The sequence below is a fragment of the Nelumbo lutea genome, chromosome 7, assembly GCF_056320005.1.
Source record: "Nelumbo lutea isolate HS-2025 chromosome 7, American lotus-T2T, whole genome shotgun sequence".
In the NCBI taxonomy this organism is placed as follows: Eukaryota; Viridiplantae; Streptophyta; class Magnoliopsida; order Proteales; family Nelumbonaceae; genus Nelumbo; species Nelumbo lutea.
This window is the reverse complement of record NC_142690.1, coordinates 47,639,626-47,783,804: the sequence shown is the minus strand read 5'-3', so window position 1 is coordinate 47,783,804 and position 144,179 is coordinate 47,639,626. Positions and strand designations below refer to the sequence as shown.

Genomic DNA, 144,179 nt, shown 5'->3' with positions numbered 1-144,179 from the left:
GCAAGAGCCTTGCCCCTCAAGTGTTCACAACATAGTCCTCCATGGATTATATAGAGCACATACTTAGCTTTGCTGGGTCGAGGGAGTTGTAGGTACGAACGAGTGAACAACTTCCTATACAATTGTTTGCTAATTATTACATAGTGATCCAACTTGCATTTGATCTTCTAAGTTGTACTCCAATCTAAGGGTAACACCCCATGGCACAAATACTTGAAGATTGAGTCCATTCAGCTTGGTTCTGCAACTTGTATGGAAGAAATCTCCTCTTGTATCGTTCTCTTTATACTGGGGCATGACAAGTCTTCTATATATACTATCCTGCTTGTGTTTTCCATAGAGCCAGTCATCTTTGAAAGCACGTCGGCCTAGGCATTCTCAGACCTTGGGATCTAGTGAATAGAGAATGAGTTAAGCTACATGATGAGCTTGGAACCTTTGCTAGGTACTTGATCATTGTGGGTTCCCGAGCTTCATAGTGCCCATTCACTTCGTTAACAACAAGGTAGGAGTCGCTACAATCATCTAAGTCTTTTATGCTAATCTCCTTTGCAAGGGACAAACCAAAAACCAGGGCTTCATACTCAGCTTCATTATTGGACACTTGAAATCTGAACATGAGTGCATACTTAAGCTTTAGTTCATCGGACCCTACCAAAATGAGCTCAGCTCTACTCCCTTTTTGGTTTGATGAGCCATCTATGTATATGTTCTAGGGTTCCGATTTCAAACTAGGGGAGGTGCTGCACTGGTGGGCACTTCAGATCTCAATGGCGATTCGTCTGATGTAGAGATTGGCATGCTGAACATACATTCTAAGATGAAGTTTGCTAGAAACTAAGACTTGATTGTTGGGCATGGTTCGAAATGCATTTCGTACTCGTTTAATTTGATGGACCACTTGGTCAGTCTTCCCGATACCTCACGCTTCTACAAGATTTGGCAAAGGGGCCAATTGATGAACAAGATAATTATGTGAGTTTGGAAGTACGATTTCAAGTCCACTAGATGTCTTTGGCCTTTTTTACTGCTTAAGAAAAAGGGAGGCACCATCTTGCCGATCTAGACAAATGGCTGAGGGCAACGATCCTACTAGTACTCTCTGGACTTCCTTAATGTACCTCATAGGTGGCATATCCAATATCACCTAGACCATTTTGAGATTACCTTCAATGCCACATTGTGTCACTAAGTAACCCAAAAATTTGCCCAACGTGACACCGAATACACATTTATTAGGGTTAAGTTTTAATTTATATTTCCTTAAAATGTTAAAGACCTCAGTGAGATCGACAATGTGAGAGTTAGAAAAATAGCTTTTGCAACCATATCATCAACATAAACCTCAATTTTATTTTCAATTAACTTATAATATATCTTAATTACATGTTTTAGGTAGGTCACCTCGGCATTCTTAAGGCCCAAGGATATGACCTTGTAACAATACAGGTCAGTCTTGATTACAAGGGTAGTCTTTTCTTGGTTTATGGAGTCCATTTAGATATGATTGTAGCCTGAGTAGGCATCCGTGAAGCTTAGTATCTCAAACCCCAAGGTGTCATCCATGAAAAGAAGATCACCAAGAGGCAGGCACAGCATCTCGCCTCGAAGAAAGAGTAAGTCTCCACCTCGGGGTTCAAACCAGCGATCTGGGACCCCACCCTTGTACATTAAGACCTTCATTCCCCTAAATACAAAAAGGAAAGAAATTTTAATGCAAATAAAATCCAATAACTATGTAAAGTGGCTATCCAGGATGAAGGGTGATCCAGCCACTAGAAATCCCAACAAGTACTACTACTTCCATTGTGATGTTGGCCATGGCACAGAAAAATACTAGAACCTCAAAAAAGAAATTGAATATCTGGTCAAGCGAGGATATCTAAGGCAGTTCATCAAAGATGAGGGTCAACCTGCAGAGCAAGTCAAGGAAGCCCCCCAAACAAGTCGGGAGCAAGAAATAGCTCCCAATAACCAACAGCAGGAGCGACATGTCCGGGGAGTCATTAACATGATCATCGAAGGGTCAATTGTCACCGGATGCACCACCTCAATAGGCAAAAATTTGGTTAGGGAACTTGAACACAAAGATAGTAACCCACAAATGTGCGGAATCCAATATCCACATGATGATTTCTTAGTGATAAGGTTACTCATTAATGACTTCAAGGCGAAAAGGATTCTCGTCGACTCAGGTAGCTCAGCCAACATTATATTCTTAGAGGCCTTTGAGTAAATGGAGCTCGGGAAAAAGGATCTATAGCCCGCTGACATTCCCCTGGTAGGCTTTAGCAAAGAGGTAGTTCAGTCCATTGGCAAGGTAAGGGTACCAGTTGAGGCGGGTTCACCTCCTAACACAGTTCGGTTTGATCACGATTTCCTAGTGGCCGCCACCCACTCCCCATACAATGCCATACTGGGCTAACCTATTCTGCACATCCTCCGGGCGGTTGTCACGACATACCATTTGGCCGTGGAGTTCCCTACAGATATAGGCATCGGGGTCATGCGAGGTGGCCAATTGGAATCTCACAAGTGCTACATAGTCGCCTTAAAGGCAAAGTGCAAGATTGCTATCGCCATCGCCCTAGGGCCACCTCCTGAGAATATAGATGAACGAGCTCAACCCACTGAAGAAACCATCTTGATTCCGATTTCAAAAATCGAACCAGCTCGCTTGACAAAACCAATGCGCTCCAACCTGATAATTTTCTTACTTGATAATCTAGATGTATTCGCCTGGTCGGAAGCAGAAATGTCTTACATAGACCCAAAACTTATAACTCATAAATTGAATGTTGACCCTACACTTAGACCAGCTCGGTAGAGGAAAAGGAACCTTGCCCCGAAAAGATGGCAAATAGTAGACAAGAAGTAGGGAAATTGCTGACTACGAACTTCGTAAAGGAAGTCCATTACCCAAGCTAGATAGCTAATCTAGTGCTGGTGAAAAAGGCCAATGAAAAGTGGCGCATGTGCGTCAACTATACCGATCTAAATCGAGCCTAACCCAATGACATCATTCTTCTCCCCCGAATAGACCGCCTGGTAGACGCAGCCTCAAGGTTCTAGTTGTTGAGTTTCATGGATGCATATTCCGGCTACAAACAGATCTTAATGGACCAAGCAAACCAAGAGAAAACAACATTTGTAACCAAGATGGGCTTGTACTGTTATAAAGCCAAGCACTTCGAACTAAATAATGCTGGAGCAACTTTCCAGGGACTTGTAAATAATGTATTTTCAGAATTAATCATTAATAAAATTGAGTGTTATGTTGACGACATGATTATCAAAAACTCAGTTTTTGCATGATTTATTCGCTGACCTAGACCTTGTTTTTAGCATTTTAAGAAAATATAACCTAAAGCTCAACCTAAACAAGTGTGCTTTTGGTGTGACCTCGGGTAAATTTCTCGAACACATCGTCAGCCAACGTGGTATTGAGGCCAACCCGGAAAAAATCCAGGCAATCTTAGACATGCGACCTCCTAGCTCGCTTAAGGAAACCCAAAAGTTAACTGGCTGAATAGCTGCCCTAAGCCGATTTCTGTCTAAATCGATTGGGAAGTGCTTACCCTTTTTCAAGGCGATAAAGAAAAACCAAAGTTTTGAATGGACCGAAGAGTGTCAGCTTGCCTTTGATGAGCTGAAAAGTTACCTTAGTTCGCCTCCCTCATTGACTAGGCCTGAGACCAAGGATGAGCCTAAGCTCTACCTCTCCGCGAGTGATGAGGTGGTCAGCTCGGTCCTAATAAGAAAAGTAGATAAAATCCAACGACTAGTCTACTACGTGAGCAAAGTCCTACACGTTGCCAAGACGAGGTACCCAGACATAGAAAAGCTCGACTTTGCATTAGTGTTGCCAGTTCAGGGATTTGCAGAAGCAAGGAATTTTCGAAAGGCCCTTGTCTAACTCTTTTTCCTTCCGAGAGTTGCGTCCTGACCGAAAGGCTATCTACACCAGCATAAAGAATACGTCATGATCGGAGTTATGTCCTAATCGATAAAAGAGGAAGATAGGGTTCTGCTCCATTCTCCTACGAAACAGAGGCTTCGACCCATTCTTCATCTTTCTTCTTCTCTACAGATAAATATAAAACTTTACTTTCAAGAAAAAAAAATGGATTCCATGTAGTTGATCCATCTAGGTGGAGAAGATGATAAGTACCGTTCTTTTTTACTGGACGTTTCTGTTCCAAAATGATAGAAATTTGATTTCAAAATTTGGTTTGCTATTTTGAGACTTCGAATGAATACTGTAGCGTAGTATCGGGTGAAGAAGATGAGACATGTGGATCGGATCATTTGCATATCTAACAGCCCGACCAGCGTATATGTTAATTAATGCTACATACTATTAATTAATAGAAATTTTATTTAGACTTATTACTGTTAACAATGAAGAATTATTAAATTTAATTAATAGTTGTTAATGAATCTTGAGTTAAGTATTATTAATAGGTAATTAATGGTATATTATAACAAAAGTTATATGGTAATTTACTAACAATTAGAAGAAAAAAATGCTAAAAATAACAGTTAATTAATAGAATATTTATTATAACATCGTCTTTTAAGTACAATTTTTGAAATTTAATTTTTAGGAAATTAATTATTAAAGTTAATTAAATATGAAGGAAACTAATTTTCTGCAAATTAAATATTCCAACAACATAATCAGAACAAAAATTTTTCCGAACTAATTTTGTGAAAATTATGCAATGCAATAAAATATCACAATTAAACAATTTTTGAAAAATATCTAAAAAAATATTTTTGAAAAACAAATTAAAAACTAAACTGAAAAATTACTAATGATTACTGTAATTACATAATCTAAAGAATAATTTAATAATTTTTATCATTGTAAATGACTAACTAATTTAAATAATTTAATCATAATGTAGATAATTTAATTATAAGTAAATAAATTAATAATTTAATGATAGTTTTCTGAAATGAGTTTAATTTTGGTAAATTAATTTTCAAAAATTCGTTTAATAAATTCTTATAATGAATTAGTTTTGTAAAGCTGATAATAATTATTATCATTTAATTATTAGAGTAAATTATTTATAGTAAATATTCCAATGCAACACACGTGACCAAATATCCAAACTCCACCCTAACGGCACTTTAAATTCGGCGGAGGGTTGATATGAATGCCAAACCTACAAGTAGAGCCGACAAATCCCCAAACCGTCCACCCCAAAAATCTCTCAGCGGTCCTACCTGAAAGAGAAGAGAAACAGAGGGTATTTCTTTCTGTCAGACCTATATATAAGTCAAAACTGCCCCCGCTTCGCACTGTGGTGTCAGAGAACAACACCCGACGATGTTCTAGTGATCCAAAAGCCTGTCCACACCTAGAGCCCAATACAACACACGTGGCTAAATCTCCAAATTCAAATCGGGCCACCGTTACCCAATACCCTACTCGCGCCCCAAACGTTGCCAAATCCACCAAGTTGCCGCGAAACTGGGATGGAGTACTCTGGAATATTCCAATTCTCACATCCGACCTAAACGAAATGCATAATAATTGCCAATGTACTCTAGAATATTCCAAAAGCTCTGTTTTGCTCCGTAGAGCCTAACCGTAACTCCAATTAGGACGTCGTTCGACCCTTGCTATTGGACAACAATACTCTGCCACGCTATGTCGGTCTCACGGTTCATCCATTACCGTACCAATTAGAGCCCTAGACATGGCCAGATACTCCAGGCTTCCTCTAAGCGACATGTGAATCGAGGGAGGGGTGCGTTGGCCGCCAAACTGGGATGGGGCACTCCGGAAGACTCCAATATTTACATCTGGTCTGAACGGAATGCATAATTGTCAACGGCCTTCGCCGATAGAGAGAAACAGAGCCTGCCAGCAATCAGGGTTGCCGTCGAGACTAACCATAACTTCGACCGGGCTGTCATTCGGTCCCTGCCATTTGGGAGAACTTCGTTTCACTCCGTCGACCAAGCCTGTCAACAATCAAGAGTCCCGTTTGGGCCCGATGTGAACAATTGAACATTCCGGCAATTCCCCGTCCTGGTCTGGCAAGCATCGCACCCCTCCTGAGGGCTATCTGCCACACAACAAGCAAGTTGAAGAATTTGGCCATGTGAGGAGCCCTAGGGTTAGGGTTAGGGTTAGGGGTGTGGCATAAGATCGGCATGACGTGGTAGGGGATCGTCCCACAATAATCGGTATCAAATGGCGGCCCAATCGGAGTTACAATTCGAACCGATGGAGCAAAACAGAGGTATTGGGGACAACTCCATCTCGCTCCGTCGGCCAAGCATGTCAGCAATTAGGTGTCCTATTTGGGCCTAACGTGAACAATTGAACAATCCGGATTGCCCCATCTCGGTCTGGCGGCCATCGCATCCCTCTTGGGGGCTACCTGCCATTGAGGGAAACTTAATGAATTTGGCTATACGAGGTGCCCTAGGGCTAGGGTTAGGGTTAGGGATGAATTTGGCCATGTGGGGAGCCCTAGGGTTAGGGTTAGGGATGTGGCATAAGACCGGCATGACGTGGTAGTGGATTGTCCCACAATGACCAGTGTCAAATGGCAGTCGAATCGGAGTTACGGTTCAGACCGGCGGAGCGAAACGGTGGTATAGGGGACAACTCTGTTTCACTTCATCAGCCAAGCCTATTGGTAATTAGGCGTCCTATTTGGGCCTGATGTGAACAATTGAACATTCAGGATTGCCCCGTCCCAGTCTGGCGGCCATTGCATCCCTCTTGGGGGCTACCTGCCACTGAGGGGGAAACTTAATGAATTTGGCCATATGAGGCATCCTAGGGTTAAGGTTAGGGATGTGGCATAGGAATGGCCTAAAGTGGTAGGGGATCGTCCCTGAAGGGATAGGAAATCCATCATATGGACGCCTAAAAATTGTAGAATAAGGGGCGAATTTCAAAAATTTTTCTCTCACTTCAATTGGGAATCGAATTCCTTATTTAGAAAATCATATTTTCAAAGATCATTCTTAAACTATAAAGTGAACCAGATCTGAACCAAATGGAGTAGGAAGAGATAATACCTGATACAGAGAAATAATATCTCTCAATGGAGGTGTTCACGCCCAAGGTAGGAACCAAAATCTGCTCCCACTGAAGATGGCGCAGTGCAAGGTGGAGCAGAATCAGCAGTGTTCTTCCAAAAGAACTTGATTCTTCTCAAGAATCACCTGAACGGCTTGTGAATACAACTCCCACCAATCTTTTCTCCAAAAGATTGGAATCAAGATCCAATCTTGATTTCTCCCAAGAACTGGAGATCGAAGTGCTGTAGTATGCGGCTGTAGGAAGGAGGCGGCAAAAGAGTATTTGTAGGGTGCAGAATTCTCTCTTCTGTGATTTCAGCTCTTAAGACAAGATTATTGCTTGTGGTTGTCTATTGTCTAAAGGCTGCCACCCCCTCTTCCTTTTATAGACTTAAAGGGATCAGCTTCTAATCCCATTAGGAGTTGCTAACCCAAATCATATCTGGATTAGAAGTTTCAGAATAAGGGATAATCCTTATCTTATCTACAGATTAGATCAACCATCTCCTAATCTAATTAGGAAGTTTCCAAATCTAAATCTCATTTAGATCTTGGACTCTCTGAGTGGATAGGGTGTGGGCCCAATCCTATCAGCTGATCTATCTCAGAATTCGCCTCTTAAGTGACTAATCAAATCAGCCTTGTCAGGATAGGTCTCCCCAGACCGACCCACTGGCTGTGAACATTCTAAACTAACACGAGTCTCATTAAGTGTCCAGTTTAAGGGTAATACACAGAAACATACCAAGGGAACATGAATCAAATATGCACTTTTATTCATTTACAATAAACTCATAAAGTACATCAATTTTGATTGAAGCTAAGGGCATACAAAACTGTCTAACAAAAGGAGGTATTTGGGACAACTCTGTTTCACTCTGTCGGCCAAGCCTGTCGGCAATCATGCATACCGTTTGGGCTCGATGTGAACAATTGAACATTCCGGATTGCCCCGACCTAGTCTGGTGGCCATCGCACCCCTCCTTCAGGCTACCTGCCACTTAGGGGGCAACTTGAGGAATTTGGCCATGTGAGGCACCCTAGGGTTAGGTTTAGGGATATGGCATAGGACCGGTATGATGTGGTAAGGGATCATCACACAATGACCGGTGTTAAATGGTGGCCTGATTGGAGTTACAGTTTGGGCCGACAGAGTGAAACGAAGGTATTGGGGACAGCTCCATTTCCCTCCTTCGGCCAAGCCTGTCGGCAATCAGACTACCCATATGACCGGTGTCAAATGGCAGCCTGATCGGAGTTACGGTTTGGCTCGATAGAGCGAAACAGAGGTATTGCGGACAACTCCGTTTTGCCCCGTCGGCCAAGCCTGTCGGCAATCATGCATACCATTTGGGCTCGATGTGAACAATTGAACATTCTGGATTGCCTCGTCCTTGTTTGGCGGCCATTGCACCCCTCTTGGGGATACCTGCCACTTAGGGGGCAACTTGATGAATTTGGCCATGTGAGGCACCCTAGGGTTAGGGTTAGGGATGTTGCATAGGACCGGCATGACGAGGTAGGGGGTCACCACAGAATGACCTGTGTCAAATGGCAGCCCAATCAGAGTTACAATTTGAATTGACAGAGTGAAACAGAGATATTCGGGACAACTCCATTTCGCTCCTTCGGCCAAGCCTGTCAGCAATCAAGCTACCCATATGAGCCCGATGTGAGCAATTGAATATTCCGGATTGCCCCATCCCAGTCTAGCGGCCATTGCACCCCTTCTAGAGGCTACCTGCTATTCAGGGGCACGTGATAAATTTGGCCATGTGAGGCACCCTAGGGTTAGGGTTATGGATGTGGCATAGGACCGACATGACGTTGTAGGGGATCATCCCACAATGACTAGTGTCAAATGGCGGCCCGATTGGAGTTACATTTTGGACCGGCTGAGCAAAATGGAGGTATTGGGGACAACTCCATTTTGCTCCATCGGTAAAGCCTTCTAGAGGCTACCTGCCACTTAGGGGAAACTTGATAAATTTGGCCATGTGATGCACCTTAGGGTTAGGGTTATGGATGTCGCATAGGACCAGCATGACGTTGTAGGGGTTCATCCCACAATGACTAGTGTCAAATGACGGCCTGGTCGGAGTTATAGTTCGGACCAGCTGAGCTGGTATTGGGGACAACTCCATTTTGCTCCATTGATAAAGCTCGTCGACAATCAGGCTACCTATATGGGCCTGATGTGAAGAATTGAATATTCTGGATTGCTCTGTCCCAGTCTAGCGGCCATCGCACCCCTCCTGGGGACTACCCACCACTTAGGGGGCAAGTTGATGAATTTGGCCATGTGAGGTGTGCTAGGGTTAGTGTTAGAGTTTTGTCATAGGACTGGCATGGCGTGGTAGGGGATCATTCCACAATGACCGGTGTCAAATTGCAGCCCGATCGGAGTTACGGTTTAGACCAACGGAGCGAAATGGAGGTTTTGGGGACTACTCCCGTTTTGCTTCGTCGGCCAAGCCTGTCGGCAATCAAGCATTTTGTATGGCCCCAATGTGAAGAATTGAACATTCCGAATTGCCCTGTCCTAGTCTGGCGGCCATTGCATCCCTCCTAGAGGCTACCTTCCACTCAAGGGGAAAGTTGATGAATCTGGCCATGTGAGGCACCCTAGGGTTAGGGTTAGGGATGTGGCATAGGACCGATATGATGAGGTAGGGATCATCCTACAATGACTGGTGTCAAATGGTGGTCCGATCGGAGTTACGGTTCGGACCGATTAAGCAAAGCGGAGGTATTGGGGACAACTCTGTTTTGCTCCGTCAGCCAAGCCTGTCAGCAACTAGGCAACCTATTTGCGTCCGATGTGAACAATTGAACATTCCAGATCAACTCGTCCTGGGCTGGCGATCATCGCACCCCTCTGGGGTTTTACTGCCACTCAGGGGGCAACTTGATGAATTTGTCCTTATGAGGCACCCTATGTTCAAGATTAGGGATGTGGCATAGGAACGACATGATGTGGTAGGGGATCCTCCCACAATGACTGGGGTCAAATGACAACCCAGTCGGAGTTACGGTTCAGTTGACGGAGCAAAATAAAGGTATTGAGGACAATTCTGTTTTGCTCCATCGGCCATTCCTATCGACAATCAGGTGTCCCATATGGCTCGATATGAACAATTGAATTTCTGGATTTCCCCATCCTAGCCTAGCGGCCATCGCACCCCTCCTAGAGGCTACCTTCCCCTTAGGGGCAGGTTGATTAATCTGGCCACGTGAGGCACCCTAGGGTTAGGGTTAGGGATGTTGTCCTATGACCGACATGATGAGGTAAGGGATTGTCCCACAATGACCGATGTCAAATGGCGGCTCAATTGGAGTTACGATTTGGCCTGGCGGAGTGAAATGGAGGTATTGGCGACAACTCCATTTCGCTCCGCCAACCAAGCCTGTCGGCAATCATGAGTATCGTTTAGGCTCGATGTGAACAATTGAACATTCTGGGTTGCCCCATCCTGTTCTAGTAGCCATCGCACCCCTCCTCGCTGCTACTTGCCACTTAGGCGGCAACTTGATTAATTTGGCCATGTGAGGCACCCTAGGTTAGGTTTAGGGATGTGGCATAGGACCGGTGTGACGTGGTATGGGGTCGTCCCACAATGACCAGTGTCAAATGGTGACCCGATCAGAGTTACAATTCTTGTTGGTAGAGTGAAATGGAGGTATTATGGACAACTCCATTTCGCTCATTCAGCCAAGACTGTCGATAATCAGGCTACCCATATGGGCCCGTTGTGAACTATTGAATATTTCGGATTGCCCTGTACCTTTCTGGCGGCCATCGCACCCCTCCTAGAGGCTTACTGCCACTCAGGGGGCAACTTAATAAATTTGGCCATGTGAGGCACCCTAGGGTTAGGGTTAGGGATGTGGCATTGGACCAGTATGACATGGTAGGGTATCATCCCACAACGACGAGTGTCAAATGGTAGCTTGATCAAAGTTACGGTTCAGACCGGTTGAGTGAAACAAAGGTATTGGGGACAACTCCGTTTCACTCTATCAGCAATCAGGCATCCCGTATAGGCCCGATGTGAACAATTAAATACTTTGGACTACTCTATCCCGGTCTGGTGGCATTCGCACCCCTCCTGAGGGCTACTTGCCACATAGGGGGCAAGTTGGCAAATTTGGCCATGTGAGGCGCCCTAGGGTTTGGGTTAGTGATGTGGCATAGGACCGGCATGACGTGGTAGGGGATCGTTCCACAATGACCAGTGTCAAATGGCGTTCCGATCGGAGTTACAGTTCGGACTGACGGAGCGAAATGGAGGTATTGTGAACAACTCCATTTTGCTCCACCAAGCAAGCATGTTCGCATCAGGCATTCTGTATGGGCCCAATATGAAGAATTGAACATTTCGGATTCTCCCCATCCCAGTCTGGCGAACATCGCACCCTTCTTGGAGGCTACCTTCCACTAAGGGGGAAAGTTGTTGAATTTGGCCATGTGAGGCACCCTAGGGTTAGGGTTAGGGATGTGGCATAGGACTGACCTGATGAGGTAGGTATCGTCCCACAATGACCATGTCAAATGGCGGCCCGATCAAAGTTACGGTTTGGACTGATGGAGCAAAACAAAGGTATTGGGGTTGCAAAATGCTATCATGCTCAATTGTTATGTAGCAATATAAGCCTACTCATGCTGCTTCGGTGGTGCTTTTTTGCCTTCTCTTCACACATTTCTGTAGTCCCAATCCATTAGATAGCTCAACCAGATTGGTATACAAGATGGTATGCCTATCCAATGACTTCCGAATCTCTAGCGTCAGCATTTGGACATAGCGGCCAACTTCTTTCTATCTCATCATCCTATCAACCTCTGTGAGCTCCCAAGCCTTCTTCTTCAAGAAAAGCTCTCTCACCTTAACTTTAAGAAGCAGAAGGATGAGAGTTACAAGGGTGATTGCAATTGAAAAAAAAAAGCATAATAAGAAATGAAGAGAACAATAGGAGAATATGATATTTCTTGGTTTAGCTGCTCTACTATGAACTATAGAAATAACCCAGAACCCAAACCGCTTTTCTCCTCCTCTTCTACTGGGTTTCAGTGGCCTACATGGCGCAACATGGCCGGTTTTATGTTCGGAGAACCAGGCTGGCGGAGGGTGGTGTTCACGACACTGGTTTTGTAGGTTATGCTCCGACACTAGGTTTGGTTTTCTTGGAGGAAGGAGGTGGAGGAGGATTGCGAGGGGTCATGAGTCTTCTTATCATTGTTGTCTCCATTTCCCACGGGAGTGTGTGTTTTTTAGGTACTTCTTTTAGTTTCCTTGCATTTTTTGGTGCTAGTATCTGGGCTTTTAAAGGTCGGTATCAGTGGTCCTTCGCATTCTTTTATTAGTGATTCTTGTTTATGTTGTTGTGAGTTATAGAGATCTCATGCTCTTCAACTCTGCTATCATACGCAAACACTGAAGATGGAAAAAATATATATCTTGCAAGAAAAAGGTAGATAAACAGAATTTAACAAAAGAGGAAATACAGAGGAAGCAAAAGTTTTCAATTTTGGTCTTTGGAAGCTTTGGGATTCTAGGTGTTTTAGATCTTAAGACCTGGAAAATGTGTTTCTTTTAATTTTGGTTTTTTTCTTTCTTTTATCGTTTTCAGGGTTTCATTTTTTTCTGTTGCTTCACAGATTAGTCGGGGGCAACGAGGTAAATTCACTCTCCCAGTTTCGAGGATAGGCTAAAGACTTTGAGGCCTCGGAATAAGCTGAGGCCAAAGACCTTGAGCCAAGACGAGGTATTCCTTCCATGGATATTAGAAGTCGAGGACTATATGTCGTCATTCCAGTGGTGAGGTTCCTGGAGATCCGAGGTACTGCAAAACAAAGAGTGTCAGGGGCCTCGGGTGGAGACCCGAGGTGGAGACTCCGAGGTTCAAGTCAATATGAGGTGTAAAGTAGGAGGGGGTGCAAATGAGGTCTTGGTGATAGTGCTCGGATGCATCGGGTCTCCAATTGTAAATGCTAAGCAAACAACATAGGTGCTGGAAATAAATAAGGGAGTTGTGTCAGAATTCCAAGCTCCGGCTCCCCATTAAGGGGGAATTACCTCTTATTTATACTTGAGCAGACTGGAGGTAGGTGAAGATGAACACACTAGATGAGGGTCGTACAAGGTCAGGCGGTAGGCCATGGCGTGTACATCTGACCGTCCTGCGGTTGGCTTCATATGAAGGCAGTAGACCTTCCCCCCTACTATGGTTGATGCTATCAGACGTTAGTGGGTTGGGCCTCCCAGCCCGTAATGGGCTGGTCCTAACCCACATCATTTCCCCCTCACTCCCGAGCCGAGCCGAGGCCTTGGTTTTGATTGGTAATGAGGGTAACGGTAGAGGTAATGCTTCGACTTCGGTCATTGGGAGTAGTGGCCACTATGCCTTCGGATTCGTCAGCCAAGGGGTGTTCTATAGTGGCATCATTTTCACTATGTGCATCGTCCCTCTTCGATTTGGAAGCGTGTGTGGTGCGAATGCCTTGGTTTGGCAAAGTTGTCCCGTATTACGCATGGTCCAGTCGCATTAGGGGGCTACCGTGTGGGGAACGATCACTCAAGTAGGCATGTGTTTGCTAGGTTGAGTGGTTCGCTCGGTGGGCTGCCGCGGGTGAGCCTCGCAGTGCACCCAGTGTCATTTTGTCTTCTAAAGGCATGCAATAAAAGGTGCGGTAGAGCTAGTTCGCAGAAGCGAAGGGCTCCCGTGATCGTCGGATCCGTGTTGATCTAAATCGTTGCTAGGGCGTCATTTCGCCTTCCGAGGATGAGCATTAGGTGGCGCATTGTAGTTGGATGGTGGAAAAGGAGATGTCTTAGCCGTTGGATTTAGAGAGATCCAACCGTCCATTTTCCTTTAAATAGGGGCCCTGGTGGTGACTTTCCCCTTCATTTGAACTTAGACGCCCTTGCTATCGAGTGAACTCTACTCCCCAACTCTCAATCTTCCAAAACTTTAAATAGGGGCCCTGAATGCCATGAACTCCTGAACTTCTCGGGAGGGAGCTTTCTACAACCCCTTTCTCCCTGTCTTCCTTAGGATCCTTAGCCATAGCCCCCCTTCGGTGGGAGGTGGCCGTACTGAGGGAAAGGTTAGCCTCAGTGGGTGCCGAGGGCAGCCACCGGGGGAATAACTCTCCCTATGAAAGCATCGCGTCAGTGTCGCCAAGGGAGCTCGAAGGGTCTCCTCTCTCTAAGGAGGATGTCGTGGAAGTCATTGTCGGACCGGTTGGAGGGAGTGCTGCTCGAAGGGTGGCTGACACTAGTGTTCCACGTTTGGTGTTTGACTGCTCCTTGGACGTGGGCCAGGTCAAATCTCTGGCAAGGAGGTTCCACATACCCCGGTCTTATGACCTGAGGGTCCCCAATGTGGGCAATCGGCTGTGGATAGTGTGGAGTTGCTGGAGTTGTACGGTATCACTATCAGCCAGCTCATACCCAACGCCCTTAGGACCATCACATCGATGATAGTGTGGGCTCAGCTAAGGAGTGTGAAGTTGACATAAAAGATGTTCCGTAACATGTTCGTGCCGATGAAGCACGCTTTTCGAGGTCAACATGTATTACTTCCACCCGAGGAGGGCGAAGCCTGTGCATAACCCCTCGTCCGTCCATGGGTGGAAGGACAAATTCTTTTACGTCTCATGTCCCGAGGACAAGCGGTTCAAGTCTGACTGAGGGAGGCCTGCGTCATCATCGAGAGATGTCCCCCACCACTCCAAAACAAAGAGGTTGCAGTTGTAGCTCACCTGCTTGTGATGGGGACATTCCAGGCGAAGCCGTTGGTGGAGGAGGAGGTCCCCCTAGTCTTTGCTGGGATTAGCCCAGCCCCCTTTAGTAGGAGAGGTTCTACGGTTACTTAGTACGTCTTCCACATTTTTCACTTTAATGTACTAACTGTTTTCTTTTGCTATTTCACAAAAGTGCCCATGGACGCCAAGCAACATTTGCTAGAGAAGGCACAGGTGAAGCAGGCCAGGAAGAAAGCCGAAGGACAAATGCCGAAGAGGCCCAGTATTGAAGTTGCCCCAGCCCCAACAAAGGGGGGAAATCCACAAGTCCCTGCTAAGGGGAAGCAGCCAGTGGTGGCACCCCAGGAAGTCACTAGTGGGTTGAAGAAGCCCTTGGAGGGGGCCAAAAAGATGATACAGCCATTGGGACCAAGATCTCAAAGAAGCCCACAGATGGGCCCGAGGCGGGTAAGAAGAGGCCCTCTATAGAACCACTAAGGGAGGAGCCACCATGGAAGGTGGCCAATACAGACAGACAGGCCGAGGAGGTGGTGCAGAGGTCCACACCTGGGGAGCGCCCATCCGGGCCTTCATCAACCCCTCCATCAGTACAGGAGCTCCCCAAGAGAGCTGAAGGGTTCTAAAAGATCTTTCGCCCGCAATAGTAGCTCCGGGAAGGGGACTCCATTTAGGATGAGGGGGTCAGCCAGGAGCTAGTGAGCAAGGCCATACTGTCGAGAGACTGCTACCGCCTACTGCAGAGCGATCCCAAGGCCATCTATGACAAGGGCCTATACCACTTGGCTGAGGTACGATACTTTTCGGCTTTGCGTCTCCTTCTCTCCCTACCCTTTCGTTTGCTAACTGGTTTTGTAGCATGCCTGTTTGCATTTTGTCAGTTTGGGGGATCGAACGAGGCTGGTCATGTCTCACATTGGCAAGGCGGAGAATGAGAAGAATTCCGCCTAGGAGAAGCTCTAGAAGGAACGGAAGAAGTTCTAGAAGGCAGCTGCCGCCACCAAGGACAAGTACCAAACGTTCTGAAAGACATTCCTGGATGAGTAATCAGTTTGTGAGCGCCTCGAGATTCAGCTAAAGGAGGCACGACAAGGACTCTCCAAGGAGCATATGGAGTGGGTCCGACTGGAGAGCATCATTACTAAAGAGAAAAGATGGGCAGTCGAGGCCAAAAAGAAGGTTGTTGAAGCCATGGCCTCGGCGGAGCAATCAAAGAAAGCAGCAGACGAGGCGGTGGAGGTGTACAAGAAGTCCTTCGATTACCTGGATGCACTAGCAAAGTACACTTCATCTTCCTGCCTCAACGGCATCGAAGATACGAAGAAGGCGCTCCTACTAGCGAAGCCCAGCCTACAGGTGACTCCATTCCCCCTCCTACCAACGGTGAGGCACAGGTGTAGATTCCCCCCTCTTTTTTGTTCATCTACTATAGTATTTTGTTGTTTGTTTTACTTTCTCCCTTTTTTTTGTGAATGTATATACGCTTGGCCTACGAGGCCTTAACAAACTTTTTGTAAAGGCAATACAAAACAAGAATTAAACAATGAATGAAGCCATTTTTTGTATTCACTGCGCTTTGTGTATGTTGTCTTTCTTCTCTCTCTTCTTTCTTCTTTTTCTTCTTCCTTCTTCGAGAGGTCCCTGCCCCTCCGAACGATCAGGGCCATGGCACACAAAGCACACACAATTCACTCAAAGTGTATGTTTATTTGCACGCTCGCTTCAAGTAATTGGTGTTTCGGGAGCCGGGGTGAGGCCACATGTCCGAAGTGAGGCTCACCTAGCTCCCGAATTCATTAAGTGTCAACTTAGGCAAGGCCGATGGGACCTGGCATCATGGCTGAGGTCATGGTCCAAGGCATGTCCCTGAGGTACTTGGGGAAACAATGAATCGAGGTGCAATTCATTTGACTTGTTTTCTCACCAAGTGTTTCATCGGGGGAGAGTGAAGCGTCCCACCGGCGAAGTAGGACTTCTTTTTTTGTTGCGCTAAGAATAGGTAGCCGAGGATGCCACCACACTCTGAGGTGACAAGGCATGTAAAGGCCTCTTTCGCCCTAGCGTGCTGAGGGGGACACAGTTTGCCGAGGAGGTGACGAGGCATAAAAGGCCTCTCTCGCCCTGGCATGTATGCTCTTGGTGAGATGCTTGTCCTAGGGTTGTCATTGTTTTCTGCAATGGCCTGTGCTAAGGGCTAATCCCTCGAAGGAGAGCTTTGCACGTCGGTAGGTCTCAAAGCTATGGGTTTTTAGGAATTAGAACACATTCATTCAATCATCTAAGGTGAAGAGGAACTTTCTACTTCATTAATTTCATCATTTAACCATAGGTAATTACATTCATTGGAAATACATTTAGAGGTTCTCTGAGTTCCATGTCTGGGGGATGTGTCTTCCATCCAAATGTTCCAAGTGGAAAGTAGTAGGGCTGAGGACTCGCTTGATCCTATAGGGGCCTTCCCAATTGGGGCCCAACTTTCCTACTACGGGTTCGGGGCCTATGACTTCTCTAAGGACGAGGTCCCCTTATCAAAAGCATCTTTCTTTTACTTTTGAGTTGTAGTAGCGGGCCACACATTGTTGGTAGGCAGCTAACTTGACATGCGCCTACTCCTTGGCTTCCTCCAGCAGATCCAGGTTGGCTCTAAACGATTCGCTGTTTTCTGTTTTGCTATAGGCCTCGACTCGGAGCGTCGGCTGGCCTATCTTTGCAGGTATTACCGCTTTTTGCCATAGGTCAGGCTAAAGGGAGTTTCTCTCATTGTCGTCCGAGGTGTGGTTCGGTATGCCAAGAGTACACTATTTAGTTCATCGGCCCATAACCTTTAGATCGGTCTAGCCTTGTCTTTAGTCTGTCTAGGATGGTTCTGTTGGTGAACTCAGCTAGGCCATTTGTTTGGGGGAAGCCCACTGAGGTGTACTGTTGTTTGATGCCGAGGGAGGCACACCATTCTCGAAATTTGGCGTCATCAAACTGCTTCCCATTGTCGATGACCAAAACGTGGGGGAGGTTGAAGCGACAGATGATATTTTTCTAGAAGAAGTTCTGGATTGCCCGAGCCATGGTGGTAGCTAAGGGCTCGGCTTTGACCCACTTCGTGAAGTAGTCCACGGCGACGACGAGGTACTTCCTACCCCCCATCGCTTGTGGGAATGGGTCGAGGAGGTCCACTCCCCACTTAGTGAAGGGCCAAGGGCTACTGAGGGCTGAGAGAGTTGTCACGGGCTGATGGCATATGTTGGCATGCATTTGGCATTGATCACATCTTTGCACAAATTTGGTTGCGTCTTTGTGAAGTGTTGTCCAAAAATATCCCTGCTTCAATGTCTTCTGGGCGAGGGCCCTGCTGTCAAGGTGGTTTCTGCAGATGCCTTCATGAATTTCCTTGAGCACGTACTCCCCCTCCTTGGGGTGAAGGCATCAAAGGTAGGGCAGGGTGAAGGATATTTTATACAGCTTTCCTTCGAGCAACATATAGTGGGTTGCCTGACGTCCAAAGTCGTCTAGCCTCGTTCCTGTTGTCGAGCAACTATTCTATAAGAAGGAAGTTGATGATAGGGTCCATACATGATGTCTTGGCCCCTATTGGTAGTACCTAAGTTTCTTCAATGGTCGGCTAAGATGGCTTCTCTACACAAACGGTACAGCCGAGGACCAAGCCTGAGGTACTCGCTAACTTGGACAGGGCATCGGCCCTCGCATTTTCCGCTTGTGGGACTTGCTAAGGGTAAAGTGTTGGAAGTTACGGGCTAGCTCTTGGACTTTGGCTATGTACTTAGACATGTTTTGTTCTCTGGCTTAGTACTCATCGTTCACCTGATTGACCACCAGCTGGGAGTTGCTGAAGGCTTGGACACATGACGAGCCGAGGTCCTTGGCTAGTTGCAATCGAGCGAGGAGGGCCTCATACTCGACTTCGTTGTTGGATGCTAGAAAGTCAAACCTTAGTGCATATTCGATGGTTGAGTCATCTGGGGTGAGAAGGATAAGGCCAGTGCCACTTCCTTTGGTATTGGACAACCCGTCCACAAAAAGCTTCCAGGCAGAAGGAGTGTCTCCGGCGAGGTGCCCATTTCCTTATTCGTCTTCCGGGTCTCGAGGGAGAGCTCGGTTGAAGGTGCACTCCATCATGAAATCTACAAGGGCTTGCGCTTTAATGGCGGGCCTCGACTGGTATCATATGTCAAATTCGGAAAGCTCTATGGCCCATTTGATTAGGCGTCCCGAGGTCTCAGGCTTGGCGAGGACAACTATGAGGGGTTGGTTTGTTAACACCATAATGGAGTGAGCTTGAAAGTAAGGCCTAAGCTTTTGGGCTGAAACCATGAGAGCGAAGGCCAGCTTCTCTACTTCGGGATATTTGGTTTCGGCGTCGCACAGTACTTTGCTGACATAGTATGTCGGTTTCTAGGCTCCGTCTTCTTTGATCAGGACCGAGCTGACCACTTTGTCCCCAATTGACAAGTAAAGGTATAGAGTTTCTCTTGGTACCGGGCGGGTCAGGAAGGGAGGCAAGGCTCCTTGAGTTCGTTGAAAGCTCACTGACATTCTCCGGTCCACTAGAAGTCCTTCAATTTCTTAATGGCTTGGAAGAAGGGAAGACAATGGTCAGCTGACTTTGACATAAAGCGGTTGAGCGTTGCCACACGGCCAATGAGCTTCTGGGTTTCCTTCATCGACCGAGGAGGTGTCATGTCCAGTATGGCCTGTATTTTCTCGGGATTGGCCTCAATACCTCGTTGGGTGACGATGAATTCTAAAAACTTGCCCAAAGTGATGCCGAAGGCACACTTGTTGGGGTTCAGCTTCATATTAAACCTCCATAGAGTGTCAAAGTTCTCGACCAGGTCTGAGGTGTGGGCCTTGGCTTTCAAGCTCTTCACCACCATATCATCTACATAGGCCTCAATATTCCTCCCCATCTGATCCCTGAACACTTTGTTCACAAGGCACTAGTAAGTAGCTCCTACGTTTTTAAGCCCGAAGGGTATCACCTTGTAGTAGTATGTGCTATGTTCAGTGATGAATGAGGCCCTCTCTTCATCTTTGGGGTGCGTCTTTATCTGGTTGTATCCAGAGAAGGCATCCATAAAACTAAGCAGTTCATGTCCTGTAGTTTGTCCTTGGGACATGCTCGGTTAAGATCTGTGAAGTTAATTTAGATTCGCCATTTCCCATTAGATTTCTTAACCAAAACCACATTTGACAACCAGTTAGGATAGTATACCTCTCGGATGAATCCGATGTCGAGTAGCTTGTCAACCTCTTCTCCTATGGCCTTCCATCGCACCGGGAAAAGTTCCTCTTCTTCTGTTGAACCAGCCTAGTGCTCGAGCCCACGCTCAGCTTGTGAGTAATGACCGAAGGGTCAATTCTGGGCATGTCAACGACAAACCATGAGATGACGTCAGCATTAGTTTTGAAGAAACTTACTAGTTCGGATAGGATTTTTTGGGGAAGGTTGGACCTGACACGAATAGTCTTCTTGGGCTCGTAATCATCCAGGGGAACTGAGACGAGGTCCCCTGCTGGCTGGCCTTGGCTTACTGGTTCTTCCCTGAGGTCAGGGCCCTCTAGTGGCAAGGCTTCTTTGTTCTTACCTTTCAGCGCCGCCACGTAGCACTGGCGAGCGACATACCGACCCCCCTAAACGACTTCAACGTTGTACTTGGTTGGGAATTTGAGGACTAGGTGGTAGGAGGACATGGTAGCTCGTTGTGCATTAAGTGTCGGCCTCCCCATGATTGCATTGTAGTGGGACGTCGACAGGCTGAAGGCACTCTGGCTCTATCTTCATCTTTGAAGGGATGAGAGATCCATCATATGGATGGCTGAACCCTGTAGGAAGGTTGGGCGATATTTGAAAAATTTCTCTCTCTTATATGATAATCGCATTCCCTATTTTAGAATACTGCATTGTCTAAGATCAATCTTGAAACCAAACCGAACCAGATCTAAAACCAAAGGGAAGAGAGGGATAAACCTGATACAGAGTAATGGTAAACCCCCAATGAAGGTGTTCACGCCCAAGGAGAAATCCAAAGACTGCTTCCACCGAAGATGACACGGTGTAGGACGAAGCAAAATCAACAGGACGGCTCTTCAACAAGAATGTGATGGAGGGCTGGTGAGCACGACTTTAGATTGCCTTTTCTAGCAAAAGGCAATGTCAAGAACCTTTGTTGATCACTCCCAAGGTGGAGATCGAACTGACAGGGGCGGTAAGAGCAGAAGACGGGAGCAGTCAAACTGTAGATTCTTCTCTCTATAATTTGTGAACTGAGAACTCTTGTTCTGCAGTTCTCCTCATCAAGAACAATTTCCTGACGATGGGTGTCCAGGACATAGTCGGTTTCCAAGAATTGCGCATTACGACTACAGAACACTTTCTGCTCACTTGGGTCATAGAATAGGTAACCTACAGAGCCTTTTGGGTAGCCTACAAATAGGCAACGGCTGGTCTTGGATTCCAACTTGTCTGCACTCGTTCTCTTAACGTGTGCTGGACAACCCCAAATATTCAAGTGTCTGACACTTGGTTTCTTTCCGGTCCAAAGTTCATATAGAGTATTCAGAACCGATTTGGTGGAACCCGATTCAACACATAAATCGCAGTCTCTAATGCGTAACCCCAAAAGGATGTGGGTAACTCTGAGTGTATGAGAAGCGACCGGACCATATCCAATAAGGTCCTATTCCTCCTCTCCGAAACACCGTTAAGTTGTGGTGTAGCAGGAGGAGCTAATTGTGATACTATCCCATTGTCCTTTAAGTAGTCCCTGAATTCGTCAGAGAGATACTCGCCACCTCGATCTGATCGAAGGGCCTTAATTTCTCTCCCTAACTGTTTCTCGACCTCTTGTCTAAACTCTTTGAACTTTTCAAAGGATTCAGACTTGTGTCTCATTAGGTACACGTAACCGTATCGTGAAAAATCATCTGTGAAGGTGATGAAATACACGTGTTGATTTCGTGTCCCAACACTCAGGGGACCACATACATCAGTATGTATTAGGTCAAGTGTGCCCGTACATCTTTCAGGCTTACCATTAAATGGCCGTTTCGTCATCTTGCCTTGTAGGCAAAGCTCACAAGTGGGAAGATCCTCTACAGTTAGAAAATCCAAAGGACCATCCTTTACCAACCTTGTGATTCGGTCAACACCGATGTGGCCAAGTCGATAATGCCACAGACACGTGGGATTAACTGTATCACGAGCGCTCTTCTTAGGGATTTCAACCGACGTAGTTTTGGTTATGTTAGTTTCTAGAGAAGGATGTAGAACATAGAGACCGTTCTCCAGTTCCCCGTATGCGATGAATCTGTTGTTTCTTTTAACAGTAATCGTATTACTAAAGAAGACAGAATAACCATCTGCACACAGTTTAGAGACAGAAATCAAATTTCTCCTTAAACTTTGTACATAAAGACAGTCTTTCAGTACAATTATTCCTTCTCTAAAAATTAATTCCACTGTTCCTATTGCCGCGGCTGCAACAGTTGCAGTAGTCCCCAAGAAGAGTGTGACTTCTCCTTCACTCAGCCTTCTGCTTACCTTGAACCCCTGCAGTGAGTTACAAGCATGAGTCGAAGCCCCGGAGTCAATACACCAGGAAGCAGAAGATACCAACGAATTGGTTTCTATAACACAAGTTTCGAAGTTACCTTTCTTGGATTCCAGGTAGGCAGGACAATTCCTTTTCCAGTGGCTGGTCTTCTTGCAGAAGTGACAGGCATCCGATGTTTTGTCTTTCTTCTGCTTCTTGCTCTTGGTGGCTTTCTTCTAAGGCTTCTTTGCCTTCCTCTTTCTCTTGCCTGTCTTGCCAGCTTCAACAAGCATGGCTACAGGCTCATCCTTTCTAATCAGTTCCTCAGCTCTTTGCAACATATTGCTGAGCTCTTGTAAACTGACATTCAGTTTGTTCATGTTATAGTTCATGATGAACGGATTAAAGGAAGGAGGCAAAGAGTTAAGGATAGCATCTATCTGGGTAGCAAGGTCCAGCCCGGATCCAAGAGCCTCCAGTTCGTTGATGTATCCCATCATCCGAAGACAATGGTCGTGAACTTGTTGACCCTTGGACATTTGTGCGGTCATGAACTGTTTCAAGACCTTTTGTCGAGTAGAACGATTCTGCTCTTCATACATTGTCCTGAGTGCATCCCCAATGAAATCCCGGGAATTAAAACCCTTTTGCAAACATTTTAGAGACCATAATATATATACTTTTATATCTCATATAAAATATACTTTGCAAAACAAATCTCAACGGTTGAAATCGGCTGCCGGCAGTCTTGGTTTCCAACAGTGAGAGTGCATCCCCGATCATTACCTTTGTCTGACAAAGGGGCTGATCCTGTCACTATGATCACCCACTCAGATGAATTCTCGGATTGTCCCAACATACCCAGGTTTTGACCCCCGCTAAGGATCTCACTGATTGGTACATCAAAGACAGCCCGATCCGACACCTAGTGCAGTATCATAATCGAGTCTAGGGGTCAGGTGTAACTTTCCAGTTTTGCCCATCAATCTCCAAGGTCCAGGGCAATACTGAAAATCTGGTCCAGTTCAAAGATTCAATTAATCCCACACTGTATGTGCCTAGGGTTTCACCCCGGTAGCTGAGACAAGCCACCCCAACCGACTTGGTGGCACCACAGTGTCAGCCTTGTCAGGATAGGTCTCCCAGACCGACCCACTGGCTGTGAACATTCTAAACTAACATGAGTCTCAATAAGTGTCCAGTTTAAGGGTATTACACAGAAACATACCAAGGGAACATGAATCAAATATGTACTTTTATTCATTTACAATAAACTCATAAAGTACATCAATTTTGATTGAAGCTAAGGGCATACAAAATTGTCTAACACCATTAGCACTACGATCCTCGTTCTTCCTTTTCTTTCCAAAGGTCCCACCGTTGCGTTCGGTTTCCTTGTCCTGGTGGTCCCCGACAGAAGCTTCCTCGGCTGCAATGTACTCTTGGGCCTTTTCCAGGAATTCTAGCTTCGTCTTCAATGGGGTCTTGGCGATCGAACACTTGAGGGCAAAGCCAGCTCAGAGTTCGTTGATGGCGTTGTGCATTGACACCATGGAGTCAAGGTCCTTGACCTCGAGCTCTTCTTTATTAAAGTGGTCAATGTAAGACCGCAAGCTTTCGCCTAGCTTCTGTTTGATGGACATGAGCGAGACAACGCTCTTTTGGCATCGCCTGCTGCTAATGAAGCAGGTGAGAAACATATTGGCAAACCGCTCCCAAGAACTAATCGACCTTGGGGGGAGGTTGGAGAACCAGCAACGCGCTGCCCCTTGATGGTGGCCTGGAAAGTACGGCACGCCAAGGCATTGGAATACCCGTAGAGTATCATGAGCGCTCGGGAAATCTCCAGGTGGTCGTCCGGGTTTGAGTAGCCATCGTACATTTCCAAAGTAGGAGCTTTGAATTGTGGGGGGAGAGGCTCCGAAATGATTTCCAAGGTGAATGCGTCCATGCAGCCAGTGGAGTTGCCGTGACTGGTTGAGGCATCGACTCGGCTCTCCTTAACCTAGTGGAGCTCGCCCTTGACAGCCCCGATCTCGGCTCGCAACTCGACAAGCCCTGGGTCAGCATGGGCATGGGGCCCACTTCTATCTTCACGAACTTGGTGGGTGTTAGCTTGGACTCCTGAGTACTCCAAGACCGGGTCGCGTGCTCCTCTACGGGCATGACAATCATTCAGAACATCCCGGAGATTCAAGACGGGAGGTGGAGTGGCATGGTATCGGCTCTCGCCTAGGGAGTGAATTCCAGGGCGGTCGAGATGCTCGTCATCGTCCTGGGGGACCTCCCTCCGGCGGCAGTGGTGTTGCTCCGAAGGCTGGTGACCTCGGGTGGAGACCTGAGGTGGAGACTTTGACGCTCAAGTCAGTACAAGGTGTAAATTTGGAGGGGGTGCAGACGAGGTCTTAGTGATAGTCATCGGGTGCACCGGGTCTCCAAGAGTAAATGCTAAAGAAACAAGGTAGGTGCGAGAAGTAAATAAGGGAGCTGCGTCAGAATTCTAGGTTCCGGCCCCCATTAAGGGGGAACGACCTCTTATTTATACTTGAGCGGTCTAGAGGTAGGTGAAGATGAACGCACCAGATGAGGACCGTACGAGGTCAGACGACAGGCCATGGCGGGTATGTCTGACCGTCCTGCAATTGGCTCCGTACGACATCAGTAGGGCTTCCCCTGCTGTGTCTGACGCTATCAGCCGTTAGTGGGCAAGGCCTCCTGGGCCTGGCTAACCCACATTATTTTCCTTGTCGCTGTAGCCTATTTTTCAATTCCTATTGAACTCCTTTACTTTGTTAGCTGCTCCAACGTCCCATTCAAATGGGTCTTGGTTCAGTTCATCTTCTTTATAGTCCTTTGTGGGATTCGTACCAAAAAAAGAGATATTATTTTTTATTTTTTCTTTTTTATTTGTTGTAAATAAGCGTTTTTCTTATTTCTGTCATGGCTCAGTGAAATAACTGATAATTATGAAAAGTGCATTCAAATTGCTCATTTTGAAAGCACAATTTTTGGGATTCATTTGATAAATAAAATTAAAATAAAATCCCCCCTTAAGGGGAATTTGTATAGTTTCCCATGATACTTAACAGTAACTTAACGTCAGCTATTTAGATTGTCACAAAACAAAATGAAAGTTCGGATGCATTTTAAAGTTCGAGTAAGGGTAATATCGAGAATTTTCCCTATATTTAATAATTAATTCTTGTTAAAAATGAGTTCGGGTTGACCCGACCTAAGTTCCACTCCAGTAAAACAACTCGGCTTCCGCGGTTAAGCGTGTCTGATTCTGAGACCGGAGAAGGGCAGTTCAGTTGCAGAGGCAAAGTCGATTAGGTCAGTCTTCTTTAAGTCTGTAGAAGGATTAAACAAACAAGGAGGCTTCTATTAAATTTTCCTTCTTATTCCAATGTTTTAAATGAACCAACAGCCGGCAATCGATTCGGTAGAGAGAGGAATTGCGGGTTGAGGCTTTTCCACTATTTCACGTGTTTGAGTGATTAATGGATCGTGATATTTGCAGTGTTGCAGACTTGCAGCAATACTGAGACTAGCATAATCAACCTTAAAGGGAAAGGAGGGGTTCACGAGCTGTAAGCTTCAAGGTGTCCCTCCCATTTCCATATCGATTCTCGAATTTCGACCACTGCGTTAGAAAAACTGGTTGGAAAATGTCAGTTCTCATTGTGACGAGCTTGGGGGATATCGTTGTGGATCTGCACACGGACCGGTGCCCCTTAACCACCAAAAGCTTTTTGAAGCTCTGCAAGTAAATAGTCCTGTCCTCTTGCTCCTTTTCTTTTGTTTTTTTCTCTTTTGCGATTTCTCCATTTTGTCTTAACGTTGATATCTAGCTACTGCTATTTGAAACTTTTTTGAGAAAATAGTTGGGTCTGGTTCAATGTTGTTGCTGAGGAAAAAGCTAGATGCTGAGGATTTTTGTTATTTACTGTTGTTTTAAGTATGTCTTAAATTTGTCTTTTAATTTAGTATCCTGATATGTAGGTCGAAGCTCATTAAAGTTAGCTTCCAGTCTTCTAAATCATGAGATTTGTATGCATTGTGATATTTTTCTATGATGAGCTGTTCTTGGACCAGGGGTCTTTTTTCTCTTCACTTTAAATAATCATAACATGGCTTATTAACAAGCTAATGGCTTATGTTTGTTTTGGGGAGGGTTGGGGCATTTGTTAAATCTATTGAAGCGTTTTTTTGGTTAAGCAATCTGTGCAAAGTATGCATTTAATAATTTGACACTTCGGTTGGATGAGAAGTATTTGGGTGTCGAGGAATAAGGATTGGGGTTTCACCCTTTCTGTTGGCACTTCGGTTGGCACTTTGATAGTTTGGGAGCGAGTCAGGTAGAGTTTGTTGAGGAAAAGAGGGTATTTTTATGTTGACATTGAAATTTAGAGTAAAAAATGATGGTTTTGAATGGTGGCTGACTAATGTTTATGGCTCTACATCTTATAGAGAGAGAGGGAAGGATAGTAGGAGGAACTTTATGGTGTAAGCATACTATGTGAGGGTGCATGATGCCTAGCTGGGGATTTCAATATGATATGCTTTTGTTCTGAAAAGGATCTGGAAATTCCGAAGTTACTAGAAGTATGAAAAATTTCAATGATTTCATTTTGGATAGCTTGCTAAGGGATCTTCCCTTGCAAAATTCACAATGTACTTGGTCCAATATGCAAGCAGACATTATATGTTGTAAGCTGGATAGGTTCCTAGTCACATCAAATTGGGTGGGCATTTCAGGTAGAGCTGTCAAGTCGGGTTTGGTTAAGGAGCCAGGATAGGATGGAACCATTCTGAACCATAAGTGTAAGAGGGTGGTATTATATAAGTATGCAGATCCAGCTCGACCCAAGCCAGGCCAAACCATTTTTAAAACCAAATTAGTCAGCCACTACAAGCTGTAATTTTCCTTCTTCTCCATATTAATAGGCTGTAATTTACTGTTTTTTGAGGCTGCACCTTGTGCTTCTCTATGTTGGGTTACTTGTACTGCTATATCTTTTGATTAATGAATTAACTTTTCATCTATAAAAAAAAAGTATTCTAGAAGGTTTCAGCAAACTAAAGCATTCTAGAAAGCTGGTATAATCACATGATTTAATGGGATAAAGGAACATTCCAGAATGAAAGGTAAAATTGGATAAGATGGGAATAGCTCTCTATCTCCATCTGATCTCATCTTTAACTGCTAACATGTCAAAATTAGTTTTTGGTTGGCTTCTTTTAGCCTTAGGTCCTCCGAAATGGGCCCAAGCTCTTCTGCTCTATCAATCTCATCAATCACACTTAGGCATGATTTTTTCTCAGTTTCTGCAGACAAACTATTCTCTAGTTTCCAAATTTTAACCTTTTCTTTGATTGCACTCTTTTTTTGCAAGGATGTATTAGTTGGAACCAATCACTTGAATATCCAACCAAACCGAATTCAACATTAGGGATATAGCCATCTTCTTCAAACCATGCATCTTGAAAGGAACCTTGTTTCTTTCTTTCATTCCACAAACCAACTGAATAGGACTATGATCAGAAGCAGGTCTAGGAAGGGCCAGTTGTTTAAAAGCAGGGAAAAGCCCATCCTAATTAGAAGACAATAGGAACCTGTCCAGCCTTACCAGCGAAGGGGACTCCTGATTGTTTGTCCAAGTGAAATGAGCACCCACGAAAGGAAGGTCCAAAGATCAAAATTGTTAATAAAGTCAGCATATATGCTCATCGCCCTAGTCCTTCGCCCTCTTGTGTTCTTTCCATATGTAGATATTGTCACATTAAAGTCTCCCCCTAAAGCCTAGGGACAGTCAAACGAACCACTAACCATTGCTAGTTCCTCCCAGAAAGCACTTCTCAGGCTAGCATCCATTGGACCATACACATTTGTAATTTGACACACTTCCCCACCAGCCAATTCCAAAATCACAAAAATTGAGAACAATCTGATCCTGTGTGAAATAATTTTACACCATGTCAGGTCCCACATGGTCACCAAGCCACCTGCACTGCAGACTATTGGTTTAGAAAGCCATTTGACTTGCCCTCCCCCTAGATACTTTGGATTGCAGCATCCTACATTATTTCCAACTTGGTTTCTTGCAATAAAATGATTTGGGATTTAGATCACTTTAGGACGTCACACACCAAGATCATTCTCCTTCCTGACCCTAATCCCCTGACATTCCAAGAGAGAATTTTTAGCTCCATTTGACAAACCAAAGCAAAAAAAAAGCAGAACCAAAAACTTACCTCCTTATGATCCCTCACTACTCCTAGCCTTATCATTTAATCCCTAAGTTAGTCTCATTTTTTCCCAACTTTTTTTGAAGATGCCCCTCTTTCTCGTTGCTAGCTTCGCTCTCTCTAGGAGGATTCTTTGTATGACCCCCTCCAGATAGTTGATTGTCTCCTCTTCCAGGCCTTCCATGACAACCCCAAAAATTTACCCAACCCCAGAAGCTTAGAGGCCACCCAAGAAGAGGAAGAAGTGGGTTTTTTTCTTGACTTACCTTCATTGGCCACCACTGTTTTTTTTTTTTTTTTTTTGATCAATAACTTTGAAACTTTTATTGATTAAAATACTTTAGGATACACCAATAAGTTACAAAAGAAATCAGCATAGTAAGCTGACCCAGTACAGAATTACAAATGTGCCCCAAACATATATGTTCTTTGAACCCCTTGCTTTGCTGAGCTATCTGCCAAACTATTGGCAGATTTCCTTACCCATCCCACCTGGATTGACATGTTCCTTGACATCCATTTAAATCTTCTGAAATCATTCTTCAACTTCCATGTCACCCTTCCCCTTTCTGCAACCATTTTATCACTGTTTTTGAATCTCCCTCGATGATCAATCTATTGATCCCTAGCTGTTTAGCCTTCTCAACCCCATATACTGCATCTAGAAACTCTGCCCTTGTAACATCACCTACCTCCACAGGACCAGAGTACAGGGCAATGATGGAACCATTTTCGTCTCTAATGCCCCCCCCCCCCCCCCCCCCCCCCCCAGGGCCTGGGTTACCCACACAACTCCCATCAAAGTTTAACTTCTTCCAACCATCTGTTGAAGGGGACCAAGTCTCAACAAACTGTCGTCTCATAGATGATGAAGCAGCAATAAGTCCCCAAACCCTGAAGAAATCTTCGACCTTAAAGGCTGAAAACAGCTTCAAACTTTTTACCTAATGGGCCACCACTGTTGCCAACTTCCCTTTACTGTTCAAGGTGGAAGTAGATTAACTAGCAATTGTCACACTCCTAGTATTTTGCAACAAGTCACAACACATGAGAAGATAGAGAAAGGGGACGTAGGTAATGGTTATTGGAGCTTGGTCGTCGCCTGTCTGAATAACGAGTAGTTAAGAATGAAGGTATTCATGAGCAGATTGAGTTGACGATTTAAAGATGGCATGCCATTGGAGAAGTGAGTTGACGATTGAGAAGAAGAATTTTGTCTTAGAAGAAGGTAAAAGTCGAAATCAATCGATTTTAAAGCTCAGGGAAGAAGGGAGAGCTACTATCTTTCTATTAGGGAAAGCCATTCAGTGGCTGAAAGGTTTCACCGGTGGAGCTATTCTCACTATTAAGATTGAGGGGTGGAAAAGCTATTTGGATCTACCAAATAGAAGGTACCAGGTGACTCTAAAATGCAACTGAAAAGGGTGGTTTCTGGAGGTCATAGGATTCTTTGGAAGAAATAGACATCAGCGCATCTGTATCCCAGAAGGAAGAAGAGGTTGGGGTTGGAGATTGGTGTCACAGAAGCTTCAAAATTTTTTGGTCCGGAAGGCAGGTGCTTCGGCCATTTATAGATTCCCGGTCTTCAATGTAGGCGAACCTTCTGAGCTCTTATTCGAGAGTCCTTGGTGTGAAGGAGAGTCTGAGTGCAATGAGCTTGAGAAATTCCTGCAACACTTCTAGGTGGCTAATAAGCGAGAGGAAATGCAACAACAATTATCGGTAGTCAGCCTAGGAAAGTTTCATAGGTTAGTACTGGAAAACGATAGCAGAGGATGGGAAAGAAGATTGATTCTAAAGGCTGAGAAGAAGGTTCCTGATTGGAAGCTAGTTGTGGAGGCTATTATGGAGAAGCTACGTGCACCCTCTGGAGTATCGGTTTTTCCTTTTGATGACAGAAGAGCTATTTTGGATGCAGGGTTGATAACAATTAATTTCAGGTTGGTGGAGACTGTTTTTGGGGTGGTGGAATTAGAAAACTCGATAACAATCCATTTTCTTCTTCTTCTTCTTCTTCTTCTTCTTGTTAGGAGGCTGTTCTCCCTTGAATAACACCTGTGTTAGGCAGAATCCTAGCAAAATCAATTTGCAATGGGTGAAAAGGATTGCTAATTCCTTTGCTGATATGTTAGCAAAGTACGGGGTGGGAAGATATAATTTATTTTAGGCTGTATTGTAATTGTATTGTCTGTACTTAGGAGAGCTAAGAGAGTTTATCTCTCCCTTTTCCCCTTTGTACACTTTATTAATTTAATAAATCAGCTTCTGTTATTCATGAAAAAACAAAAGACTTTTGAAATCTGAACAGTTTGACGGTTTTTCTGATATTTGAAGCGTTTTGCTGCATTGATGAACCTTTTATAATCATTTGGATCCTTGGAGCTCTCTTGATCCTTTCTAACTCCTAGACTGCATTAATCTCAGTAGTCTGATCTGCAACCACTTCTCTGCCTTTTTTGTCAATATCCTTACAACTCCAACTGACCACCTTCCATCTTGTGCATCTTCAGCCCATAACTTAAGACCATCCTCTTCTAAATCCACTTTTTCTTTTTCCTGATCCTTCTCCAATTCTTTAAATGGCTTCCTAGCAAACTCTTCATCCCCAAGAAAAGCAATCCCAACATTTTAGTCACCTTCACTTCTTTGAGCTCTATGGGTTCTTTGGGCTTGGTGGGTCTTCCAGGCTTCTTTTTATTCTTCCTCTAGACTTGCATTATGTTGCTTCTGTATACATGCTCATGTTAACCATCATTGTCTTATTGGTTGTTTTACTTGCAGGATTAAGTACTTCAACGGTTGTCTGTTTCATACAGTTCAGAAGGATTTTACTGCACAAACTGGTGATCCGACAGGAAAGGGCACAGGTGGTGATTCCATATACAAGTAAGGAATTTCACATATGATGTTTCAATGGTAGAATTACATTTTTGATTGGATTGTTGTTATTATTCTTAAGTGGAAAACATGCAAACATATACATATAAAATTGGAGGCACCATTGGCCCGTTGCTTGGTGCAATAGTAAAATGTAAAATCTTGGACTTACAAGCATTAAAATGTGGATTAGGGCCTGAGAGTGGTCATTATGTGCAAAGAATGCTGGAGGTTGATATTGGTAATGACCCTTTTTTATGGAGAAATAGATTATAATATTTCATTATTACATAGCTGAAATTCTTGCATTCATAAGAGCCTGAGGTTGCCTACTAAAGGCCATAACCCAATGTTGGTCCTAGCTATCTGGGGTCTTGGAAAGGGTACACTGGGTATGGTCCTAACCTTTGACATTTTTTTGCACAAAGTGGGTGCCCTCAGACTTTAACCTTTGTTCTCATGCTTGCCAACCTGAAATTTTACCAATACACCAAGTAATGACCCCTTCGACATTGCCTATTAATGTTGGTATACAAAACCTGTCAAAAACTTGAAATGCAACAGATTTCTGATCAGGCTCACTTATGATATTACATAAACATATTTATCCTGCATCATTTTTCTTTCAGGTTTCTTTATGGGGATCAAGCTCGCTTCTTTGGTGATGAGATCCATCAAGATTTAAAGCACTCTAAAACTGGGACTGTTGCTATGGCTAGTGCTGGAGAGAATCTTAATGCTTCCCAGGTATAACATTATCTTTCCTATCAAAAATAAAATATCTTTCCTCTCAAGATAAAATTGTGATAATTCCATACATGGAACATAGAGTTTCATCTTACCAATTAAATAATTTATATATATTATTTAATATAGCACTAAATTGTTTAATGTGATGGTTTTGGAAAAGGATGAGGTGGGAAATGAAGTTATTGCAGGTACCCAAGAGAAGGAAAAGGAAGACTGTTGTTTGGATGAGGGAGAAGAAGGCTGTAGAGAGATACCCAAAGTAAAAGGAGAGGAACAAAAAGAAGCCAAAAGGAAGTTCGCCAAAGGAAAGGTCTATCTTTAGAAAGGGGGTAGAAGATGATAATAAAAGGAAAGAGAAGAATGAATGAGGTGGAAAGGCTAGCTTGTGGTGTGTCCTATGAGAAGACTGTAAATAGGAAAAAGGAGAAGAAAAGAGGAGAATAGGATTTGGGATTGAATTAGGTCGGGGAAAAAAGAGTGAAATGAAAGTGCTTTGCTGGAGTTTAAGAGGTTTAGGAAGTGCAAAGAAAAGGAGAATCATCGGGAATGTGATAAGAAAGGAGAGACCGGTTATAGTCATGTTATAGGAGACAAAGCTTTCGGACTTGGACAGAAGGTGGATAAGAAGTATTTGGAGTTGCAGGGGTCTAAGTTGGTCTTTTGCCCTGTCGTGGTGTGCCTCGTGTGGAATCCTTACAATGTGGAAGAATGAGGAGGTTGACTGTTAGGAGGAACTAACAGGTTAGTACTCAATATCAATAAAAGCCAAGAGGATGAGTGATGGAAGGGAGTGGGTATTGACTAATGTGTATGGGCCGAATTCATATAGAGAGAGGAACTCATTCTGTGAAGAGCTAGCTGTAGTCAGAGGCATATGGGAGGGTTCGTGGTGTTTGGGTGGGAATTTCAATATAATAAGATATACAAATGAGACAATCAACCCCAACCAACCCTTAACATCTTGCATGAAACACTTCAATTCCCTGATTGAGTCCCTAGAAATAAAAGAGCCTACCTTGTTACAAGCCTCTTTCACTTGGTCAAATTTCCAAGAAAATCAAGTGTGCTCAAAACTGGATTGATTCTTGTTCTCCATTGATTGGGAAGAGTTGTGGGGCACTTTGACACTAAAAGCCCTACCTAGAGTGACTTCTGATCATTGCCTTTTAAGCCTTTACCAAGAAAATCTTATTGGTGGCCCCACACCTTTTAGATTTGAATATATGTGGCTAGAAGTTCCAAACTTTTTGCAAAGGGTAAAAGAATGGTGGTCAGAAGATGGGATTAGGGCTAGAAATAAAGTGGTGAGATTCTCTAAGAAACTGAAAAGATTGAAGGAAAAGGTCAAGGAGTGGAACAAAGAGGAATTTGGAAAACTTGAGGTCATAAATGAGGAATTAGCCAGGAAAATAGAGGAAGTGGACCAAAAGGAGGCCAAGAAAGAGTGTGGGGTGGAGGATAGAATAGAAAGATGGAACTTAAAAGTGCAATTGGAAGAGATTCTAAGAAAAGAAGAGATTTCATGGAGGCAAAAATCTAGATGCAAATGGCTTTTGGAAGGGGATGGAAATACCAGTTTTTTCCACTCTCTAGCAAACGGGAGAGGATGGAAAAACCAAATTTCCAGTGTAGAGGTTGATGGAAGAGTGATCACTGCAAAAGAGGAAATTGAAAGATGCTTTGTGGATCACTTTAAGTCAATCCTAGCATCCTCTGATGAAAACGTGGCAGAATTGGGAGATTTACAATGGGACAAAGTGCCAAAATCCGAAGTTGACCTCCTAGAAAGAGCCTTCACTATTGAGGAGATACATGAAGCAATATTCTCAATGGATAGATCTAAAGCACTGGGGCCGGATGGATTTTCAATGGCTTTCTATCAGGATTGTTAGGAAATTTTGAATGATGAATTAATGGATGTATTTGTAGAGTTCTATCAAGAAGGAAAATTATTGCTTGGAGCAAATGCAACTTTTGTTGCTTTAGTGCCAAAAAAGGAGGCCAAAACCCCTAAGGATTACAAACCGATAAGTCTTGTCGGTAGCTTGTATAAAATCATTGCTAAAGTCTTGGTTGGTAGGTTGAAGACTGTATTGCCCTATATTATCTCTCAGAACCAAGGAGCTTTTGTAGAGGGGAGACAAATTGTGGATCAAATTTTAGTGGCAAATGAGTGTGTGGCAGCTAAGAGAAAACAAGGTGACAAAAGGTTTGATTTGTAAATTGGACCTTGAAAAGCTTATGATATGGTGGATTGATCATTTCTGTTGAATTTAATGGAAAAGATGGGGCTAGGTGAAAGATGGAGGATGTGGATTAAAGAATGTATTAGCTTAGCACATTTTTGTATTCTGATGAATGGGGTAGCAAAGGATTTCTTCTATGCTAAAAGAGGACTAAGACAGGGTGACCCCTTATCTCCATTCTTATTCACCTTTGTGACTGATGTTTTTAGTAGACAAATCACCAAAGCTAATCAAGAAAACCAGTTTAAAGGTTGGAGGATGGGTAGATCAGAAGTGGTGGTGTCTCATTTGCAATTTGTTGATGACATAATTATTTTCTGTGAAAGCTGTGATGAAGCCAGTTTAAGGAATCTGAAAAGATTGGTGGATGAATTTCAGCAGGCCTCCAAATTGAAAGTCAATTGGGGAAAAAGCTGTGTAGCCGGAATCAACATTGAAAGGGGGGATATCCAAGCCATGGCAAATCTGCTAGGTTGTGAAGTGAAAAATTGGCCTCTGGAATACTTAGGAATGCCTTTGGGTGGGAATCCGAAAGCTGAAAGTTTCTAGAAACCGGTGGTAGAGAGGTTCATGAAGAAGTTGGCAATGTGGAAGAGAAATTATATTTCCTTGGGGGGAAGAATCACTTTGATAAAATCAACCCTTGCAAACCTTCCCATTTATTTCCTTTCCACCTTTAAGATCCCGACGAAAGTAGCTAGGAAATTGGAGAAGATTATGAGGGACTTTTTGTGGGAGCCAGGTGAAGAAAAGAAAGATCATTTAGTGAAATGGGAGCAAGTTTGTTACCCTAAGGGCCAGGGTGGATTAGGAATAGAGAACCTAATAATGAGAAACAAGGCCCTCCTAGGAAAATGGCTATGGAGATTCCCTTGTGAGGAAGAAAGGTTGTGGCATAGGGTCATTAAAAGCTTACATGGTGATGCAGATAATGGCTGGGATGCAAAATTAGCCCCCAATGCAGCTCCATCCTCTCCTTGGACGGCAATCTTTGAGGTATATCCAACTTTTCTTCAATTTATCAGGTTTGATGTTGGTTGTGTCAACAAAGTTTTATTCTGGGAATACCTTTGGTTTGGGGATGTGCCTCTTATGTTCAATTTCTCAGACCTCTACTCTTTATCAAACTATAAAAACAAACCTGTTGCTAGGTTTGGTGTGCTTTCAAAATCAGGGATCTCTTGGGATTTTGTCTTTAGAAGAGGGTTGAGGGAAAATGAGTGTGAGTCTCTAGTGCTGTTGATTTCAACACTTGAGAGGGTCTACTTGGACCTATAGCTGATTGTAGATTGTGCTCCCCAACTTCTGATGGTTTATTTTCCTGTGCATCTTTCTTTGGTTTGCTCACTCATATTAACCCAATGGGGGTGAACTTCCTAGTGAGAGAAATTTGGACTAAACCGATCCCTCCAAAAGTACAAGCTTTTTGTTGGGAAGTGTTCCTGGGAAAGGTAAACACTTGTGATGTGCTACAGAAAAGGAGGTCAAACAATTGCCTCTCTCCTCGTGTGTGTGTGTCCTTTGTTTGGAATGTGGTGAAACTCTAACCCACTTACTATTATCCTGTTCTTTTGCTTCTAGTATTTGGAATGTTGTTGTTTGTTCTCTCTTTGGATGCAGATGGGCTCCCCCATAGGATGTGGTAAGTCTATTCAGCCCCTCTTTCCTGTGTCAACGGAAGAAAAGGGGAAAATGTATATGGAAGGCAGTGAGAGCAGCTACAGTATGGACTATTTGGGAGGAAAGAAACCTAAGAATCTTTTCAGGAAAAAGCAAAACAGTGGAGGAAGTTACTGAAGCCATAAAAATCAGAACTGCACTTTGGGTGAAGACCATGGAGATATTCAGAAACTACTCCACGAATGAGATACTAAGGAATTGGGCTGAAATAGCACAAACAGATGTACCCAAAGTTCTTGTAAGCATGGAAGCCACCATCACGGAACAAACTAAAACTGAATTTTGATGGGAGTTCTCTTAGCAACCCTGGAAGGGCAGGCATAGGGGATGTGTTTAGAAATTATCTGGATGTGTTGGTGGCACTCTACTCTGGACCAATAGGTTATGGTGACTCAATACGGGCTGAATCTCTAGCCCTACTTCAAGGTCTAAAGATGGCTGAGCAGATAGGAACAACAGACTTAGAAATTGAAGGAGACTCTCTATTGGTCATCTCTTAGGCCAAAAACATCACATCAGCAACTTGGAAGCTCAAGTTTATTTTCAGAGAAATTGACACACTTGCAAGGAAGTTCAACTCTCAGTTTGGTTGGGTTAAAAGGGATGCAAATGGGATGGCGGATACCCTAGCAAAACTAGGGGCAAATAGATCTTCATTGTATTGGGCAGAATTGTAACTGATTGCTGGAGATTGCAATTTCCTATGCAATCTTTAGCTATTGTATCTTAATCTCTCCGTATCAATGAAAGATTTTTACTGATAAAAAAATATATTAAATGATGGCTTTGATTTATGAACAAGTCCATAATAGTTAATTAACGATTAACCAATAGCTATCCAATAAACAAAGAACTGAGAGAAAAAGTGAGGATAATTGGTGACAGAAAAACAAAGCAATCAAAGTATCAAATGCACTCATTCTATTTTCTGTTAAAAAATTGTTAATGGAAATAATTGCAAACAATGAAAAGGAAAAAGTAAAAAGTAAAAAGGGTAATTGGTGACTATTATTTTCTGTTCATGTAAAAAGAGTAGCAAACTTTATTTCTAAAAAAAAAATAAATAAATAAAGAGTAGCAAACTTTTGGCTACTTCTCTATATAAAAGAAGAAGAAGATAGGGGAGAACAAACTGCAGGAAAGAGAAAGAGAGGGAGAACAAGTTTTAATGTCACCAAAATGCTGGCTGTGGGCCTATAGTATTGCTCCATTTTAGAAAATGGAGAACAAGTTTTAATGTCACCAAAATGCTGGCTGTGGGCCTACTTCTCTGAAACACACCTCCTATTTGATCCATATCAGATATCAAGAACTGAAATCTCTTACCTTATCGCTGAAGTAACACCCATGCGAGCAGGAGAGCAGTCCACACACAACAGCCGCTTCACACACAACAGCCACACACAGTTCGGCCCTCTATTCTTCCTCTACTAGGAGAGGGTGATCTCAGAAATCACAGCAGCCGACCACATACGACCTGATTGGAGGCATAGAGACCCCCAAGGGAAGAGGGCGATCACTCATTTTCAGCCCTTTCCCTTATCTCCAATTGAACACAGAAAAAAAGAGAGGAAAAACCCTAGATAGGGTGCGCAGAGAATGAACCCTAGGCAAGCAGAAATCTAGGCAGATTTAACCTGCTTTGATACCTTGTTAGAATTCAGGTCTGCCTTAGAGTTCGGCCTGACTGAGTTCAGTTATGTAGAAGAAGAAAGAGTGAGAGAGAAAGAGAGAAAGAGAGAAAGAGAGAAGAGAGAATTCTGGTTCGAACTGAAAGAGTCAACATGACTCCTCCCAGTCGACCAGTAAGTATTTATATTATTATTAAAACATAACTGAAAAGACCTATGTGCCCTTACTTAAGTTAAGAGCACATGTTTCAACACAACATTACAGATCAGCAACATCAATCAAGGTATAAAGACAGAAATACCCCTACGCTAACACTCCCCCTGAAGCTGGTGAGTATATATCATATACTCCCAGCTTGTTACATATGTAGTCCACTCTTCCCCGACTCAAGCCTTTTGTAAATAAGTCCGTCCACTGATTTCCTGTATTAACATGTGTAGTGTCTAGCTCTCCATTCAGCACCTTCTCCCTCACAAAGTGACAATCAACCTCAATGTGCTTGGTTCTTTCATGAAACACTAGATTAGAGGAGATATGAACTGCAACCTGATTATCACAATAGAGCTTCATTGGAGTGTTAATGTTGTACCCTACTTCTTGTAGAAGGTTCCTTAGCCACACTAATTCACAAGCGGTATGCGCCATAGCCCTATATTCTGCCTCTGCGCTGCTTCTTGCCACAACCGTCTGCTTCTTACTTTTCCATGTCACCAGGTTACCTCCCAGAAACGTGCAATAGCCTGTAGTAGACCGCCTATCAGACATAGAACCGGCCCAATCAGCATCAGAATACCCTTCTATTTCAAGTTTTCCCCCACTCTTGTATATCCCTTTTAGATACTTCACAATTCTCAGAACCGCATTCCAATGAGGAGTCAGAGGTTTTTGCATGAACTGGCTTACCACACTAACTGCAAATGAGATGTCTGGTCTGGTAATGGTTAGATAGTTCAGTTTGCCCACAAGTCGTCGGTATCTGCCAGGGTCTTCAAACACTTCACCCATATCACTGCTTAGCTTGGTATTTGTGTCCATGGGTGTTTCAGCTGGTTTGGCACCCAACAAGCCTGTTTCTTCCAGCAAATCAAGCACATCCTCTGGCACAGGTTAATCCCATACTTGGATCTCGCTACCTCTATCCCCAAGAAGTATTTCAGTTTACCCAGATCCTTTGTCTGAAAGTGATCCTGCAGATAAGTCTTCAGCCTATCAATACCAATGTTATCATTCCCAATAATAACAATATCATCTACATACACCACTAACAGTATTTTTCCTCCCGGAGAGTCATGACTAAATACAGAATGGTCAATTTTGCACTGTTTCATGCCAAACTTCTTTACCACCTCATTGAACCTACCAAACCATGCTCGAGGAGACTGTTTAAGTCCATATATAGCCTTCCTTAGTCTGCACACCTTACCATCCTCCCCCTGAGCAACAAATCCTGGAGGTTGCTCCATGTAGACCTCCTCGAGTAAGTCACCATTGCAAAAAGGCATTCTTGATATCAAGCTGATATAGTGGCCACTCATACATGGCTGCAAGAGAGATCACAACACGAACTGACCCTATCTTAGCAACCAGTGAGAAGGTCTCTGTGTAGTCAATGCCATAGGTTTGGGAGTACCCTTTTGCAACTAATCGCGCTTTCAGGCGTTCAACACTACCATCAGGCAGATACTTAACCGTATAAACCCACTTACAACCAACAGCTTGCTTCCTAGGAGGAAGAGCAGCGTGGTCCGAAGTATGATTATGATGAAGGGCCGAAAGTTCTTCTTCCATGGCACGGCACCACCGTGGAGAGGCAAGGGCTTCCTGGAGAGTTCAGGCAGTGAGGTCCCAGGTTGGTTAAGCTGTAGTTTAGAGAATGAAGTTGAGGAGGAGAGTTCAGGAGAGACCTCAAGCCTAGGGAGTTTGGAAGATGAAGAACTCCAAGAAGATCAAAACAGGGAGACACTAAATTTGGAGTGTCTCTTTCTTGGAGATTGGGAGGGCACACAAAAGGAGATCACGGAGGTACAGAAGAACAAGACAGAATTCACCAACAGAGCAGCTCAAACCCAAAAAGATGGGGTGCAAATGCCGCAAATCCAAGGCCCACAAGTGGATAAGCCTTCACCAAGCCTTAGTGCTAGGCAAGAAACCGAGAAGGCGTTAGCTCATGTTAACCCAAAACTGAATAAGGAAACACCATAGAGAGGTAAATATTCGGGTAAGAGAAGTGGTTTTTGTGTTAACCAAATGGCGGGGAATATTTCCCTCCAAAACGAGGAGACAGGAAACTCCAGCTATTCCTTACTGGGTTTGACAACCATCTGTCCTCCTATGCACCTCGCTACTAAATTCTTAGTCGAGCTTAGGTAACTCCGTCAACTCTGTACATTCAGTTTTTGCTACTGATGAGGTTTCTGTGTCCATTGTTCCAGATTCCCTTCCCAGTTCAGAGTCAGAAGCCTATGATCAGAAGGCCACAAGGAGACATCAGGGGGAGATGAAGGGAAGGAGAGGGTAGAGGAAACTTGCAGGGATAAAAGAATTTGGGGAATCATTGAAAGTATAATGGGTGAAGTTGAAATAAATGAACTAAAGAGGAAGGTTATAAATGAGATAGAAATGGTTTGCAGCGGGGAGTTTGAGGAGATGGCTAGGAGTGGAGAGCACAAAGATATTAAAAGAGGGGAGACTAGTAAGGAGGATTCAATAGCAGAATTTGTTGGAAACCTAAGGTGTAAATTGAAGAACCCAAATGGTCTAAAAGCTTTTCTACAAAAAAGGAGGAGAGTAAGATTAAAAAAAAGAAAACTGAGTGAAGTTGTGAGGTTTAAAAGAGATATTGAGGGGGGTAAGAAGTTTGGGGTGAGAAGGGAGAGAAGGAAAGGGATTAAATAAATCTCTGGTGGTGTTAGGGTTGTCTCCTAAAGTTGAAATGAGAATTCTAAGCTGGAATGTGTGGGGGTTGGGTAGTGTGAGGAAGAGAGCAACTATCAAAGAGGTGATTAAGAAGTTTGACCTGGATGTGGTGTTAATTCAGGAATCCAAGAGATCTGATTTCGACAGCAGATGGGCAAGAGGTGTCTAGAGGTCAAGGGGGATAAGATGGGCGACTGCTCCATCATGGGGAGCCTCAGGTGGGATTGTAAGTTTGTGGAAAGAAGATGTGATGATAGGGTTGGAGGAATTAATAGGAGATCATTCAGTCTCTATGTAGTTCAGGCAGGTGGAAGATGGTTTTAACAAATGTATATGGCCCCAACGGCTACAGGCAAAGGAAGAAGTTGTGGGAAGAGTTGAGTGATATTAGGGGCCTCTGAGAAGGACCTTGGTGTGTGGGAGGGGACTTTAATGTAGTGAGGTTCAAAGAGGAAACCAACAACCCGAGATAGAGAGTGACTACAAGTATGAGGAATTTCAACCAGTTTGTGGACACTTTTGAGCTTAAAGAAATCCCACTCCTAAGTCATAATTTCACTTGGTTCAACCTACAGTCAAGGCTGATATGCTCTAAGCTAGATAGGTTCTTGTTCTCAATAGATTGGGAAGAGTATTGGGGGAATTTGACTTCTAGGGCACTCCCTAGACTCACTTCAGACCACTGGCCCATAATGATGTGTAAGGAGGAAATAAGAGGAGAAGGACCAACCCCCTTTAGGTTGGAAAATATGTGGCTGGCCCATCTGGGCTTCATTGAGAAAATCAGAGAATGGTGGGAGCAATGTAAATCGTCAGTAAAGTGGGAGGGTACGAAATTCCACAAGAAGCTTCAATTCCTAAAATCCCAAGTAAAGGAGTGGAACCGTTTAGAGTTTGGAAGATTGGAGGAGAGAAAGCAGAATTTGATGGAGCAGATAGAGGAATTGGATTTGAAGGAAGAAAGGGGATCTTTAGGAGAGGAAGACAAGGAGTTGAGATGGAGTGTGAGGAGGTAGATAGAAGATCTCTTGTTTCAGGAGGAAATAAGCTAGAGACAGAAATCTATATGTAAACGGCTAAAGGAGGGAGATAGAAACACGAGGTTTTTCCATTCTATGGCAAATGGTAGGAGAAGGAAGAATTTCATTTCAAAATTGGAAGTTGAAGGTACAGTAATTTCCCACCAGTCAGAAATAGCAGAGGCCTTTGTAAATCATTTTAAAGCTATTTTTAGAAGGTTGGTAAATGAGAGGGTTTGGTTGGAGGGGCTGGATTGGCCTACTCTAAGTGGAGCGGACAGGGAGGGGTTAAAGAAGAATTTTGATCTTCACAAATTTTATTATTTAATAAAGCATCTTCTACTGATAAAAAAAAGTGGTTATTTATCAAAAAAAAAAAAAAAACACATCCAATGCTTGAAAACCCTGATTTTCCCTAATTGTATCTGTCAAATTTCATCTTAGGCTATTACCAAAAAAAGAATTTCATCTTAGGCCACATTTGTTACCATATCTCTTAATGCTGAAGAGCGACCATACACTTAAAGAGGCTTTCAGAGCATCTGGTTGCTCAAAAATTTCAAACCACTTCAGTTGTAATGTTTGTGTTGATTAAACCCTAACAAATAAGAAAATAATAAAAAGAAATTGGTTTATAAACACAAAAAATTTCTTTAATAATGTATTTTTTATAATTATAATCTAAAAAAATAACAATATAAAAGTATTTATTACACAATATGCAAAATTGCTTGGTGACTAGGTGAGGCGAGCCTCTAAGGGCACCTTGTTGCCTAGGCGTCACCTTGACAACTAAAGAGGCCAATGAAACCCAAGGGTTTGCTTGAAAAGAAGAAAAAGAAACCTACCCTAGAGAAGCCTTTAGGAGTTAAGGTGTACTCAAGGAGGAAAGGAAAAGGTAAGGATAAAGGCAGGAAAAGGAAAATGAGTGAAGTGGAGAAGTTATATAGATTATGATAGGAAAGGGAACAAAAGGAGGGGTAGAAGAGCGGAAGGCTGTTAGCTAAGGTATTAAAGATAGGGCTCAAAGTTTGACAATGGTATGAAGATCTTAAGCTGGAATGCGAGAGGCCTAGGTGGTATGAAGAAGACAAGGATGGTAAGAGAAGTTCTTAGAAAGGAGAAGTCGGATGTGTTGTTGTTGCAAGAGACAAAACTTCAGGCTGGGTCTTTGCACCATCTAGGGGAGCATCTAAAGGTACTGTCGTGGTTTGGAAGAGCGAGGAGGTGGAGGGTATGGAGGAACTAATAGGGTAGTTCTCGATATCAATCAAATTCAGAGGTTTGACTGATGGTAAGATGTGGGCTTTGACAAATGTCCATGGCCCAAATTCCTATAGAGATAGGTTTCACTTATGGGAAGAGCTAAGTGCAGTTAAGGGTTTGTGGGAGGGACCTTGGTGCTCGGGTGGTGATTTCAATGTAATATGATTTTTGACAGAGTCTAATAATCCAAGTTAGAGAATCACTACAAGCATGAGCAGGTTTAATGAGTTTGTAGACTCATTTGAATTGAAGGAGCTCCTACTACTACAAGCTGAATTTACTTGGTCGACTTAACATCTCAAGCCTTGACAAGAATTACCTCGGATCGTTCTCCTATTTGCTAGCTCAAGGAACTTTAATTGGTGGCCCCTCTCCATCATAGTTGTCAAGGGGACTAGGCAACCATGGGGTGCCCAGGCGCCTAGTTAATCTGTAGATTTCTATACTTCGACCTAAACTATTTTATAAGTTTAGGAACTAGGAAGGGAGTAGGTATGGCTGTTAAAAATAATAAGTGGCTGAGTTGCTGTAACTGCTCAAAAAAATGGGGCAGAGCCCCTGTTTTCTCAACCGCACTGCTGCAGAAATATATATACCTGATGTCTGTAGCCCCTATTTTTTCGAAGAATCGCCCCTGTTTTTTTTCGAAGAAAAAAAGAATTGAAGCTGGGAAGAAGAAGAAGGGAGGAGAATAGGGGCAAAGCCCCTGTTTTTTCGAAAAAAAAAAGCATTGAATCTGGACTGGAGGAGTATAAGGGCGGAGCCCCTGTTTTTTCGAAAAAGAAAAGCACTGAAACTGGATTTAGGTGCCTGCCTAAGTCTTTGGGCGGTCGCCTAGAATACAAAACTCTAGGCATTTGGGCGAGGCGAAACTGGAAAACAGCCTAGTCGCCTAGGCGTTGCCTTGACAACTATGCTCTCCATTTAGATCCGAAAACATGTGGTTGGAAGGTCCCACCTTTGTGGATAAGGTAAATTGTTGGTGGCAAGAAGTAGGTTGTAGAGGTTTGAAGAAAGGGGTTAGCTTCTTGAGGTGACTAAAGGGTTTAAAGGAGAAAATAAAAGCTTGGAACAAGGATCTTTTTGGCAAAGCGGAGGAGGTTAAGGAGAAAGTTACTTTAAGGATTGAGGAGTTGAATAAGAGTGGAGAGGAAAGAGAGGAAAAGTGGAGGTTGAAGCGTGATTTGGAAGTAGTGCTTAGGATGGAAGAGATATCTTGGAGGCAGAAACCCAGATGTGAGCGGCTCTTAGAAGGGAAGGCCATGAGGTAACCGGGGAGGAGGAAATCGTTAAGATTTTTGTAGAAACATTTTTAAGAATATCTTTTTATGTCAAGGAGAGAGGAGTCTTGTTTTTCCAGACATTCAGTGGGAGAGAGTTCCAGAAGCTATAGTGACAACTTTGGAGAATGTCTTTACCCTTGAAGAAATTAGAGAGGTTGTCTTTTCAATGGAAAGATCTAAAGCCCCAGGACCGGATGGATTTTCCTTAGCCTTTTATCAGGAGTGTTGGATCAAAGGGGATTTGTTGGAAGTCTTCAATGTGTTCTATTTGGAAGGGGAAATCTCTCAAGGAATCATTGTCCTCTTTCCCAAGGAGGAGGCAAAAGCCAAAGGATTTTAGACCAATAAGCCTAGTGGGAATTCTTTATAAAATTATATCCAAAGTTTAAGCAAAGAGGCTGAAGAAAGTCTTACCACTAGTAATCTCACAACATGAAGGAGCCTTTGTCAAAGGGAGACAGATTATAGACCATATTTTGGTGGCAAATGAATGTGTAGTAGAGAAGAGGAGGAGAGGGGAGGGTTGATGTGCAAATTGGATTTGGAGAAGGCCTATGATTTTGTGGATTGGTCTTTTCTCTTAGATATAATGGAGAAAGTTGGCTTGGGGGAGCAATGGAGGATGTGGATGAAGGACTGGTTAAGTCATTTCAATATTCAATATTAATTAATGGTGTGGCTAGAGATTATTTCCCGGCAAAAGAGGTCTGAGACAAGGGGACCCTCTATCTCCCTTCCTATTCACCCTAATTGTTGATGTTTTAAGTAGGATGATTTTGAAGGCTGATCAAAGTAATCTGTTTAGAGGTTGGAGGGTAGGAAGACCGGAGGTGGCAGTCACACATTTGCAATTTGCAGATGGCATCATTTTATTTTGCAAGGGACACAATCAAGAGAATATGGGAAGCTACGAGAACTGATTAGTTCCTTTGAATTTGTCTCCAATTTGAAGATAACTAGGGAAAGAGTTGTATAATAGGGATAAATTTTGATGAAGTATGAGATAGATAGCTGAGATTTTGGGGTGTGAGGTTAAACACTGGTCGTTGGAGTATTTAAGGCTACCATTGGGAGGTAACCCAAAACTTGATGCCTTTTGAAAGCCAGTAGTAGAAAGGTTCACAAAGAAGCTGGTGCTTGTGGAAGAGGAACTACCTTTCTCTAGGTGGGAGAATAACACTGATTAGAGTTACCTTAGCCAACCTACTAGTCTACTTTCCACCTTTAGAATTCCAGCTAGGCTAGTAAGACAACTAGAGAAATTTATGAGGGATTTTCTTTGAGAGCCAGGGGATGAAAAAAGGGATCATCTAGTAAAGTGGGAACAAGTTAGCAAAACAAAGGAGAAAGGAGGTCTAGGGATAGGGAATCTAACGTACAAGAACACTTCTCTGTAGGAAAGTGGCTTTGGAGTTTGGAGGTTTCCTTTGGAAGAAGACAAGTTGTGGCACAAAGTTATTGAAAGCATTCATAGGCTAATGAACAATGGCTGGGAGGCAAAGGTCGTTTCTCCCTTAAATTTGAGCTCTCCATGGAAAGCAATTCATGAAGTATACCCAACCTTTATTAATTTCATTAGGTTTGATGTAGATCCGGGTCTAGGGTACTCTTTTGGTAGACCTTTGGTTGGCTGAAACTCCTTTTTGTTCTCTCTTCCCTGATCTTTACTTAGTGTTTGATTACAAGTCACAACCTATCTCAAACTTTGACACTTTTTCACATTCTGGTTTGAGTTGGGACTTTGGCTTTAGAAGGGGGTTGAGGGATATTGAGTGCGGGACACTTGTACGTTTGTACAGGTGACGTGCATGTTATCATTCTTAGGTCCTAGAGGACGAAGTGCCAACAATGAGTTGCTAACTTTCTTATGTTGAGAAGTGATAAAAAAGCTGCAATGACTTTGCCCAATATTCCACTCTCACCATATAGTCTCAATTAGCGCAGCCCTAGTGCATCTTCTTAAAAATTTCCCCTTTTCTTAGATGGTTAAAAGGGTAGAAGAAGCCTTTGCCTAGTTGGTGGTGCATGATAGTATTCTCACTTATGATCACCTGAAGTCTAGGGGATTGCATCTGGTTAGGAGGAAAAAACAGTCCTTCACTTGTTCTTCTCATGTAGTGTAGCAAGCTTCATTTGGAAGTTCTTCTCCTTTCTATTTGGAGTGAGTGTCTTCCAACCAATATTTCCAGCAGAGATCTCCTCCAAATGGCTAAAACTCCAGATGCAGCAAGAAAGCTAGGATTCTCTGGAGCTGTGTGCCTTTTGCAGTTCATTGGTATCTGGAAGAAGAGAAACAGAAGGGTATTTGAGAACAGGTAAAAAAGCATTGAATGTCTGGTAGCAGCAGTGAGAAATCTGATTTCAGACTGGGTCCTTAGACTTCCAGAATTTGATCAAGTATTCAAAGTTGATTTGTTGGAAAGATTCTGGAATAATACCCTTGATTTACAGCCTTGTAATGAAGACTCTTTTTCAGTTTGATTTCTAGTGTGTATTTGGTGTGTCAACATGACAACCAATGGTGTTGAGATGTAATTCCCTTTTTCAATTTAATGAAATTTCTTTTTGATCCTTCAGAAAAAAAAAAGCAACCCAAGTCTAATGGAAGATTTCAGCTGCACCCAAACGTTGAGAATAAAAAATACCTAATACCACACAATTTAATAGAATTGGTAAATGAACTGTAGTTTCACAACTAGCTTTGCAAATATTGCACATTTATGGAGAAAGATACCAGTTAGCCCCCCCCTCCCCTCACCCCCCACCAGATGCTTTGAAGTATTAATTTTCACATGAAAACCTCCCACAATTTGTCCTGATCTTTGGTGTGATTGGCTCTATAGCCAGGGCTTATCAATTTTCTTATCAATAAGAGCTCTTATGATTCTTGTTGAAAAAAAATTTGTCATATTGGGTACATATCATTGGTTGGTGCTGATACACTAGACATGTAAGGTGTTTGTGTTTCATGGTTGGGGTGAGGTTATCTTCATGCTGTAATTTTCTTGTAAAACCACAGTTAAGTCAATCTTTTTTCATGAATTTCATCATTTGTGGTGGTTTTTTGGACACGTCTATCTGTTAATTTTTCTCAGTTCTACCTGAACAAGTCTATGTGAGATTTTACAAATCAGATCTACTCTACATTAACCATATATTTCTTGTTGAATTTCAGTTTTATTTCACATTGCGTGATGATCTTGACTATCTCGATGGTAAACACACTGTGAGTTTTATTCCTACGATGTTTGCTTTATAGGCTTTGGATTCATATTTCTTCCTGATCAACAAAATATGGAAGGAAAACATTTATTTCCATTGGTATAGGTATTTGGAGAGGTTGCTGAAGGATTGGAAACCTTGACAAGGATAAATGAAGCATATGTGGATGAGAAGGGACGACCATATAAAAATATCCGGTCATTCTTTACAGATAGCTTATTTTGTTTCACTTGTATACTTCCATTCTTCTGATGCATCTATCCATGATTAGAGAAGATCATCATCGTTGTTGTTGTTGTTACTGCTATTATTACAATCAACTTAATGACCCATGGTTCCTTTAATGTAACAGAATAAAACATACCTATATACTGGATGATCCTTTTGATGATCCTCCCCAACTAGCAGAGTTGATTCCTGAGGCTTCTCCAGAAGGAAAACCACGGGATGAGGTAATTTCTATTCTTAGCTTCTTTTTTTCATTGTGATCAATGGCCAAATTTTGAATGTGTTGCTTATTTTTTTTGATGAACGATAATAAATTTATTAATTCAGAAGCAGATTTATAGTGAGATCATACAACATCCCAGGGAGAGGCGCAAGCTGCAGCCCCTCCTTGAATCTTACAAGTAAACTGGGAAAGAAAAGCAAGAATGACAACTGAGCCCAAAACAATTCTTCCCTATTTACCCCTTGCTTAGCTAACACATCTGACAAAGTATTTGTTGATCTCTCCACCCACTGTACAGTGACCAACATATTCCTTGTTAACCAACTAAATTTATTCATTTCATTCTTGTAACGCCACATAGCCTCTTCAAGATTTTTCAACCAACCCACCACCACTTTGGAATCCCCCTCGATTGTTAGGTGTTGTAACCCCGGCTGGTTTGCAAATTGCACCCCTTGTACAACAGCTAAAAGTTCTGCCCTGACGGAGTCCCCAATTCCCAAGGGACCTGAGTAGAGCAACAAAATCTCTCCCTTCTCATTTCTCAAAGCACCCCCATTCTGGATAATCCTGGATTACCCATGGTACTTCCATCAAAGTTCAACTTTAGTGAGCCTTCGGATGTAGGAGACCAGCTTGTAATTGATTTGTCCTTTAGGGATGAACACACTCGCTACTGCTGACCAATTTCTCCAAAGGCCATTAAAGGAGAATTGTTGAAAGATTTCCAAGGTCTTTAGCCAAGGTATTGTCCTATTTAACACATATCCTGACTGCTCCTTTCATTTTCTTGAAAAATTCTAATATTCCTTTCTTCCCAAAGAGTCCAAATCAAGGCAGCACGAGCACATCTCCACATAATTCTCCCTATTTTTGTAGGCCAATAAAAGGTAGAATGGTTAAAAAGCATGTGAACTTCTGCTGATAGACTCCAGCTACTCCTAAACAACAAAAGTAGCCAAGCCCAAAGGTCTGCAGAAAAGGGACAAGATATTAATAGGTGGTAACAATCCTCACCATGAGCTCTACAGAGGATACATCAATTAGGAGAAATACAGAGGAAATGTCTTCTCTTTTGTAGGTTATCTAGAGTGTTTACTTTCCCATGGAATACTTCCCAACAAAACACCATAATTTTTTGGGGAACTGGCTTGCACCAAATTTCTTTTGACGGAAAGGGTTGTTGAGTAGAAAGTTGAGAGATGGACTTGAAGAAAGAAGCACAAGTGAAGGCTCCATTGGGTCTAGGAGTCCATACCCTCTTATCTGGCTTGGAGGGATCCAAACAAACCTGATTAAGACAACCAAGCAAGACAGAAAGAGATTCAATTTCATCATCCCTAAGTCCTCTATGAAACCCAAAATCTCAAGTAGGATATAAGGGTGTTCCCAAAGGTGAGACAAATTTTGAGACCACATCTTTTTTGTACAAAGAAACAGAAAATAGCGAAGGGAACGAATCCTTTAAAGGTGTGTCTCCTACCCAAATATCCTCCCAAAAATGAACAGTGTTGCCAGAACAAACTTCATACCTGAAAAAATTGGGGAATTGAGGAAGGGTGTTGTGAATGACCTTCCAAGGTGCTGCTAGGTTAGCTTGCCTTGATACACCAGCATCCCATCCGTTCTCCGACCTCCCATGAATGCTTCCCACCACCTCATGCCACAATCTCTCTCTTTCCAATGGTCATTGCCACAACCATTTCCCTAACAGAGCTTGATTTTTTCTAGTTACCCTCCCAAGTCCCAAACCCCCCTCTTCTTTACTTCTGCACACAATTTCCCAATTAACCAAATGATCCTTTTTTTCTTGTCCCGGCTCCCATAAGAAACCTCTTGTCAACTTCTCCAGTTTCCTAGCTTCCCTAACTGGTATCCTAAATACAGACAAAAAATAGGTAGGTAAGTTAGTCAAGGTAGCTCTTATTAGGTTAATTCTCCCTCCTAAAGAGACATAATTCCTCTTCCATGAGGCTAATCTCTTCTCAAACTTTTCTATCACTAGGGTCCAAAGTCTACTCTCCCTAGGATTTGCCCCTAAAGGAAGCCCTAAATATGACATAGGCCAAGCAGAGGTGGAACACTCAAGACACTCCGCAATAGCCTCGACCTCCCCTACCTCCAAATTTATACCCGATATGCAACTCTTTTCCAAATTTATTCTCAAATTAGAAATACTTTCAAATCCTTTGATTAGCTCTTTTAGGTTTGCTACCTTTTTGCTAAAACCTCATTCACAAAAGATCATTAGGTCATTTGCAAACTGAAGGTGGGTGATGGGGAATTGATGTCTCCCTATTCTCCAACCCTCAATGGCATCTTCACTGTCAGCCTTAGTAATGATCCTACTAATCACATCAGCTACTAAGGTAAAAAGGAAGGGTGAGTGTGGATCCCCTTACTTGACACCCCTTCAAGCTGGAAAAAAGTCCCTTACCATACCATTTACCAGAATAGAGTAGTGACAAGTACTGATACACCAAAAAATCCAACTACACTACTTGTCCCCAAATCCACAGTTTCGCATAACCTCTAATAGCAACTCCCAGTCCACCAAATCATAGGCCTTTTCAAGATCCAATTTACAAATGAAACCTCTCTTCCTAGACCTTTTCATTTACTCCACACACTCATTCGCAATTAAGATCTGATTTGTTATTTGTCGCCCTTGAATGAAAGCCCCATGGGTTTCACTAATGATAGAAGGGAGGACTGTTTTGATCCTCAACGAGAGCACTTTAGCCAGAATTTTATAGATGCTTGTAACTAGACTAATAGGCCTATAATCTTTTGGGTGGATGGCATCATTCTTCTTAGGTATCAAGGCCAACAAAGGTGGCATTAATTCTAGGGCTTATAATTTGATTGTTTGCAAATTCCTTAAGGACTTCAACTAAGTCCTCTTTCAACACCTTCCAACAGTCTTGATAAAAACCCATTGTAAAGCCATCTGGACCTGGAGCCTTGGATCTATCCATTAGAAAGACAACTTTCTTAATTTCTTCTTCCTCGAAATCCCTTTCTAGCCACCTTGCTACTCCGTCATCAATTCTTGGCCATTCCACCTCTTCCACGACTGCTCTCTCATTCAAAGGTGTTCTATAAATCGATTTGAAGTGGTCCACAAATTTTTTGGCTATGTCATCCTGGTTGGTATTCACCTCCTCTCCTATCTCTAGCTTGGTCACAAGATTCTTTCTTCGTCTCCCATTTTCCAAATCATGGAAAAATCTAGTGTTCCCATTGCCTTCCTTAATCCACTTGTGTCGAGATTTTTGTCTCAAACTGATTTCTTCCCTCAGTAACACCTCTTCCAAATCCTTTTTCAATTGTTTCCTTAACATTCTGTCCTCCTCGGTCAACCCATTTTGAGATCCCTTTACATCCAAGTTTTCTATTCGAGAGATTAGGCACAATTTTTGCTCCTCAATTCTACCAAAATGATCTCTATTCCACTCTTTTATTTTGGATCTCAACCTTTTTAATTTCTTATGAAACTTGATCCCCTTCCATCTTACCCCCCTCTCCTCCTCACCCCACCATTCCTTCACTTTTTTCACAAAATTTGGATGGGTAAGCCACATATTTTCGAATCTAAAAGGTTTGGGTCCTGTAGGAAAAAACTCAGTACCTATCTGGATAGGACAGTGATCGGAGGTGACCTTGGGTAACGCTCTAGCAAGCAAGTTTTCCAAACTATTCTCCTAGGCAAGGTTAAATAAGAACCTGTCCAACTTCGGACACAAAGGGGTTTCCTGAAGGTTGGACCAAATGTAACTGGCTTGCAGTAGAGGTATTTCCTTCAATTCACATTCTTTAATAAAATCATTAAATTTCCTCATGCTTGTTGTAATTACCTGTTGGGGATTACTAGTTTCATAAGGGAATCTAATGACATTAAAATCTCTGCCCAGGCACTAAGGGTCATCCCATAGCCCCTTGATTGCATATAGTTCCTCCCACATCTCATTCCTCTCTCTATAGGAATTAGGGCCATAAACATTGGTTAAGACCCATACACACCCATCCTCTACATTCTTACACTTAATGGAAACTGAGAATCTGCCTATCAATTCTTCCACTACTTCCACCACATCCTCCCTCCACAGTGTTACGATCCCCCCCGAGGCTCCCCAAGAAGGAGACGAGCTCCAACCTAAACCTCTAGACCTCCAAACCCATCTCCCATCTAATTCCATAGTTTTGGATTCTTGTAACAACACAATATCGGGTTTTTCCCTTCGGAGTAGGTCTTTGATCACCCTTGTCTTGCTTGCACTCCCTAACCCTCTTACATTCCAACTAATAATTTTCATCGAGATAAAATAGCAAAAAACCCATGAAAAGGCCATAATCTCCTCATTTTGGGCCCTTCCTCCTATCCCCTCTACCACTAAATTCTAAACCTCCCTCAATGTCTAAGATTAGCCTTTCCACTTCAGATATTTTTTTCTTCTTTGTTCCTTTTTTCCCCCCTTCCTAATACAACAATCATCCTCTTTCTTTTCTTCATCCTTTCCAGCCAATGTTTGAGGAAGATTTTACCCTGCTCACACTTATTTTGGCTGCAACATCTCTCTAAGAATCCTTCCTTTTTTTTAGTTCCTCCATCATTGTACAGATCAACTCCCAAATTCTGTCTGCCTCCCCCTTACTACTTCCTTCCATCACCCTCTCTCCTCCTTCCACTATCACCTTCTCTCTTGCAACAGAACCTCCTGGATGGGAAGCTAGAATATCTGTTACAGGCATAGTAGACAAATCAACACCTAAAAATGAATTGACACCCATACCTGGTAGGACGGGGGTAGGGCTAGAATCATTGGAATTGAGTTGCTGACAGGTGACAAATGGTTTTAAGGCCTTTCCCCTTTTTGGACAAAGTTGTGAAGTAGACATAGTGAAAGAATCACTTTCTGACGATCTACCCACTTGGAAATCCTTTTTGTGTGTTTCCGACATTGGAATACCCACATCCATCCTCACGGCCGATTCTTGTCCCTCTCCACCAACATTCTGTAATTCATTAGACTCAGGGTCAGCTCCCTCGATGAAGGGAAGAGGAGTTTTCACAGCTTTAGGACCATTTTCTTTTCCATTTCTAGTCTTCCCGCCACCTGCCTCTTCAATCTCTTCCTCTAAAAACAACAACTCTATATGTAAACTTTCTATTTCAAGTAAATCATTGTTGCTTTTCGAGACAGACTTCCCAAACTTAAAGTTTCGTCTCTATCAGAATCGTCACTGCTGTTCTATTCACTCGACCAATCTTCAAACCCTGTTTTGTTAAAATCACTAGGCTTCAGGTATCTCAGGTTGCGCCTATCTGGTGAGAGACGGTTTGCCAGGTTGGATGGGACCCACTGTAGAGAGCCTCAAGACTAAGAGTCTTGAGATTTTGCGCCTGAACTATTCGACCGAAAGGAGGGATTCGGGGTAGAAGAAGATAGACGCTTAATCTCGTCTATCAGCTTATCCCTCCTCCTAGTCACGTGCTTACTTAAAGGGTCCCTTGGCCCATCTGTCTTGTAATGGGCCTTGGGCTCAAAATTTCTAATATAAGAACCCACCTTTAAAGCCTTTACCTGAGTTGCCTTCTCCGGCCCACCAGAAAAGGGATCCACTCGACTGGGCCCATTTTCTAAGTCTTTTCCTCCCACATGACCTCTTAACAAATCACACCCCCCTGTTTTAATGGTCGAACCAGCAACCCTCCCTGTCTGAGGTTGCTGGCTCAGCCCTCTCCCTTCAGACACTGGTATATTTTTGTCTATTTCCCCTGACACCCCTTTTTAGTGAAACATTCCTTCCCATTTGAATTAACCAATCTCACAAGTCCACGTAATGCTTCTTCTTCCTCCTTCTCCCCTCCTACCATACAAGCCTCCTTCCACAGCCCTGTTTCAATGGAGGATGCTAGCCACACAGAGACAAAACTCCCCTCTGTTCGTACCTCTACTTTTCGTGGAATGTCTTCTGACTTCACACCACTTAGCAGGATTGCTACTGAATAAAGATCACCCCAGAAAGCTCCTTTCAAGATTCCTCCACACAATACTGCTATAGACTCTGCTACTTCTTCTTACCACAGATGGAATGGCAAGCCTATTACACGCACCACCACACCATCTTTGACAAATAAATCCTTGGAGTTGGATGTTGGATTCCATTTAAAGACTGTGAATGATCCGAAATTTGGCTCACCATTACTGTGCTTTTGTATAATTTTCACCATGCCTATCTTCCTTTCCTCATCCAAATGGATGAGAACTGTTTTAATTAAGAAAACGGAGCAATGACAAGTCAAAAATAAATCCAAAAATTGCCTAGAAGATATAGGATGAGAGAGTGCGAAGAAGAGAAGTAGGAGAACTAGGGCTGAACAGTCGAGGCTGCGAGGTTAATTTGACCTCTAACTTTTGCCCAATTTTATTCATTCGATAATGAATAAGGAAATTGCAACTTTACCCCTTATTAGAAATAGAAAGAAGTAGAAGACAAAAGAAGGTCAAAGACAAATATACCCTTATCTACTATAACTAATAAAGAATAAAGGAAACTCCAACAGACCCCCTCAAGTTCGAGCATAAATATCATAAAAATCCAACTTGCTACAAATGGAATTCATCTGTGCATGGTTTAAGCCTTTGGTGAAGAGGTTGGTTAGTTAATCTTCTGACTTCACATAAGGTGTAACCACTTCCTCACTTGTCAACTTTTCTCTCACAAAATGGTAGTCCACTTCTATGTGTTTGGTCCTCCCATAGAACACTGGATTAGATGGCAATTTGATTATCACAAAATAGCTTCATAAGAATAGATACATTAATTCCAATTGCTAGTAACAAACGTCTCAGCCACACCAACTCACATGTAGTATGAGCGATAGCTAATTCCAATTTCTTGTAACAAACGTCTCAGCCACACCAACTCACATGTAGTATGAGCGTATAGCTCTATACTCTGCTTTTGCGCTACTTCTAGCAACTACACTTTGCTTCTTTCTTTTCCAAGAAATCAGATTTCCCTCAAGAAAAATGTAGTTGCTAGAAGCAAAGTGGACCCTGCCTAGTCTGCATCTGAATGCCCTTCTGGAGAAAACTCACAATCCTTCTTGTATAACAGACTCTGACCAGGAGCAGCTTTCACATACTGCAATACTCTTATAGTTTCTTCCCAATGACTAGTTATGGGGTTTTGCATGAATTGACTAAGTACTCCCACACTAAATCAATGTCCAGTCTAGTAATACCGAGGTAAACAAGTTTTCCAACCAATCTCCTAGTCTCCCTGGTTCTTCCAAAGGCTCCCCCTCACAATTAGAAATCTCAACATTTGGATCAATAGGAGTATCAAACTATCAACTAGTTTTTCTCTTAGTAATCTTGTCTCCTCTAGTAAGTATAGAGCATACTTGCATTGGGAAAGGGAGATTCCCAATGCTAGTAATTTTGATCTAGCAACTTCAACACCTAAGAAGTATTTCAATTGTGCCAAGTCCTTGGTCTAAAACTGTTGTTGCAAGAACTGTTTCAAGTCCTTAATTCCCTCCTCATCATTGCCTGTAATGATTATATCATCAATGTAAATTGCCAAGATGATCTTCCTTGACGGCGTGTCTCTGCCAAACATTGAATAATCCACACTACGCTGTTTTAAAGCAAACTGTTTCACCACACTAGTGAACCTACCAAACCACACTCGTGACAACTGTTTCAATCCATAGATTACCTTCATAAGCGGCTAAGCTGACACACTTTATCTACCTCACCTGAGCAACATACCTTGGAGGTTGCTCCATGTACACCTCCTCCTCAAGCTCACCATGAAGAAAATCATTTTTAACATCAAGTTGAGACAAGGCCCAATCAAAGTGGGCAGCTAAAGATATGATGACACAAACAGAGCCCATCTTGGCCATTGGGGAGGTCTTAGTATAATCAATTCCATATAGCTTATTATAACCCTTGGCAACCAGCCTAGCTTTATACCATTCCACACTACCATTAGAATGGTGTTTAATAGTGTATACCCATCTGTGCCCAACAACCTGCTTTTCGAGATGTAATGAAACAAGGTCCCATGTGGGATTAGATTTTAAAGCATGAAAGATCCTCCATCACCTTCTTCTAGTCAGGGGAGACAATAGCTTCTTAGAGAGAATGGGGAATAGGGATAGAAGACAGAAGGGAAACAAATTTCTTGTAGGCAGGAGATAAATGTACAAAAGGAACATAAAGAAATATAGGATGATTAGTGCATGTACGCTTACGTTTATGAAGCACAATGAGGAGATCAAGGTGAAATAGACCTGTTGACAGTGAAGGTGATGGTGGAAAAACAAGAATTAAAGTAGGATAAACAATACCTCGAGGTCCTCTACAATACATACTCTCAGGAGGGGACCTGATTTTAGTGTCAGCACTGTGGTTAGTCATTGGAACAACAATTTCAGTTGGAGTAATTGGGAGAGGTACTGAAGGAGATGTAGCAGAAGACTTGGTAGACGAAAAGAAGGGCAGGGTTTCAAAGAATGTCACATCAGGAAGTGCAAAGGACTTATGGAGTTGGGGGTGAAAACATTTGTAACATTTTTGGGTATGAGAGTATCCCAGAAAAATACACTTTAAGGCTTTTAGATCTAGTTTATCCATTCCAAGACCCAAGTGTTGAACAAAGCACACAGCAAAACACATGAGGAAGGGTTGGGTGGACGGGAAAAGCAAAGAGAAGGGTGAAGCTCCACCAAGAAAAGATGACAATATATGATTAATGAAGAAATGGTTGGTTAGTCACGAGTGTGGGGTTCCATACCCACACTCAGGCTCTAGTGTGTGTGTGGTTTCATACCCACTCCTAGTTGTTTCTAATTTCTTTTATTAGTAGTTTCTAGTTTCTTTTTAGTAGTTCTAATTTCTGTTAAGTTGGGCTGGCTGGCCTTTTTGTTTCTAATTTTTGTTTATTTCCTATTCTTGCAATGATCCTAAAAGCTATAAATAAAGGAGTGTATGGGGCAGTAGATCATTCACCACTGAACCCCTTCTTTCTTTTCTCCTCTCTTCACTCTTTTTCTCTTTTTCTCTTTTTCTCTTTCTCTCTTTCTCTCTTTTCTTCTCTTTAAACCTGTAATACAGTAAACGGTTCTTCTTCTTCTTTCAAGTTGGTATCAGAGCCTTAGATCTAGGGTTTCTCATGTGGATTTAATTCATCCAACCACATGAGAATTGTTTAGGGATGAAAGTTCAAAAAGATCCTTGTTTTGGCTGATTCTTGGAGGTTGCAAGAAGGCTTTAGCAGCTGTCCTAAGATTGGAGAGAGCTTCTTGTAATAAGGAAGAATCGTGTAGGAATTGAGTGATCAAGATCGATTCTTGATCAAGATTGGAGGTGCCGATCAGTTTTTTTTCTTGGTTCTTAGATCAAGATTCAAGGTGCTGACAGTAATCGATTGATCAAGTTTGAAGACTGAAGGTAGCAATTAGTTTTCTGGGCTTTTTTCTTTATAAAGTAAGTACCTTTTCTTGAGATTGATACTCAAAAGGACTTTGTTATTCATTTAGAGAGGTACGGATAGAAAACTTGAAGACTGATATCAATCCTAGGATAGTAGTTTACTGTTATCTAACTGCAAAATCATTGTCCTTGGTCGGCTGTTATCAGCCTTGAAATACAGTTTTTTCTTATCACAGTAGTTTAAAGCCTCTTCTTAACTTAGAATGGAGTACAAGAACCAAGGGGAAGGTGCTTTTGGGACTGGTGATTCAGGTAACATGACTGAAAACACCTTTCGGATTACAACTGTTAAGTTTGATGGATCAAACTACTTGGAATGGGCCCAATCAGCCATGATGACTATTGGGGGTAGAGGAAAATTGAATTTCTTGCTAGGGGATGTGAAGGAATCCTCCAAGGAGGACCCTACTTATGCTAGGTGGGTCTAAGAAAATTTTTTGGTGATGACATGGCTGTGCAACTCTATGCAGCCACACATAAGCCGAAACTACTTGTGGGCCAAAACAACTAAGGAAATGTGGGATGTTATGAAGGAAACTTATTCTCAGCCTCTTAATGTTGCTAGGGCTTATGAGCTAAAATGTGAGGTTAAAACTAATAGAGTTTTTTAGTTCCTAGCTGGTTTGAACTCTAAATATGACATTGTGAGACAATAGTTGTTGACAAGAGATAGTGTGACTTTATCACAACTAGTGCATGGTGAAGAAACTAGGAGAAAGGTTATGTTGCAGCAACAACCCTCTGAATCAGCTTTGGTAGCAGTTAGACTTAAATCTGGGGGGGATAAGGAGAAGAAGGAAGCTAAGAAGGACTTAGTATGTGAACACTGCAAGAAACCTAAACATACTAAGGACACCTGCTGGAAGTTGCACCATCATCTAGTTCCAACAAAGCTCAGAAATAAGAAAGGGAATGCTAATATGGCTGTCAATACTAATAGTACAATTTCATCAGGCACAAGAGGCACTCTTGTAGATACCCTAGCTGCAGTCCGAGCTGCTCTGACTCAGCTAGAAGCTGAATTTAGTAATTCAGCTCAGCTTACATCAGCTCAATAGCCTACTTAAGCCCTTGCTCATACAGGTAGAAGAGCTACTGCTTGTCATGCTTCTGCCCCAAGTAATACTAGACCTTCTTGGGTAATAGATTCAGGTACTTCAGATCATATGACCAATATATCTACTCTATTTAGCACCTATTGTTTATCCTCTGGGAGAGTCAAAGTTTTTATTGCTGATGGCTCTCTTGTACCAATTTCTGGCAAGGGAGAAATCAGATTATCAGATACCATCACTCTATCCTCAGTTTTGCATGTTCCCAAGCTTAGTGCTAACTTATTTTTAGCTAGTAGTATTACTAAAAATCAAAACTATTCAATAACTTTTTACCCTAATCAGTGTATTTTTCAGGATATGGAAACGAAGAAGGTGATTGGGATTGGCTGTGAGATGAATGGAGTCTACCTGTTGGAACTTTCATAGGGGGAGTAGAGTGAAGTAGGGAAATTGTTTGTTTCTCGGTCTTGTAGTAAGATTATGCTTTGGCACAACCGCTTAGGTCATTTATCTTTGGGTGTTTAAAGAGTCTTTTTCCAAACTTGTTTGAGCCAATAGAAGTGTCTGGGTTGAAATGTGAAAGTTGTGAACTTGCAAAACATAGTAAGTAGATCATCTTATCCTTCAAGTAATAAAAGAAGCAACCTTCCTTTTGAGATTGTGCATTCTGATGTTTGGGGGCCCTACCATACTCCCACCATGGGGGGTGGGTACAAAAAATTCTTATTATTTGTTGATGACTATACCCGTTTTTCATGGGTCTATCTTATGCACTCTCGAGATGAGGCCCCTCTTTGACTCAGGCTTTCCATCAGATGATCCTAACTCAATTTGAAACCAAGATCAAGATTCTTAGATCTAATAATGCCAAGGAATACTTTGCAAAACCCTCACACCCCTTAGCGAAACGGGGTTGCTGAGAGAAAAAACAGACATATTTTAGAGGTAGCCAGAAGCATCATGCTCAACTCCAATGTTCCCATATGCTTATGGGGAGATGCAATCTGTATAGCCATATACCTCATTAACAGGGTTCCTTCAAGGGTCCTAAACATGCAAACCCCGTTCAGTCTTCTATATTTAGATAAGGACCTATTCACTAAGTAGAAAACCTTATGTGCTGATTTCAGCCAAGCTTCTTGTGAAAGGAAGAGTAGAAAGTTGGGGATTTCAGCAAGAGAGGAAAGGGGAGAAAAGAGAAGGTCGACTAGGATAGATTAACATAACCCTAGCCGCCAGCCCCTCATTCTATTTATAATTAACTTATTTATAATTAACTTAATTATAGCTCTTTAAAAAATAAAAACTAATGGGCCCAAGGCCCAACAACATCTTAATTTAAAAGAAAATAAACTAAACACAAGTCGGCCCACTCAGCACTCCCCCTCAAGTTGGGAGTAGATGTCATACATCTCCAACTTGTGTAGATCATGCTCCAGCTTATTCTTTGCAACGCCTTTTGTGAGGACATCAGCAAGTTGCAGATCATAAGAAATGTATGGAAGACAAACTTCTCCAGAAGTTACCCTTTCTCTGATAAAATGTCTATCTACTTCAATGTGCTTAGTTCGGTCATGCTGGACTAGATTATGAGCAATATTAATTGCTGCCTGGTTATTGCAGTATAGCATCATAGGTTCTTCTGCCTGAACACCGGTTTCTTCCAACAGAGAATGGATCCAGAGAAGTTTTGAAACTCCATGTGCCATGGCCCTATATTCGGCTTCTGCACTTGATCTTGCCACAACTGTTTGTTTTTTACTCTTCCATGAGACTAGGTTACCCCCAACTAGGGTGCACACTTCTGAAGTTGATCTTCTGTCATCGAGGCATCCTGCCTAGTCCGCATCTGTATAGGTCTCTAGCTTGAGCTGTCCATGATCAGTAAACAATATGCCACTGCCTGGATGTCCCTTCAGATAAGTAAGGATCCTGTCAACTGCCTTCTAGTGCTAGTCTCGTGGAGCATGCATGTATTGGCTCACTACACTTACTGCATAGGAGATGTCCGGTCTTGTCATGCACAAATATAGTAGCCGACCAACAAGTCTTTGGTACCTCCCAAGGTCCTTTACTTGTTCACCTTCTGATGCACTGATTCTATGGTTCTGATCAATGGGGGTGCTAGCTGCCTTTGTTCCAAGTTTCCCTGTTTCTTGGAGAAGGTCCAAGACATACTTCCTTTGAGAGATAAAAATTCCATGTTTCGATCTTGCAACTTCAATGCCTAAGAAGTATCTCAGTTCTCCAAGGTCCTTAATCTCAAATTCCTTATGCAGGTTCCTCTTCAGACTATCAATCTCACTCAGATCATTCCCAGTGACAACAATATCATCCACATAAACAATTAGGATTGACACCAAGGATCCCCTGCGCTTCACAAACAAGGTGTGATCAGATTGAGTTTGAGTGTAGCCAAAAACAATCAGGGCCTTTCTGAATCTGTTGAACCATGCTCTGGGGGATTGTTTCAAGCCTTATAGTGACTTCTTCAGCTTACATACCTTTCCCTCTTTAGCATTATCATAAAACCAGCTGGAAGATCCATATACACCTCTTCTTGTAGATCCCCATTTAGGAAAGCATTCTTCACATCCAGTTGAAACAAGGGCCAAGAGTATGAGGCAACAAGAGAAAGGAGTATCCGAACAGAGGTCATCTTTGCGACTGGTGCAAAGGTCTCTAGATAATCAATGCCATAGGTCTGTGTTTATCCTTTTGCAACAAGTCTTGCCTTGTACCTCTCCATGCTTCCATCTGCCTTATACTTTACTGTGTAAACCCATCTGCATCCAACTGCCTTATACTTTACTGTGTAAACCCATCTGCATCCAACTGCCTTATACTTTACTGTGTAAACCCATCTGCATCCAACTGCCTCCTTGCCTTCTGGTAGGTCCACAATCTCCCATGTCTGATTCTTAATCAAAGCTTCCATCTCTTCTTGCATAGCTGCCTTCCACTCAGGTTTGGAGAGAGCCTTACTAACACCCTTGGGTATAGACACGGAATCAAGAGAAGGGAGAAAAGCACGGTAGGAAGGAGAAAGTCCACTGTAGGACAAGTATTGTGATATGCAATGAGCAGTGCACTTCCTCTTCCCTTTTCTACGAGCAATAGGGAGATCAAGGTTATCTGTAACAGTGTTAGTGGGACCAATGGGAACTGAAATAGTAGAGGGATCAAGAGGAATACCTGGATCTGTATCAATCGAATCTGGAGTCTCCAAGGGATCGACAAGAAGTGGTGTGAGTTCTGCCGTAGTGGAATCAACCTCCTTATGAAGTCTCTGCCGTGAGTAATATTGTGAGACGGAACGCAAAGGGGGGGGGCAAGGTAGGTGACATCGGATGGTTGTCAAGCACAATAGTAGACACAGGAACTGGAACTGGGAGAGGGATAGACTGCTGACTTACTTCCCCAAAACATTCCCCCTGAGAAGGATTCCTTGAGAAGAAGTATGTAGATTCAAAAAAGGTGATGTCTGATGTGTAGCTCATTGTGACACTAGCAAGTGCACTAGCCGTTCAAGTAATAAAGTAGTGAGTGAAGTTTCGTTCCCACTAGGATTTAGGAAACAATTACCAATACTAAATCGAGCACTTCTTATCTGATCAACAAATAAATCAAAACTTTAATGAAAGCTAAAAAATCCTAAATTAAAATCTATCTAAATCATTGGCCCAATTGCCTTCAAATCAGGTTAGAAGAGTAAGCAGTAAATGTCAATCTCAGAATTCAGCAATCTATCAATTTGGATCATTCGAATAAATCATGATTGAGCTTTGGGTTGGTGAAACCCCAAGGTCATGAACAGCCTCTCTCAAGCGCATGTTCATCCTATGCATGAGTGACGGTTCTTCTATCTCTAGCAAGAATCTAATCTCCATGCATGCATTTCTTCAAACACTTCTAAGGCATCAATTCAAATCTGAATTGATCACCAACTGAATTGTGCAAGTTATTTCTAACCTTGCACTCAATTCAGTTCTTGAATAGTAGATCTGAATTCCTAGAGTCTCTCTCAAGCACTCTAGGAATTTCAAGCTTTAGATCCATTCGGCCAATCTGAAAATTGCAGATCTGAATTCTCTTTCAAGCAATTCAGATCTTGCAATCTCAGATCTGAGAATTCAGATCTGAGTTTTGAAGGTTAGTTGGCCGAATTAATCTACAATAACACCCTTATTCAAGAAACTTCAAGTACAATTCATGACCATTTGAATGAATAAAAAAGAATTAGATTGCTGAACTGAAATTTTACAAGCTGAAATACATCAAGGAAGAATGGAAACAAGGAGAAAGAAGAAAGAAAATATAACAAAGAAACTGAATTCAAATCAAAAGAGAATGAAACTACAAATGATTTATTACAAAAGATCTTTGAATCACAAACCCTCAATTCGAACTCACCTTCTCTTCTAACTTGCTTGTCTTGAACTTCCTTCAGCCCTTCTTCTTCTTCTTCCTTGCGCCTAGCCTTCTTCTCTTCTCTTCTCTCAAGGTGGCCGAACCTCTAAGAGTGGGAGAGCCTTCCTCTCAAGCAATTGAACACCTCTCCCCCCTCCTAGAGGCCTCCTTATATAGTTTTTCAAGGGGGCTCTTGCCCCTTCTTGAAGTCTCTAGAATTGGGTGTATTACACTCCTCCCGAACCTTCTAGAGTGCTCCCTCCTTCTCTTCAAGAAACATCTAGGAGTTGCCGCCCCTAGCTCCCTTTGGGTTGCTATTTGGGCTACAACTTAGCTTGCTTTTGAGCTCATGTGGGCTACACTCTAGGCTGTTATTTGGGCTAAAAATGGGCTGGGCCGAAATTTCCTTCTTGCTAGGCTTCTTCCCTTGGGTTTTCCAAAGAGTTAGCTTGCACTTCTTGGGCCGAATGAAAACTCCCTTGTTCTCATGGCTGGGCCGGGCTGAACTTGATAAATTTTGGGCTTTCTTTTCTTACTTTTGCCTTCTTTTTGTTGTTTTGGCTCCCCCTGAAATCTTTCTTGCAATCAAGCTAAAATAGGGCAAAATCTAATTAAATCAGCATAAAATTTCATGCAAAAACCTCATAAAATATAGATAAGTCTCTTTGGTTTCTTACAGTAGTCACTGACTAAGTCTCTTTTGTCTTCCTTCTTCTTCTCATTGCCATTCTGTTTAGGTTTCCCAGCACTTACCATAGCAGACTGATCAGACATGAGATTCTTCATCATTACATCCCTCCTGCACTCCTCTCCTGAGACGAATGCATATGCTTGGGAGAGAGTGACACTGTCCCTGGAAAGAAGATGCTGTTGTGCAATGTCATACTCAGGGTTAAGGCCAGCAAGGAATTCGAACACCCTATACTTCTCTAAGTGTTTTTGATAGGTAGCTGCATCCTTGGTGGTTTCCCAAGCAAAGGTCTCTAGATGGTCAATCTCCTGCCGCAGGGTCTTAAGGACTGAAAAATAAGCTGCAACAGATCTATCTCCCTGCCTAGTAGCAATAATTTGGTTTCTCAGTTGATAAGCCCTAGGAACATTCTCCTTCTGTGAATAGGTCTCTGCAACCCCATCCCATATCTCGTTAGCAGTGTTTGCCCATAAAAAGTTTTTACTTATATGTGGCAACATAGAATTACACAACCATGTCATTACCATATAATTTTCTTGCACCCACCGGGAGTTGCCAGTTTTGGGTTTTACCTCTTCACCAGTAATATACCCCAATTTTCCACGAGCCCCAATGGCCATCTTTGCAGATTAGGACCATTCTAAGTAATTTGTACCATCCAACCTAACTGTAGTAATGGTTCCGGCTCCGAAGGGGTCTCCAACACCTCCTCCCACTGGTTCCATTTCATTCCCGGGCTTATATTCAACTCTGTGTCCCTCCATGTGTCTCAATGAGGTCCAGAAAACAGCTAAAAAATGCAACAAGAATAAACATAATACCTTTTGGAACCAACGACACTCCTTTGGTGTCCCGGACTTTCTCCCCACGAAAGATTCCTTTTCGGTGGGATGGGGAGAAGAGAGAGAAGAAGCAACCGCCCTCTCTAGAGGCCTCCAAACCACATGGAACTTGAATCGCCCCTTACAAAAAACCCAGAGGAACCCTAGAAAAATAGGGCGCCACTACCTAGGTCAAAATTGAAGAGTCCAACAAAATCAGGACTCTCCCCCTTTCTCCAGTTTTTCCTGATTCTGATGAGAAACCCTAGACCAGCTACAGGGCATATAGATCCATCAAGAAAATCCAAAAACTGGGCTTACCTGAAAGCTTCGATCAGCCTCTTAAAACTCCATGCAGTCGGCCGATCTAGGGCTGCAGGAATAAATCTCTTCAAGAACCTTCAACCTGCTCTGATACCAAGTAGAAAACCTTATGTGTTGATTTCAGCCAAGCTTCTTGTGAAAGGAAGAGTAGAAAGTTGGGGATTTCAGCAAGAGAGGAAAGGGGAGAAAAGAGAAGAAGGTCGACTAGGATAGATTAACATAACCCTAGCCGCCAGCCCCTCATTCTATTTATAATTAACCTAAGTATGAGATATTACAAGGATGCCCTTAGTAGGGCGGCAACTCAAACTAAGTAATTATAGCTCTTTAAAAAATAAAAACTAATGGGCCCAAGGCCCAACAACATCTTAATTTAAAAGAAAATAAACTAAACACAAGTCGGCCCACTCAACACACTATTCCCCTCAAAACTTTTGGGTGTACTTGTTTTGTTCAAATTCTTGGACCTCATCGCTCCAAGTTTGATCCCAAAGCCACTAAGTGTATTTTCCTTGGGTATGCACAAAATCAAAAGGGATATTACTGTTATGAGCCAGTTTTAGCGAAGCGCTTTGTGTCCATGGATGTCACCTTCTTTGAGGATATGCCATACCATCATAAGGCTTCTCCTCAGGGGAGAATAGTGAGGAAGGGATTTCGGTTTCAGCTCCAAGAGTTCCTTTACTTGTCCCGGCTACTGAGGGGGGGAGTTGCGAAGAAGGTTGTCAAAAATGTAGGGAGTTGAGAGTGTATCACAGAAAGTGGTGGAGGCAGGTTGATTCTTGTACTCAACAACAATCCAGGCTAGTCCCAACATCTTCTACAGCTCCAGATCCAGACACTACTACTGCTCCCACTGTTGATCCCACTGTTACAGAGGTTCAGCCTTCATCGACAGATGACCTTGATCTTCCAATTGCTATTCGTAAAGGGAAGTGCCGTTGCACCTCATCCACTACCCATTACATCTCCAAGTTCCTTTCCTATAATTGTCTCTCGGAATCCTACAGATCTTACTTGACATCTATTTCTTCTATTCCTATACCCAGAAAAGTGCAAGAAGCTCTTTTGATACCTGAATGGAAGGAAACAATGCAAGTAGAGATTGATGCTCTTGTCAAGAACAACACATGGGAACTAGTTAACTAGCCTGAAGGGAAGAAACCTGTTGGATGCAGATGGGTGTTTACTGTGAAATATAATGCTTATGGTACTGTAGAGAGGTATAAGGCCAGATTGGTTGCAAAGGGATTCATACAAAATTATGGCATAGACTATACAGAAGCCTTTGCACCTGTTGCAAAAATGAACACTATTAGAGTTCTTCTATCCATTGCTGCAAACTTCTCATGGCCACTATTTCAGCTGGATGTTAAGAATGCCTTCCTCAATGGAGACTTGCAAGAGGAAGTATACATGGAGTTACCCCCTGGTTTTTATAGTACAAAAGTAGGAAAGAAAGTTTGCCTTTTGAAGAAGGCCTTGTACAGGCTGAAACAATCCCCGAGAGCTTGGTTTGATAGGTTTAGACTGGCTTTGGACAAATTTGGATACATACAGGCTCAGTCAGATCACACCCTCTTCTTTAAGAAGACAGATCATTCCCTGACTCTACTTGCAGTCTATGTAGATGACATTGTGATAATAGGAAGTGACACTAGTGAAATTGAAACCCTTAAACAACACCTTCACAAGGAATTTGAAGTGAAGGACCTAGGAAAGTTACACTATTTCCTAGGAATTTAGGTAGCTCGATCTAAGCATGGCATTTAAATCTCCCAAAGGAAGTATGTTTTGGACTTATTGGAAGAAACTGGCAAGTTAGGAGTGAAACCTGCTGATACTCCCATTGAGCCTAACCATAAGATAAGTGCAGAAAGTGGAGAACTCCTTAAGGATAGGGCTATGTACCAATGGCTGGTTGGTAAACTTCTTTCTCTTTCTAATCTGACCAGATATTTCTTATGCTGTCAGTGTTGTCAGTCAATACATGCATTCTCCTAGGATCACCCATCTCCTTGTAGTAGAAAGGATCCTTGCCTACTTAAAGAGATGTCTGGGGAGGGGTATACTCTTCAAGAATAATGGTCATATGAAAATAGAAGTGTATACAGATGCTGATTGGGCTGGATGTGTTGATGATAGGAGGTCCACCTCTAGATATTGTGCATTTGTGGGGGGAAATCTTGTTTCATGGAGAAGCAAGAAACAAAATGTTGTTGCTCGCTCTAGTGCAGAAGCGGAATACAGATCCATGGCCAATGGTGTTGCAGAAGTGTTATGGCTGAGATCCTTGCTTAATGAGTTGGAGGTTCATTATGAGAAGCCTCTGATGTTGTATTGTGATAATCAAGCTGCAATTAATATTGCCCACAACCCAATACAGCACGATAGGTCTAAGCATATCGAGGTTGACAGACATTTTATCCGAGAGCGAGTCGCATCGCAAGAAGTATGCCTTCCTTACATTGCCTCAGACATGCGGTTAGCTGATCTCTTCACCAAAGTAGTCACAAAAGGCAAATTGGAGACAGATCTACGCCAGTTGGGCATGACAAATATCTACTCCCAACTTGAGGGGGAGTGAAGAAATAGTTGGTTAGCCACAAGTGTGGGGTTCCATACCCACACTCAGGCTCTAGTGTGTGTGGTTTCATACCTACACCTATTGTTTCTAATTTCTTTTATTAGTAGTTTCTAATTTCTTTTTAGTAGTTCTAATTTCTTTAGTTTCTAATTTCTGTTAAGTTGAACTCGTTGGCCTTATTGTTTCTAATTTTTGTTTATTTCCTATTCTTGTAAGGATCCTAAAAGCTATAAATAAACGAGTGTATGGGGCAGCAGATCATTCACCACTGAACCCCTTCTTTCTTTTCTCATCTCTTCAATCTTTTTTTCTCTCTCTCTCTCTCTCTTTCTCTCTTTTCTTCTCTTCAAACCTGTAATACAGTAAACAGTTCTTCTTCTTCTTCTTCTTCTTCTTTCAAGTATTAATTAAGAAACAAGATGTAAAGACTGCATCACTCCAATAAATTTTAGGAATAGACATCTGAAAGAAGAGAGCACAAGCTGTATCTAGTAAATGTCTATTCTTCCATTCAGCAACACCGCTGTGTGTGCGGGAACAAGAGGGCTGGCTTTCAAAATATTCTTTTGCATTAAATAGCAAATTTCTGGGGTGCTTACTGTTTTTTTTTCTTTTTGGTTGTTACAAGGGTAGCCAAGGCAGCTCACTACTGTAAATTCTTCTTTCTATCTCAATAAAAGCTTTTTTCTGTTTTACTGATCAAAAAAATAAAAAAATCTTTTGCATTGTCTGAATGAAAAACTTTAATGGAATCACCAAATTGATTTCGAATTTCAGCATGAAAAGAATAGAAAATATGAGGCAATTCAGAAGGAGTTTTCATTAAATAAATCTAGGTCATCCTTGAAAAATCAACAATGAACACTACAAAATATTTGAACCCATTATACGACTCGACTATACTAGGACCCCAAACATTAGAATGTGTTAACTCAAAAGGACTGGACACTCTAGCATCATCTCTTGGGACAAAGGACACACAATGGTGCATACTAAATTAACACGACTCTCACTATAACTTAGAAATTTACTTAACAATTGGACCACCTTCTTGAGCAATGGAAGAATGTAATTCCACCACAATGGAGATGGGAAGAATGTAATGCAATCTGTGAGCCACTACTATCCGATAGTAAAGTCGTCCAGCTTCATGCCCACCACCAATTTTCCTCCCTATCTTGAGGTTCTGAAACATACAATGAGAAGCGAAAATGGAAATGTAACAATTCAATGCCTTGGTTAGTTTACTTACATACATAAAGCTAAAAGGAAACTTAGGGACATAAGGAATACCTAATTTGGCAAGGGGTCAAGAGATGACAGATGAAGCTTTTCGTACTCTCATGTGATAGATACTAACTCTTGTTTTTTTTTTTCTTTGATGAATAAAGAAAGTTTTATTGCTTCAAAAGATAATGGAGATCTCAAACAACAGCCCGTGGAGAGGCACGAGCTGCAGCCTCTCTTAACTGATTACAAAGAAACTTAAAAGGAAAAGGGAAAGATGAACATTACAGCTGAGACAAAACAAAACCTCCCTATTTGTCCCTTGTTTAGCTAAGCCATCTGCTAAAGCAGTTGCTGATCTCCCCTCAAGAACCTTCCCATTCCAGAGTGCCCTGGATTGCCCTGACTACTTCCATCAAAATTCAGTTTCATTGAACCTTCAGGCGGTAGAGTCCATTTTGTAGATGCCGTAGTCTTCCTAGAAGTGCACCTTGCCACTGCTAACCAATTTCTCCATAAGTCTAGAAAGGAAAAGTGATGGAAAAGTTCCATAGTCTTTAGCCAGTGGATTGCTCTATTTATCACACACTCCTTCAAATCTTGGCTGCTCCTCTCCTTGTCTTGAAAGATTCTATCATTCCTTTCTTCCCATGTTGTCCATAGCAAGGATGCTCTAGCACATCTCCACATAATTCTCCCTCTTTTTTTGGTTCAGCTGAAGGTAGAAGGGTTGAAGATCATGCACACTTCTGTTGGCATGTTCCCCCTGCACCCAAACAACGAAAAAAGCCAATCCCACAATTCTGTAAAGAAAGGACAAGAAGTAGATGATAACAATCCTCTTTGTGAGCTACACAGAGAGTACACCGGTTGGGTGAAATACAAAGGAAAGGTCTTCTCTTTTGTAGATTATCTAAAGTGTTCACTTTCCCATGGTACACTTCCCAACAAAAAAGCCATTATCTTTGGGGGAACTGGCCTACACCAAATTTCCTTTGAAGGGAAAACCTATTGAGAAGGAAACTGACAAAGGGACTTAAAAAAGAAGCACAAGAAAAGTTCTTTTGGGCTGGGGAACCCAAATCCTATTGTCTGGTTTAGACAGTTCCAAACAGATTTGATTCAAAAGATAGATCAGATTACATAAGGAATTAATTTCCTCATCCCTTAGCCCCTTACGAAAGCCAAAGTCCCAATTTGGAGCCAAAGGGGTACTCTCAATTGTGATAAAGTTTGAAATGACCTCATTTTTATACAAAGACAGAGAGATAAGTGAAGGGAAAAGGTCCTTTAAAGGAGTATTACCGACCCAAATATCCTGCCAAAACTGGACACTGTTCCTAGAGCAAACATCATACTTGACAAACCTGAGAAATTGAGGAAGAGCACTGTGAATGGCTTTCCAAGGTGTTGTCAAAGTAGCCTGCCTTGATACACCAACATCCCATATTCTTTTTTCTTTGATCAATAACCAGAATTTTATTAAATAAGATACAAAAGTGAATACAGCATCCAAGGGAAAGGGTAAACTCTCTTAACCCTCCCCAAGGTCAGAAAAGTACAAACTGGAAGGAAGTCCTTAACTACTCCATTCACCAATTTTGAGTAATGACAGGTACTAATACACCCAAGTATCCAGCTACACCACCCCTACCCAAACCCGCACTTCCTCAACACCTCTAAAAGAAACTGCCAATCCACCAAATTGTAGGCTTTCCCAAGATCCAATTTACAAAGAAAGCCTCTTTTTCCAGACCTTTTCATCTCCTCCACACATTTATTGGCAATCAAGATTTGATCAGTTATTTGTGGCCTCTGAATAAAAGCCCCTTGGGCTTGACCAGTACTAGAGGGGAGAATTTCTTTAATGCTTGGGGAGAGCACTTTAGCCAATATTTTGTAAATTCTCGTCACCAAACTAATCAGCCTAAAATCTTTTAGGTGGCTAGCATAAGGCTTCTTTGGGATTAGAGCCAAAAAAGCCGCATTAACCCCACAGCTTACTGTGTGCATTTCTTCAAATTCCTTAAAAAAATCACACAAATCATCTTTAATTATCTCCCAACAATCTTGATAGAAAGCCATTGTGAAGTCATCAGGGGTCGGAGCCTTATCTCTATTCATTAAAAACACTGCTTGTTTAATTTCTTCTTCCTCAAAATTCCTTTCTAACCACAGCCCTTTCCTCGATCACCCTTGGCCAAAATCCACCCCTTCCATCACTAATCTCTCAATCAAGGGTTTTCTAAATATGGATTTGAATTGGTCCATGAACTTCCTGGCTATCTCATCCTGATTGGTAATCACCTCCTCTCCTATCTCTAGATTGGTCACAAAATTCTTCCTCCTCCTCCCATTTGCTAAATCATGAAAGAATCTAGTATTGCCGTTGCCTTCTTTAATCCACATATGCCTTGATTTCTGCCTCCAACTAATTTCCTCTCTCAAAAGCACCTCTTCTAGGTGCTTCTTCAGCTGTCTTCTCAATTTTCTTTCACCTTCATTCAAAATATTTTGAGATTCTTTTTCATTCAACTCTTCAATCCGAGAGAGTAATCTCATTTTTTGTTCCTCAATTTTCCCAAAATGATCCTTATTCCACTCTTTATTATGCATTTGAGTATGCAATTTCGTTTGGATTTTTATGCCCTTCCACTTTACCCCACTTAACTCCTCATCCCATCATTGCTTCATTTTATTCACAAAATCCCGGTGTGTTAGCCACTTGTTTTCAAATCCCATCATTGACAAATAACTCCACCCCTATTTTGATGGGACTGTGATTGGAAGTTACCCTAGGCAGGGCTCTAGAAACCAAATCTCCCCAATGATTCTCCTAGTCTAAGTAAAGGAATCTATCCAATTTCGAGCAGAGGGGATTTTCATGTAGGTTGGACCAAGTGAATCTAGAGTTCAAAAGTGACAGATGTATCATCACCAGTAGAAACCTCTCTGACAGATGCATGATTGGCCCATTATAAAGGGAAGGCCATTATAAATCATAACAATAAGCAACTGTACATCCCTCTCGTCCACATGAGATTAATACTAATATGTAGCTCCATACTGTTCCACAGCCAAGTCATGATCAGGGCATTATCCTGTACTCACTCACCATATCCGGAAGTAGAAGTACTAGATCGCAGGTCTATCTTCTTCAATATACTTCGCTTTTCTTTCACTAGTAAGAAAAACTTCAAAAACATAGCCCAGGGAATGTAATTCTCACCATTCAACTCAACTGAAATCATTTCCATTGTCATAAAATCGTTTTGCAACACAACCATTGGCTTTCCACTTTCTGAGGATGTCGCCGTCCCGAATACAGCAGGGATTAGTCTCACAAATCGATCTCAAAAAGCCACCAACAGAGTTCAGCCTCTACACTAAACCTAGGGGCACAAATCAAAAGACCCAGTGACACTTGTACATGTTCCATTCCACACCAAACAAGTTCTCATTCAACTGTGAACCACAATACTCATTGTCATCCTCCTCTTTGAACTGTCAAGTAGAGGAGATTTAAAACACCACCAAACTGACTTGCTTCAACTGGGTTTGAGGCATTTAAGCCTCTCTATCTAAGGCCGGTCAGTCCACTTGAGTCCCTTTTTGAAGATCGATTAAGGGCAGGGAAGAAAAGAAGAGAATTCTCTGTTCATAGCATCCAAGAACAAGTTCCTTCAGTTTTTTCTATTATTCTCTGATGCCATGTTTTGATTAAGAAAACAGAGCAATAACAAGTCGAAAATAAATCCAATAACTGTCCAGAAGATGTTAGGATGAGAGAGTGAGATGAAGGCTGAACAGCTGAGACTGAGAGGTTAGTCCGACCTCTAACTGCTGCCCAATTTTATTCGTTCAATAATAAATAAGCAAATTACAACTTCACCCCTTATTAGAAATAGAAGTAGACAAGGCAAGGTAAATGAGAAATATAACCGTCTACCATAACTAATAAAGTATAAAGGAAACTCTATCAAGAACAGAGGATGAGCTGGATGATGAATTACTGCTCTAGGGGTCTTTTCCAGTCAAGCTTTCAGCTGATCCTGCGGCATCTTTTCAAAAGTGGAGAGTTGTTGAATGGTGGGGATGGGCAGCTGGATGCATTTTTTTTTTCTTTATATAGCATCGGGATTGGGGGAACTTGATCAATTCAAAACTGATCAGGCTTTTAGGGAAGCAGAGGCTGAGGAGTGTCATATGTATTGGAGAATGCTGGGAGGGGTGATCTATTTATAACCCTGGAAGAACAGCTTTAGGATTCAATGCATTTTCTTTTTAGATTGGTAATGTTGTCCACATTCATGATTGTCATCATCATTTTCATATAAGCCTTGTCCGAACTATATCGGGTCATCTACATGGGTCCTGTTTTGCCATTATATACTGTCAACTTTATTGATTATGAAGTTAAATAAATGCTATTTACGAAGGTGATTACCCCTCAATTTAGGCTGGCCGCTGTCACCAACCCTTCCTTTTAGAGTCTACATTACAAGGTTATCCCCCTTAACTTTGCCAAGGAGTCCGTCATTGTTATGCTGATCTGCACAGCCAGATGAAAGTAACAGGGATTTTGCTTGTAAGTGTTTGGTTTCACTCATGGTGTGCTGGTGATGCCATGTTCCTTTCTGTCAGTTTTTAGCCACCACACTACCAATTTTGAGTCTCTTTCTACTATTAAATTCCTCATTTTCAGCATCTTACCCAGTCTTTAAGCCTTGCAACACAGCCATCAATTCATTTTTTGTAGAGTAACCAGTGCATACAGTGCCTGAGAAGAGAGCTATTAATTTACTTGCAATGGTTTCTAAAAACTCGTATGCCTGAGTTGCCTGGGCTCCCTATACTACAGCCATTGAAGTTAAGCATGACTTGGTTCAAGGCTGATGGGATCCATTTGATGAAAATATTGGGTCTTGAGCTTTAATGAATGAGCTACAAACTGTGATCCGCAAATAATATCATCCTTGGAAAAAGGTGCAAATATATCCATAGTCTTGATTCAATGCACCACTTTAATCGATATGTTCTTAATGAGTACCTCTTTAGCTAATTCAATACATTCTTTACGAGTCCAAAGGTAGAACCAGTATTGTTGGAGTATTGACTAGCTGACTACTGGATACCTATTTAAGGGTGACATATTATGTTGAATACTTCAATTTGTTTTTTTGAATACTGTAATGTAAAATACTTCAATTTTTACATTAAATTCCATATCTGATACTGTGTCCATCAGTGTCCTTGCCATATATGGGTAACATTGCTAATGATTCTATCGCTAATTGATGTGGTGATTTTGGCAACTTAGCATCAACTTGGTGAATTGAGAAAGTTATGGTCAGCTTAGCATAAACTAGAAAAGCTACCTACGCCAAAGATGTACATTCGATTCCCTAGGAATCTCCCCCAGAACATTTGATGTCTATTTTCCCTTGCCTAGTTAAGGCATCAGTCAAGCTATTTGCTCTCCTAGGCACCTATTTCCAAGCTGTTTATTGCTTATATGATTATGGTAAGATATTTTTTGGTAATAAAATGCCCGGAGGCAATTTATGCAAACATCAATATTGGAATATGTACACTTATTCTTACAGATGATTTTGGCAATATACTCCAGAATGGAAGTAAGCCAAATTCTGGATTCTTTACCCTCAACAGACTATTTAGCAAGAAAGTGGGTATTGTAGTTGTTCTCCTTTTGGGTAATATTTGGATTTTTCATTTAGGAGTTGTTGTTGATCAGTTTTTGAGTTAAAATAGGAGTATCTAAAGGTTGATCCAAGTCCTTATGTTGAGTTTATAAGTAGATTCATAGCAATTGGAAATTTTGATAGTTGATTGATGAATAAAAGCATAGTGTACTATGATTGTGGTAGCTTGTTTCAGGTATTTCTTCTCTTCTTTAATATTCTTTACCTTTTTTTCTTTCTTTATTAGTTTCCATGGATGCAGTTACTATTTCTTCTTGTTTTTTTATCCTGATTCCTTATTTGCTGAAATCTTCTCAACAACACTCTCATATGGTCTAGGGAACTATATCACTATCACACTGTAAGATAGTAATACACTTTGACAGATGCCAACTATGTATTATCTAATTATAGCAGAAGCTCTTCGGACTGCAGTAGCCTTTAGGCACAAGTGGTGAACTACTAATTAGTGAAAAAAATAGAAGTAGAAGTAGGAAAATATACCTCAACTATAACTGTCATCTCTGTTTGAATAATAGAAATAAGGTTGTGTTTTTCAAGTTTTAAAATGAAATAATAGAATGAAAAGCTAGAGCTGTCGCTACCATTATATAACCCCCCAAAATGAAATTGCTATCTGTATCTAGGCTCCAACTACTCTAACTCTTCTATTCAAACTTGAACTCTTTGAACTCTTTTCACTTAGACTCTTCTATAACTCCCTAAATACTTAACTAGATTGGGTCACACTTGACTATAGACATTCCTCAGTTTGGTCATCATCATCATCATCATCATCAAAGCCTTATCCCAACCTTATGGGGTTGGCTACATGAATCCTGTTTTGCCATTTCATTCTGTTTAAAGCCATATCCATTGTTAAATTATTGGCACTTAAAATCATTTTTACCATTTCTAGCCATGTCCTTTTTGGTCTACCCCTAACCCTTCTAGCCCCTTCAACTTGCAACAAATCACTTCTTTTAGCCTCTTCATCATCACTCCTCAGGTTGGTATCACACATAATGTGGGGTTTACTGGTCAATTCTTTGACTTTGACAAATGACAGTGACTTGCAGAAACTGAAAATCAGCCAACTTCATGTCTTGGGTTGGGGGACTTTTGCATATCCAATTAAGCTGAAATTTTACAGGTTAGTAACACTGTAAGTGTACTTCCCCAATTTTCAGCCAAATTGGATAAGGATTACACTGTAAGTGTACTTCCACCTACTTTTGGTTGGTCTGTGGAACCAACCAATTGGCACCTTTTCGCCAACTTTCTTTTTTGATGGATACCTTTTCTCCATTTTATTTGATAAATGAATAAGCATTTTATTAATCCAGTAAATAAGAGTTACAGGCAACCCAAGGAGAGGCACGATATGTGACCTCTCGTTTAATATTGATCACAGCATTACAAAATCAGATGAGCATAATTAGAAAGTAGCCCAAAATAAAGAATCCTGAGAAACCCTTTGCTTAACAAGTGAATCATCCATCAAATTTGCTGATCCGCCTATCCACTGGATTCTAACTGTCATGTTTCTTGTTAGCCATTTGACTTTTCTGAGGAGATTTCTACAGCCCCAAATCATAGAGTCCAGATTCAGCAACCATCCCACCATCACCTACGTGTCCTCTTCAATAAGCAAATGCTCTATCCCTAGCTGGTTTGCGAGCTGGATTCCTTGTACAGCAGCAAGCAATTCAGCCCTTATGGAATCTACCATACCAACAGGACCTGAATATAAGGATATGATAATGCTATCTTTATTTCTCAAAACTCCTCCTATACCCGAGGGTACAGGGTTACCTCTGCTACTCCCATCAAAATTCAGCTTAAAAAACTCCACCCCAGGTGGCATCCATTGTACCAAACGTCTATTATTCCTAGTATAAGTATTAGCCACTGCTAACGAATTCATCCAAAGGTCATCAAAGGAATATCTATCAAACAGGTTTAAAGTTTTCAGCCACTGAATTGCCTTTGTTAAAATACGGTCCTTAACATCTGATAAGCTTCTTTCCTTTTCAGAAAAGACTCTAGTGTTTCTTTCTTCCCAAGCAGTCCAGAAGAATGCTGTTCTGATACAGATGGCAGGTTCCACACAAAGGTAGATGGACTAAGCAACAAGCTAATATCAGATGGCAGGTTCCACCTGCACTCAAACATCCCAAAAATCCAATTCCATAAAGCTGCAGCAAAGGAACAAGAGATCAGAAGGTGGTAACAGTCCTCACTCTAAGCTTTACAAAGGACACACCAATTAGGGGATAAACACCGGTTTGGTCTCTTCCTTTGCAGGTTTTCAGAGGTATTAATCTTACCATAGTAGACTTCCTAACAAAATACAGCAATCTTTGGGGGGATGGGTCTAGTCTAGACTTCTTGAACCGGTAAAGCCTGGGGTGCAGGAGAAGAGCAAAGGGATTTGAAAAAAGAGGAGCAAGTAAAAAAGCCTTTTGGGTTAGGGGTCCAAATTCTTAAATAAGAATTGGGGGGATCCAAACAAATGGACTCAAGTGATGACAATAGATCTAAGAAACAAGCAAATCCATCATCACTTAACCCTCTTTGAAAGCCAAAATCCCAGTTTAAGGCCAATGGAGAGGCCGAGGAAGAGGTAAACATGGAAATCGACTCTTTCTTGTAATGAGAAAGAGAGTAAAGAGATGGAAACAGGTCTTTAAGGGGTTGGTTTCTCACCCAAAGGTCTTCCCAAAACAGAACATTATTTCCAGAGTAGACATCATACCTGACCAGACTGAGAAAATGGGGAAGGATCCCATGTATAGCCTTCCACGGTGTTGTGAGAGTCGCCCATCGAGATACCCCAGCATCCCATCCATTGTCCAAACAGCCATGAATTCTAGTGACCACCTTGTGCTACAAACTCTCTCTCTCTCTCTCTCTCTCTCTCTCTTCAAAGGCCATCTCCATAACCACTTCCCTAACAGAGCTTCATTCTTAAGAACTAAGTTACCTAGTCCTAATCCCCCTTCTTCCTTACTTTTGCTAACTATCTCCCACCTCATCAAATGATCTTTCTTGACTTCCCCTGGCTCCCAGAAAAAATCCCTCATCACCTTTTCTAGCTTCTTAGCTTCCCTTGAGGGTATCTTGAATACTAAGAAAAAATAAATTGGCAGTCTAGCAAGTGTAGCCCTAATCTACCCCCCTAAAGAAATGTAATTCTTCCAATTCGCCAACCTCTTTTCAAACTTTTCCACAATTGGATACCAAAATCAACTTTCTTTTGGGTTAGCACCTAGAGGAAGTCCCAAGTAGGTTAAAGGCCAAGTGGACATGGAACACTCTAAGCAGCCTGCAATAGCCTATGTCTCCTCATCCTCCAAGTTAATTCCCACCACACAACTTTTATCCAAGTTGATTGACAAGTTGGAAACAGACTCAAAGGATTTTATTAGATTTTTTAAGTTTCTCACTCTCCCTAGATCTCTCCCCTCACAGAAAATGGTAATATCATATGCAAACTGAAGGTGGGTCACCGAGACATTCTTTCTACCTATCCTCCAACTGTTTATTAGCTCCACCCTATCTACTTTAGAAATCATCCTGCTAAACACATTTGCCACAAGTGTGAATAAGAAAGGTGACATTGGATCACCTTGTATTAGCCCTCTACATGCTGGGAAAAAAATCCTTAGCTTCTCCATTAACTAGAACTGAAAAATGACAAGAGGTTTTACAATCATTCATCCAACTACACCACCAATCCCCAAATCCACATCTTTTTAACACTTCTAACAAAAAATTCCAGTCCACCAGGTCATAGGCCTTCTTAATATCCGACTTAAAAACGAACCCTTGATTGCCTGATCTCCTCATCTCCTCCACACATTCATTCGCTATGAGGATCTGATCTATAATTTGTCTACCCTGTACAAAAGCTCCTTGAGCTTGAGTAATGAGAGAGGGAAGAACCTTTTTGAATCTCAATGATAGCACTTTTGAGCTTGAGTAAGGAGCGTTGAAGCGGCATCCTTTCTTCCCACGCCAGTTCCGGGGAAGTGCTAGGGTTCCCGACAGTCGGAGTCCGGTGTTAGGGAGGAAGAAGAAGACGAAGAGAGGGGGGATACAAACCGTGAGATTCATATTGAAATGGACCATAGAGATGGTGTCTCGAGAAGACCAAGAGTTGGGGAGATTCAAATTTTAGAATCTTCGCAGGAGAGGGGTGTGTTGGTGGTGGACCAATTAAAAAATCTCATTAAAGAATGCATTGAAGAAATACAAAGAGGGCAGGTGGGGGAGGACAGACTGGCTGCATCAGAGGAGAGAAGACAAGTGACTATTGAAGACCCCCCCAGCCCTTTTGGTCAACTTGGAGCATACCCAAACCTTAAACCCGAGTCACTCAGACTCAGTCTCCCAATTGAAGCGGGCTAATGAAGAAAATTTTTTCAGGAAGTCCAGGAGCGAACCCAAACCTCACCAGAGGAACCAAAACGTCAATGACCAAATTTTTCTTGGGCCTCAGTGGCTTAGCCAATCCCCGAGAAGATCTGGCTTCTCTCTTTTTCGGTTGAACAAAGATCTAGCCTTTGCGCCTTCTCGTCGGAGCACTCTGAGGAATATGCTGTGTTAGATATTTCCCCTGGTCAACAGCGGCATCAATCCTTTGGGACTGTAAGATTAAATCCTAGTTAACTACCTGTTTTACATGTGGAAGCGGAGCCATTGGAGGTGCAGCCGATTATGGTGATTGACTCCTCTTCTCAGTTGATGAGAAATGTTGCCATTCAAGTAGGGGAGAAGGTGACATCTACACTGAACACAATCCATAAAGATAATTTGCAAAATATTGAAAACATCCCATCCACAGGCTTTGATGGCAAGGAGATAAGGTTGCTTTGGCGGGTTAATCCTCCTCTAGGGTTTCCTCAAAATTATTGGGGTTGGGGAAGTTTTTGGGAGTGTCACTTGACGGGCTGGAGGAAGAAACAGCGAAATTTTTGGAAGGAATCGAGCACAGAATTCTTATGGAAAGGGGAAAGTTTGCAGTGAAGAAGGGAGGTAATACTTCAAGAAAGAATAGAGAAATGATGAGACTGAACTGGGGCTTAAATGACAGGGCGGGAAGTTATGAAGGAGGGGGGGGGGGTGAGAGTCAATAAGTAGTAAGGGAGGAGGGTCGGATTCCATCTGTGAATTAATTTTTATATGGATCTGAAGATTTTATCTTGGAATGTCAGAGGGTTGGGTATGGGAAGAAGGAGATTAGTTTAGTTGTGTGTGAGGTTGTCAAAAAAGGAAAAACTTCTAATTGTTATGCTTCAGGAGACAACGCTGGAATGTTTGGATGCTGGAATTGTGAGGAGCATTTGGGGGGAGGGCCAGGTGAGATGGAGAGCGAAAGCGGCAAGGGGTAGTGCTGGGGGTTTGATCACTCTTTGGGATCCTACTGTGTGTAGGCTAATCTCGTGCAGGGTGGGTTCCTTTTCCATCTCTATGGTTATGGAATTAGCTAATGGTAACACTTTTCAAGTTACTAATGTGTAGGGTCCTATTGAAGCAAATCTCAAAACCCTTTTTCTGGAAGAACTTGAAGCAGCGAGAGGTTCTTCTTCTCTTCTATGGGTTTATAGTGGGGATTTCAACATTACTCTGTCAGTTGAAGAGAAAAATACCAGGAGAAGGTGATAAAGGGGAATGGGTTTTTTTGCTGATTTTATTAACAATTTAGAGCTCATTGACCTTCCTCTAGTGGGAGGAAGTTTTACTTGGACCAACAATCAGGATAATCCAACACTTGTCAGGCTTGATAGATTCCTGGTATCTGAAAACTAGGACGATCTCTTTTCAGAATTCAAGCAAATAATTCTGCTGAGACCCATCTCAGACCACGCTCCAATTCAGCTGATTTTTGGAAGTAGGAACAAGTTAAAAAATCCTTTCAAATTTGAGAATGCATGGTTTGAAGAGACTGATTTCTCCTTTTGGTGTGAAGTTTAGGCTGAAGGGTCCAGCTCCTTTGTTTTAGCTCAAAAGCTGAGGGCAGTTAAAGAAAAGCTGAAACTTTGGAAAGTGGAAAATAATCTGAATGCAGAAACAGACAAGAAGGCTTGTCTAGGCCTTATTGCTAGCAGAGGAAGCTGGTCCAATTTCTGAAGAGCTAAAATTGAAAAGAATTCAAGCGAAGGCAGTTTTTGACAATCTGGCAGTCAAAGAAGAATTAAAATGGAGACAGAGAGCAAAATCAGAATGGCTGAAAGCGGGAGATAGGAATACTCACTATTTTCACAAGCTGGCAAATGCAAAAAACAGACTATCCACAATCAGCAAACTTAATTGGGATGATAAGGTGGGTGCTAAGGATGTAGAGATCAAGGTAATAGCTACCTCTTTTTATAAAAATCTTTATAAGGAAAACTTGAAATACAGACCTTTCCCCATAGGCCTTCCTTTTAAAAGGCTAAGTGAAGATCAAAGGATTTCTCTTGAAAAACCTTTTTCTGAGGAGATTAAGATGGCAATCAGCAGCTTGGACAATGAGAAATCCCCTGGACCGGATGGCTTTTCCAACTTGTTTTATGTTAAGTGCTGGGATTTTGTGAAGCAAGATATACTAAATGCCTTTTAATCATTCTATTCTAATGCCTCTCTTCAAAAGAGCCTGAATAATGTCTTTATCACTCTCATTCCTAAGATTGAAGGGGCTGTACATGTGAAAGATTTCAGACCAATTAGCCTTCTGAATAGCTTTTACAAGATTTTGGCCAAGGTCTTAGCAGAAAAGATGAAAGGGATTTTGGATAGTGTGACCTCAAAAAATCAAAGTGCTTTTGTGCCGGGTAAGAAAATGATTGACTCAGTCCTTATTGCAAATGAGTTGTTGGATTCAAGGAAGAGAGAGGAAGTCTAGGTTTGGTTTATAAACTGGATATTGAAAAAGCCTACGATCATGTTAATTGGAATTGTTTAGACAGAGTTCTGGAAATGATGAATTTTGGGCCAAAGTGGAGAAATTGGATGAAAGTTTGTGTTTTTTCCCCCAAATTTTCTATTCTGATTAATGGTCAATCTGTGGGCTTCTTTGAGAGCTCTAGAGGGTTAAGGCAGGGAGACCCCCTTTCTCCTCTTCTCTTTATTTGTATTGCAGAGATTCTTACTGTCTTTAGTCAGAAGGTAGCAACCTCTGGTCTGTGCGAAGGGTTTGCAATTTCCCTAGGGGGTGAAAAAGTGAACATCCTTCAGCTTGCGGATGATACCTTATGCTTTATTGATGCTTCTCTTGTTCAGCTAGATAATCTGCTTGGGATCCTTAGTTGGTTTGAAGTAGTCACAGGTTTGAAAGTCAAACATAATAAAAATCAAGTCATCCCAGTGGGTAAAGTCCCTAACCTCGAAGATTGTGCTAATGTTTGGCTAGTCAGGTGGATCAGCTTTCGGTAAAGTACCTGGGCCTTCTCTTTGTATTCTGTATTCCGGCAAGGGGTGAATAGGGAGTCTGTATTTTGGGCTAGTTTTTTAATTTTTTCTTTCTGTATTCTCTTTGTATTCTGTATTTGGGGAGCTAATATATTTTATCTCCCCTCTTGTATACATACTCCCTCTTTTCTCTTAAATTAATGAAGCTGGTGTTATTGATAAAAAAAAAGTACCTAGGCCTTCCATTGGGGACTAAATGTTCCTATGTTTCCATATGGGATCCGATAATTCCAATAGTTGAAAGATTGGAAAATAAATTGTCATCTTGGAAGGCTTAGTATCTCTCTTTTGGTAGTAGATTGATCATTCTGAAAAGTACTCTCTCTAATCTCCCTACCTACCTTCTTTCCCTTTTCCCTATCCCAAATAAAGTGGTTAGGAAAATAGAGACTCTCCAAAAAGCTTTTTGTGGAGGAGTTGGGAAGAAGAAAGGAAAATCCACCTTGTGAATTGGAACCAAATCTGCCTTCCTAAGGAACAAGGGGGTGTAGGTCAGAGAAGAATCAAGGTGACAAATTCAGCTCTGCTGTGTAAATGGATCTGGAGATTTGCCACTAAAAGGAGAGCTTGGTGGAGAAGCCTAATTGCATCTGGAAAACTAACCCCCCCTCCCTCATCTAACTGGGGTTATTCCTTATGGAAAGGTATCATGAAAGTTGCTCCCTTGTTTGATGGGAGAATCAGCCTCAAAGTCGGAAAAAAGGGGATAGATTCAAATTTTGGAAAGATCATTGGTGTTTGAATCATTCCTTGGCTGATGAATTCCCTCTTATCTCCTAGTGTGCCTCCAACCAGGATGCCTTGGTTGCTGAAACCTACTCAGTTTTGGGCAATGATGTGGTTTGGGCTCCCCAGTTCAGAAGAGGTCTTTTTGACTGGGAAATTCAAGAAGCTTCAGATCTGTTGGAGACTTTACAGGCTCAAATCATTGACCACAATCAGGATGACCAGTGGATTTGGATTTGGTCCAAAGAAGGTGTTTTTTCAGTTAAATCAATGGCTAGTAGGCTTGGTAGTAGAGTGGCAGTGGGAGATTTCCTTGCTAAACAGATTTGGAGCCCAGCCTGCTCTTCTAAAGTTAATTTACTAGTCTGGACAATGGCAATGGACAAATGTCTGTCAAGAACCAATATTGAGAGAAGAGGTTTGCAGATTCTTGATAAGTCCTGTATCCTTTGTGATGATCATATGGAAACTACGGATCATATATGCATTCGTTGCCCTTTGGCTGCTCGGGTGTGGCATCACTTCTTGAAGGTGGTGCGGATTTGTTGGGTCATGCCTAAATCAGTTAAGGAGTCACTCTGTTGCTGGAAAATCAGTAAATTGAAGAAGAGAGGGAAATTGGTCTGGACCACTATTCTGGCAGCTGTGGTTTGGGCTATTTGGTCTGAGAGAAACAGAAGAATTTTTAATCAAAAAGTGAGAGGGGCCGAGGATATATATAGTTCATCTGGCTGTTGGTAACCTGCTCTCTTGGATCTCAGTCACTTCTGAATTCAGACACTCAAATGTAACTCATCTATTGAGAAATCAGTCAATCTGGTGCTTGTAATGGGGGTCCCTTAGGCCTGTCTGTTTGTGGGCAGGTTCTGTTTTGTACTTTTATGAGTTTGTTCTAATAAATTTATCTTACCTTTTCAAAAAAATATTTTTTTTGAACAAGATGGATTCTCCTGGAAGTTGGACCACGTAAAGTTGGCTTGTAGTAGAGGGAATTCCTTTAAATCACAATTATTGATAAAGCCATTGAACCTCTTCATGCTAATTGTGATAGACTGTTGGGGATTGTTAGACTCATTTAGAAACCTTATTAAATTGAAGTCTCCACCCAAACACCAAGGACCTTCCCATAACCCATTAATCTCATGAAGCTCTTCCCAAAATTCATCTCTCTCTATAATTATTTGGCCCATACACATTGGTTAACACCCAAGTAAAACCATCCTCCACCATCCTAAACTTTAAAGAGATAGAAAAACTACCTATCAGTTCCTCTAATGATTCTATCACATCCTCTCTCCAAAGAGTAACTAAACCCCCAGAGGCTCCCCAAGAGGGAGTTGAGCACCAATTCACACCTCTTGCCTTCCACACACTTCTAACCCATCTTCTATCTAGATTTGTAAGTTTGGTTTCCTGTATCAACACAATGTTAGGCCTTCCCTCCTTAACAAATCCTTTATCAACCTTCTTTTCCTCGCACTTCCTAGAGCTCTCACATTCCAGCTAATGATCTTCATCAACACCGTTGTAGAGTGACACTAGACCTGCTCATGGGCTGGGCTGGGCCGGGCTCGGGCCGGGATTTTACTTGTCACTAATGAAAATATACTAGGCCCGAGCCCGAGCTCGGCCCAACCAACGGGCCTATAACTTGGGCCCGAGCCTGGCCTTAGTAAAAAGCCCGAAACCCGAGCCTGAGCCCGAAGCCTGACCTAATTGAAAAAAAAAACAATTTTCCCTATTCAAATTAGAATTAAAAATTCATATAGTATTTTTTTTTCTATTTAAATGAACAATGGGCCTACAAGATGGTATTTTCCCCTTTCTTTTATATTTTAAAACACAATTTTACATTCTTAAATCAAAAAATTTATTCAAATGGACATAATCACATAACTAATTTTAAGTTTAATATTAGGTCGGGCCGGCCCGTCGGGCCACCCGGCCCATGAACAGGTCTAAGTGATACACTCCAAACACCCTCTATCCTTCACCTAGGAGCCTTTCTCCTCTCTCCTCTTCCACTGAATTCTAAATCCCCTTCAATGTCTGAGAGTAGTCTTTCTACTTCTGATATTTTCTCTTTCTTCCTACTTTTATTAAGTGGTTCTTCTACCACACTCTTGACTTTTCCTTTCTTCTCACTACATGTGGTCCCTTTGACTTCTGACTTTGCTGGTGTTGCCTCCAATTGGTCTTCTTTCTGTTTATACTCTTCCAGTAAGACACAAATCTGCTCCCAGATGCTCTCTAGTTCCTCTGCCTGTCTTGTTCTCAATAAAGAACTTCCTTCCTTTGTTTCAAATTCAACCACTTCCACCTCCACTCCCTCACCTCCCGCTGTTCTATCCAATTGGGATGCCGGGGTACCTGCTTCAGGCATAGAACCCAAGTTAGCATCAAAATCCGAATGGACTACAACTTGTGTTGGGGTATCAGTAATAGAATTCTGGACAAGGACCATTCCCTCTGGCTGATTCAGTTGTGGACGTATACTTGGTTCAATCTACTCCTTGTCAATCCTTGTGATCAAAGAAACCTTTTCTGGGTTATCATGTGTGCGTGCCTCGTCATAAACCCGTAGAGATGATTCATGCTTCTCCAAGCTGAACGTCTTTAAAATCTGATTTTCTGGAAAGGATTTGGTTGTTGGAGTAGTTGTACCCTGATTATCATCTATAGTTGTTGCTAGGTTTGCCTTACCCTTATGTCACACGACAACTGTTATAGTCCTTGATTGTTCACCCTCAACATCCACGCTCTTACATTCCTCGTTTCCAAAGCCTTCCGATGCAGAAGCTTCCTTTCCCAGGAAAAGAGTTGCTGGTGTTTAAACTCTTATCTTCCAACATATCCTTTGCAGCTTGTAGATTCACGCTTCCAATGCTGATAGTGTCTTCAGAGCCTGAATCTGAATCGCCCTCAAATTCTGATGACAGAACCTCTTCAAGGTTCTCAGGATCTCTACGTCGAACAGACCTGGGGTCGCGGCGATCTTGGGATGGACAAGAGAGTGTAACGAGCAGGTCCTCTGCTTTGACATCTTCACAGCCTTGGAGGAGCTCATTGGGGACAATGCTAGATGAATGGCATTGTCTATCATTGGCCCAACCTCAGTCAAGTGCGGCTTTAAGGAAACATGTGACTTCTTAACAAATGGGCCAGTTTTAGTAGGCCCAGTGATGGGCTTTTCTAAATGAGAAGGTCCAATTGATACATTAGGCTCGGCCTCGAGCAAAAGCCTGGTCACGTGATTTTTTAAAGAGCAATCCCCTTTGGGTTGACCTTCAACCCTCTCAAAAGCCGGCTTAACTTCCTTGGTCAACCCTGTTTTTTCTTTTGTGGTTGAATGGTTTAACTCATTCGAATTTTTGGCGCCAGACGCGAGCACTTGAGCAAAGGTCCTTTTGGCTGTCTGACGCTTACCTTGTACCTCACGTAATTGATCATCTTTTTTGCCCATATCTTTTGGATGGTTGAACTTGTGCTTGTTCATTTCAGTGAAACTTTCCATCTTCCTCCAATTCTCCAATCCTAGACTGCCAAGTAGAGCCTTTGCTTCCTTCGATTCATCTTCTTCCTGTCTAGCATCTAACCACAAAGAAGCTTCAATGGAGGAGACTAGCCACATCTGTAAAGACAATCCCTCAACTCGAAGAGTATTCTTCCTAGGAATCTCCTCTGGTTTAACTCCATTCAACAAGGCAGCAGATCGCAAGTCTCCCCAAAACTCCCCCACAAGACAAGCTCCACATAATACAGAAATGGAAACTGCTACATCATGTTTCCAAAGATGGAAAGGCAACCCAATCAGCCTGACAATTACTCTATCTTCAACGGCAAAAGGTTTCGAGTTAGAAGAAGGAGACCATTTATACAGAGCAAAGAATCCCATGTCTTTGGGATGCTTAAAGCCTCAACTTCCTCCAAGTTTTCAAGAGGATCCAATACTGCCTTCATACTTTCAAAAGGATATCAGAAAACATCCTCCAATCCTTAATCGGATTCTTAACTTCAACCACTAACATTTTAGTCCAGTGATCTTTACTGAAATTTACATTCAGTAAAGGATTTCTGTTGCTGTTTGCCATGGCTATGAAGCTTTGGGTAAGACTCTCACCTTCCATTGCTGATGAGTTTCCAGCAAGGAATCCCTTATCTTCTTCTGCAGTTTCCTTTTCTCTATCTGTAGATTTCTTCGACCTATGAATGCAGCCAAGATCATAATCACGCCTTGCCACCCTTGACTGTTTTTCCCAGCAGGAAAGCAGACCATTTGTCTCCTTTATCAAATAACTCTGTTAGGGAGATGAACAGCCCTTTTGCATTCTGTTTACTTTCCACTACATATCTTCTACCTGACTTTGTGTGATTTTCCTTCCAACAGCACTGCTTTCCTTTTGTTGCTGCTTCATTCAAAAAATCCTCAAACTATTCGACCATCTCCTAGCCTTCCATCAACACTGTAGCCTTTTGTGATTCCCTTATCTTCATGCTGTAACACCCTCTGATTCTTATTTCCTCGAAGATGAAGTCTTTAGCCTCCACTTTCATGGCCTTCCTCCATCTTGTAGCATCTTCAAATCTCTGAGATCTTTCCATCCCTTCTACCTTTTCTGCAATTTTTCCATTCTAAGATTTTCTGTGCACCTTCTCATAAGCATTTGTATCACTAAAGAAGAGACAAGTGGTCAGATATGGGATTTTCTAAAATTTTCATGTACAGAACTAAGTATCTTACAGTCAGACATCTTGACTTTTCATTTTTAATCCTCCATTTTTGGGAGGGGGAGTTTTCTGGTGTTTCTGGGTTATAGGATTTTTGAGGTGTTGGGTGGTTTATTTTGTCATTGGTTTTTGGTTTTATTTACTTTTTTCTTTTGGGTGGGAGATTGTCTTCATATTTTATGGTTTTGACTCTGCCACTGTTTGTTGTCTTTTTCTCTATTTTTTTTCTTCTTTGTACTTGTACTTGTCTAGTTTCCTTCAACAGTTAATGAAACTCATTACCTACCAATTCAAATCTAGTTAATGCAACTGCAAGTGCATCTTTATCCCATTAGATGTTCTCTTCCTGGCCAAAGTTCAGAGGGAGTACAAAAGAAAAAATAGTCTGGAATTGTATCCCATTTGCTGTGTATTGGTTTATTTGGAATGAGAAGAACAGGAGATTGTTTGAAGACAAATTCAAAAATATCAAAGTGCTGATGGCCTCAGTGAGGCAGTTTATCTTGGATTGGGTACTGCTGCTCCCTGAGTTTGATCAGATTAATAGATCAGATTTGGGGGAGAATTTTTGTAATGTACTTGAAATCCAGATTTTAACCGTCACTAGCATGTATTTGTTTGGTCTTTAGATGCTGTGTTTGTTGTTGTTGAGGTGCCATCTTGTCACCTCCTTTTTGTAACCTTTTTCCTATTAATAAAATTTTATTTCATTACTCTTCAAAAAAAGGTGCATCTTTATCCTATGTCTAAACTGATACATGAACCTGCAAGGTTCAGATTTGAAAAGCTTGGCCTGCTAACTAGAGAATCAATGATCCAGAAAGTCCAGGATTTATTGCTCTCTGTTTCGACTGCTGCTACAGTAGTCCGAACCAGTTAGGAGAAGAAGAAGAAGAAGATGAAAGAACTGTCGAACCTGATAGACTAAACCCTATCAGTCGACCTCTTAATAGTGATTAGGCTCTAATTAATTGTACAAAGACTAAACTGCCCCCACTTAAGTATGGGACAGAGAGTTTCTAATAAGATTGCCACATAAGTACATAACTTAACAAAGGTGAGTTGACTAATCTACCCTTATTCGGATAACTCTAACACTCCCCCTCAAGCTGGAGAATATATGTCATATAATCCCATCTTGTTACATATATAGTTCACTCTCCCTGAGCTTAAGGCTTTTGTAAACAAATCTGCCCACTGATCACCTGAGCCTACATGTTCTGTGCTTATCTCTCCAGTAAGAACCTTCTCCCTCACAAAGTGGCAATCAATCTCTATGTGCTTTGTTCTCTCATGAAAAACAGGGTTGGATGAGATATGGAGCGCAACTTGATTGTCACAGTACAATTTCATAGGTTTATCCATGTGGAACCCGATTTCTTGTAGGAGATTCCTCAACCATACTAATTCACATGTAGTGTGTGCCATGGCTCTGTACTCAGCTTCAGCACTGCTGTTAGCCACAACTGTCTGCTTTTTACTCTTTCACGTCACAAGATTTCCTCCAAGAAATGTGTAGTAACCTGTAGTAGATCTTCTATCAGACACAGAGCCTGCCCAATCTGCATCTATGTACCCAACTACTTCAAGTTTTCCTCCTGGTTTATACAATAGCCCATGGCCCGGAGCTCCATTCAGATAAGAACTGCATCCCAGTGAGATATACGAGGGTTCTGCATTAATTGGCTCACCACACTGACTGCAAAGGAGATTTCTGGTCTCGTGATAGTCAAATAGTTCAGCTTCCCCACTAGTCGTCTATACCTTCCAGGATCATCAAATATTTCCCCTGTATCACTGCTCAACTTAACATTTGGTTCCATAGGAGTCTTAGCCGATTTTGCACCTAACAATCCTGTTTCGTCTAGTAGATCGAGAACATATTTTCTTTGGCACAGGTTTACACCTTGTCTTGATCTAGCAACTTCTATACCCAAGAAATACTTCAATGTCCCAAGGTCTTTTGTTTGAAAATGATTTTGCAAAAAGACCTTTAGTTTGTCGATCCCCAATTTGTCATTGCCAGTTATGACAATATCATCCACATAGACCACTAATAAAATCTTTATGACTTCTGAGTCATAGCTGAACACTGAGTGATCAACCTGGCATTGTTTCATTCCAAAATTCTTCACCACTTCACTAAACTTCCCGAACCAAGCACGAGGCGATTGTTTCAACCCATAAATTGCCTTTTTCAGTCTACACACCTTACCATCCTCCCCCTGAGCAACAAACCCAGGTGGTTGCTCCATATATACCTCCTCCATAAGGTCACCGTGAAGGAATGCATTTTTTATGTCAAGTTGAAATAGGGGCCAATCATACATAACTGCCAGGGAAATTAACACATGGACAGAGCCAATCTTAGCCATTGGAGAGAAGGTCTCCATATAGTCCACTCCATACAACTGTGAATAACCTTTAGCAACAAGTCTGGCCTTCAGACGCTCCACACTACCATCTAGCAAGTATTTAACATTATACACCCATTTACAACCCACAACATGCTTATCAGGTGGAAGGGTAGTGAGCTCCCATGTGTGAGTATGCTGAAGAGTAGAGAGTTCCTCCTCCATTGCCTGCCTCCACCTAGGTGAACTAAGAGCCTCTTGGACATTGTTAGGTATGGAAATAGATGACAATAGTGAAACAAACTAGCGATGTGAGGTGGAAAGGCGAGATATTGAAACAAAATTGGAAATGGGATGGAGAGTAGAACTACCTTTACCTTTCCATAAGGCAATGGGTAGATCAAGTCCTGAGGGTTCAACAACAGGAGCAACAACAGGATCCACAGACAAGGTAGAAGCTAGAGGAGGGGCCGGTGTCGTTCAACGTGTATATACTTGCTTAATCGGTGGTCGTTCAGTAGGGATCTGCACTGGATGAGGTGACGAGTCAACTCCAACAGGAACACTCGAAACGGGATCACTGACCGGAAGAGGAAGAGGAAGTAAAGGTGGAGACGAAGATGCTTTAGTTCCTGAGAAGAAGGGGACAAACTCAAAAAAGGTGACATCAGGACAGACATAGCACTTCCGAGTAATGGGATTATAACACTTGTACATTTTTTGAGTCCGAGAGTAGCCAAGAAAGACACATTTAATGGAGCATGCATCTAGCTTGTCTATTCCAGGACTCAGATTGTGAACAAAGCACACACAACCAAAGATACGAGGTGTTAATGGAAAAGGAGACAAAGTAGGGAACAAGATAGAGAAGGGAGACCGATCATGAAGAATGAAAGAGGGCATTCGATTAATGAGGAAACACACTGTAAGTACAACATCACTCCAAAACCATTTAGGAACACTCATATGATGAAGAATGGACCGAGCAGTTTCAAGGAGCTGACGGTTCTTTCGTTCAACCACCCCATTTTGTTGAAGATTGGATGCACATGAGGTTTGATGAATGATGCCATGCTGTTCTAAATGCTGTTGAAACGAAGTAGCTGACGGTCATGCGATCAGAGGCTCCAGAGTCGATAATCCAGGGAGAGGTTTTAGATGACAGGCAAGTTAATACCTGAGTGGGCAAGAGTAGCAGTAGTGTGCTGTGAAGTAGACTGAAGGAACCACTCATACTCATCACGCGGTACACTCACAATCTCCCTCCCGGAAATAGATGTAGATGTGGAAGGAGTTAGGTCTGCCTGTTGATTATCACTAACGTCAACCCCACCATCTCCCTCCCGAATGTCCTTTCCTGCTAGAGTGGGTACACTTCCTTGTAGAGCTGCTTTTTCCTTTGCCATGGCCTCCCCTTGAGTCACGACCACCACAACAACCAAATATGGAACCACAACGACCTCCTCGGTAGGCATGTCCTCCCCCTTTTGTACCACGTCCACCTCCTCTGGCTGTCACATGCTGATCTATCAGACTGTGAGGTATTCTCTGTTTGTCCCAAAGAAATCCTACGAAGCCGTGCAAACACTTCCTCAAGTGTAGGAAGGGTAGAGCCGCCCAATATTTGGGCCCTAACTGGTTCATACTCTAATTTCAACCCCACTAAGAACCTTGTGACATCTAGTTGTTACCTCTGTTGTTGCTGAATCTTAACATCTGGAGTGAGAGGATGATAGACATTGAGTTCATTTCTGAGATTCTTCATACTGGCATAGTACTCTTCTAGGGTTTTATTTCCTTGTTGCAGATCAAAGTATTGATAGAGCTGATATACCCTTGTAGATCTTGCCCAGAATACAACTTCTTGGTATGTTCCCATATGTCCTTAGCTGTATCTAAGAACATGAAGTTGGCACTTATTTTGGGTTCCATACTATTCCATAGCCATGTCATGATTTGAGCATCTTCCTATTCCCAATCATCAAACCCTGGAGAGTCAGCCGATGGTTTATCTTCTTTCACATGCTTCACTTTCCTCTTTGCCTTGAGAAAAACTTCCACTGACTTGGCCCATGGAACATAGTTCTCACCATTCAGTTTAATTGAGGTCATCTGTACACCTAGATAGTCAGAGGAAACCACCACAATAGGTTTCTGATCACTACAGCCATCTCCCATTGCTGCCATGATACTCTTTCAATGCTGCCTCTAATCTGAATTCCCAGTCACCAACTAAGTGCTGCTGTCAGGAGATTGATGTTCCAGAACCTACAACAGTCCCTAAACACAATGATAGATACACAAGCCTTTGTTCTTGTTCTCACCACTACTGATTTCACAAAACCACGAACCACACCGACATTAATTCAGCACTTACTAACCACATGCAAGCCCTCTTACAACTACTCAACAGAGATTGTGCATCACAAGCACCACCACACAGCCATAGCTGTCACACACGGTACAGACCTGTCTAACACTTTTAAGAAGGCACTACAAAACCAAAGAGAACTCAACTAGTGCCACTGCATTACACCTTGCACCATTCGGCCACCTACAGTAGCCCCTACACCATTCGGCCACCTGCAGCAGCCCTTACACCATTCGGTCACTGTAAACACAGCCTGTTCTTGGAATTTTTCCAAGAACCAGGGCAACAATCGACCTAGTTCTCTAGGTTCTGATCAGTCATCGCGGGTTCTTGAAGATTTTCAACCTAGAAATACCAACAGCACAAAGAGAAGAGATAACCAACCTTCTTTTGAGAGCTTCAGCCAACCATTCACTGCTGAAGCCATTTTCTTAAGAAAGGAGGTTCTGCGCACCAGGGAGAAAGAAGAGCTGAGATGTTTCAGGCCTAGGATGAACCAGTTTTCTCCATTGACAGCCCAGAAAAGAAAAGGAGAGAACTGAAGCACGAATTGAAGTTGTCACGAACTGAAGCAACTCTATCACTCTCTATATACTATGTAAAGTAATTGGAAAGACAGCTATTTTTCAAGTAAACAGTTGTGAAATCCTCCATCTCCCTTTCTTAAAGGGGAGGTAGCGTCTCGTGCCTCTCCCTGAGTTGTATTTTTTTGGTTATGATTTAACGAATCTTATTATTCAACGATCAAAAAAAGGTAGAGTTGTGAAAGCAGGGATAAGTATTCTTTTTTTTTTTTGAGAAAAAGGTAAAGTATTTAATTCATTAGTATCTTCTCTCTCTCTCTCTCTCCCCTTTCTCTTGAGGCTCTATTACTTGTATCTTTAAATTAGAAGAAAAAAGAGTCAGAGTGGGACCTGACTTGGTCAGCTTTAGTTGACATGAGATGATTCAGTTCCCACATTGTCTGATCAGTAAGACATCTCGAGGACTGAATGGAACTTGTATCTATTATCATGTTACTCCATACTGGATAATACTGAATTGCTCCAATTTTCATATCAGCCATATAGTGTTGGAAGTTACTATGGATTGTACTTGTATGTTAACAAATTTTTTCCTTCATTGTAAGATGACTTGTTGGTGTTTCTTCTTCCACAACAATTTTACTAGATTGATGATGAGGTGCGGCTTGAAGATGATTGGATTCCTTTGGATGAACAATTGGGCCTGGCAGAGCTTGAAGAGGTTTTGCGTGTAAAGGAAGCACATTCAAGTGCAGTTGTTCTCGAGACTGTAAGTGTTGGATATATCTGTTTTGGCTCTGGTGTTTCCATGTCAATGTTTTTATTCATAGTACCAACTTGTTGGTTTTGATTTGTTTATCCCAAAGATTGGAGATATACCTGATGCTGAGATAAAGCCTCCAGATAATGTATTGTTCGTTTGCAAGCTCAATCCAGTTACTGAAGTGAGTGTTTCTTCTCTGTTGAATAGTTTAGTTGCTGTCTGATAACATCTGAAGTAGGCACTGAATGTGGAATCTTGAAAGGGTTCTAATGCAGTGGTGTTATTAGTAAAACAATCACTCCAATGTCCCAACTCTATATCCCTTCCTTCAAAGATATATTTTGATCTTGTTTTCACACCATTCAACGCAGGATGAGGATTTGCATACTATCTTTTCTCGTTTTGGAAATGTAGTATCGTAAGTTTCACTGCCTTAGAGCCATTTTTTCCTATCTCACCTGTATCTTAATCATTTTAAGTAATGTTCTCTTTTATCCCTTTCTCTTAACATCATACTTTTATTTTCTCAGGGCTGAGATAATTCGTGATTATAAAACTGGAGATAGTCTATGCTATGCTTTTATTGGTTGGTGAAATTTTCTGTTTTTCTACTTTAAATGTCTGAACAATTCACGTGCATGTTGCAACCTAAAGATTTTCACCTCCTTGATTGACAGACACTTAGCAATTGCTACATTATTATTTCCATTGTCCTTTATTTGTAATTATGCTTCTGATATACTGATTAAATGAAATAAAAGAGCCCTTTGATCCATCACTCTTTAGTTTTCAACCATAAAAGAAATAACTTGATGAAATTTTATACATTCTTTTCCCAAAATGCAATTGACTTTTGGTTCCATATTGAGATGGCAATTTTGTGGGTACCCAGTCTGTCCCGTACCCTAATAGGACCCATTTATCAAAACCCAGTAGAGTTTGGGATTTTAGATTAAAACCCTATAGGGTTTGGGATGGGCTTGGGTTTCGTACTTGGAGTACTTAATACCTGAACTCAATTATAAATAGCACAGGCACCCACTCCCATTACCTGATTATAAACCGGTGTGTATATTATTAAGTATGGGAAAATCTATGGTGCTGGGAAGAAATGATACTGGAAGAGCTTTGACCAATCAAATGTCCCTGTGAATTTTAATAAAAAGCATCTGATTCGTTACCACTTTTATTATACCAGTTGATTGGTTATAAGTTCTAGTGTCATAGTCAAACCCTAATAAATTTATCCTAAATGTTTTATAGGAATAATATATATAGTAAAAAGGGTTAAGAGAGGATTCAAATCCTTCCCCTTGTGTCCCATTATAGGTGTCTTGACCACTAGCCTACCACACCATTTTTTGCTTAGGAGGGACATCACATTTCACTTGTGTGATGACAGGTTTGAGATGGGATGAGTTTGGGAAATTGGGGGGGAAAATTAAATGGGTTTGGGATCAAGGGTGCTTAGGTGGGTTTGGGAATGGGAGGGTAATTTTCACAGATATCCTACAACCCTACCCGTTGCCATCCCTAGATGGACCAAAGAAATGCTTCAGACATCTTTTCTTCCCTACTTCAGTTTTCATTCCTTGTATGGCTCCTTAGTACTTGGTTATCTGATATTCCATGAGACTGTTTACCTAATAAATTTTGTATGATTTCATAATCAGGCTAGTTCTGGGGGAAAGGGTTTTACTTTTTCTCCTCAGCAACTACTTGAACTTTTGTTTTGCTCTGTTGAAACAGAATTTTAGCTTATCCTTGAGAAACGGAACTTTTTAATGGTCTCGATTATTAAATTCTAATGATTAAATCCCTTTCTAAACATGGAACCATTTTTTTATACCCATTTGTATCCTATTCCATCCAATTAATAAAACAGTTGGGCCAGTTAATTTAAAGGCTCATGAGTCTTTTCCTTAAATTAATGGGAGGACCACTTATTCGTGTCAGTTTAAAATCCCATATGGTCCTATTTTGTTTCATTGAAAAATCTCTGCATTAAATAACTCAGATCAAGAGACATAACAGACAGATCGGGTCATATATGAAATTTATTCATCAAGCGTTCTCAAATATCAATGGTGCCATGCTGCTACTCTTGTACGTTGCCACCAATCTGTATGACCAAGGTTCTACAGATGGGTCTATGTTGTCAACAGGCTTTAGAAGTGTTGGTATGGCATTCAACTTCTAGGGTAATCTTTGGAATTGAAATAGAGGAGGATGACAAGGTAACAGCAGCATGAGATTCCAGTTTTGGATCCACCCAAATAGGGGCATACAGGTGGTGAGCCATAGCTATACAGATGGATGTCAACAAAAACTCTAGTTCTTAATATAACTTGCACATTCATATGCTTCTTTTAAGATGTACGTATGTAATTGTAAAATTTTATTGATTGAATGTCTTTGCTTCTTGTTTTGACAGAATTTGAAACCAAGGACGCATGTGTACAAGCATACTTTAAGGTATACTAGATGATTGGTATCCTTTGTTTTCTTTTGGAATCTACATATTTTGCAACTTCCGAAGGTCTTTTCTCTTTTGTCTGCCAATGGCTCTCGTAAAATTTTAAGAGTTGGAACTAATTTGACAAAATAATCTTCTAATATTTTAAAATGATGAACCTGGGTATTTTTGTGAATATGGCGTTCCTTTTTTTGTAAAATGATGAGCCTGGGTATTATCTATTATAGTAAAATAATTATCTAATATTGTTTCTTGCTTTTCCAAGAGACCAAGTTCCTTCCTGTAAAAGCATAGTATCTTTTTTTAGAATGCTCATCATCTAAACATCCAGTGCGATCAGCATTTGTAAAAACCTCAACCCTCATATGCCAGTTGTCGGCAAACAAAATGCCTCTTATAGGGTATTTCCTAAGATAAAAATTAACACCCTTTCTGCTTCTGCCAAATGAGTGCTTCATGGTACATGCATATATTGGCCAACTACAATTCACTGCAAGGAGATGCTTGGTTTGGTCATGCATAAATATAACAACTTACGAACCAATCTTTGATATCCAACTTTGTCCTTCAACAGCTCTCCACTAGCAGAACTCAGCCTATGATTCTGGTTGATATGTTTGTTGGCTTACTCCCTGATTTAACTACTTCCTTGAGCAAGTCAAGTACATACTTTCTTTGAGAAATAAAGGTTCCATTCTTCAATTGGCAACCTCAATATCTAAGAAATACCATAGGTCTCCCATGTCCTTTATCTCAAACTCCTCGTTTAGGGACAACTTCAAGTGACAACTGACAACTTAGGTGGATTATTTCCTGTGACTACTATATCGTCAACAGAAACAATAAACACTATCAATAAATCACCTCATGTTTGATGAACAATGTTTGGGACCTAGAATACCCAAAATCTCCACAAAGCTTCCCTGAATCTGTCAAACCAAGCTCTAGATAATTGTTTTAATGCATAGAGAGATTTCTTTAGTTTACAAATCTTTCTTCTATCATCTGTCATAAAATCTTCATGGTAACTCTATGTAAACTTTCTTCTAAGGATCTCCATTGAGAAATGCATTTTTAACATCAAACCTAAATAAAAGCCAAGATAAGATGTGGCAACAGGGTTTTAATTGAATTTATCTTGGCCTTGTATTTCTCAATGGTGCCATTTGTTTTGTATTTCTCAGTGAAAATCCATTTACGTTATAGGTTCCTTGCCATATGGAAGATCTTTAATGTCCAGTTTCTGATTTTTTTAATATGCATGCATCTCTAACTGCATAAACTCTTTCCACTCAGGTTTAGCAAGTGTTTCCTGTATAGATTTGGGAATAGAAACAGAAGAAATAGAAGAAATAGAAGAAAAAAAAGTTGGGGCATTCACCATAGGGACCCCAAATGGTCCTAAAACCTAACCACCACCCATGATTTGCAGTATAAAGCCTAGAAAAAGCTGACACCACCAGAAGCACCTAGAAACAACCTCTGAGGAATTCTCTGATTTGATATTCTGGAGTTTACTCCAAGAATCTTCCTCGGGAAACTGCTCTCTGATAAAAAAACTCCAGAAAACCTTCTAAAAGTCAGACACAATAATATATTGATCAGCCTCAGAATCTCCGTGCAGTTTTCTGATCCTATTACTGCTTGGGCTTCACCAGGGATGGAACTGCTTTAATACCAACTAGTGGTTTAGTACAGGAAGAAATTTAGAATTGTAAGAATAAAATAGAAGAACAGAGAGTAATCAGTTCGGATTATAATAGAGTGTAGAAGAAGAGAAGAGGGAATTTGGAAAAAAAAATTCATCAGATCTGGCCTTTGGGTGACTGTCCTTTCTTTCATATATATACTTTATTACAAAGCATGATGACAGATTTATTCCGTCACTAGATTCTTAATAACTAGCCCACTAGAATAGAAAAATTTCTAATGAAACAAAACCAGTATACTGGATAGCACCTTACAAAACTTGAATAACAAAAAATATAAGATCTCAAAGGATTCCTTTAAACACATTTTTTTATCAAAATTAACAGTGAGTTGGATTTCTTATTGCTATTGCAAATTCCATCTGATAACTAAATTGGTTTTCTTTGATGTATCTATATGTGTAAAAAACTTTATTGTTTAGGGAGCAAGATCATTTTATTTTACCTTACTAAGGCATGTTAGCAGATGGATAATGCTTTAATTGATGATCGGAGGATACATGTGGACTTCAGCCAAAGTGTTGCTAAATTGTGGTCCCAGTACAGACGAAGAGATAATCAAGCTGGTAAAGGTAAAGATCAGGCATTGTTGTTGCTGTTTTCTTATTCTTGCTTGTTTTGAAGAGCATCTGAAAGGGATGAGGGTTTTTCAGGACAGTTTATAATTGAAATAGATTTAAATCTGTCCTTCAAATCTGATATAAAACTGATAAAAAATAGAAAAAAGTGAGAGAAAAGAGAATTACAGCAGAATAGAAGATGTAGAAGAAGAGAAAGGAGAAGAGAGTTCTATGGCTTCCTCTCTCCCTTCACTATTCTTTTATTAAACTTAATTAACTAGGCTAATTACAAGTTTGCCCTTTAAGGGGGTGCCCAGCTAAGCAAGAACTTAAAAGAAATTAAAAAAGAGGTTAGCAGGCCCATTAACACATAAAACATATAGAACACTACTTGAACATAAAACAAATATTAGGGCCCATTCGGCCCAGACTCTCTACACTCCCCTCAAGTTGAGTATAGATGTCAATCATGCCCAACTTGCTTATATGGTGTGTTAGCTTTCCTTTTGGAACACCTTTGGTCTAGACATCAGCCAACTGCTCTTCTGAAGCAATAAATGGCAAGCAAACTTCCCTTGAAGTAACTCTCCCATATGAAATGTCTATCAACCTCTATGTGGTTAGTTTTGTCATGCTGAACAGGATTATGTGCAATGTTGATAGCTGCCTGGTTGTCACAATAGAGCATCATTGGCCTTTAATAGTCAATACCCAACTCTCCCAAAAGTGATATCAACTACAATAATTCTGACACACCATGTGCCATTGCCCTATACTCTGCTTCAATTGAGGATTTGGCAACTACAAACTGTTTCTTACTCTTCCATGAGACAATGTTCCTTGCCACCAAAGCACAATATCCTGAGGTGGATCTCCATCAATACATCTGGCCCAGTCAGCATCAGTGTATGCCTCTAGCTTTATGTGTTCATGCTTGGAAAACAAAATACCTTTCCTTGGAGTGCCTTTCAAGTAGCACAACTTTCTGCAACTACTAAATGTGTATCTCTGGGAGAATGCATAAACTGACTAATAACACTCATTGCATAGGAAATATCTGGCCGAGCCATGTAGAGATATAACAACTTCCTGAGCAGTCTCCGGAACACTCCCCTATCAGACAGTAATTCACCATCAGTAGCAAAAAGCTTATGGTTTAGGTCTATAGGGTTGGAAGCTAGTTTACCACCAAGTTTACCGGTCTCTGCAAGGAGATCAAGAACATACTTGTGTTGAGAAATGAAGATACCATCCTTAGATCTAGCAACTTCAATTCCCAAGAAATATTTGAGATCCCCCAAATCTTTTATCTCAAATTCAGTGTTAAGAAATATTTTGATCCTAATCACTTCTTGAGTGTCATTACTCGTAACCACAATGTCATCAACATAAACAATCAAAAAAGTCACCAAAGAGTTACTTCTCTTCACAAACAAAGTGTGGTCAAATTGAGTCTATGAGTAACCAAAAGAAACAAGGGCAACTCTAAATCTCTCAAACCAGGCTCTAGGGGACTGTTTGAGACCATAAAGAGACTTCTTCAATTTGCACACCTTCCCTTGCATTTCCTTTCAATACACCCTTGGAGGTAAAGACATGTAGGCCTCTTCATGTAGGTCTCCATTTAAGAAGGCATTTTTAACATCAAACTGGTGAAGGGGCCAATCAAAAGTAGTAGCTAGAGACAACAAAACTTGGACTAAAGTCATTTTATCCACAGGAGCAAAAGTTTCAAGGTAATCAATACCATACATCTGAGTGTAGCCTTTAGCAACCAATCGAGCCTTAAACCTTTCAGTAGTGTCATCAGAATGATACTTGATAGTGAATACCCATTTACAACCCACTAGATCCTTTCCTTCAAGCATGTCCACAATATCCCAGGTATGGTTCTTATGCAAATTATCTAGCCTAGTCATCATAGGTAAGGGATATAAGGTTGTTGGACAGATGTTTAGAGATACAATGTGTTGTACACTTTTGCTTGCCTTTGCAAAGGGCAATAGGAAGGTCAAGGTCTGGGAAGGTAGCAGGTGGGTCAAAGGAAGGCTGACTTGTTACCTCAGTAGTGATGAGAGGTGTAAGAGGCTCTGATGGAGTGGAAACAACTTGCTCATGTCTGAACCTTTGTCTCTGATACCACCTTTGGAGAATAGGATGTGAGGGAAATATAGGAGGATGAGTTGGGGGAGGAGGGGGAGTAGGAACATGTGAGGTAGACACAGTGGAAGGAGAGGCAACAGAAGAAGATGACTCAATAAAAGACTAAAATGGAATTGGAAGAGGAACAGATGGAGACATAGCAAACGGTTCCTTAGAATGCTCCCCCTCAGGAAGAGTACCAAAGAAAGGAATGGACTTAACAAATGTGACATCCCCAGAGACAAAGTGGGTGCCACGAACCAGATCAAAACAACAATATCCCTTCTGTGTGGAGGCATATCCTAGAAAAACACACTTATGTGCCTTAGGCTCAAATTTGTGTCTCTGATGATTATGAACATGTACATAGCAAGTGCACTCAAAAACACGGAGAGGAAGAGAAAAGAAATCCTCATCCGAAAAGAGAAGGCTAAACGAGGTTTTGAAACTTAGAATCTGGGAAGGCATACGGTTAATCAAAAAAGTGACAGTAAAGATATCATGCCCCCAAAATTTAATAGAAACATGAGATGCAAAAAGGAGGCATCTAGCAACCTCAACCACATGGAAGTTCTTCCTTTCCACCACTCCATTCTGTTGTGGAGTGTAGAAGTAAGAACTATGATGAATAACTCCAAAGGTCTCAAAGTAGGATAAAAGGTTCTCAAAAGTCAAAATATTCCTTAGCATTATCAAATTGGAATATTTTGATATGGGTGTTAAACTGGCTAAGGATAAGTTCATGAGATTTTTGCACAATAGTTGGTACTTCATCCCGAGATCTCATGGGATAAATCCAAGTATAACGAGAATAATCATCATTAAAGAGGATAAAATACTTGTAACACCCCATAGTAGGCAAATGATATGGACCCTACATGTCAGAGTGCACAATATGAAAATGAGATATAGATCTTTTATTGCTTACTGAATAAGAATGTCTACAATGCTTTGCAAGATCACAAGACTCATAATGAAGCCTTGATAAAGACACTCCCTTAAACTATTAGGAAACAAATGACCCAAAGTAGAAAAAGGTAAATGACCAAACCGTAAATGACATAGCATGACTATAGCAATAGACTCTAACAAAACAGACTCCAAAGCTACTCCATTAGGTGGTCCAAGATTCCTATCAGGTGCATCTAGCAAATATATTCCATTCACCTCATGGCCACTCCCAATCGTCCTCTAGGATTTTAGGTCAATACAATGGGTGGGAAAAAAAAGGTTATGCTACAATTCATGGATTTAGTCAAGATACTAACAGATAAAAGGTTGGCATTAAGCTTAGGGACATGAAGAACTAAGGATAAAACAAGAGTGTCAGAGGCCTTGATATCTCCTTTGCTAGAGATGGGAGCAAGAGACCCATTACAAGGGATATCTTGTACCAGAAAGGAGCTGATACGAACAAAAGAGGTTAGATAAACTGGTCATATGGTCTGATGCACCAAAATCAATAATCCAAGGAATTTTATGATTACCTAAAATTGTAGCATGGTTTGCAGAAGCACGAAGACTTGAGTGAGAAAATGCGGATGATGACATGTTGCCTAAAGGGTTTAATGCTAAAATAGCGGTATCCAAGTAATTAAGTAACCTCCCATACTTTTCAAGCTCTAACTTTACTACTACCAATTGCACCATAGCTGATCTTTCTTCACTTTCCTTATTTTCACCCTTAGGCATTGCGGTAACATTAGCATTCTTAGTTTTTCCAGTTTGACCATTCTTCTTAAAGTTGTTGTTACTATTGTTGTTCTGAATCTTGTCTAAGAGAAGATTTGGATGAAGTTTCTAACAAGTTTCCTTAGTATGCTTCGTCTTCTTGCAGTATTCACATATCACTTCCTTCTTCTTAGTCGACCCCTTTGGCTTTATTCCAGCTTGTGCAAAGTGTTTTGTAGGTGGTCCTTGTAACTGTACTTGCCGCCGACTCTCTTAACTACTTACCATGGCATATACTTGAGCAAGAGTAACCTCATCTTTGGCCAAGATGTTCTGCCTAGTAATGTCGAACTCAGGGTTGAGTCTTGTGAGAAACTTAAACACTTGTTTTGTTCCACCGATTTTCTAAATGTCTCTACATCTTTAGTACTCTCCCATACAACTATCTCCATAACATCCATTTTCTGTCATAATGACTTCAACATGGAGTAATAAACTGTTATACTCTTCTCCCCTTATTTCACATCACTCTTCAACTTATAGGCTCTTGCAACATTTAACTTCTATGAATATGTTTTTGTAACACTATCCCAAATCTCCTTGGCTGAAGTCATCCAAAGGTAATGCTGACTTATATGGGTTTTTATAGAGTTGACCAACCATCTAATCACTGTGTAGTTCTCTTGCATCCATTTCTCATATGTAGGGTTTCTCTCTGCAGGTTTCACCTTAGTACCTGTGAAATACCCCAGTTTACCTCTAGTACAAACATAAATCCGTATGGGTTATGCCCAGGCTAGATAATTGGTTCCATCTAGTTTAATTGTGGTCACTAAAGTCAAAAAGGAATTTATCGGTCCAACCTCGTTTACCAGCATTTGCTTCATTTCACTTCTAGATTGTTCCATTGATAAAAAAAAAAAAAAACTAGTTTTTCAATCTTTATAAACCTAACTGAGGTTAGTACAATGCCCGGAGATTCAAAAACTAGGGTTTCAATGCACTTGGCTGTCGGGGAGGAAGAGAGAAGAAGTAGCTGCTCCTACCAGAGCTTCCTAGCCTTCTTCAAATCTCAACCACACATTTCTGGGGGTCAAAATATACCCCCAAGCCCTGAGCACCACACCCAATCCTTCTCCTTAACCTATAACTTGAAATCTCTCTAGTCGGCTAGGGTTTTGGGCAGAAAAATTACAGCTTCAATTCCTAGCAAGTTTCGGCCAGATTCTAACTCTCCAAACCCTCTACCAAGGCCCTATAGTCCTCTGACTGATCAGCAACTTATCTCTCCATACACTCTTTGAATTGAAGGATGTATGGGAAAAAAAAATGAAAAAGAAAAGATGAGGAAGAATTGCTCTAATACAAAGATGTAAATCTGTCCTTCAAATCTGATATAAAACTGATAAAAAATAGAAAAAAGTGAGAGAGAAAAGAGGATTAGAGCGGAATAGAAGAAGAGAAAGGAAAAGAGAGTTTAATGGTTTCTCTCTCCCTTCACTAATCTTTTATTAAACTTAATTAACTAGGCTAATTACAAGTCTGCCCTTTATGTGGACGGCCAGCTAAGCAAGAACTTAAAAGAAATTAAAAAAAGAGGTTAACAGGCCCATGAACACATAAAACAGATAGAACACTATTTAAACTTAAAACAAATATTAGGGCCCATTTGGCCCAGTCTCTCTACAGAAATAAACAAGATACTTGGCTTTTTATGTTTTTTTGTTTTTTTTTTCAGGAGGGGGGGAGGGAAAAAAATGCTATTGCTTATGGTTTATAAATAAAGAAGGAAAAGCTGGCACTTCATGAGAACAAAGAGAAAAAAGGACAAGAAATGACTACTCTACCGTGTTGCTGTTTGGGATAAATAAGGAGAAATAACTTGACGGGGCTTAGACAAGGTGACCCACTGTTTTTGATGGTCATGGAGGGCTTGAGTAAAAATGGCAGAAAAGGCCTCAGAGCTGGTACTGGTAGAAGGCTTTGAGGTTTGTAATGGTGGCTCAAAGGTCACCTTGCTGCAGTTTGCCGATGACACTCTTTTTTTTGCAAGGCTTCATCAGACCAGGTTCTTAATTTTCAGTTCCTGCTCTGCTGGTTTGAAGTGGTTTATGGTTTGAAAGTCAATATTTTTAAAAATGAGATTTTACCAGTTGGGTAAGTTCTGAATATGCAGGACTTGGCAGAAAGTCTGGGGTGCAGAATAGGTAATTTCCCTTCTAGGTATCTGGGTCTACTCTTAGGGGTAAAGTGCAATTCAAGCAGTATTTGGAGTCCTATTTTGGAAAAAGTTGACAGGAAATTGGCTTCTTTGAAAGCTAGATATCCTTCCAAAGGGAGTAAGCTGGGTTTAGTAAAGAGTGTTCCAGCCAGTCTTCCTGCTGATTTCATGTCTCTCCTTTTAATGCCCTCTGAGGTGGCATTGAAAATAGAAAAAAAGATGAGGGATTTTCTGTGGCTAGGTTAGAAGAATTCCTCTAAATACCGTCTGGTGAACTGGGACGAGATCTGTAAACCTATCTCTCAAGGAGGGCTGGGGATTAGGAAGGTGAAACTGTTTAATTTAGCACTTCTTGATAGTTTGTTCTGGAGATTTTCTAATGAACATCAGGAATTATGGTAAATTTTAATTGCTGAAAAATATGGTTTCAATAATTATGGGTGGGAAACAGATGGCTCACTTCTGCCTTATGGGTGCAGCATTTGGAAAGGCATTTACATATCTTACCCTCACTTCATCAAAGGCATTTCTTATAAAGTTGGACATGGAAGAAGACTGAGGTTTTGGTTGGACCCTTGGTGTGGTGATACTGCTTTAAAAGAAAGGTTTCCTTCTTTGTTTGCTGTGACTGAAGATATTCAGAGTTTCGTTGCTGATTGCCTTGCACAGGAGGGTGATAGTTTAGACTGGTCCCCTGTTTTCAGATGAAATTTTAATGGTTGGGAGTTGGACCAGGTGGCAGAACTCCTTTCTTTGCTTCAGAATCAGCACCCAGATCTGCAGTCTGAGTATTCTAGATGTTGGAAATGGGCAAAATGTAGTAGCTTTTCAGTCAGAACATTTTACCTGGGGCTCCTTGGAGATGTTCAGAAGTTATTCCCTTTCAAGGCCATGTGGAAAGTAATATCTCCCCTAAAAGTCAAGCTTTAGCGTGTGGGTGGTTGCCAAGGAGATGTTGAGAAGAGGTTTTGCCTTGTCAGACTTGCTTTGTACTTTGTGCAATTTGCAAATTGAGTCTTCAAATCACCTGTTCATTCATTGTAATTTCACAGCAGTGGTTTGGCAGCATTTTCTCAGGGCATTTAATCTGAGCTGGTGCTAGCCGGAGTCAGTTTCCTCATTATTGGGGTGGAGAGTTCCATGCATGTCTAAAGTAGGAAAACAAGTGTGATCTGTTCTTCCCTCTGCAGTTTTGTGGGCGATCTGGTTGGAAAGAAACAATTGGGTCTTTGAGCAGAAAGCTAAGTCTGAGACGGGGGTTATTAACTTCATTGTGGAAGAGCTGAGGAGCTGGTTGTCTTTGTCTGATGTTTTCGGAGATGTTTTTTGTTCTGGTTCTTTTTGAGGGTATACTTTTCTTTGGGGGATGGGGACCTTATACTGACAATTCAATACTTTACCTCTTCAAAAGAAAAAAAAAAAGAAAAAAGAAAAAAACAGAGAAATAACCACTCTCAAATCTAATATAGGGGCTTTTATCAGCCCCATGCATACTGACCATATATGAACTGGGTGGGCATGTTTAATCAGATTTTTTTTTGGAAGGTAAGTAAAAGTTTTATTAATGGAAGGAAGAAAGGATTGCAACAACTTCCTGGTGCACCTCACCGGAGAAAGGGAAGCAAACACATTGCAAGCTCCATATCGACTGAGAATAATGCATCTGAAACACATTTTGATTCTTAAACTCAGAAGTTACAGAAACCCAAGAGGCAAATTTGTTCACAGACATCTGTATCGGATCTTCTATGTTCTTCACTTTGTTACAGAAAACTCGACTGTTTCTCTCAGACCAAATAATCATTAGAACAGCTGCAGGGATGGTATTCCAGACCAGCTTCCCCTTTTTCTTCAGATCAGGCAGCTTCCAGCAGCATAACAAGTCTTTGACAGAGTTGGGCATGACCCATTCAGCCCCAGCAGCTTTGAGGCAATGATCCTAAATCTTGGCAGAAACGTGGCAGTGGATACTGAGGTGGTCAACCGTCTCAGGTACAAGTCCACAGCCCAAACTAGAAAGTTTGCCTTGGAAGGGCTGGTCGAGTTCCACACTTGTTTTCTTTGAAAGCCAGTAGCATCTGTCTTGCTAAACTTGGAAGCCATAGACTTGACTGTAAAAAGGCTGTCCACACTCCACTTCCAGCTCACATCCATATTTTCTGAAATGCTTTGCCTCTGTAAAAGTTGCATGAGCTCCAAAAATTGTTCCAACTCCCGGTCAAAAAGATTTCTCCTAAAGAGAGGGCTCCATGAGATGGAACCACCACTCATGGAATAAGAATCAGCAACTGAAATATCTGGATTAGCAGCACACTGATAGAGAAGGGGGAAAGCCTCTGCAAGAGGAGTGTCCAGACACTAGGGACCTTTCGAGAATTTCAGCCTGTCTCCTCTTCCAATCTTGAAACCCAGACCAGCTGAGAAAGCAGGAAGGGATTTCAAAAATCCTTTCCAAAGAGAGCCACCCCAATTCTGCAGTGGGTCCAAGGATCTCCAGTTACCCTAGTCCACCCCAAATTTTGCTGCAATTAGATTCCTCCACCTAGACCTGTTCATGGGTTGGGTCAGGCCGGGCTGGGCTTTGCCTACGTATCAACAGAATACATTCAGGCCTGAGCTCGAGCCCGAGCCTGGCTAAAAATTTGAAAACAGATTATTTTTCTTTTTTATTCAATAAAAAATGTGTTTTATTTACGTTAAAAGCCCTCAAAACTCACTGTTACTTGAAAAAAGAGAAGAGAAACAAAGAAAAAATATTTCTTATATATTTTTTTATTAAATAAAATATGTTTTTATTATATAATATATATTATCAAGTCGGTCTTGGGCTTGGGCCGGGATTTTTTGACAAAGCCTCCTTCCTCTAAAAGCAAGCAAATCTGCTCCCACTTAACAAGGTGAATTTTCCTTTCATCTTCCCAACCCGTCCAGAGGAAATTTCTCTGAAGGGACTCCAATTTCTTTGCTGCCTTGGAGGGGATGGGGAAGAGAGAAAAAAAGGTAGGGAGATTTGAGAGGGTACTCTTCAAGAGTGTCACTCTACCTCCTGAGGAGAGGTATTTTGCCTTCAAGAGGCTAACTTCCTTTCCATTCACTCAATTGCAGGATCCCAGACAGAAATAGAGCTACAGTTTGCTCCAAGAGGGAGCTCCAGATATTTCCCTGGAAGGTGATTCACTTGACAAGCCAACACTTCAGCCAAAGCTTCCAAGTTGTCAACCTGGCCCACAGGAAAAACTATGGTCTTCCCCAGATTTACTTTAAGAACTGAAACAACTTCATACCAGCATAGGACACCAAGCATTAGGCAGCATCTATAAAACGTAAGGTGTCATCAGCAAATTGGAGAATGTGCACTACTCCCCCCCGACAGATTTCAAAGCCATCCCATGGACCATTAGAGGCAGCCAGCTTACTGAATTGAGAGAACACTTCCATGAGGAAAATGAATAACAAAGGGAAGAGAGGGTCCCCTTGTCTAATACCTCTGGAGCTTTCAAAGAAGCCCGCCACTTGCCTATTAATTAAGACAGAAAACTTTGGAGTAGTAACAGATACCTTTACCCATTTCCTCTATTTTTTACCAAAATTCATTTTTGCCAGCACAGAATCTAGACGTATCCAGTTGACATGATCATAGGCTTTCTCAATGTCCAATTTGCAAATCAGTCCAGGCTTAATCAGCTCATTTGCATTGAGAACATTGTCCAACATTTGTCTTCTTGGAACGAATGCACACTGATTTTCAGAAATTATACTGGATTAAAAGGGTTATTATCTGTGTGCCTCCTAACATTCCATAGATACAGACATGAAAATCAGAAACTGTCGTTTATGTTATGTTGGCTTTATAGATTTTCTAACTTCTTATAATCATAGAATGATAGAAATGATAAAGAAGTTTATGTTACTTTTCTAGAGAAAAGTAAGTCATCATGTCTATTAGCTGTCCATTTATGTCAAATAAGCAAAGAGAAAGGAAAATGTTTCCTACAATTGGCCCTCAAGAATCGGATCCAACATTTTCCAACATGTACACCATCTATGGTTCAGTAATGGTGGAACAGGATTTGTGCGGTGCATTCCATGTAGTTGGACAAGGCTTAGATGAGTTGAGTTCAGTACAGTACATCCACGGGCTAGTATCTTGTACTTGTTAATTATCTATGATGTTTTCTGTTTTTGAAGACTAGGAAAGTTTAGGTGATGTGGACATTAAGAAAGTATCTTGAGGGAAAAACACATGACACAGTAGGCTCCAGCAGCTATTTTTAGGGGAAGACAAGGCTTAGTTGGGAGAAAGGCGTAGTTGAGTTGAGTTCAGTACACTACATCCTTGGGCGAGGATCTTGAATAAATTCCTGCACAGATCATCAAGTCAAGCATATTTCCCGATTCTTCATATATCAGATTGAAAGACCACACCTTTGACATTGGTATCCTATTCTTCACTGAACACCAAAATACACCTTTTGTCTTCATTTTAGTGGAACTTAAGATTCCTAAAGTGCATGCCTTTTACTGCTGCTAATTCAGTGAGGATATTAGAGGCATTACATTATACCGGGATATCCATCACTGACTGCCACAGGTGATGCCATTAGTTTATAATAGTTTAGAAACAAACTCTCAATTACTAAGTGTAGGGCCAACTCCCCCATAATTATGATATTCACTACATATGCAAAACTGCAGTAGACAGTAGTACCTTTTTGAACATTTGTAATAAATGAATCTGAGATTGATAAGACTCCGCAAAGAAAGGAACATATTTTCAATAGAGTGATTTAATGAAAGAAAGGTAGGATCCATCTAATGGACGCCATAAAGGTTGCGGAATGGGTGGGCGAATTTCAAAAATTTCCTACCTTCTCCCAACTGGGAATCATATTCCCTAAATTTAGAATACAATATTCAAGGATCCTACTTTAACCATAATCAAACCAGATCTGTACCAAAAGATAAATGGGAGGAATATACTTGATCCGGAGAAGCAGTATCTCCCAAAGTTGGTGTTCACGCCCAAAGAATGCTCCAAGATTCGTTCCTGCTGAAGATGACACAGCTGTGGATGGAACAGAACCAGCAGGGTGCGTCCTACACACTGGATCCTTCACAAGAATCCTCTGGAAACACTAAACACTGAATCCTTTTAGTCTTTGTTGCAAGACTAATGTCAAGAACAAATTTCTTGACTTTCTTTTTCTGCAAAGATCTAATCTTGCAAAAACAGATGGCGGCGGCAGGAGGAGAACTCTAAAAGCGAAAAGGCTGAACTGCCTTTTTTCTTTTTCTGGAGTATGAATCCTATCTCAATTCGCAGGAGATATCCTATATCTCTTCAAGATGGTTCGAAATCTGATATTTCTCTTTCTTTGTTTAGGGTTTCTCCTCCTTTCTTCTTGATTAAGAATCCTCCTAATTAGGAGTTATCCCAATCCAAATCAGTATTTGGATAGGGGATAATCTTAATCTTATCTGCAGATAAAGTTAGCTTACTCCTGATCTTATCAGGAGGTTACCAGATTCAAATCTAATTTGAATTTGGTCTCCAAGAGTGGATAAGGCTAAAGGCCCAATCCTTTTACTAACATTAATCTCAGATTCGCCCCAAGGATGGGTGATCATATCGGCCCACCTCGAAATGGGCTTCTGGCCCATTAAGTGTTCAGTGTCTAATTACATTCCAATCTGATGCCCAGTTGGGCTTCTTTGTATGGCGTGGGACCCAAGCATTGATCTACACACCAGCCACATGGGTTCGGCTCAACCTTTAATACAAGGCCCAGCCGAATTCACTGAAAAACTCAATGAACCCCTTGAGTCCATCATATGGACCCTATGGGCCCAACACTTACATTAAGTGGTCCCTGGGCCAAGCCATCTTATAAAAACCCAGGGACTGTGGGAAGGTGCAAGATTAGCCCATCAGGTATTATCCTCAATGGTCTTACACTTAACCTCTCAGCCCTTAATGATCAAGCACTGCCCGACAAGAGAGGATCTCTCCCTCGGCTGCAAGGAACAGTGCCGCACTCTCCTCTCACATGGATCCCGGGAATTAAAACCATTTGCAAACAATTTGAAACCGTACATATATATATATATATATTAATTTTGCAAAACAAAATTCCAACGATTGAAATCATTTGCCGGTAGTTTGGTTTCCATCAGAGAGAGTGCATTCCCGATCATTACCCTTTGTCCGACAAAGTGGCTGATTCTGTCACTATGATCACCCACTCAGATGAATTCTCAAACTGCCCCAACATACCCAGGTTTTGATCCCCGCTAAGGATCTCACTGATTGGCATATCAAAGGCAGCCTGATCCAACACCTAGTGAAGTGTCATAATCGAGTCTAGGGGTCAGGTGTAAATTTCCAGTTTTTGCCCATCTATCTCCAAGGTCCAGGGCAATACTGGAAATCTGGTCCGGTTCAAGGATTCAAGTAATCCCACACTGCATGTGCCTCGGGTCTTACCCTGGTGGCTGAGACAGGCCATCCCAACACTTGGTGGCACACCAGTGTTAGCCTTGGCAGGATAAATCTCCCCAGACTTATCCAACGGCTGTGAACATTTAAAACTAACACGAGTCTCTATAAATGTCCAGTTTTAGGGTTTTACACAGAATTAAACCAAACAACATGAATCAAACATGCACTTTATTTATTTCCACTAAATAACAAAAGCACATCAAATCAGATTGAAGCTAAGGGCATACAAAAACTGTCTAACATTTAATCCCAAATAACTGCACCACTTCATCCTTAATTTTATTTGTCCTCTAGTTCTGGTTATGTTTATTCCGATTTCAAAATTAGCTTGCCTTCATTACCTTTTATATGGTAAGAAAAACCCCACGTATGGGGATTGCCATTACTTAAAAATGTGATCACTTCATATTTGGGATCTGCTGCTTTGGTGGATTTAGAGGATTTTGGATCCTCATTTTTGTTTCTAGATGAGACCAAATTATCTTATCCACCACTTTATAATATACTGTTCCTTTGTTTTCTTTTTTTCTTTTTGTTAGGATGTTCTATGATGCTTAAATATTTTCTTTATCATTTAAGAGTAGTTTTGTTTTTGTATGTTTTTTTTTTTTTTTGTGTGTGTGTGTGTGTAGGAAGTGGTTGCTTCAAATGTGGTGCTCCTGATCACATAGCTAGGGACTGCACTGGGGGCCCTGGTACCAAAATGTTGCCTCCTAAGTATATCTTAAAAGATGAGAACATTCAACGAGGTGGGAAAGACAACTCAAGGTGTGTACAATATCTCCCGCATATCATGTGCTGACTTATGCATATATTTATCCATTTGTATATGTCTTCATCCTTGAACATTTGCTGTAGATATGACATGGTATTCGATGGAGACGTGCCAGAAAGTCCAGAACGAGTCAAGAAACACCGTGAGCATGAATCAGAACAGCATGAAAAGAAGCTGATGGACAAGCCGAGAGACCGAAAACACAGGGACAATGAGGAAAGAGATTATGCTAGAGATGGAAATAGAAATAGGCACAGTGGGAGACCTAAAGGATATAGAGATGATGAGAGTAATCGAGAAAGTACAGCAAGACACAGTGGAAGCAGAAGAGATGAGGAATATCGTGGAGATAGATCAGATAGAGAGAAGATTGTAGAACGGTATAAAGATAAAGAGAACTACAAGAGGCATGACAGCCGGGGAGATAGCAGAGATGAGCGTGATAGTAGAAAGAGAAATACAGATAGGGATGAGAGGGATGAGCGAGATAATAAAAAGAGGAGTGCAGATAGAGATAGCCATAGGGATAGGAGGTATGAGAGAGATTATAGAAGTGTAGATACGGGTGGCCGTGAAGATAGGAGGGACGAGAGAGATTATAAGAGAAATGCAGATAGGGATGGCCATGGAGGCAGGAAGGAAGAAAGAGACTACAGGAAGAGAAGTTCAAATTCTGATCGTGATCAAGACCGTTACTCAGACCGAAGGCGTCAGGATGAGAAAAGGAGATAATTTCCAGCTGGTACTGTATACAATTTAGATAACAAGGAGTTTAAGACTGACCGATACTTTTTCATGCATGGCTTTCTGAAGGGATTTATATTCCCAGTTTTCTTTTTTATTCCATAATTATTTTATCTTAGAGGTCCTCCGAATTTGCGCATATAAATTGATTTACTTAAGACGACCTTTCATCATGAATGGAAGTGCCTTTTGTAGTAGTAAAGTGGACTTGTACCATATCGTCAGCACTCAGTTACTTGGCCGGTTTCTATCTCAATGATGCTACGACTTCGAAGCTTGGATGTAATTTTGTAATAGAGTTGAATTCGTGTTGTTCAAGATTTAATTCCACCTTTTTCCAGGCATTCCGGAACAAGGTTCAAAATATCGATACGCGGGTAAGGGTGTATTGGGCAAAATCGATATGGTTTTTTTTTTATTTTTTTATATTTTTAAAAACCGGTTTAGGGGGGCGGTTTAGGATTCCACCTCTTGAATTGGTCAGAACCCTGATACATCCACTGTAGGGGTATATTGGGGAGGTACCGGAACGATATATATCAGCCGATACATATTGATACTTTGAACCTTACTCTGGAATCCATGGAGCATGTGTTCTTACACTGATCCAGAAGCCGCAGTTTGGCTTGGGGTGAAGCCTGGCTCATTAATTGAAGTATGGTGAACCGCTTCATGAGGGAGTGGATCCTCTCATGGGGAAACCGAAGACCCAGAAAAGTCAATTCGACAAGCATTAAGGGATGATACTATGGCTGTCGTCTGTTGGCAGTTCGGGTATTTGAGACCATTGTCTATGCGACATTTTAGCAATAAATTATTGCTAGTTGACTAAAAAGTGCCATAATAAACAATCAAGTTAGTTGATTTGGCCTTTTTTCCAAATCAAATTGATAAACCTGTTGATTGATTTGGTTTTTTGAATTTATAATATATTATCAATATATATATATATATATATATATAAATTCTAGGGATGTGTGTATAATATTTTAATTACTGGTTTTTTCATATTGGTTAACCAAAGCTAAAACGGGTACCTTCGATTTTTCCAAAACATTTAACTAATCGATTTGATTAATCAGATTTTTTGGTTCGGTTTCATCGGTTTTTCCGTTTTTGATAAACACCTCCACTGGTATCTTGGTGTATCCATGAATCTGTACAATCTTGGATACAGGTTATATCGTATCAACACCTTGATCTTGTTGGTGATTAAAGTCATCCTAGGGAACCTGTTCTCCCCATATTACCCCATAATGTAGATATAATTGAGATTGCGGTCAGGATGTGAAGCATCTCTTTCTAGCACATCCCAAAACCGGCAAATAAGGTGGCCCATGCAAGTTCAAAGCTGGTCATAATCGACATTGGTCTAAGCCCAATTTGGTTAGAGGATGCTACAAATTTCAAGAGGGACTGGAGGGTATTGTTTTAAAATGTTCTTTTTATGTTTCTTTTCTTCTCTGTCAAGTTGGTTCAGCTTACCAAAGAAAATAAGGTAAGATTTAAACCTCCCCTGAGATTTATGCCAAATAATAATACCTCCCCTCTATTTTTAAAATGCACTAAAATCTCCCCTGTGAAACGAATTAGCTGTTATTTCTAACGAGAAGTCAAAAAGTGTAACATACCCTTGCAGTCTTCTTGATTATCTTCGACCTTGGAACAATAGTAACTGCCAGTCTGCCACCACTCACATCACTGCTCCAACTAGAACCAATGGAACTCCAGTGCAAGAATAATAAAATTCTGGCCTCACGAGGAAGGAACTCTAAGGTCTCTACATGAACAAAAAAAAATCTGGCAAACATGACCAACAGTATCCATATATAAATGACGCTCTCAAGGACCCCAATAATGTAAGATACTTCTTGGAGTAAACCAACTTACATTTCTTTTAAGTAGAACCTTTCAGTTATTGTCTCTTCGTTGGTTTGATTTTTTTTTCTCTAATTCCTCATGGTTTATGATCAATTAAAGGAATTGAAGATGTTAGAGAACAGACAATTGTCTGAAAAGACCCACAATCTGTAGGAGAGAATCAAGAAGACAACTGGATCTCCCTAAAGCTTTCTGTAGAACCTCAACTTACCAGAAACCTGTTAAAGACTAGACCGTTCTAATTGAGAATGAACCCCCGAAGAAAGCATAGAATAAATCTTTCAATGGACATCGGCCTTCATCCCTATAGAAAATTACATGTTCAAACCATCTATACTATTAACTTTATAAGGAGAAATTTCATCTGCTACAACTACAAAAGGAAGCTGGGAATGAATGTCGCTTCTCACAAGTCCATAAATGATAAATGTACTACTACCATATTCTCAGTTACAGAAGAAGACTTGTGGATATACCATTGGGTCCACTCTCAATGTCAATCCACTCTGAAATTCGATGTATATGCATCCCATTAGCTGGTCAAAGAGTTTGGGTCTACAGTCTACTGACCACAACACATTGCTGGTCACACTCACCCAATTGCACATTGGAACATTGGTTGTGTTGTTCTCCACCTGTAATTTAATACAAAGTGGCGGAGGAAAAATGCAGTCCTTGAATTTGTTGCATGTTTGGCCTGAAGTCTCCCATCTCCCAGGTTGGAATTGAATGGCACTTTCGTGAAGAGATAGGTCTAAATTAATGTACTGCACTGAAAACTTGTGAGATCTTCCGCCCAACGAAACTAAATAATTAATCTTTAAACATAACATTGTTGAAAGCTTTTTAGTGGACAATTTTGACTATATTCCTGCACCTGAAAGCTTCATAAATAACATTCTGAGTCAATTCCATTGTCTTATAATCTTTTCAGTCGAAATACTCATCTCCTTACTTGATGCTTCTTATGTTTCAGTGCTATAACTTTAATTGTTTCAACACAACTGGGGAATGAGCTAGAAACTTCACTACCATGGCCATCAACAGAGTATTTTCATAGCCTATAGTGAATCCAAAACAAAACTCATTCTTTCATCCTCATCAGAAAGAGTTTTCATTGACAAAGTACCTTAAGGAAATCATCCTTTTTATTATTGGAATAATTTCCATAATTTCATTTCTTTCCTATATAGTGGCTTGAATAGCTCTTGCATATGACGTTCCAGGATGTAGGGTGGAAACCTCATAAAAGTGAGGAAAACTTCAAGGATTTTTGCTGTTTGTGGGGCTCATTTGGGAGGATTTGCTTTATTCTTGGGTTTCCCTCCTCATGTAGAGGTGGGACCCACTCATCTGTTGGGGTTTCTTGCTCAACTGATGTTCTCTAATTAGTGAAAATGAGACAAATTGTCTTGTCTTGGTTCATGTTAGTGGATAGTGAGACCCACTCTCCACTATCCTTCGGTTTCCTCTACAACCTTCACTTTGTTTTAGTGAGAAATCTTCTAGACACTCATGTTTGTATCCTTTTTGAGAAGGAAAAGAGAAGAGAGTGGGAAAAGAAATTCCTCTTTTACAAGAGGTGAAGAAGAGATTCAAGTTTCTTTGTACATGAACAAGAATACATTCAATCAATCGTTGTGGTTGTTGTTTTACACATATTCTTTAGGTTATTTGGTGGGTTTTCTTAGCTCTTCGACAATGATTTTAAAGAGAGCTTGGGCAGTTTTATTTGATGAGATATTTCTCACGTTTTGTTGATTGCAACACTTCTTATTTGATGATTGTTTCTGTGTATCCAAGAGAGGTTTTTATGTCTTGAAGTTGTTATTCTCTAGTTGGAACTAGAGAAGTTATAACTCCATTATGTTTGTTGGTAGTGGAAGATTTCTGGGTTAGTGCCATATAGTTTTTCCTCTTCACATTAGAGAGGTTTTCCACATTAAAAATTCTGGTGTGCTATTTCTCTTGTGGTGTTTAATTATTTTTCTCATTGGACATTACTTGTTATTTCTCTTTTGTCATTTATGTTACTAATTTGCACACTGTTAACAAGGGATTTTAATCCCAACAAAGTGGTATCAGAGTTTTGGTTGAAGTAATTTGGGTGTGTAAATCATAAATGTTATAATACAAGTTGTATGGTAAAACTGAATGGGAAAAACTGGACCATTTAGAAACCAATAATGGAAGATTTGTTGTATTGTAGGGACTTGTATGGACCTATTGAATTAGAAAAATCTAAGCCGGAAGGGATGTCCAATGAGGAATGGAAGAAAATTGACAAAAAAGTTGTAGGTGTCATTAGACAATGGATTTAAGATAGTTTTTTTCACCATGCTTCTACAGCAAATTCAGCACACTCTTTAGAAAATGTTAGAAAATTTGCATGAAAGAAAAACAATGGAAAACAAAGATTTCTTGATTAGAAATCTTATAAACTTGAAGTTCAAGGAAGGTACATCAATTGCAGAGCATTTGAATGAAATGCAAAGCATTGTGAATCAACTTTCCTCTACGAAAAATGTGTTGGTTAATGAATTGCAAGCCTTGTTGTTATTTAGTTCTTTGTCGGATAGTTGGGAGACATTGGTGGTGTCTCTAAGTGATTCCACAGCCGATGGGGTTTTCACAATGAATCAAGTAACAATAAGTTTATTGAATGAAGAAACTAGAAGAAAGACATCCGGTTCAGCCCGAGGTGAAGCACTTGTTACATAAAATCGGGGGAGAAGCAATAGTACGTAGATATCTACAACACCGTGATAGATCCAAGGGAAGGTCTAAGTTAAGAAAGGGGATTACATGCTACTATTGTAAGAAGTTGGGACATGTGAAGAAAGATTACAAAAAACTCAAGAAAGAACAAAAAGAAAAGGGTGAAGAAAAAGAAGAAAAGAAAAACCACTGTAATTGCTTCCAATGGGGAATTAATTATTCTCTTGGGTTGTGAAGAATCTTGCATTAGTCTCACATGTCATGATATGGATAAGGTAATTGATGCTGGTGCCTCATAACATGCTACCTTAAAGAAAGATTTTTTCATTTCATATAAAACCAATGATTTTAGTGTGGTAAAGATGGGAAATAATGGTACATTAAAAATTGTAGGGATAGGTGATGTATATGTGAAGACAAATCTGGTTGTAAATTGATTCTCAAGGAAGTGAGATATGTTCTAGACCTTCGAATTACCTAATTTTAGCAAAAAAAATCAGATGAAGAAGGGTATTCTAGTCACTTTGGTAACGGGAGTTGAAAACTTACCAAATGCTTTCTTGTGGTGGCAAGAGGAAGAAGGTGTTGTGCTCTCTACAGGATTCAAGCACATGCTTACAAGGTGAGGTAAACATAGTTGAGGAGGCGTCTATAGATTTATGACACACAGGGCTAGGCCACATGAGTAAAAAAGACTTACAAATTCTCATAAAGAAGCAACTCCTCCGTGGTGTGACAGGCACACCTTTAATTCAATGTGTTCATTGTTTAGTTGGAAAACATAATTTTTCATTTCAAAAACACAAATCTTTCAAAAGAAAATCTGATGTGTTAGAATTAATTCATTCCAATGTATGTGGTCCTATGAAAGTCAAAACTGTTGGTAGTGCCTTTTATTTTGTTACTTTTATAGATGATGCATCTAGAAAAGTATGGGCATATGTAGTAAAAATAAAGATGGTGTCTTCAAAATATTCAAACAATTTCATGCCAAGGTTGAAAGGGAGACGAGAAAATCTCTCAAATGTATTTGTATGGATAATGGTGGTGAATACATTGGTCTATTTGTGGACTATTATATAAATCATGGCATTAAGCATGAACAATCCATTCCCAAAACACCATAACTAAATGTGTTTGAGGCTGAAAGGATGAATCACACAATTTTTGAAAGGATTAGATGTATGTTGCCATATGCAAAATTATCAAGAAGTGTTTGGGGAAAAACAATGCACACTAGATTTTATTTGATTAATTTATCTTCATTAGCCCCCCGCCCCCTTGAATAGAGTTGTGCCTAAAAAGAGTGTGAATAGGAAAAGATGCTTCACATAAATACTTAAGAGTGTTTGGATGTAGGGCATTTGTGCATGTTTCAAAAGAAAATAGATCAAATCATGATGATAATCAAAGAAAAGTATTTTCTTGGGATATGTAGATGAGAAGTTTGGTTACAAGTTATGGGATCATATTAAGAGGAGAGTTGTTAGAAGTTGAGATGCTTTCTTGAAGACTATACCGTTTAAAACATTGACAAGTTTGAGCAACCACAACCTTGTACAACTGATCTAATTAAGTTAGATCCAATTCCTCATCAAGTTATGAAGGATAATGCAAGTGAAGAAAATGAAAATCAAGAAGATGAACGTAATGATAATCACACATAGCATGATGAGCAGGGGGAGTAACTCCCTCAAGATCCACCAACCATTTCACTAGTAAGAAGGTCCACTAGAGAAAGACAACCATCAAGGCTAGTAAATACAAAGGTGAAATAGTGCTATCTAGTAAGTACAAAGGTGAAATAGTACTATCTAGTAAGTACAAAGGTGATTGGTTGAAAGCCATGCAAGAAGAGATGAATTCCTTGCATGAAAATCACATGATTTGGTGAAGTTGGCTAAAGAAAAGAAAGCACTCAAGAACAAGTAGGTCTTTAAGTTGAAAGATAAAGACAAGAATCCACAACTAAGATACAAGGCAAGGCTAGTTGTGAAAGGTCTTGGGTAGGAAAAAAAGGGTGTTGATTTTGATGAGATTTTTTTTTCCTACTATGAAAATGTCATAAGTAGGTGTTGTGTTGGAATTGGTTTAAAGTTTGGACTTGGAAGTTGAACAACTAGATGTAAAAGCAACTCTTTTCCATGGAAATTTGGTGGAAGAAATTTACAAGGAGCAACTAGAGGATTTAAAGTAAAAGGAAAAGAGCACATGGTGTATAAGCTCAAGAAAAGTTTGTATGGGCGGAAAAAGGCTCTAAAGCAATGGTACAAGAAGTTTGATTCATTGATGATTGATCATGGGTGGAGGGATAGTAAATCCATCACATGGACGCCCAAAGTTTGCGGAATAAGGGGGCAAATTTCAAAAAATTTTCTTCCCTTCAACTGGGAATCAAATTCCCTATTTAGAAAATCATATTTTCAATGATCATTCTTGAATCATAAACTAAACCAGATCTAAACCAAAAGGAGTAGGGAGAGATAATACCTGATACAAAGAAGTAGTATCTCCCAATGGAGGTGTTCACGCCCAAGGAATGATCCAAAATATGCTCCCACTGAAAATGGCGCAGTGCAGTCTGGAGCAGAATCAATAATGCTCTTCCAAAAGAACTTGATCCTTCTCAAAAATCACCTGGACGGCTTGTGAATACAACTCCCACCAATCTTTTCTCCAAAAGATTGGAATCAAGATCCAATCTTGATTTCTCCCAAGAGTTGGAGATCGAACTGCTGTAGGCGGTGGCTGCAGGAAGGAGGCGGCAAGAGAGTATTTGCAGGGTGTAGAATTCTCTCTTCTGTAATTTTAGCTCTGAAGAAAAGACTATTTATTGCTTGCTTGTGATGTCTAAAGGCTGCCGCCCCCTCTTCCTTTTATAGACTTAAAAGGATCAACTCCTAATCCCATTAGGAGTTGCTAACCCGAATCATATCTGGATTAGAAGTCCCTTTAAGATAAGGGATAACACTTATCTTATCTGTAGATTAGATCAACCATCTCCTAATCTAATTAGGAAGTTTCTAGATCTAAATCTTATTTAGATCTTGGACTCTCTAAGTTGATAGGGTGTGGGCCCAATCCTATTAGCTGATCCATCTCAGAATTTGCCCCTTAAGTGATTAATCAAATTAGCCCAGTTCGAAATGGGCTTAAGGCCCATTTAAGGTTATGTATTCATTTAGCCTTCCAAACTGCTGCCCAGTTAGGCTTCCTTGTATGGCGTGGGACTTAAACATTGATCTACACATCAGCCACATGGGTTCAACCCAGCCTTTGTTACAAGGCCTGGCCGAATACACTGTTATGGACAGTGCACCCCCTGAAACCCATAAGATGAGCTCTATGGGCCCAACACTTACCCTAAGTGGTCCCTGGGCCAAGCCACCTTGTAACACCTAAGGACTGTGGGCAGATGCAAGATTAGCCCATCATGTATTATCCTCAATGGTCTTACACTTAAAATCTCAACCCATAATGATCATACACTGCCCGACAAGAGATGACCTCTCCCTCGACTGCAAGGAACAGTGTTGCACTCTCTGCTTATATGGATCCCGGGAATTAAAACCTTTTGCAAATCATTTTGAAACCATAATTTATTTACTTTTATATCTCATATAAAATATATTTTGCAAAACAAATCTCAACGATTGAAATTGGTTGCCGGCAGTCTTGGTTTCCATCAGTGAGAGTGCATCCCCGATCATTACCTTTGTCCGACAAAGGGGATGATCCTGTCATTATGATCACCCACTTAGATGAATTCTCAAACTGTCCCAACATACCCAGGTTTTGACCCCCGCTAAGGATCTCACTGATTGGTACATCAAAGACAGCCCAATCCGACACCTAGTGCAGTATGATAATCGAGTCTGGGGTCAGGTGTAATTTTTCAGTTTTGCCCATCAATCTCCAAGATCCAGGGCAATACTGGAAATCTGGTACAGTTCAAAGATTCAATTAATCCTACACTGTATGTGCCTAGGGTATCACCTCGGTGGCTGAGACAAGCCACCCCAACCGACTTTGTGGCGCTACAGTGTCAGCCTTGTCAGGATAGGTCGCCCTAGACCAGCCCACTGGCTGTGAACATTCTATACTAACACGAGTTTCATTAAGTGTCCAGTTTAAGGGTATTACACAGAAACATACCAAGGGAACATGAATCAAATATGCACTTTTATTCATTTACAATAAACTCATAAAGTACATCATTTTGATTGAAGCAAAGGGCATACAAAACTGTCTAACAGCTCCCACTTGCACTTAGGTCCAATCAGGTACTAGCCAGAGTCCCATGCTTTCCACGTGTTTCTTAAACACTTTCTATGATAGTGGCTTTTTCAATGGGTCTGCTACATTTTCCGTTGACACTACCTTCTGAATCAAGATGTCCCCTCAACCAACAATCTCCCTTAGTACATGGTACTTCCTCTCGATGTGCTTCAACTTCGAGTGGGCTCGTGGCTCCTTAGCCTGAGCAATAGCTCCAATGTTGTCACACAACAATGGGATGGGTGATGTGTTGGACGGAACTACTCCCAACTCATGAACGAACTTCTTTATCCACACGGCTTCTTTGGCAGCCTCACTTGCGGTAATGTACTAGGCCTTGGTTGTGAAGTCTGTAGTGGACCCCTATTTGCTGCTTTTCTAGCAAACAACACACGATCCATCGAATACTAGACAAAACTCTTTTGTCCTTCGAAGGTACTTAAGTATGTTTTTCACAGCAGTCCAGTGCTCCTGCCCTAGGTTGGCCTGAAATCTGCTTACTACACTCACTGCTTGAGCAATGTCAAGACAAGTGCACAGCATGGCATACATGATGCTCTCTACGGCAGAGGCATAGGGAATGTTTTTCATGCCATCAATCTCCTCAGAAGTCTTGGGAGACATCTTCTTGGAGAGAGTGACTCCGTGCCTGAAAGGAACATTTTCTTTTTGGAGTTTTCCATGCTGTATCTTTTGACTATTTTGTCAATGTAGGCAGATTGTGATAATCCTATTATCCACTTTGATCTATCTCTATAGAGTCGAAGACCCAGTATATAGGAGGCTTCTCCAAGATCTTTCATGGAGAATTGCTATAAAAGCCATACTTTCACCGTAGTCAACATTCCTACATCATTTCCAATGAGTAGAATGTCATCTACATACAGAACCAAGAAGGTAACCTTATCTCCACTGTACTTCCTGTAAACACAGGGTTCATCCGGATTCTGCTCGAAGTCAAACAATTTGACAGTAGAGTCAAAACGGATGTTCCAACTTCTAGAAGCTTGCTTAAGTCCATAAATGGATCTATTGAGTTTACATACCATGTTTTCCTGACCCGCAACTATGAAGCCTTGCAGTTGCTACATATAGATATCTTCAGTTAGATCTCCATTCAGGAATGCAGTTTTGACATCCATTTGCCAATTCTCATAATCATGGTATGCTGCTACAGTTAGCAGGATCCTAATAGATTTAAGCATGGCCACAGGCGGAAAGGTTTCCTCATAATCGATGCCCTCTTTTTGAATGTACCATTTCGCCACCAGACGAGCTTTGAAGGTCTCAACCCTACCATCAGGGCCCTTTTTCCTCTTGTAAATCCATTTGCAACCGATTGCTTTTACCCCGGAGGGTGGATCTACTAGAGTCTAGACTCCATTGGTCTCCATTGAGTCCATCTCTACTCTCATGGCCTCCCCCCACTTCTGGGAATCTATGTCCAACATAGCTTCCGCGTAAGTCACGGGATCCTCCTCACTAGTCAAGGTTTCCACCAGGTAACTATCTTGGTCCTAACCATAACGGACTTGTGGCCTGGATACCCGAGTGGATCTTCTAGGTTGGTCACTACCTGGAACTTGTGGGACATCTCCCACTGCTCCTGAGCTCTCCTCATCAAGAACAATTTCCTAACGATGGGTGTCCAGGATGTAATCAGTCTCCAAGAATTGGGCATTTCGACTACAGAACACTTTCTGCTCACTTGGGTCATAGAACAGGTAACCTACAGAGCCTTTTGAGTAGCCTACAAATAGGCAATGACTGGTCTCGGATTCCAACTTGTCTGCACTCGTTCTTTTAACGTGTGTTGGACAACCCCAAATCTTCAAGTGTCTGACACTTGGTTTCTTTCCGGTCCAAAGTTCATATGGAGTGTTCAGAACCGATTTGGTTGGAACCCGATTCAGCACGTAAATCGCAGTCTCTAATGTGTAACCCCAAAAGGATGTGGGTAACTCTGAGTATATGAGAAGTGACCGGACCATATCCAATAAGGTCCTATTCCTCCTCTCTGAAACACCGTTAAGTTGTGGTGTAGCAGGAGGAGCTAATTGTGATACTATCCCATTGTCCTTTAAGTAGTCCCTGAATTCATCAGAGAGATACTCGCCACCTCGATCAGATCAAAGGGCTTTAATTTCTCTCCCCAACTGTTTCTCGACCTCTTGTCTAAACTCTTTGAACTTTTCAAAGGATTCAGACTTGTGTCTCATTAGGTACACGTAACCATATCATGAGAAATCATCTGTGAAGGTGATGAAATACACGTGTTGATTTCTTGTCCTAACACTCAGGGGACCACATACATCAGTATGTATTAGGTCAAGTGTGCCTGTACATCTTTCAGGCTTATTGTTAAATGGCCGTTTCGTCATCTTGCCTTGTGGGCAAGGCTCACAGGTGGGAAGATCTTCTACAGTTAGAAAATCCAAAGGACCATCCTTTACCAACTTTGTGATTCGGTCAACACCGATGTGGCCAAGTTGGTAATGCCACAGACACGTGGGATTAACTGTATCACGGGCTCTCTTCTTGGGGATTTCAGCCGACGTAGTTTTGGATATGTTAGTTTCTAGAGAATTATTTAGAACATAGAGACCGTTCTCCAGTTCACCGTATGCGATGAATCTGTTATTTCTTTTAATAGTAATCGTATTACTAAAGAAGACAGAATAACCATCTGCACACAATTTTGAAACATAAATCAAATTTCTTCTTAAATTTTGTACATAAAGACAATCTTTTAGTACAATAGTTCCTTCTCGAAAAAATAACTCCATGGTTCCTATGGCCACGGCTGCAACAGTTGCAGTAGTCCCCAAGTAGAGTGTAACTTCTCCTTCACTCAGCCTTCTGCTTACCTTGAACCCCTGCAGTGAGTTACACGCATGAGTTGTAGCCCCGGAGTCAATACACCAGGATGCAGAAGCTACCAATAAATTGGTTTCTACAACACAAGATTCAAAATTATCTTTCTTGGATTCCAAGTAGGCAGGACAGTTCCTTTTCCAGTGGCCGGTCTTTTTGCAGAAGTGACAGACATCCGATGCTTTGTCTTTCTTCTGCTTCTTACCCTTAGTGGCTTTCTTCTGAGGCTTCTTTGCCTTCTTCTTTCTCTTACCCGTCTTGCTAGCTTCAACAAGCATAGATATAGGCTCATCCTTTCTAATCAGTTCTTCAACTCTTTGCAACATATTGCTGAGCTCTTGCAAGCTGACATTCAGCTTGTTCATGTTATAGTTCATGATGTACGGATTAAAGGAAGGAGGCAAAGAATTAAGGATAGCATCTATCTGGGTTGCAAGGTCCAGCCCGGATCCAAGAGCCTCCAGTTCGTTGATGTATCCCATCATCCAAAGACAATGGTCGTGAACTTATTGGCCCTTGGACATTTGTGTGGTCATGTACTGTTTCAAGACCTTTTGTCGAGTAGAATGATTCTACTCTTCATACATCGCCCTGAGACTATCTAATATGTCCTTGGCAAGTTCGACCTGATCAAACTGCCTCTGTATTGGGTTGTCCAAGGAGGCAATGATGTAACACCGAGCAAGGGAGTTTTTCTCCTCCCATTCCTGATAGCCTCTCCTTCGTGCCTCAGAAGCCCTATCACCCGGAAACTCCGGGGCAGGATTCTTTGCCACTTTGTCCAGCTTTTCAGAAGCTAGGACCAGCATAAGGTTCCTGTACCATTTGGCATAGTATGGGCCCTTAAGCTTGTTGTCATCAAGAAGTTTTGCAAAAGATCCGTTTGCCATTTTCTGATAAAAGAGCAAACATCAGTCCACAACCTAATTTGATTCATGTTCATTTCTTAGATATGGATTTTAATCTATGATCCATTTTCATTTATTCATCTCTGAGATTTCTCTCCTTTCTTAGTGACGGAGACTACGGGTTGTCTCTGGAAATGTGGGAAATCACATAGGGTGCATGGAGACAACAGTTTTAGTTGCATAACCCCACCACCTTTCTGTGATGGATCATATCCACTCATCATATGAGTTTTCCCTTTGGCCTCTGTCAGACAAGGTTCAGAGCCGTTTTCAGGTAAACCTTTCTGCCCAGTGAGTGCTTACCCATCATATTCGTGAACGCCAAGGTACCGTGAGAGAGTTCCCATTTTCTGGTGAAGCCCCTCCCACATTGGTCTATGACGCCCCTATCATCTTATGAAACACTTAGACAAGCCCAACAGCAAATGGATAGCCCATTTTCTGGTGCATTTCCTCATTACTGAAGGACCCATTAAAAATCCATAATATTAACCATTAATATTATCTAGGTATATGGGCTGAATCAGGGTTGCCCAGTTCGGCCCATATAGCTTTATCCTTTGAAGTGGGCTTTTAGCAATTTTAACTATTTAAAACTGAGCCTTTACAGGTTGGGCCGAATTTACCATTTAATTAAATATCAATCCTTAGGCCCATTAGTGGGAAAATTATGGCTGACTTTCAGCCTCGATTAAACCCTAGATTTGGTCCAAACAATTTTGAACCAATCTTGGTATGAGTGGGTCTAGGGTTTGATCTTTAATTAAATCCTTGATTCAAGAAAATAATCTGAAATTAAATAACTGATAAAAGAAAAACAAGAATAAGTTAATCAGGGCTGTTCGCACACTCCATCCTGCAAAACAGAGGTTAGATCACAGATTGCAGTTTCTCAAACTGCAAATTGCAGATAGCGAATGTCCCATCTGCGAAATCTCCTTCTCTGCGCCTCCATATTCGATCCAAAATAAAATTAAATAGAAATCCTATTTATTTTAATAATTACATCAGATCGAATGCCTATACATTGAGTCTAAAAACAAAAAAAAAATATTTACAGACCAATTGTAATAAATAAATACAAGAAATCCTCTTGTACGAACAGCCCATAAATAAAAAAAAATTATATAGAACTATTCTAAATAATAATCAGATTTATATAAAATTAATTTCAGATTATTTGCCCATCTATTTTGGGAACAAATTTCCCAAAACACATATCTATGCAAATTGGGTAGAACGCCTTCTCCCTATTTGCGTAGGTTCATATCTGAAACAAAATGGTTCAAGATTTGAACCATGGCTTTGATACCACTGAAGGATAGGAAATCCATCACATGGACGCCCAAAGATTGCGGAATAAGGGGGCGAATTTCAAAAATTTTTCTTTCCCTTCAATTGGGAACCGAATTCCCTATTTAGAAAATCATATTTTCAATGATCATTCTTGAACCATAAACTGAACCAGATCTGAACCAAAAGGAGTAGGGAGAGATAATACCTGATACAGAGAAGTAGTATCTCCCAATGGAGGTGTTCACGCCCAAGGAATGATCCAAAATCTACTCCCACTGAAGATGGCGCAGTGCAGGGTGGAGCAGAATCAGCAGTGTTCTTCCAAAAGAATTTGATCCTTCTCAAGAATCACCTGGACGGCTTGTGAATACAACTCCCACCAATCTTTTTTCCAAAAGATTGGAATCAAGATCCAATCTTGATTTATCCCAAGAACTAGAGATCGAACTGCTGTAGGCGGCAGTTGCAGGAAGGAGGCGGCAAGAGAGTATTTGCAGGGTGCAGAATTCTCTCTTCTGTGATTTCAGCTCTGAAGAAAAGACTATCTATTGCTTGCTTGTGATGTCTAAAGACTGCCGCCCCCTCTTCCTTTTATAGACTTAAAGGGATCAGCTCCTAATCCCATTAGGAGTTGCTAACCCAAATCATATCTGGATTAGAAGTCCCTTTAAGATAAGGGATAACCCTTATCTTATCTGTAGATTAGATCAGCCATCTCCTAATCTAATTAGGAAGTTTCTAGATCTAAATCTTATTTAGATCTTGGACTCTCTAAGTGGATAGGGTGTGGGCCCAATCCTATAAGCTGATCCATCTCAGAATTCGCCCCTTAAGTGACTAATCAAATTAGCCGAGTTCAAAATGGGCTTAAAGCCCATTTAAGGTTATGTATTCATTTAGCCTTCCAAACTGCTGCCCAGTTAGGCTTCCTTGTATGGCATGGGACTTAAGCATTGATCGACACATCAGCCACATGGGTTCAGCCCAGCCTTTGTTACAAGGCCTGGCTGAATACACTGTTATGGACAATGCACCCCCTGAAACCCATCTGATGGGATCTATGAGCCCAACACTTACCCTAAGTGGTCCTTGGGCCAAGCCACCTTGTAACACCTAGGGACTGTGGGCAGATGTAAGATTAGCCCATCAGGTACTATCGTCAATGGTCTTACACTTAACCTCTCAGCCCATAATGATCATACACTGCCCGACAAGAGATGACCTCTCCCTCGGCTGCAAGGAACAGTATTGCACTCTCTGCTTATATGGATCCCGGGAATTAAAACCTTTTGCAAATCATTTTGAAACCATAATTTATATACTTTTATATCTCATATAAAATATATTTTGCAAAACAAATCTCAACGATTGAAATCGGCTGCCGGCAGTCTTGGTTTCCATCAGTGAGAGTGCATCCCCAATCATTACCTTTGTCCGACAAAGGGGCTGATCCTGTCACTATGATCACCCACTTAGATGAATTCTCAAACTGTCCCAATATTCCCAGGTTTTGACCCCCGTTAAGGATCTCACTGATTGGTACATCAAAGACATCCCAATCCGACACCTAGTGCAGTATGATAATCGAGTCTAGGGGTCGGGTGTAACTTTCCAGTTTTGCCCATCAATCTCCAAGGTCCAGGGCAATACTGGAAATCTGGTCCAGTTCAAAGATTCAATTAATCCTACACTGTATGTGCCTAGGGTCTCACCCCGGTGGTTGAGACAAGCCACCCCAACCGACTTGGTGGCGCCACAGTGCCAGCCTTGTCAGGATAGGTCTCCCTAGACCGACCCACTGGCTGTGAACATTCTATACTAACACGAGTCTCATTAAGTGTCCAGTTTAAGGGTATTACACAGAAACATACCAAGGGAGCATGAATCAAATATGCACTTTTATTCATTTACAATAAACTCATAAAATACATCATTTTGGTTGAAGCTAAGGGCATACAAAACTGTCTAAGAATGGGTAAACAAGAACAACTTCAGACCATTGTGTGCTTGTTAAGAAATTCCCAAATGATGATTTTATTATCTTTTTGCTTTATTTTGATGATATGTTACTTGTTACTCATAATGCTAACAAAATTGACAATTTGAAGAAGGAATTGAGCATGTCCTTCGCTATGAAAGACTTAGGACTAGCAAAGCAAATCTTAGGCATGGAGATCTCTCATGATAGAAAAGCCAAAAAGTTGTGATTGTCACAACTTAGATACATTGAAAAGGTACTTGAAAGCTTCAACATGGAAAAGGAAAAATCAATTAGGTCTCCTCTTGCAGGTCATTTTAAATTGAGTGCATAAAAAAATCCTACAAGTAAGAAGGAAAAATAATAAATAAAGTTCTTTATACTTCAGCAATTGGTAGTTTGATGTATGCTATAGTTTGTACAAGGCTAGATATTACACATGCTATTAGTGTTGTTAGTAGGTTCTTTGCCAATCTTGACAAAGAGCATTGGGCAGTAGTAAAATGGATTTTCAGGTATCTCCAAAGTTATTCCAAAATGTGTTTGAGTTTTGGAGATGGTAAGCCTATGTTAGAAAGTTTTATAAATGTAGACATGGCAGGGGATGTTGATTCTAGAAAATCCACATTAGGTTATCTATTTACCTTCGCAGGGGGAGGTATTTTATGACAATCTAAATTGCAAAAATGTGTTGCATTATCTACCACAAAAGCTAAATACATTGCGGTGACTAAAGCTTGCAAGGAAAATGTTGTAGATGAAGAGATTCTTACAAGATCTTGATTTGAAACAAGATTAATATGTTGTTCATTGTGACGGCCAAAGTGCCATCCACTTAAACAATAATTGCAACTTTCATTCTAAGTCCAAACACATTGATGTAAGATATCATTGGATTAGAGATGTAAAGTTCTTTATACTTCAGCAATTGGTAGTTTGATGTATGCTATAGTTTGCACAAGGCTAGATATTACACATGCTATTAGTGTTGTTAGTAGGTTCTTTGCCAATCTTGACAAAGAGCATTGGGCAGTAGTAAAATGGATTTTCAGGTATCTCCAAAGTTATTCCAAAATGTGTTTGAGTTTTGGAGATGGTAAGCCTATGTTAGAAAGTTTTATAAATATAGACATGGCAGGGGATGTTGATTCTAGAAAATCCACATTAGGTTATCTATTTACCTTCGCAGGGGGAGGTATTTTATGACAATCTAAATTGCAAAAATGTGTTGCATTATCTACCACAAAAGCTAAATACATTGCGGTGACTAAAGCTTGCAAGGAAATGTTGTAGATGAAGAGATTCTTACAAGATCTTGATTTAAAACAAGATTAATATGTTGTTCATTGTGACGGCCAAAGTGCCATCCACTTAAACAATAATTGCAACTTTCATTCTAAGTCCAAACACATTGATGTAAGATATCATTGGATTAGAGATGTATTGGAGCAAAAGTTAGTGTAACTAGAAAATATCCATACCAATAAGAATAGTTCGGATATGATGAATAAAGCATCACCAAGTGAAAAGCATGAGCTTTGTAGAAGCACTACAGTTGGAAGGGGGAGATTTATTGGGTTTCCCTCCTCATGTAGAGGTGGAACCCACTCATGTGTTGGGGTCTCTTATCCAATACGTAAGTTGAGAAAGCTGGAAAGAAAGACAAGATAAAGTTGACTCTTGATGTTCTCTCATTAATGAGAATGAGACAAATTGTCTTATCTTGGTTCATGTTAGCGGATGGTGGGACCCACTCTCCACTATCCTTTGGCTTTCTCTACAATCTTCACTTTATCTTGGTGAAAAGAGTCCCTTAGCATTCTTGGTATCCTCTTTGAGAAGGAAAAGAGAAGAGTGGGAAAGGAAATTCTTCTTTTACAAGAGATAAAGAAGAGATTTAAACTTCTTGGTACATGAACAGGAGCACATTCATTCAATTGTTGTGGCTGTTATTTTACACTTATTCATCAAGTTATTTAGTGGGTTTTCTTGCTTCTTCAACAATGATTTTGAAGAGGGCTTGGGCAACTTCGTTTGGTGAGATCTTTCTCACGTTTTGTTGATTGAAATACATTTTATTTGATGTCTGTTTCTATGTGCCCAAGAGAGATTCTTGCACCTTAAAGTTGTTATTCTTTAGATGGAACTAGAGAAGTTGTAACTCCATTATATTTGTTGATAGAAGAATATTTCTGGGTTGGAGCCCGGTGGTTTTTCTTTTCACATGGAGAGGCAATAGGCATTCCGCATTAAAAATTCTAGCGTGCTATTTCTCTTGTGGTGTTTGATTATTTTTATCATTGGACATTACTTGTTATTTCTCCTTTGTCATTTACATTACTAATTTGCACATTGTTAACAAGGGATTTTAATCCCAACATTTATTACAATGGATATGAGCTTTTATATCTTGTTCATAAAAGATGTTTAGTTGTTTGCCTTTCCATGAACCCAATATGTGAATGGCAGCCCTCTCTATGTAATTGACATACTTAGGCTTTGATTTCATTGTATTGACAATTATAGAGCTACATTTCTCAACCACTTGTACGTGTCACTTGTTGCTACAAGTATGGAGGATTTTCCAAGAACTCCATGTATGGGGTTTTTGTAGTTACAATCAAACCAAGCCAAATTGAGCTTTTCATGACCTAACCTTGAATAACTCATGAAAAGCTCAGTTTGTGTCAAATCCTACTAGTAATCAAGGAAATTTGATGACAACAAACTCTAATAGGAAAATTTGAATTTGGATAGTTGGCTTAAACATAGGAGTTAATCAAGGTGTTGATGCTTAATTATAGGTGTTAATAAGAGAGATTAAGACTTGTAAGCTTCATTAAATATTAGAGTTCATGAGAGAGAAAGAGAGAGTAATTATAGGTGTTATAAATAGAAATCAATGAGAGAAATTGTTTAGACACCCTATTAAAAAATTGCAATACATTGACCAATACTCTATAACTTCTTGAGAGCATGTTCTGAAGCAGAGCTTGTTCTAGTTAAAATTCTATCTCATGCACTTGAAAGTTTAGAAAGTCATCAAATCATTAGAATGTCTTCAAGAGAGAATGGGGAGAAATCAAAAGAAAAGAAGATGAGAGGGTAAAAGCTAAAGAAGGAGAAAATCAAATAAGGTCTTTATTCTAAGGTGTTACCGAAAAAACCAGTAAATGTGGTAGGTGTATTGGAACAAAATAGAAATGTGTGGTGGATAGAGGCACTCTTGAAATTGAAAGAGAAAATAATGATGCGTTCTAGATTTCCTTGTCTAGAGAGAAGGATATGATGAATATTCTATTTCTAAGAGACGAACCCTTATCTATAAAACACTTCCTTTGCTATTAACCTTATGTAGAAAATGACTAGCCAAGACTTAAGTGAAACGCAAAGCCTTATTAATTATCGACCTTGGGTGAAAGTCAATATTGGAGTTGAGGAAGACAAATTTATGAATGTTCAATAGAAAAAAAATTTGAAACAAATCTAGAGACAAAAAGGATAGGAGGGATGAGAATGGAAGCCTACACACTCAATATAAAAGGATAAAATATGATGCTAGAACACCTACTTGACCTAAACCATGGAAAGGGTGACGAAGCATGGATGAATAAAGATGGAAATACTATGAGGGTTTTAGTTAGTAGGAAGTGTAAAAGTTCAAGTCAATGTCTAAGGAAATTGAACAAAGAGAGGCCAAGCCCCCTCTCAATTGAGAGAGCATAGATGGGTTCAAACTATGATAGTGGTAGGTTAGGGAGCTTTGAATTGAGCTTGATACCTTGCTTAAAGGGAGGAAATCCTTTGGGCCCAAAAACTCAGGATCAATGGGCTCTCTCATGAAGATAGAAACACAAGATTCTTTTTCACAATGTCGCAATTAGAATGAGAGATATGAATAGAATTCTGAAATTAAAAGATCACAATGGTGATTGGAAGGAGGGCCAAGAGCAAGTTAGGTAGATTTTGAAAAACCACTCTTAGGACATTTTCTCTACTTTAAATATTGTGGGGCTGGAAGAAGATTTAAACATTATATACATACTTATATCCAGTGAAGACAATGAGGACTTATAAAGAGATATCTCAGAGAAGGAAGTCAAAAAGGACCTGTTGGTGCTCGGAATGGCCACCCCTGGATTCCAAAGGCTGGCTGAAGGCTTTGAGGACTCAGAGAGGTCGCTACTGAGGCCGAGGTGTGTAGGCCGAGGCGGGGTGGACCCCGATTACAATAGAAGCCAAGGGTAGATGGCCGAAGTGCTGCAAGGCAGAAACTTGTTAGAGGCCCCGGGTGAGAACCCGAGGCAGTCTTTGACAGTCAAGTTAGTACAGGGTACGAAGGGAGAGTACTAGGACAGGATCCTGGTGGATAGTTCTAGATTAAAGTCATGATAGCAGTTATTACAATAGCTATTATGACTTTAGTTGTAGGTCTTGAGTTTTTTGTAACCCCATTTACTTGGGGGGGTACCCCTATTTATACTTGAGCTGCCTAGAGGTAGGTGGAGATGAACGCCTGAGATGGGAGCCATACGAGGGCCTGTAGCGGGTTTGGCAAGGTCATGTGAGTTCATTGTGGTTGGCTCTGTATGATGGGGGTAGGGTAACCCTATTGTAGCGGATCTTGTTCCTTGATCTGACGCTCACGGGCTAGGCCTCCCAGCCTCAAATGGGCTAGGTTGGGTCACCCCACATCACTTGCCCCCATCTCCTGAGGCCGAAGAGGAAAATTTGGCTTCGGCTTCAGCTGATGGGAGTAATAATGGTGAGCACCAGTGGGCCCGGTAGCCGAGGTGTACCTTGTGGTGGCATCCTCTTCCATGTCTCTATCTGGTTTGTCTTTATGAGTTGGGTCAAAGCTGCAAGTGGTTTACAACACTACTGCTTCAGACAAGTGATTCGGGACGCGCACTCAGTGTGGATGTTCTGGTGCCATCAGTTAGGCTGAGAACATGGGGGGCCGAAGGCTGTTTAGGTCGAAGATCTGTGGAGCTGAAGGCTATTTAGGCTGAAGACTTGTGAAGCTGAAGGCTGTTTTAGGCCGAAAACCTATGAAGCCTAAGGACCCGTGTACGGGACGGCTTTCCAGTCTGACCGGTGCGTGCATTCGCGCAGTTGGGTCACATAGGCCGGTGGTCCACAATGGGCGGACACATCATTTTGCCTTTTGAGGGTGAGTGTCGTTTCGCCTTCCGAGGGTGAGCGTTTAGGGATGCGTCATAGCTAGAATGCAAATGCGGAGGCATTTCGTGTCCGTTGGATCAAGGACGATCCGAGCTGTCACTAGTGCATCGTTTCGCCCTCTGAGGTTGAGCATCACACGACGCGCCATGATTGGGTAGTGGAGGCGATGGCTTCTTAGCCATTGGATCTTGAGAAATCCGGGCCGTTCGTTCCTCTTTAAGTAGGGCCCTTAGGGGCAGCATTCTTGTCGTTTGCCTCTAAGCGCCTTTGCCTTTCCCCCTTGAGTCCTTCTACTCTTGCCCCTCCTTTGGCAGGAGGTCATGGTGCTCCGGGGAAGGGTAGCTCCTGAGGGTGTCGAAGGCAACCGTCGAGGTGAGGACCCTTCCTATGAGAGTGCCACTTCTGTGACACTGAGGGAGGCCGAAGGGGCCTGCCTAGCCGAGGGGGAGGGAACCCTAGACCATGTTCCTAGGATGAGGGCTGCCAAGGTAGTAGCTGAGACTGATGTCCTCCGCCTGTGTTTCGAGAACTCTCTAGATGGGGACCAAGTCAAAGCTCTGGCAAGGTAGTACTTCATTCCCTCGTCCAATGGTATGAGGGTGCTCGAAGTAGATGAACAACCGTGGACTCCCAAGGAGGGGGAGATCTGCGTCTACCAACATTTCCTCTAGTTTGGTCTCCGGTTTCCCCTTCATCCGCTGATTCCTGAATTGTTGAGGGCGTATGGGATTACTCTTAGCCAAATGGTGCCCAACGTCGTTAGGACCATAGTGGCCATGCTAGTGGTGGCTTAGTTCCAGGGGTGGAGCTGACGCTAAGGCTCTTCCAAGCATTGTTTGTGCCAAGGAGGCATTCTTCATAAACAGTATGTAATACCTCCAACCTTGTAAGACCAAGTCGATAGACAACCCTTCTTCCATGCATAACTGGAAGGGAAAATTTTTCTTTCTGTCTTGCCCCGAGGGTTGGTCCTTCAAGTCTGGGTGGGGAGAGGTTAGCCAGGCTGCGGAGAAGAGTGTCCTCGTGTTCACGAGTGAGGAGAACAATGATCTCGCATAGTTGTTCGACCTGGGGATAGTCTAAGCCCAGCCCTTGGTGGAGGAGGAGGTCCCACTAGTTTTTGCGGGGCTCAGCCCTGCAATCCTTTAGCACGCCCTTTTTCCCCTCCCTTTTTCTTCTCTCCTCTTCTTTTTTTTTTTTTGCTACCTTATTGATGGTTTTGTTTGCAAAGGTGCCAATGGATGCCTGCAAGGCTGTTCTGGAACGTTCTCATGCCATGCAGAAGGAACGAGCCAAGACGCCTTAGAGGCCCTCTGATGGGAAGAAGGTGAAGATCTTTACCCCTGCAAAGGGGGGGTCTTCCCGTCATGTCCTTACCAAGGGGACTTCTTCAACAGCTCCCCCGAAGGGAGCCACTCCATAGATCCCCGCGAAGGGGAAGGAGCCCATCGAGGAGGGGCAGCTAGGGCGCGAGGAGCAAGCGCCACAGCAATCGGCCGTGGTTTTGAGAAGACCTACTGACAAGGTCGAGGCAGGGAGGAAGAGGCCGGTCGAGGGGGTCGTGGGGGGTCAACCACAACAGAAGGTGGCCCACACTAGGAGCTATGCCAGTGATACCTCGAGGGGGTCCCACATAGAGCAGATGGGGCCGTTTTATGCTCCCATGCCATTGGAGGAGTTTGCCCAGCGGTCTAATCAAATCTTCCGCCCTTAGTGGGAGGTCCGCGAGGGGGACTTGATCCGTAACGTGGGAGTTGGCCCAATGCTAGTAAGCGGGTCCCTATTGTCTCAGGACCGCTTCCAAATGTTGGGGATGGCCCTTGACAAGTTGTACGACCAAGGGTTGTAGAGTCTGGCCGAGGTAACAGTCTGATCCTCTTTGCTTTTCTTTTTTTCCTTTGTTCTTTTTGTTGGGTACTAATTGTTTTCTTGTTGCAGGTCTACCTTCATTTTGTTGGTCTAGGGGATCGGCTGAAGTTGACCATGGCCAATATGGATAAGCTGGCGGTTGAGAAAGACAAGCTTCAGCAAACAGCCTCCAACGCTGTGGAGAAGCGCCGCAAGATGCAGCAGTTCTTCGCTAACAAACAAAAGTTCCACAAGGAGGCCGAGGAGAACCTAAAGAAGACGCATGATCTTCTTGCCAAGGAGCATATTAAGAGGACTCGGGTCAAGAGCCTCGTCTCTGAGGCCAAGCAGCATCTCTGCCAAGCCGAGGAAGGCATCTCTAAAGCGAACAGGCGGGCAACCGAGGCAGAGTGAAGGGCCGAGGAGGTAGCTAAGAGGGCTTCCAAGGCCCAGCAAAAGGTGGCTGGTGTCGAGAAGAGGGCCCAGGAAGTAGAGAATGAGCTAATAAGCTGGCCGATGTCGCTTCTGGGGCTTATTTGGATGGGATCGAGGACACCAAGAAGGCACTCCTGGCGGTGCTTCCGAACTTCGATGTTGAATCTCTAAAGGTGATTCCTGATACTCCCGAAGAGGATGCTGACTTTGCACTTCCTCCTCCAGCTAGTGGCAAGGCTTAAGCCAGGCTTCTTTCTCTCTCTTTTTTTTTTGTATATGTATTCGTCCTGAAGAGCCATGAAACAAATTTGTAAAGCTAAAAGAATTTTTTGTGCATAATGAAAATCAGAGGAATTTTTTTATCTTTTGCTTTGACTGTTGCACTTATGTTTTGCTGTGTTATCTTTCCTTGTATGTTTTTGCACCATTTTTTGCACTTATGCTTTTGTTTCTGAAGGGTCCTTGCCCCTCCAAAAGAAAAAACACAGTGTGAGACAAGTATAGTTCTCTTTGGTTTGCTTTGTTCTACTTTTGCGCATTAGTATGATGGTGAAGGGAAGCCAAGGCGAAGCCTCTGAGGCTGAGTCGGGGCTTGCCTAGCCTAACACCTTTTAAGAGTTCACTTAGGCAAGGCCGAAGAGGCTTGTGATGGGGAGAGGCCGAAGTGGGGCGTGAGGCTCGCTTGGCTCTCTTCCCTTTACTTAAGTAGATAGCAAGATGACCTATCGATGTAGAGCGGAGCTGAGGTTGAGTTGGGGCTCGCCTGTCTCCCAATCTTCTAAGTGTTGGGTTCGGCAGGGCCGAAGTGGCTGCCGTATTAAGGGGTGGCCTGCCGTATTAAGGGGTGGCCAAGATGAAGCTGGGGATCATCTGGCTCCGTGGGGCCTAGGCCGAGCAGAGGCTCACCTGGCTCCCATATCCCAATGTGTTAACCTTGACAAGGCCGAGGTCACCTGCCATATTGGGGGGTGGCCGAGATAGAGCTAAGGCTCATCTAGCTCTGTGGGGCCCCAATAGAGCTAAAGCTCCCTTGGCTCCTGAGGTCTCAGGTTTGGCAATGATGGCCTTGAGGGGCTGCTTCATTAGGACCACTATAGTGTGGGCCTAGAAATATGACCGGAGTTTCCTTGCCAAAATCACGAGGGCAGAAGCCAACTTTTTTATCTCAGGGTACTTGGTCTCGGCGTCGCAGAGGACCTTGTTGGCATTGTACATCGGCTTCTGCATGCCATCTTCCTTGATGAGGACTGAACTGACTACTTCATCCCCGGCCGAGTGGTATAGGTTCAGGGTTTCCCCCTTGGCTGGCATGGCAAGAAGGCGAGGCGAAGTAAGGTACGCCTTGAGCTCATCAAAGGCGCATTGGCACTTCTCCATCCACTAGAACTCTTTCAGCTTCTTGATGGCATGGAAGAAGGGCAGGCAACGGTCGACTGACTTTTTGGGTTTTTGGGTCTCCTTCACCATCCGCGGGGGTGCCATATCTAGTGTGGCTTCTATCTTCTCAAGATTAGCCTCAATGCCTCTTTGAGTGATGATGACTGATATAACACTGAAGGCACACATGTTGGAGTTGAGTTTCATGTTGTACTTCCACAAGGTGTCGAAGGTCTCGGCTAGGTCCGAGACGTGGGTCTCAACCTTCAGGCTCTTTACTACCATGTCATGCACATAGGCTTTGACGTTCCTCCCCATCTTCTCTTTGAACATCTTGTTGACAAGGCATTGGTAGGTGGTCCCCACATTCTTGAGGCTGAAGGGCATCACACGGTTGTTGGAAAGTTTTTGTATGCCCTTAGCTTCAATCGATTTTGATGTACTTTTGATATTTAATGTAAATAAATAAAGTACATGTTTGATTCATGTTGTGTGATATGCTTCTGTGTAAGACCCTAAAACTGGACACTTAATGAGACTTGTGTTAGTTTTAAATGTTCCCAGCCGTTGGATAAGTCTGGGGAGATTTATCCTGCCAAGGCTAACACTGGTGTGCTGCCAACTGTTGGGGTGGCTTGTCTCAGCCGCCAGGGTGAGACCCAAGGCACACGCAGTGTAGGATTACTTGAACCCTTGAACCGGACCAGATTTCTAGTATTGCCCTGGACCTTGGAGAATGATGGGCAAAACTAGAAAGTTACACCAGACCCCCAGACGCGATTATGGTACTGCACTAGGTGTCGGATCGGGCTGTCTTTGATATGCCAATCAGTGACATCCTTAGCAGGGGTCAAAACTTGGGTATGTTGGGACTGTTTGAGAATTCATCTGAGTGAGTGATCATAGTGACGGGATCAGCCCCTTTGTTGGACAAAGGTAATGATCGGGGATGCACTCTCTCTGATGGAAACCAAATTGCCGGCAGTTGATTTCAATCGTTGGAATTTTGTTTTGCAAAATCTATATATATGATATATACTTACATATTGTTTCAAAACGTTTGCAAATGGTTTTAATTCCTTGGATCCATGTAAGTAGAGAGTGCAGCACTGTTCCTTGCGGCTGAGGGAGAGGTCCTCTCTTGTCAGGTAGTGCTTGATCATTATGGGCTGAGAGGTTAAGTGTAAGGCCATTTAAGATAATACCTGATGAGCTAATCTTGCATCTGCCCACAGTCCCTGAGCTTTTATAAGATGGCTTGGCCAAGGGACCACTTAGTGTAAGTGTTGGGCCCATTGACTCCTTGTGATGGGCTTAGGGGGTTCACTGAGCTTCCTAGTGAATTCGGCTAGGCCTTGTAACAAAAGTTGGTCCGAACCCATGTGACTGGCATGTAGATCAATGCTTGGGTCCCTCGCCATACAAAGAAGCCCAACTGGGCAGCAATTTGAAAGATTATTGAGCACTTTTACTTAATGGGCTCAAAGCCCATTTCAAACTGGGCTGATTTGATCAGTCAATTAAGGGGGGTGGATATGAGATTAAGATGAGCCCTAAAGCTAATCTAATATGCAAATAAAATTAAGAAGAGTCCTAATCCAAATACTGATTTAGATAAGGGAAACTCCTGATATGATTAGGAGGCTTTCTTAATCATTAAGCAAGAGGAGGAAAACCCTAATTCGAATTACAGGAATTCAAACCCAAGAGAATTCGCAGATAACACACCTGCATTCTGAAAATTAGATCTCAGAAACCCTAGAGGAGAAAAGCATTTCGCCACTCTCTTCTCTAGTTTTCCTCCTTCATTAGCCGCCACCAACCACCACCAGTTCGATCTCTCTAAGAGGGAAAGATCAAGAAAGAGTTCTTGATATCATCTTTTACTGAAAGGCTGATTCAGTTCGGTGCTCATTGTTTCCAGAGGATTCTTGTGAAGGATTCAGTGCGTAGGACGCACTCTGCTGGTTCCGTTCCACAGTTGCTGTGTCATCTTCAACAGGAGCGGATCTTGGTGTCTTCTTTGGGCGTAAACACCAACTTTGGGAGATATCACTTCTTTGGATCAGGTATAAGCCCTCCCTTGTCTTTTGGTTTAGATCTGGTTCGGTTATGGTTCAAGTAGGATCCTTGAATATTTTTTATTCTAAAATCAAGGAATACGATTCATAGTTGAAGGAAATGTAGGAAATTTTGAAATTCGCCCACCCATTCCGCAATCTTTTTGGCGTCCATATGATGGATCCTACCATTCCTTTAGTGGTATCAGAGCCATAGGTTCAAATCTTGAACCAAAAGATCATATTTGAACCTACGCAATTTGATAGAAGTTGTTATATCCGGGTATTGCGTAGTTTGCTATTTTATTTCATGAAATTGTTTCTTGTTGAGGGCGATTGATTTGAAATTAAGTTTTGTTAAATCTGAAATTTATTTAGAACTATTCTTTTCTTATTTTTTATTTAATGGACCATTTGTACCTGGAGATCGAAGTGCAGAATTGGCGTAGATTGTCTATGCATCCCTTTTGTAATTTCTATTCAATTCGGTCTGTAAATTTTTTTTTTATTTTTCCAAACTAAATGCGTAGGATTCAATCAAGGATGTAATTGATTAATAGAAATGAGATTTCTGTTTTATTTTATTTTCTTGATTGAAGAAGGTGGTGGCGTTGGAGATTTGTAGATGGAGAGATCGCATTCTACGTTTTGCAGTTTATGAAACTGCAACCCTAGTGATTAACCTCTATTTTGCAGGTGGTGCAAACAGTCCATATCTAATTTATGATTGTCTAAAATCAGAAATATTAATTTCAGATCTTTCTTGAATTAATTATTGGATTGAAAATCAGTTTCGGACCATCTCGGACTAGATTGGACCAAATCTGTTTGGACCGAACTGATGTTCAATTGCAGGGATTCATTCGATCCAACCTGTAAAGCCTAGTTTTAAAAGAGTTAAAACTGCAAAAGCCCACTTTTGTGAGAAAAGCTATATGGGCTGAATTGCTAACTGCTATTCAGCCTATATACCTAGATGATATTAATTGTTAATATTATGGTTTTGTCGGGTTGTTTAATGGGCTTTACAGTTAGTGATTAATTGGATCAATTCTTCCATATCATGTGATGTGTGGATGTTTGATGTGCTGCGAACATGGGCCATAAGCACTTGGCCCATGATGATTCGTTAGTGGCTCTTGCACACAACATGGCTGAATGCACATCATTGCCATGGTGTCCCTTAAGGTCATTGGATGACCCCCTCTTTGCATGGTGGGCCCCACAACCCTGAAAAGGGAAGCGTGCGGAAACCCTAGCCGATTTAGGCCCACAAGAAATCTGACTTTATGAAAGTCAGTGGGAGCAACTTTGGTTTGACCTAAATTAAACTAGGGCATAATTTTGTTCCCTCCGGTAATATGAGTGCTGATGGACTCTCTAAAGGCCTTCCGTCATTAGCACGATGATGGGTCCTTCAGTAATGAGGAAACACACCATAAAATTGGGCTATCCATTTGTTGTTGCGTCTGTTAGAGTATTTCATAAGATGATAGGGGCGTCATAGACCAATGTGGGAGGGGCTTCACCAGAAAATGGGAACTCTCTCACAGTACCTTAGCATAACATGAATATGATGGGTGAGCATTCACTGGACATAAAGGTTTATTTGAAAATGACTCTTAACCTTGTCTGACAGAGGCCAAAGGGAAATTCATATGATGAGTGAATGTGATCCGTTGCAAAATGGTGGTGGGGTTATGCATCTGAAATAGTTGGCCCACGCCCTATGTGATTTCCCACATTTCCAGAGACATTTCGTCATCTCCGTCACTGAGATAGGAGGGAAATCTCGGAGATGAATAAATGGAAATGGAACATAGATTAAAAGCCATACCTATGTAAGTAACACGAATCAAACTAAGGTTGTCGACTAATGTTTTGTTGTTTTATCAGAAAATGGTAAATGGACAATTTTCTAAGTTGCTTGATGACAACAAGCTTAAGGGACCCAATTGTGCCGACCGGTACAGAAACCTTATGTTGGTCCTGGCTTCAGAAAAACTGGATAAGGTGGCTAAAAATCCTACTCCGAATCGTCTGGGATAGGGCTTCTAAGGCCCGAAGGAGAGAATACCAGGAATGGGAGGACAAAAACTCCCTGGCCCGCTACTATATCATAGCCTCTTTGGACAATACGATACAAAGGCAGTTCGATCAGATCGAACTCGCTAAAGACATATTGGATAGTCTAAAAACTATGTATGAAGAGTAGAATCATTCTACTCGACAGAAGGTCCTAAAACAGTTCATGACTGAGCAGATGACTAAGGGGCAGCAAGTGCATGACCATTGTCTTCGAATGATGGGCTACATAAACGAGCTGGAGGCCCTTGGTCTCGGGCTAGATCTGGTCACACAGATCGATGCTATTCTCAACTCTCTGCCTCCTTCCTTTAACCCGTTAATTATGAATTATAATATGAACAAGTTGAATGTCAGCGTCCAAGAGCTCAGCAATATGTTGCAAAGAGCTGAGGAATTAATAAGGAAGGATGAGCTGATAGCCATGCTTGTTGAAGCTGGCAAATTAGGCAAGAAGAGGAAGGTAAAGAGAAAGCCCGAGAAGAAGGTCACAAAATCTAAGAAACAAAAGAAAGACAAGGCATCCGATGCCTGTCACTTCTGTAAGCAGGCCGACCACTGGAAGAGGAATTGTCCTGCCTACCTAGAATCTAAGAAAGGTACTTTCGAAACTTGTGTCATGGAAACTAATTTATTAGTGACTTCTGTGTCCTGGTGTGTTGACTCTGGGGCTTGAACTCATGCGTGTAACTCACTGTAGGGGTTCAAAGTAAACAGAAGGCTGAGTGAAAGAGAGGTGGCACTTTACTTGGGGACTTCTGCAAGTGTTGCAGCTACGACGATAGGAACCGTGGAGTTAAGTTTTAGAGAAGGGGTTCTTGTACTGAAAGACTGTCTTTATGTACAAAATCTAAGAAGAAATTTGATTTCTGCTTCTAAAATGTGTGTGGATGGATATACTGTCTCTTTTAGTAATATGATTACTATCAAAAGGAACAACAAATTCATTGCATGCGGGGAACTAGAGAATGGTCTCTATGTTCTACATCCTTCTCTAGAAATTAACTTAACCAAAACTACGATGGTTGGAATCCCCAAGAAAAGGACTCATGACATGGTTAGTCCCACGTGCCTGTGGCATTACCGACTTGGCCATATCGGTATTGACCGAAACACAAGATTGGTAAAGGATGGTCCTTTGGGTTTTCTAACCATAGAAAACCTTCCCACTTGTGATCCTTTCCTTAGAGGCAAGATGACAAAGTGACCATTTAACGGTAAGCATGAAAGATGTACATGCACACTTGATCTTATATATAGTGATGTATGTGGTCCACTAAGTGTTAGGACCTGCAATCAACACATGTATTTCATCACCTTTACTGATGATTTCTCATGATATGGTTATGTGTACCTAATAAGACATAAATCTAATTCCTTTGAAAAGTTTAAAGAGTTCAGACAAGAGGTCGAGAAACAGTTAGGGAGAGAAATTAAGGCCATTTGATCAAATCAAGGTGGCAAGTATCTCTCTGACAAATTCAGGGACTACTTAAAGGCCAATGGGATTATCTCACAGTTAGCTCCTCCTGCAACACCCCAACTTAATGATGTTTCAGAGAGGAGGAATAGGACATTGTTAGACATGGTCCAGTCAGTTCTCACATGCTCGGAATTTCCCACATCCTTTTGGGGATATGTGTTAGAGACCACAATTTACGTGCTGAATTGGGTTCCAACCAAATCGGTTATGAAAACTCTATACGAACTGTGGACCGGAAAGAAACCAAGTGTTAGACACTTGAAGATTTGGGGTTGTCCTACGCACGTTAAAATAACAAGTGCGGACAAGTTGAAATCCAAAACTAGTCGTTGCCTATTTGTAGGCTACCCAAAGGATTCAGTGGGTTATCTTTTCTATGACCCAAGTGAGAAGTAGTTCTTGATGAGGAGAGCTCAGGACCAGTGGGAGATGTCCCGTAGGTTCCAGGTAATGACCAACCTAGAAGAATCACCCGGGTATCTAGGCCATTAGTCCGTTATGGTTATGACCAGGATAGTTACTTGGGGGAAGCCTTGACTAATGAGGAGGATCATGTGACTTACGCGGAAGCTATGTTGGACATAGGTTCCCAGAAGTGGGTGGAGGCCATGAGAGCTGAGATGGACTCGATAGAGGCCAATGGAGTTTGAACTCTAGTAGATCTACCCTCCGGGGTAAAAGCAATTGGTTGCAAATGGATTTATAAGAGGAAGAAGGGCCTCGATGGCAAAATTGAGACCTACAAAGCTCGTTTGGTGGCGAAAGGGTACACTTAAATCCATTAGGATCCTGCTAGCTGTAGCAGCATACCATGACTACAAGATTTGGCAAATGGATTTCAAAACCGCGTTCCTGAATGGAGATCTTAGTGAAGATATCTACATGTAACAGCCGCAAGGCTTCATTGTTGTTGGTCAAGAACACATGATATGTAAACTTAATAGATCCATATATGGACTTAAACAAGCTTCTAGGAGTTGGAACATCCGTTTTGACTCTGTCGTCAAATCGTTTGACTTTGAACAGAATCAGGATGAGCCACATGTTTAAAAGAAGTCCAGTGGGGATAAGGTCACCTTTTTGGTGTTGTATGTGGACGATATCCTACTCATTGGGAATGATGTAGGAATGTTGACTTCGGCCAAGGTATGGCTTTCGTAGCAGTTCTCCATGAAAGATCTTGGAGATGCTTCCTATATACTGGGTCTTCGACTCTAGAGATAGGTCGAAGCGGATAATTGGATTATCCCAGGCTACTTACATTGACAAAATTGTCAAAAGGTACAACATGGAGAACTCCAATAAAGGAAACATTCCTTTCAGGCACAGAGTCACTCTCTCCAAGAAAATGTCTCGTAAGACTTCTGAGGAGATCGAGGGCATGAAAGACATTCCCTATGCCTCAGTCGTAGGGAGCATCATGTATTCCATGCTGTGCACTCGCCCTGACATTGCTCAGGCAGTGAGTATCATAAGTAGGTTACAAGCCAACATAGGGCAGGAGCATTGGACTACTGTTAAGAACATACTCAAATACTTTCGAAGGACAAAAGAGTTTTGTATAGTATTCGATGGTAGTTCACTACAAATTCTGGGTACATTTTCACGATAGGATCGTGTATTGTTTGCTGGAAAAGCAGCAAATAGGGGTCCACGATAGACTCCACAACCGAAGCTGAGTACATTGCCACAAGTGAAGCTACCAAGGAAGTCATGTGGATGAAGAAGTTTGTTCATGAATTAGGAGTGGTTCCGTCCAACATATCACCCATCG

The 144,179-nt window shown here is 41.5% G+C and overlaps 1 protein-coding gene and 1 pseudogene across 3 annotated transcripts; one reads left to right on the top strand and one right to left on the bottom strand.

Moving 5' to 3' along the window:
* The first annotated feature begins 25,566 nt into the window (after window positions 1–25,566).
* On the top strand, window positions 25,567–112,216 carry CYP59 (cyclophilin 59). 3 transcript variants are annotated; one of them, XM_088954567.1, is made up of 15 exons: window positions 25,567–25,695; window positions 25,883–26,128; window positions 31,393–31,497; window positions 32,118–32,235; window positions 47,456–47,506; window positions 47,608–47,699; window positions 47,855–47,954; window positions 93,087–93,209; window positions 93,307–93,384; window positions 93,575–93,621; window positions 93,734–93,789; window positions 95,638–95,678; window positions 97,855–97,960; window positions 111,114–111,249; window positions 111,340–112,216. In XM_088954567.1, the coding sequence occupies exons 2-15, from the start codon at window positions 26,031–26,033 to the stop codon at window positions 111,986–111,988; spliced, it is 1,800 nt and encodes a 599-aa protein (XP_088810693.1). In that variant the 5' UTR covers window positions 25,567–25,695; window positions 25,883–26,030; the 3' UTR covers window positions 111,989–112,216. The 3 variants fall into 3 exon arrangements, with proteins under 3 accessions (XP_088810693.1, XP_088810695.1, XP_088810694.1); XM_088954569.1 differs by having other exon boundaries at window positions 25,597–25,695; window positions 25,790–26,128; XM_088954568.1 differs by lacking the exon at window positions 25,567–25,695 and having other exon boundaries at window positions 25,706–26,128.
* A 2,111-nt stretch (window positions 112,217–114,327) lies between these two features.
* On the bottom strand, window positions 114,328–117,212 carry LOC148846283 (cytochrome P450 724B1-like; annotated as a pseudogene).
* Window positions 117,213–144,179: the final 26,967 nt, after the last annotated feature.

Bases quoted from the DNA above. Each gene is read 5' to 3' on its own strand.
- CYP59 (XM_088954567.1), top strand. From the start codon at position 26,031: ATGTCAGTTCTCATTGTGACGAGCTTGGGGGATATCGTTGTGGATCTG. The intron at 47,700-47,854 runs GTCATTCTTTAC...TTAATGTAACAG, and splicing joins CGACCATATAAAAATATCCG to AATAAAACATACCTATATAC. The intron at 93,385-93,574 runs GTGAGTGTTTCT...CATTCAACGCAG, and splicing joins AGCTCAATCCAGTTACTGAA to GATGAGGATTTGCATACTAT.